The 121803-nt window shown below is 33.5% G+C and overlaps 4 protein-coding genes across 4 annotated transcripts; 1 reads left to right on the top strand and 3 right to left on the bottom strand.

Annotated features, from left to right (window-relative positions):
• Nucleotides 1-821: 821 nt before the first annotated feature.
• LOC124364248 (origin recognition complex subunit 2-like) lies at nt 822-29893 on the bottom strand. The gene is made up of 10 exons (XM_046819574.1): nt 29678-29893; nt 26964-27102; nt 25767-25913; nt 19336-19680; nt 17084-17346; nt 14143-14342; nt 11545-11677; nt 4816-5050; nt 3649-3879; nt 822-1450 (listed from the first exon to the last, which is right to left on the bottom strand). Exons 2-10 carry the CDS (start codon nt 27085-27087, stop codon nt 1260-1262), a joined length of 1869 nt encoding a protein of 622 aa, XP_046675530.1. The 5' UTR covers nt 27088-27102; nt 29678-29893; the 3' UTR covers nt 822-1259.
• A 3062-nt stretch (nt 29894-32955) lies between these two features.
• LOC124365347 (pre-mRNA 3' end processing protein WDR33-like) lies at nt 32956-58074 on the top strand. Its single transcript, XM_046821321.1, is given in 12 exon segments — nt 32956-32981; nt 38971-39023; nt 39026-39067; nt 41013-41139; nt 42461-42694; nt 43585-43796; nt 46538-46674; nt 47556-47622; nt 48560-48688; nt 50587-50765; nt 51874-51952; nt 54272-58074. Coding segments are annotated over 12 exon segments (2028 nt in total). The 3' UTR covers nt 55015-58074.
• Nucleotides 58075-76594: 18520 nt separating this feature from the next.
• Nucleotides 76595-103031, bottom strand: LOC124364247 (histone deacetylase complex subunit SAP130). Its single transcript, XM_046819573.1, has 9 exons — nt 102881-103031; nt 101672-101827; nt 96889-96972; nt 91889-92003; nt 90279-90524; nt 83733-83821; nt 79729-79961; nt 78840-78947; nt 76595-77025 (listed from the first exon to the last, which is right to left on the bottom strand). Exons 1-9 carry the CDS (start codon nt 102984-102986, stop codon nt 76876-76878), a joined length of 1287 nt encoding a protein of 428 aa, XP_046675529.1. The 5' UTR covers nt 102987-103031; the 3' UTR covers nt 76595-76875.
• A 5098-nt stretch (nt 103032-108129) lies between these two features.
• Nucleotides 108130-120144, bottom strand: LOC124364246 (uncharacterized protein C1683.06c-like). Its single transcript, XM_046819572.1, has 5 exons — nt 119670-120144; nt 117152-117338; nt 113527-113643; nt 111472-111608; nt 108130-108970 (listed from the first exon to the last, which is right to left on the bottom strand). Exons 1-5 carry the CDS (start codon nt 119880-119882, stop codon nt 108653-108655), a joined length of 972 nt encoding a protein of 323 aa, XP_046675528.1. The 5' UTR covers nt 119883-120144; the 3' UTR covers nt 108130-108652.
• Nucleotides 120145-121803: the final 1659 nt, after the last annotated feature.

Raw genomic sequence — 121803 nt, 5'->3', positions numbered from 1 at the left:
TTGGTCGGCTGGCATCATACCACCTCACCTGATGCTCGTGTCCAATCCCACGCCTCAGCCCCTGCTACCTTTGTATTGCCCAGTCCTCCCCAGACCATGAAAAGATGCGGTCGGTTCGGCCAGTGCGTTAACTTTCAAACATGTGTTTAATTTACCAGCCCGGTTACCTCTAGGCTATGATCCGACCACCACCGTAATGTCGAATCACGACATTACAGCTACAATAACTAATTTCTATTATTTAATTCTTGCTTGTTTCTGCTCTTAATGTTTAACTCTTTTTGTAGACAGTATCTCTTACGTGGTATCAATATTTCCCTTATTATTTAAAATTTATTGACCTAATTATTAGTATTAAAGAAAGAAAAGAATCTAAAAGGGATTTAACCTACTTTCTATATTGTATTACTCTAAGGTACGTGTACTTCTTGGAAGTTAATTAAGTAGAATACGATTTTTATTTTTTGTATTTGTGTTTTGCGGTTATTGTAAATAAATTAAGATATGTCATAGTACTACTTCTTTTAAGCAGTCGCAATACAATTTTGTTGAAATATTCAGTTCATATTTTGAGAATATTAATGAATTATTATTATTAAAACGAGCACTTTCCACTTAGAAAATTAAAATTGCAAAACTTTTCACCAACAAGTGACTTGTCAATGTGACAGGTGTAACATTTGTACTGACAATGAACGAACAATGATTTTGGGTAATCCATATCATCAATTATCCTGGAAAACTAGGGATGAATGAACTGACACAAGACACACAAAGAATTATGTTTTATAATAACAAGAAATGGTTGGATAAGACATAAATTTAAAGAATAAAATTTTTTAATAAAAGATATTTTTAATCGCTTTTATCGTATTTTTGTTGAAAAATGTATCAAAAGCCTCCAACTGTCAATGAAGCAGTTACTTAATTTGTATCTTAATCTATTTGTTTCATTCGTAAAATAATTTCTGTACACAGATAATTCACTAAAATTACTTCTGTACCTATAAAACTCACCTGAATACAATATAACCACTCGTCTTTTTGTCCAATATTTGCATACACATCACAACCAACACATCATCGCAATTTGTTACATTAGTACTAAGATATAAATAAATTAAAGGATACACTTAAAACAGCAGAAACTGCCAAAGTATTACTGTACATGTAAATAAATAAAACCAGCAAACTGAGATCGTTATCTACAGAAAATTGACTGCTTTCTGATTATACCAGAGCATGCCATAAAGCTGTGGCTAGCTGTCCTGTATCTGAGAGTGGAACTGTCGCAGTACACTAAGGTCTGTCGGGATGTACAGGTGCTCGTCTCTACGCCACTTGACCATTTGATGGTCGAGGAACTCTGTGAGCATTGTACGCAGCGCAAGGTCACTCGTCACCAACATCTCCTCCCGACACCGGCCGTACAGCTCACTGAATGCCATTCCTACCACAGTAAACCCAACTGTTAGAAACATTGTTATTTAAAGTCATGGAAAGGAGAAGAGTGCCTTTTTGGTCAGAGTTTACTGCAATAACCCTTCTACTGCTAAGCCCTGATCAGCATATTCACAAGGTATTTATGAAATTTAAAAAATTATTAATTTGCTACACAATATAACATGTATTTTCCGTAAATTACAAAGAATAGAAATATTTAAAAATAGAACACCCAAAAATGTCATGTATTAAATTCAAAGTTTTCAAAAATTCAAAATTTGAAAAAAAAACATTTACAATCAAACACATAAAGAACTAGATTTTTTGGACACAGTTCTTATTTTTAACTTAATTTTAAATGTATTAAAATAGAGTACATAAATAAGACAAAAATCTGGGTTAAAGAACTTATGAATTTGGGAAAGAAAACCAATGTTACTTCATCAAAATAGAAGCTTTTATAAAGAACTCATTTCAAGATCTATATCAACTTATGTTTTGAATTTGAATCAAAATTATATAAATCTATTGAACTGAATTGTGGTGAATATTTCAACTATATATTTAATACTATACTGGCTACATTCTGTGACTTGAGCAATGCTTTTGATTGTGTCATTAGTAAAATTCTCATCATAAAATAAAAATATTATGGATTTTCTGTGTAAACTTTACATTTATTTGAATCATATTTCATTAATCGTAGACAACTGGTAAATGTCAATGGTAAGTGGTCGGAGGAAACTACCATGGATTGGGGCATTCCACAAGGGGACTCCGTATTGGGTCCCTCAATTTTCTTAATCTATATAACTTATCTGCCTTTCTTAATTTGAAAACCATTTTCTAAGTAGATGACACAACCTTCTTTACGTCAGTAAAAATTTTAATGATATTGAACTGTTGGCAAATGATACAATAAAAAATGCTTCAAATTGGTTTCATGCAAATGGGTTGTTGCTTAGTAAGGACAAAAGTAAACTAATTCTATTTTTCTTAGACACAATTTGGATTCATTGGATGATGGTTTCTCAAACATATTAAAGTTCTCGGGTATTAATATAGACAAAAATTTGACATGGGGAGCACACATTGACTACTTAAATAAAAGACTGTCATGAGTTATTTATCTCTTGAGTAGGCTGAATGATATAATACCAGTAAATTATATTAGAGCTGCATATTTTGCCTTCTTACAATCTGTTTTTAGATATGGATTAGTACTGTAAAGTAACTGCTCTAGGATTGAAGAAATATTATTACTGCAGAAGGCTATTAGAGCTGTTAAAAACTGTGAGCCTAGAGAGCATTGTAAACCACACTTCATAAACTTCCGACTCCATACTGTTGTAAATTTATATATCAATGATTTAGCTGCCTATATACATAAAAATCCAAATTTACTTAAATTTAAACATAAAATTCGTTGCCATAAAACGTGTGTTAAAAAATTACTGAAATTGGACAATGTTGGTTAAGTAAAAGTCTTAACAGCCATGTTGTGGTATCTTTGAAGGTTTATAATTTTGTTGAAAGACAAATAATTTCATATCCCTTTGACAGATTGAAACACAAGTTCTATTCCTGGCTGTTAGAGAATCCAATTTATAGCTTAAATGAATTTTTCAAAATTGAAATATGGATTTTTAATGATTATTGCATTTTTGTATTCTGCTACCAATCACTGTTGTGCTGTATAGGCTTCATTATTGTTAGTTTTAAGATTTTGACGTGGCTGTAATAAGCTGTATTTATGACTGCACATTTTTGTGGCAAATAAAAATGATGAAGTAAAAATGAAAAGTTGCAGTCGGTGGGACTCCCTAAGTGTTAAGGACTGTTGCTAGCCTCAACATAAGGTTGTGCCACCCCTGCCTGCTTAAACTGGAGAGGCTGGTACATAGCTGGCTTTCCCTTCTTCCACGGAGACATGACTGAGATAATGCCCAAACTTCTTCCTCATGGATCTCGACAGGAGGCGGTTCCTACCCACAACCTTACACATCCAGAATATCCTGCCACTCCGGAAGCAGTACAAAGGTCCTTTTAGGACTAAAGAAAAAATTTGCACTAGCCAAGCTACATTCAAAAAAGAGTGGTTTGATTGACAATCGATTGATTAATGACTCCTGTGTAGCTGAATCTAAAAATACTTAACACATGAAGCATATAGTGGCAGTATACTCTGTCTAAACTCAATGGTACCTGTGTATTTCTGGCTGTTGGCGTCCAGGTGTTTCTCCAGGATGATGCGGAATACGCCGCGCGAGTTGTGGGGTAGTGAGCGGTACACACTGAGCAGTGATGAGAGCGCCAAGGTCCCACTGTTCTGCGCCATCAGAGACGTCTCATAGCTGGTCTCCTCCACGTACGGCAGCAGCGTCGTCACATCCTCCCACATGAAGTTGTAGCCACTCAACTTGCCCTGGTCCCACACTAGACAGGTGTAACAGTATTACAATGAGCGCACTCCAAAAATAAATCCCAGTGAAAAAGAAAATCGGTACTTCGGTATTATATGGAACCCACTAAAATATTATGGATTGGTAGGATAACAGATTTTCAGCCACTTTCCATCGTTAATGTTAGAAAAACAGTACACTGCAATTCAAAGATTGAAGTATCATATTCATATAATATATAATTACTAGATTTTCTTAGTTTGTGTCACTTAACCTTAAGATTTTTTGACACCTGATGAAGAGGTTAGATTCTAATCCTCGAAAAGTGTTCCGTTTTTGTAACATTAATGATAGGAAAAGTCCGAAAACCTGTCATCCTATCAAATCATCCATTGTCAATAATAAACTTTAAAAACAGTATTATGGACTTTCACTGACCCAATCACTCCCACAAACTCTGGATCACAATGCTTAATATCACCATCAGTACTATTAAAAAATGTTTTTTAGCATTAAAAAATATTTTTTACACTTAAGGGTTCTTCTTACACTATTTTTACGCATAATAGGAGAAACAATTGTATGACACTTCATGGGAGAATTATGTGGAATCCAGTAAAAATACATGAACCGTTTAAGATAATATCCATAACATATTTTTATAGCATCTGCAAATATTTAATTTAAATAATTTGTTTATAGCTCGAAATAGAAGTTTTGTAATAAAAAAATTAATTAGAAACAATTTTAGTTGAGTATTACATGTAATTCTAATAATGTGCAAACTTACCTCGTAATTAATATTTGTGTCGTCACAGATTTTAAATAAAAATTATGATTTTCTGTGTGGATCCCAAAAGCTGGATTTATTTGAGAATTGACTAGGGATTCCTTCTTTAAAAGTTAATACCTGAAATTTGTTTGCTTCCTTATTCTACTATTAATAAGAAGATAAAATTGGAGTACTAACAGAGCGGACAGTTTATGTGATCAACGGAAGCAACGAGATGCACCCTCTGCAGGCTGGCAAGGCGAGACAGAACACGTTGAGTCTTGTCGCAGCGCAACATTTCTGCATCCAGGTTGTGTACAAGCAGGAACACACGAGGCGTCCACCGTCGGCTCTCTATCCAGTCGACTGTGGCATGTGCGGATGGCAGCACATACGTCAACCCGAGCAAGTCTCGAGCTATCATATCCACTATCTGTTGGACGAACAAGATTATAATCGTCTACATTTAAAAAATGTTTTTGGTTCAATTACTTAAAGTCTAATCAAAACAAGTTGACTTGAGACAGCTGAAAAATAGGTTCGAGCAATTAAGAATGTATTGTTTTTAATTTCGAGATTATAAAACAGTACTTTCCACAAACAAACAAAAAAAACTGAAAATTATATTTTTCTTCCTAGTGGTGCTAATTTATTTAGAGGAAATGTAAGTCATCTGTATGGGATGAATAATGTACAATGGATTTGATAGTCTACTTATTCACACAAGGTCGTTGAATTATCAATTTCTATACAATCACATAAATAAGTTATCTACAGTTGAAATGTAGTTTGGTACTATCTCATGTACTGAACCTTTGACAATTTTAACCTTTACTTTTCAAGCTTTCTCACATCTTAAAAGCATCTCAGATTTAATGTAAACGTACAGAACGTTTCCAGTATTTTATTCATACAATATACATAAACATATATTCAACATACAGTAAACTATCAACTATCTGTATGCAGTTATCCACTTTTCAGATTATCCATGGCGTCAGTGGTAAAAAAATTTACTTTTAAAAATACAATAAAATTAATTTTTAACCCTTCGCATGCTACTAATAAAACTTTCCTATAACGCAAAGACAAGTAAAAAATTTTGTTTCTTTAAGTTCAAAGCTAATTTTTATTATAACTAAATTATAAAAGGTAAAAGCCAAAAATTATGAAACAGGGCATTTTAATTCAAATTAGCGTATTTATTGATAAAAATAACAAAAGAACTATTTACAAAACTGCTTATTTAAAATAAATTTCAATTTCATTGTAAAATGTAATTAAATTGAAAAGATAAATTACATTTCATTATAAAACAAGATAAATATTTCAAACTAATCACAACACTACCACACGATGAAGAATAATAATGAGAAACATAGTAGACGCGCACTCGTGATACACAAGAGAGCAGTAATACACGCCACGGATATGTTTAGTTACAGCTCTGTAGGAGATGCAGAACTGACGAGCAGGCGGTTGGAGTTACACAAAGGATGCTCACCTACTCCTGCCGCTGAGTGAAGGTCGTTTATAAATACTTCCTTGGCAAGAGCGATAAGCACAGAGCATGTACGGGGCATTTCAAAGGTCTTTTGTGAACTAAAAAACTCTCCAAGAGACATAATCTATTATATCTGATTTAACTGTATTTGGAGTTTTGGTCAAAGTATTACCATTGTAATATATCTGTCTACGGCGTGGGAAGGGTTAAACTTGCAACACATGGTGTGGCATACTCCTTCCTTATATACAAGGGGTTTTTGTTCATATCAGTCTTTATGTTTTTGAGTACAGATTAAGAGAAAAAACATCACTAAGTCAGTATTGCGCCCGAAATTTTTAACGAAGGTTAACAATTACCAGCATAAATATTAATCTTATAAAAGGTAACACGAATGATTACTTAAATATTGTTTTGCACTTTAAACATTGCCAAATATGTAGGACATTCTTAAATGTGGACAAAAAAGTTTTGTCCTAATCTAATTAACCCTTAGCACGCCGTAGACGGAATAATCCGCGATGTTGTTTGGTCTTATAACGCCAAAGACGAAATAATCCGCCGATCGATAAAAATACATTTTATTACTGTTTTTTAAGAATAAGAATAAGAAGAATAAGAATTCGTTTATTGTCATAGAGCTTACACGAGCATCGACACAAGTCATGTATAAAATATAAAAATTAGCATAAGTCCAGACAAGGAAAATTCAGTACCCAAAATATGAAGTTGCCAAAACAGTCACGCCACAATTTAAATTATTTTAAAATATAAATAAATAAATAACAAATTAAAACAGGTATGTAACAAATAAACAAACAACAAATAACAACAACAAGTAAAACACAGCCTCAGAAATTACAACAACAGAATTATATAACATTGATAAATTTTTTAATATAGTTTGTATAAATAAAAAACCATGACATTAACATTTAAAATCGAATCATTAAAACTAAATAAGTTATGTCTAGAAACTAACAGTTCTACAGTCAAAAAATTCTTTCAATGAATAAAATGGATTGACTAAAAGCCAGGAATACAATTTTTGTTTAAATTCATTAAAACTATATTTCAAGATAAGTGGTCTTAAACAGTTGTATACTTTCAAAGCAACAACTGTGTGACTATTAATAGTTTTGTTTAGTCTATAAAATTCTATGGATACACTTTCTTTATTTCTGGTGTTATACATATGTCTGTCACTGTATGTCTTCAGAGGTTCAGGATGTTTGAGTATGTAGAGCACAATATCAAATATATATAAGTTAAATATTGTTTGAATTTTATCTATATATATAAAAATGAATGTTTGTATGTTTGTCCTTTATGGAATCGTGAACTATTGGACCGATCATGATGAAAATTTGTACGTATATGTATTTTTCCACGGAGAAGGTTTATAAGCTATGCCCATCCCTTTCCCGATTCAGGATTCCGCCCCACTGGTTACAGAAATACCCATAAGAAATGCATTGCAGCAAACATATGTTAACGTCTTTTCAAATTTTTAATCAGCTGTTCTTTGTAAACATATATTACACTTATAGTTTTAAAGCATAGAGTAAGCTTAAGAGAAACGACAAATTTTGTTTAAACTGTTTTTGCAATCACTGTTAAACATAGACTTTACTATCCAGATAATACAATTCAAATTTGACGTAAAAATTCACCTTTAACTGCAATATTTATTTAATATAAACCATGCTCATGCTTGATCAGAAGAGTAATGCAGATATCATAATTACTATCTTACGTTGGCTACAAATATAAAGAATGTTATAAAATCAACCTTAGTTGTTTTTTTTTTACAGAAGTATGGTTCTCAAAACTCCGTGTGTACATATTCTCTCGATCGAGACAACAAAGCAAGCTCAATCGTGGCATCGGAGATATAACTAATTTAATCTAAAATTTATTATAGTAAAAAAAAAATTTACTAAGTAATATAAGGACTTCGGTTCTTAAGATTTGCGTGCAAAGCCGTGGGTAACAGCTAGATAGAGGCAGGAATATGGTACATACCTTCATAATACGCCCAAGAGGCTCACGATGGAACGACTATCAATTATCTCAGCAATGTTTAGAATGTGATAGAAAAAGAATAAGTGAATATACTGTACTGTTTTCAACGGGAAATTGCGTGCGAAGCCGCGGGCAACTTTTGCAAAAAATTATTGAAATGCGCAGCAAAGCGCGCCGGGCCCGCTAGTTTGAAATAAAAATTGGTTTACAGTGAGCTAATGGTTGACAACGTGCAATAATTCTAATGGCTTTTTTTTGTATAGTAAAAATTTCTGATATCCTACTGCAGTTTCCCCATAGAATAAGGCCATATCTGAGCACTGATTGAAAGAAAGCAAAATATGCCGTTCTGAGGTAATCAGTGTGCACACAACACGTGAGACGTCTTAAGAGGTAAACAATCCTGGAGAGCTTAGCTGATAGGTGATCAATGTGGGATCCCCATGTTAAATGATCATCCACACAAACACCCAACAACTTCACATTATCCAACAATTCAATATCAGAATAAATATTGTAATTTACTTGTCTGAGGCTAAAAACTATATGCTGTGTCTTGTTTTCATTCAACAAAAAATCCATTGGAGTTAAACCACAATGATGCTTGTTGAATGGATTCCATTGAAATTTGTTTCAATTCATTCAGATCATTACTACTACTTAAAATGGTTGTGTCGTCTGCATATAATATAGTTTTAGAATTGACTGAGAAAGGTAAGTCATTGATAGCTACCAAAAACAAAAGTGGTCCGAGAACAGAGCCCTGAGGAACTCCATACTCAACCAAGAGCTCTCCTGACCACCTTCCCTCGGCAAATACTTTCTGTCTACGATTACTTAAGTATGATTCAAAAAAACTAACAACATTCTCACTTAAACCATAATATTTCAATTTCATAAGGATGTCACCGTGATTTACACAATCAAACGCCCTGCTCAAGTCACAGAGAGTGGCCTGAGCAAAGTCTTTGTTTTCAAAAGCATTTAGCACAAATTTAACAAGGCTGTCTATTGCATCAAAGGTGCTTTTTCCTGACCTAAAGCCAAATTGTGACATACTCAAGAAGCCATTACTTTCCAAAAAAATGCTAATTTGATCGTATACCAAAATTTCAAGTAATTTTGATAGTATTGGTATAAACAGATAATGGGCGGTAACTATTTGGCTCGTTCTTGGGCCCCTTCTTATAAATAGGACAAATACGAGCTATTTTAAGTTTATTTGGGGAAACTCCCTCAAGTAGGCAGAGGTTCAAAGAGTATGAAAAAGGTTCGGCTAAAGTTGTTATCACCTGTTTTATAAGAAAATTTGACATATCATATATATCACAGCTATTGGAGTTACTCAGACGCTTGGCAGAATTTATTATGTCATTGGGAGATATATGTTTCCAAGTAAATGAGAAAGATGGAATTAAATGTTTCCGAACAAGATCTTGAGTACTCGGAGCATGTTTTGACATATTTATTTTTTGTTTGATATTTTTCACGGAATTTATAAAGAAATCATTAAAGTCATCAGGAGGTATACCACTTGTTACTTTACTACCATTTTCTATGTTATTATTTATTATTCTCCATGCTGCCTTACACTTATTATTACTGGACTCTATAAGTTCAGAATTGTACAACATTTTGGCATCTACTATTGCTTGTCTATATTCTCTTTGTAAGGTCTTAATATGTTGCTGAAGCTCATTGCTGGTAGTATCTCCATTCAGTGATTTTAAAAAGAAAAGTCTATCCCTCATGGAAGATAATTCATTGTTGAACCACTTATTTTTTATCTGTGCATAATTTTTTCTAAACTTAACCATTTTAATTTTTTGAAGAAATTTGATATTATTAACTAAAATAGAAAATATTACTTCAAATACTAACTCTGCATTGTATTTACCTGAAATACAATGAGTGATCAGGCTCAGCCAATCATATGAAGCCAATCTAATGGCTAATTCATTGATTGCAGTTTTTGGAAAAGAGACTGTTTTATAGTTGGAGTCAAATTTAACAGCTACAGTGTCCTGATATTTGTCATAAATTTTATTTGTCAGATTAATTAAAATTGCATCATGGTCTGAGAAAATAAAAGGAACTACATTACACGACAAAACATATTTTAAGTTTATAAGTTCAATACATAAGCCACAATACAAAGTAATGTACTGGCTTGACCAAATAATCCAGTTGCAGCTGTCAGCTGGCCGCAGTAGGTAAACAGTAAATTGTTTTGTTGCTGGCAGCTGTTCTCCCACTCCCGTCTGTACGCCGATGACGATACTATCCGCCATTACCGACTGTCAGTGGAGCACGCATTGTGCCTTTGGGAAGTGTTCTTGCGTTGTCATTCTTTATACAAACAGTTGTAAAAAGTTATTGTTACCATGTTTTAGGTGTTATAATAAAGTTTTTATTGTTTGTTTTCTGTTGTGCAATTATGGCTGCAAGTCATGTCCCGAGACCCCATGGCTTCATCCTGATTTTTGTTTTGAAGTTTACCGTACAACTGCCTAAATCTATTATTATCAGAACTTATAAAACTAATCAAGATCAGCATATTACACTTTATTTGTTTTCTTATCCTTGTACATAGTTTTCATATTTTTCATCACATGCATTTGATTACTCTGTAACCTAAATTTGATTTTGATTGAAATATTCCATTATTATGAAAAAATGTGATTGTTTTAATGCAAGTATTACATTATTGTAAAATTTATTTTTTTGTGTGTGACTATTAGTCATTAGGAATGAATAAAAAAATTAGCTTTAAGGAATTTTCATTTTTATTTTCCACATTAAATGAGCGTAATCTAAAAAATTACTAAATTTATATCGGCGTTCAAAGGGTTAAATGTATTTTACAATAGATACTTTACAATTTTAGATATTTACTTCTTAAGCTTAGTTCTGATAAAGAATTTGGACGCTGGTTAAATCAGTGCCATCATTTGTGAAGTTGCCTGGCGATGGAATCTTCGATTAGCCCTCGTAGAAATAACAATTATATTAGAAAATGTGTAATAATTTACTAGTAATAATAAGTTATAAATTTGGATAGATGTATTGTTTTTTTAAGTTTTAAAGGTCAAGGAGGATGCTGCAGATTTTCGGGAGGGGCCACAGTGGGTGTGTATGAGCATGGAACATGTGGGAGTAAATAAATTACAATATATATAATGTGAGTTACTTATTATATTTTGTGGTAAATTGTTTGTTTTTTTTTAATAAGGGCAAGAAATGTGTTTTGCATATTTGCAAGAAGACTAAATTTGCCAGACGATAACTTTTAATTGCATTTAAATCATTATTACACACTACAAGGAAATGGATACTTCTGAAATTACCTAGCAGACTACATTTATGAAATCTAATCCTTAAATATAATTATTGCTCACCTCTTTTATGTTGATACTCGGGAAGAAGCCATTCACGACAACAACATGGCTATTAGACAGCATTTCTTTGTGAAACTTTTGTAGTATTTTGTACTTGGAGCCGAGTCCATAAGCGAGAATACTGAATCCTTGGCTAGAACAGATGAAAATTGTATTGAACTATATTCACCAATAGAATAAAACATGAATAGAGACATTACAAATTGATCAGGGACTCTAATTTAAAAACATATCATTTACCTCAAAGAAACACTGCAATGATATAAGACCCATCATAATAGTTGATGAATGAAAAAGAAAAAAAATTCACTTCTTGAGAATTTTATTTAAATGTTACTAAACCACTTGTGTGTATCATATGATCATACAGTGCATATATATATATATATCAGTCATGGAGCAATGAGAATATGAAGGTTTACTTATTCAAATGTGGCTGTTTAATATGATCTGCTTCATGCAAAATCTAGAGTCTCTGGATGAAATTTTACACGGAATATCTCTTCATGACACATTAACATTTTGTTCATTAACCCTTTTAGTGCTAAGGAGTCTGGCACATTGCCATACCCAAGAGTGCTAAACATTTTAGTGCATAAATGCAGAGTTTTAGTGAATTCCTTACTATTTCCATATTTAAGGTCATATCTTGTTACTTTTTTATTGTATTGAAGATAAATAACCAATAAACAGAAATATATACAAAAAAATACATTTGTACATATTTTGATTGTTATATAAAAATTTTAATTTTTGTTGTTTTTACTTTGGCATACAATTGTAGAATGTAAACAATTTTATATTAATTTTCTGATGCTACCATGGGAAAAAGAAACTAAATCTAAACAAAGTCCATATATTTTATTTTATTTTTACACAACAAATAAGAAGTGTAGATTAAAAATAAAATATGTTGTCCGCGCCAAATTTTGTCCTACATGTAATGTTTGAAACGCTCAAGAGAAAAAGTAATACACGTACTATTATTAGGATAAATACTTTACTAACATTATTACTATTTATAAAAAAAGAAACTCAAGCACAGTTAACACTTTTTTTACCTAAATAATTGTTTTATTCAGTAATAACACTATAAAAAAAGGTGAAGTAATTTGGTGTTCTTATTAGACATAGTTTGTAACTTAGTAAAATATAATACACACGGAAAACACAAATGAAAAACGAAGTAATGCAATGATTTTGAATACTAATGAAGTAGTATTTCACATTATAACACAATTTAATGGATAAAATAAGATAAAACAGAGTAAACAAAGCACAGAGTCAGTTCGCTCACAACGTAGACATCCGAACTGACCTTTTTATTTCACATTAAAGACGTATAAACAGCTGGTCGTCGGCAATCAAATATACAAATATCATTACTCTATGGCTTTTGGATGAACTGTCATCGTTTGCAGCCAGTAAATTGCATAAACTGAACCAACATATATATATATATAAATACGCTGCGTCTACGACATAGACTAGCACTTTTAGAAATAAACGCAGTGTCTACGACGTAGACGCTGTAGCACTAAAAGGGTTAAGTTAGGTTTAAATAAACAATACACAAGTTCCAGCAAGCTAAAGAGGACACTACAATATTAAAGTGCGCTGATATTAAATACTGACACCGACTTTTAACATTGGCTTTCCACTATAAATTTTTTTCTTTTTACTCTATGAACAAAAATGTCACAATATGCTAAATCTCTTATGAGTGTACTGAGTTTATTTATAGATTTATTAATTCGGATTTTTTCTCATTGCCATCATGATTATCCATAAGACCAATGTATATTCGTCAGTTCATTTTCCGGATATCATGCGGACAGATAGGCAGAAATGAAATTTTTCAGTGGCTCAAGTGACAAGCTTTGTTAGCACTCAGCCAGTAACATATACTCTGGGAAAACAAACAAGTGTCGAGAAAATATAGTACTAATATAGTTTACAGATGACAAATAAGGCAGGGAGAGGGGGTTCCCTCTGTCTAGCACAGATGCCTGCTCTTCTGTTTTGTGTGTCCTACAGAGCCATCACCAAATATATCCTATCTGCCCAGATGATATCATAAGGTTATAGATCTTATCTGTGAACCCTTAGATAAGGAAATGTTCTAATAACTAGTAGTTTATATCATTTATCAGTTTTATTATTTTTTACCAGAATTTGAACTTAGATCAAATTTACATTATAGTAAATTGTTATTTTTAGATTTGTATCAATAAATATGCTAATTTTAATTTACCTCTTATAGTATATTTATAATAAAAATTAGCTTTGAACTGAAAGAAAAATATATTTTATAGATGTTTCGGTGTTATAGGGAAATCAATGGATTTATCAGCGGTGTGTGCGGAGGGTTAATATTTTTACAATAAATGAGCACTAATCCGAGTTTAACGCAGCAAGTATTTTATGCTTTACTAGTTTAATATAAAATACATACTCTTAAGATACATATAATTTTACAAAATAAAGCACTAACTGAACTTCAAAAATGTAGAAAACAAATTCTTAAACAGCAAAAATAATATCACTATTATTGCTATCTCGAAACACTGACACACACAGAATGACCACTTAGCCTACCTGAGCGCAAACATCCAGCGTTGGAACATGTGCATGTCACCTGCTCTCCGCGAGGCCAGCGCACGCTGGTGAGAGGGGCAGAGTGTGGGGAGACTGAGGGCGGGGAGGTGTGTGTGGGAACTCTTGAGACGACTCAAGTTGTGGTCCGACGTTACGCACTTGTCGGACTGTGACCGGAAGTATTCATCGGCAGTGAACACCTGTGCAACATCATTACATCAGTGCAAAAAGTCTAATCTATACTGTACGATTTTTTTATTTTATTAGGATACTTATGACAATTTCAAATTATATCTTAGTATCTATTATGTATTGTAATATGAGAAGCAGAACCAAGTTATTCGCGAAATCAAAAGAGGAGGTCCTCCAGAAGAGAATCAGTTCTCCTCAAAACAATTTTGGTGAGGGGGGTTAAAATGGAAGAGTATCAAAGACTTAGAAATACAAAATGATAAATTTGTTCTCAATTTATGGTTTACTTAAAGCTCTACACACTTAAAACCATCTGTCAAACATATATAAAAACTAGTTATATCAGTGTCAGCCAATGAGACAAAAAGATTGAGTCGTCATTTTCACTAAATATTATTATCATCTCTAATCTTATAAATTAAATAAAAGCTTAAACACTTCATCTCCAATTTAGAATATAGGCTTTTTGAAATATTATGAATGCATTAAACTTATTCATTGCCATTAATCTTTTGACTGGTGGGTTTTGTCTCAGCATTAAAAAGTGAGTTTTTTAATTTAAATTTTTTTTGGGTTTACTGCAAAAGAAGTGATATGAGAAAACTCTCAATATGACATTTGTGAAGTTTTTTTTGTATTTACAGAGAAATTATTATAATTATGCACAAAAGTTATTCTATTTACAAAGTACCAATATAAAATAAAATATTGTCAGTACTTTCTTTTAAACATACTAATGTCAACCAGCAATGTAAAAATGAGGTTGTAATATATATCAGATGTATGAACAGAATTATTGTAAACAAATAGAAATAGAATCAGCTGATTACTTAGAACACTGTTAAATTGTAACTGAATAGAAATGAGCAAAAAAGTAACTGCGATCTAGTGGGAACATCAGAAACTACTTGAAAAGTGTTTCTATTTATTCCGCTAGACCTATTATGTCTTCAGGTTAGAGATTATTCATCGCTAAACATTGTGAAAACTGTTTTAGCGTCGTATCGCTTCCCACTTGCATATGGTATGTAGTGTGCTCCCAAATTTGTTGCGGGATTACTAGTCAAAGGGTTAAAAGATTTTTCTTATAATGGCGCAAATAGTTAGTTAGACTATTTTTATTTGATATTGATAATTTACAACATTAACAAAAATATATTATATTGTTTTTATTATATTATTTAATTTATTTAGTTCAAAATTTATTGAACGATTCAATATGCTACAACTCAATTTTAGGATTTGCACTGAACGATGAGTAAACTTTAGTTTGTAAGGTCCCACTTTTAGTTTCTGAATTTGGAGTAACAATTTAATGTCTGCTCCGAACTCATGAGGTACTCAATTTCCGTCAATACTTCCATTTGTCTGTTCACATGAAAACTTAACAACAACTTCAACTGGAATGTTCAAATTCACTATAGAATATATAAAATCGTCATCTTAATCACAGGAAGACTGCCAATGTTTTGGGGGATTCCTGTTTCTGTCTGTATGAATAAAGTAATGCTAAACAGATTTGTAATGTCCACGAAGAGTGTGAGCTACATCCATTTTTATGATAGAACTACTGAAAAAATAAAATTCACATTTAACAAAATAAATTTACTATATCGAGTACAGTAATACACTGGGTTGCTCTCACTTGTTCTGTCTATTATCCACATAAAAATGATTTTTAATAATTCTATTTTCCACAGAATATTCCTGAGCTGTCTCAGATAACAGCTTAAAACGGAAAATCAAACACATCAATCATTACAAGTGTCTGTGATACAAGAATACCAGTTTTACTATGAATGTTATATTGTTCATTCACTTTCTAACAATATAAAAATTATAGGTACTTTGGTATTATCCAGAGCCAGTGTCAATGAACACTGGTGTACTGAGGAAGAGCTAGGTCTGTATAGACCTGATGGTTTTCTACTTGCTGCTAGCTTTTGTAGGCCTACACCGTATGGTGGTTCTGAGATCTGCGTTCGTGACTCCTATCAGCACTCATTTATGGTTGTAAATATTGTACCTTTTATTGAACTCAAACAGTTTGAGGCTGCAATGATAGCCTTTAGTTCCTTAAAGTTGTTAATTGTATCTGAGTACCACACCCCTGACTCCTCTGTGGAGATATTATTGATAGGTTAATTGGACTCCTTGACTTTGTAAATAGCCATTCTAAGTATAGAACCTACAAAATGATTTTTGCGGGTGATCTTAACATTGATCCCAGAGTAACCAGCCCTCTGATAGTTAAGTTTCATAACATTTTAAAGTCTTTTGACTGCTTTTGTCTTAATTTGCAACCTACGAGATCTTTAGCCTGTTTAGACAATTTTATTTCCAACCTACATCCTTCTACATACATATGTAAAACAGTGCAGCCACATCTTCCTGATTACCTTGGTTTGGTGTTGGTGGTAAAGAACTTATATTTGCCCTCGAGTTCTTCTATAACTGCGGATCTCCCACAAACTTATCGCTATAGGGCCCAGTTGAGACATCAGTGTGGGCTTCGGTGGCATCCCGCACTTCTAGTGAAAAAAGAAAAACATCCCTCGAGATAGTACTTAAATTCAAGCTCAGATTATGTGAGCACTCATGAAGGTTAACTTTGGTAGTGCTAGTAAAATATTTATGATAACCTAAGTTAGACCTGCCCACATCGCATAATAACAAATAGTAGATAGGGACAGAACGGTTTCCGGATTATACGAAAGTACCAAATGATATATTAAGTACATAAACTCACATAGTTAAACTCTTTCCCTCTCTTTTTACATGAAGGAGTGGCAGGTGGAGGTTGAAAGCGGAGGGATCTGCGACAGGAAGGTATCGCATCCTCACTACCCTTTCCCGAGTCACTGTCTGATTCTTCTTCTTCTTTGTCTGACTCTTCTTCTTTATTTGATTCTTGCTCAGAATCTTCTGACTCACTGGAGCTGCAATCGCTGCCTTGGAAATCACTGTCTCCATCATCAAAGTCCTCCATCTGTCTTGTATATGCCTGGATAGCTGTTAATAAACATTTATTAGCAAAACATGTTTAAGCTAACTAAGCTAATTATTGGTTCTCAGTGATTCAATACTACTAGTTTAAAATATACATTGTTACAAAATATATACCTTTCATGAGATCTCTTTAAAATAATTTCATCTTTTGTTTACGGGAAGAAAAAAAAACTTAAAAAGAACTCACCCTAGAATTATTTTACTAATTCATGAGTACAAGTTTGGTACATATCAATACAGCATAAATTAATTATACTCCTTTCACATAAATCATTAAGAAATTTTAAACGTCCACAATTGTTAGCCTTATAACTTATATATTCTTTCAACGACGATGGCAAATTTGATTAATTTATACCTGTTGAACTTTTTAGTAATAGTTGCAAAAACTATAATATTTTTTATGTTAAACGCCTAAGTATAACAAAAAAAATTATGTAGGCTTCACAATTTTTCACAAAAAAATATTTTAACATGTTTTTTCAATGTTCCTCCGTGTACCCCTTGGGGGTACCTAAAAAATTAATCAGCTGTGTGCCCTACAGAGTATTTATTTAAGCGTGGCCGCAGATTTATTATAACCGATGATGCAGTTGATCTCCGCAGATTCGTTTGTTGAATCCCATTGATAGATTCTCGAATTTGAATTTTTATTTAAGATTCGGTGCATTTGAGATTCGGTTTTGACATCTGACAAGATTGTGCTTATCTGAATGAAAATTAAATTTATAACAAAAAACGCTACATCTTCTATTTCATGTTTCACAATTTACAATAGTGCTCCTTTGCTATAAGAGTTCAAGTAGTAGTTTCATGTAGTTATTACATTTTCTTTACAAATTAGGTACAAACGTATTTAGATTTTCAAGTGATATGTTTTGCTAGCCTATTGTATACATATGTTTTCTTAATTTTCATTACTTAGAGTATTTAAATTTTTAACTTTTTTGCGTTGGTTTGGAAGTACTTTTTAAAACACTATTTTTGAGGCTGACATTCCAAAGTTATTCTTTGTCTAATAAAACCTGAATTATCACAATTGTATGCTGTTCTTGACAGAACATCTTGATCTCTTAGAGGATTTTACTATTATATGAACATGTAGCACTGATAATTAATAAATTATTTTATGCAAATTTTGTATACCAGCCTACTGCAACTGTTTTCATGGTAGTTCTTACCGAATATTTCTCCATAACTTCACCGAACATGACCTACAAGTCCAAATTCATCTCCGATTATAAATTTTATAAATCTATCTATGCTATATAATTCAAATTTTGGAAACAATAACTGTCCCAAAAAAGCCCAAACAAGTTGAACCTTGATACAAAAATTTATTTTTAAATATTTCAACTAAGTTCATTGGCCAGCTTGGTACACTACTTCATTTCATTACAGCAGTCATCCAAACTTTATAAAAATTCATAACTCTGTTATTTATAAATGTAAGAGATAAAATAAAAACTGTTATGGAATACTTGTATCATTTCCTATACGGTTTCTTACAAATATTTTGTTCGTATCTCAGTTTTTGAAATATTGAATATATGTACATCCCATAAGAATAAATAAATACTTTTAACCGAGCCAGAAGGACTATTTGTAATTATTTCATCATATTTTTATTGACACAATAAGGTATTTACAATAATATGCAAACTAAATTTTGCTGAATTAATAAAAAATAAGATAGAGTTAGTCTTTTTCTGATATACAAAATTTCAATGTTCTTAATTACACTAAACTATATAAGGTCTAATAACTTGGTGAAATATTTTATGTATGTTATGACATCAAACAACTATAATATTATAATAATGAATAAAATGGATAAATATCTTTACCTCTATTATATGGTTATATACCATTTCTTACAAATATTTCCTTAAGTTCTTTTTTTAAAACCAAACAATTTGAATGGCCACAAATTGCATTGCAAACAATAATGCAAATTATACTGTTCTAAATATTCAGTAGTACGGTATATACCTTTTTTTTGCCTAACTCGCAGCTGGTATGGTGTCTTTGGAACGACAATGTCAACCTTTCCTTGGGTTCTTCTCGGAGTCCCAGTGCTCTTCTTTGGTGTATATTTGGTGGAAGGAGTTTGGTTGCGGAAGGATGTATTACGTCGTGGTGTCATCCGTAAACTTGAAGTCAATGCTTTTATGGGGGTCTTGTGTGAAGGTGTACTAGGTTTAGTTTTCGGCGTTCCTGTGCCAGTCCTGATTTTGCTTGCCGATTCCTCAGCCTTGTAGAGCATACCCTGCCTCTTCTTGGGCGTTCGGAACGAGCACATCTCCCCTCCATCCAAATCATCATCATCACAAAGGCCTGTAAGTTGGAAATTCACCATGATTTCAATCATTTAAAATATTGTTCTATTTAACAAAGTTTATGAGAAAAATATATATTATAGCATATACACAACTAAGCTAAACAAGTAAGTATTTATTGTAAAATATCTACAAATTCAATTTTTTGTATTTTGCACTGGAATTTAGTATATTACGACAAAACAATCACAACCGAACACCTCTGATTTTTTTTATATGTAGCCAAGTTAAACATCCACTTCCGGTATAAGTGTGGTGTTATCCGTAAGACAAATGGCCCGTCTCAGCCATGGAGCCAAATTCCCATGAGCTGTATCCGTAAGTATTAGTTTTGTTATACATAATATTTACTAAGCTGAGAACTTTCACTAGCAGGGATCACTTCTGGCTGGTTTATACCTTCCAGTTGAACCTACCACTGGGCACAGCAAAAACCGATGTGTCACTTAAATTTGGGCAACCTTATAGTCCAGTTATTTTAGGTTTTTTAAACCTCAATCTGCAGAAAAATTCCTAGTGAGCTGAATTTTGGTAGGCCTATACACCTTCATTAGGCCTATGGTGTTTTAATGAAGATGTTAAAAATCGACATTTATATCATGCCGGCTAAAAAAGTTAAAGGGTCAAAAGGCCCCAAAAATCATGGCTCGGAGGTCAATAAAGGTCACTATAAAAATTATTTCTCATACAATTATGTCTCTACAAACAATGTCTCTTGCATTTTTCTGTAAAGTCAACCGTTTTCGGACTAGAGTGCTGAGAAAGCGAGTAGAATGCACTCACATAGGGTATTATATACTGAACACATATAAGGCGTCAACTCTAATGCTTTTTATCAATGTATTTCAGTTTTCTTAAAACTTGTCTCTGTCGAAGCTAAGTACCATGATAAGTGTTTCTTCTCCAATTTTTTGTTACTTAGTAGAAAGGGTGATGTAGGCCGTCCATTGGATGAGAATATCAAAATTGATATGGACAATGCTTTCAATGTAATTGAAAACCATGGCAATTGTCAATTCATATTGGCTGAGTTGAAAGATGTAATTCAAGGTTACGTTCCAGATGACAAGACAATTATTATAAAAAAACTTATTGCTTGATATGGGAGTAATATTGTAATTATCATGTAAAACAAATCTTTGACTATAATTTGCTTTCGAGATACTGCAGCTAATATTTTGACTAATTTGTGGTACGAAGAAAAGTTTCACAAACTTTATCACATTTCTTACATAAATTAACTGTAAAGAATCAAAAATTCTTAACAAAAAAAGTTGAAGCTAAGTCTAAAGTCATAGCCCATGCTATAATGAGTGTAATGCGTCCACACATTATAGTGTGGAAAAAAAAAAAAAATATTTCTTCTAGGCGGGGTGTGAAAAAGAACATATTCAGTATTTCCCTCCAAGTCTCAAAGAATCAAGAAAGGTTGAAAAAGAAAGAACATACTTTCTCTATTGGCTCATCAATGTTGTGTAAGTCAGACAAACAAAAAATACAACTCTCAAAAATACCCCCGATGTATGCAAAACTGAAGCCTAAAAATCAAAGTGTGGATGAGTTTTTTACAAAAAATATTGAATTCTACCTTCAAATTATAAATCAAAATCAAAATTACACTAGAAACATTGCCTCACTAATTTCCCCACCTCCTGAGACACTGCCCCAGCTTTCACCAGTTTTTTTGGGAACGTTGGAACAGGAAATACTTCAAGCAGTCCAGGGAACATCTAAGTCTTACCCACCCATACCCACACTATCTCCCCAGGAACCTGGAATGCAGATCCTTGTGCAGGCAGAAGTACACCAGCCCAATTCTTTTTTAGGCCAAAAAGAAACACTAAGTCCAGGAAAAATACAAAGTCCACATCTATGAGAATAAACATTTTTCATCAAAATATAGATAGAATGGGGAACAAAATTGACATGCTAAATCACCTACTACACTCCAACAGTCCAGATGTAGTTGTACTAACTGAACATGGCCTTAAACAGGACACAATTTTAAATGCTAAGCTAATGAACTACACACTTGTGACTGCCTACAGTAGGGAAAAACACATTAAAGGAGGTGTAGCCATATACAAACACTCTAGGTTTACCAAAGAAACCCATAGCCTGGATGTTGAAAATTACAGCCGAGAAATGGAGTGTGAAATATCTGCAATAAAAATAAAACTCAGTAGGAAAACACATTTATGTGTCCTAGGTGTTTACAGACCGCCAAATGGATCTTTAGACACTTTTCATCATAGCTTGACAGAGATATTGGACAAAATGGACGCCTGTCAGTGTAACATCATTATTGCTGGAGACTTTAATATTGACTCCCTGAAAGACTCAAGAGAACAAAAAGAGGTAACGGAACTCCTAGCATCATACAACATAACAAGAATGACTCTCCCACCAACACGCATAACAGCCAACTCTGTGACTTCAATAGACGCTATCTGTACAAACCTGGAGACCAACAAAGTGACTGTAAATGTTTCACATACTGGGACTATCAGACCACACAGGACAATTTTGTACCATAGAGCTACCTGAAAGGTGTTCAGTCAAATCGTTCACAAAACGCAGACATCTGAATAAAAGAAATCTTTCTGAATTAAAAAAATCTCGTAGCTGCAGAAAACTGGGAAAAATGTCTTAAACACTGACAATGTTGACGAAGCATATAATAACTTCAGTAATACCATTGTAAGAGCTTTGGACTGTACATGCCCATACAGAAAGTCGCAGATTACCCAGCGACGGTCACATATAAAGATGGTCTACAATGAAGAAACAGAGGTCCTGAAAGATGAATTTTCTTAAAGCTCAAGAAAATTATAGATTGACAGGAAACCAGGAAGACAAAGCTGAAGCTGCTAGGAAAAAGAAAACCTATGACTTGAAGCTTAAAACAACTTAGAAGTGAAGCAAGCACTGAACACATTGCACAGGCTAGTAACAAGAGCAAAGCAATATGGGATGTCATAAAACAGTGAACGGAAAGCAACACATGAAACTTCAGAAGTAACTATGACATGCTTAAAAATTGGTGAACAGGAAGTGACAGATGCTACAAAAATTGCAAATAATATTAACTCCTTTTTTTCAAAAATTGCTGAAGAGGACACTTAGGAACCAAGTGAGGCATAACTACTCGCAGGAGAACCTCACTGAAATTGCAACCCCTCTATCTATCCTTCCATCCTGCAACAACTGAAGAAAATACAGACAATTATAAATTCCATTAAACCAAAAATCATCAGCAGGTATTGATGACATATCTTCAAAAATCATCAAAATCTGTGGAAGAACTCTTCTGACTCCAATTTTAGCTATCTGTAACAGGTCCCTTAACCAAGGCATCTTTCCCTCCAGACTTAAAATTGCTAAAATATATCCCAAACACAAACAAGGAAAAGAAAGATGAACCAGCCAACTATAGACCCATCTCTCTCCTACCTACTACTTCAAAAAATTATTGAGAAAATAGTTCTTGCCAGACTACTCACACACCTTCAACAAAATGGCCTCTTGACAGACAAGCAACATGGCTTTACAAAGGGGAAGTCAACAAACAACTGCAATTGCTGATCTGGTAGAGTTCATAGTAGAGAACATAGAGTCCGGCAACACCATCTCCAGCGTATACTTAGACCTGAGTAAGGCATTTGATTGCCTTGGTCACGATCTCATTTTGGTTAAATTAAAAAAGCCTAGGCATTATAAAAAACAGCCCTAAAATGGTTCGAAAGCTACCTGAAAGGACGGACCCAAGTAGTAGAGGTGAAGAAAAATGAACATGGGCAAACAAGTACTGTGCGATCAGATCCAATACCAACAAGAAGAGGCGTACCACAAGGATCAGTCTTAGGGCCAGTACTATTTATTTATTTACAAAATGACCTACCAAAGTACATGACACCATACAGTGAAAACAATTATGTATGCTGATGACACTGTGCTCTTATTAGCCAGTAATAATAACGAACATTTGGAAATTGACACATACATATCTGTCAACATGGCACAACAATACTGCATGAGTAATGACCTTGTTTTTAATCAAATAAAACTAAACAGATGTATTTTGGAAGAAATAGAAAGGACTCAACAGCACTCCCCTGATCTTCAGAATGTAAACATGCTGAAACACCTAGGTGTAACACTTGATAGTGATTTATCATGGAAAAATCATTGTAGACAATCTGTGCAAAAAACTAAGGCTCTGCCATATTTGCCATAAAAAGAACCTCAGCAGTCAGTTCACCAGAAGCTTCAAAAATAGCATACCATGCCCTTTTCCAAAGCCACTTACAATATGGAATAGTTGTTTGGGGGGGAACTTCAAATGCCAACCTGCAGCGCCTACTGAAATTGCAAAAGAGGGCTCTCAGAATAATGACTGGTCAAGGCCCAAGAGAAAAGTTGTAGAAATACATTCAAGGATTTGAAGATTCTTACAGTTATTTCCATTTACATATTGGAAACTGTTCTCTTTTGTGTTACTAGAGACCTAACAAGGCATAGAGATCTGCATGGACACAACACAAGACATGCAGGCAACTTCCACCTTCCGGCACACAGAACAGCCACCTATGCAAAAAAAACCATCTTATGCTGGAATCAAGATATTATAACACACTGCCTGAAGACTTGAAGACCAACAGCCCACAGAACCTGAAGAAGGAACTCCGGACCTGGCTCCAGGAAAGACCCTTCTACAGCATGGAAGAGTTCTTCAATTGGAGGGACAATGCATGAAGACCCAACTCATGAGGAAGAAGATATTTTTTGTCTTTAAACTTGACATGTATTCTAATCTTGATGATTATGAATAAAGAATTTCTGATTTCTGATTTCTGATTTCCACTATCATTTTCATCACAGCTGCTACTTAGCCTTCCCGTATTCCTTCATAGAAGATATGCCTCAAAAAGAATACTAGATGTTTTGTCAGCAACTTTTGATGAAGTTAAAATTGAGAATATCGACGATGGATGAATATAAAAGAAAATTATATACAACAAATTTTTCCCCTATTTTTAAATGTACAAATAAATAACTATTGAGCATAAAATAAAAAAAAAAACTTTATTACAGATCATAAATTATGCCTACGGGGGAAACCATGTTTAAAAAAAATGCTCCTTACATTCTACCTCAAAAGTGGTGAGGAGGAAACGAGTGCATCATCATAATGTAGTCGCTTTCTAAGCGCTCTAGCCAAAAAAACGGTTGACTTTACAGAAAAATGCAAGAGACATTTTTTGAAGATAATCGTATGAGGAATAGTTTTTATAATGACCTTTATTGAACTACAAGCCATAGGTCGCGAGATATTAATGAAAAACTGATTTTCGTGACCTTTTGACCCTTATAACTTTTTCAGCTGGCACGATATCAATGTCGATTTTTCCCATCTTCATTAAAATGCCATAATGAAGGTGTATACCAAAATTCAGCTCACTAGGAATTTTTCCACAGATAAAACCTTAAATGACTGGACTATTATGGAATTCCAGGAACGGCACATCACTAACCGCAAATGTTGAGATTCTGGGGTGCAAGGGTAATTCGACAGGTCTAGACTACGCAGGAGATGACGGTTGGAGTTGGTGGGATTCGTTCCCTAAGTATCAGAGGTTCTTGCTAACCTCAACAAGGATGTACCAACTCCCTGTCTGCTTTGGAGGGGCTGGTTCAGAGCTGGCCTCCCCTTCTTCCAGGGGAACATGACTTTGAGATTAGTGCCCTAATTCTTCCTCATGGATTTCGATAGGAGGCGGTCCCTACCCCTAACCTTATCCATCCTGAATATCCTATCTCTCCGGAAACAGTGCAAAGGTCCTTATAGGACTAAGTGCAATTTATAAGCTTCTTGTCCTAAGAGAGAAAAAAAAGCTGAGAATTTCTTGTAATTATCAATCTTAGCAGATAATACTAAAAATAATTGAGTTCTTACCATTTGGTTTTTGATTACTAAAGCCAGTAATAAAATTGCATATCACGAATCCTTTTATAAAAAAAATTCACGTGTATATTTACTATAAAAATTAACTAAAGTCAGTTAAGTTTGAACAAATATCTTACCTGAGGGTTTTTCACAAGTTTCACTGCTCTTTGATTCGTTATCCGAATCTTCTTCTACTACTCCTTCACTCTTCACTTCATCTTCTGTCAGTTTCTTTCTCGGTCTCCCTCTTTTTGTAGTCAACTTTTGTGTGGATAAAACAGGTACTGGAAACCATTTTTTTTTTAATTATTAATGAACATACACAAGAAGAAAAAGATAAAACTATGCTTAAAAGATTAATTGTTTGTAGGATAGTTGGCACTTCACTCCTTATAAATTATTGTTCTCAGCAAATACTATTATAAAACTTAACCAAAACATTAAAGTACACTATTATGACAAAACTCAAAGAATTACCACAATAGTACCATATTTAAGCGTTCAATTCATACACATGAAATTGAAATAGTTAAAAGTGTTTAGTGCTACTGACACAGACTTTCACCATAATGTAGCACTATCCCCTATCCCATATTTGGTTAATGCAGTCAAATACAATGTGTGCCACTTTTGTAACCTGTCGCGATGTTACACACTTTTCCTTTATCACTAATAGTCTGTTTTATCATATAAGGACTTTTGTTCACATCACTTTTCAGTTCTCTTGAATTTTAAAACTACAAAAAGTTTCAGCCTTCGGTATAATACATCACTACATATTTTGGCATTAAGCATGTCAAATGGGTTGTCTTATCAAATTATATATTACAAAATAGAGGTCTTTTGAGGAATCACAAATTTAAGGGTCCATTATAGGAAACATTTAAGGATCTAATTGAGTTTTTTACAATTTTACAAACATAATTAGTGTAAGATTAAATTTAAAAATATAAATTTCAACACACAATAAACTACCTTATTTTAAAACTTTAGGGTCTAGTAAGAGTTTAGGTAAACGAAAGATTTTTTAAAGACTCGTTATTATTTTTTAGAATTGGTTTTGTGGAATTGATAGAGGGTCAAAAGAGCCTATAATTTATGTTGGCCTACCATTTTTGGACCATTAGATTTAAAAATTCAATGGTCCCTGGTAAGGCTATATAAATATTAGTTTTAATGTTTGTAAAAAAGTATGAGTATGAAAAATTGTACACCAGTTAAATACAATACAACAATAGTTAAATACAACAATAGGTACAATTACTTTACTGTAATATAGCAAATACTAAGTTCAAACAACGTATAACGTTACTTAAGCGTTGCTAACAACTTACCTGAAGTTAAATTGGTTCCTACGATTACTTTTACAACATCATCGTCACTTATGGCTTTCACAACAACTGTATTTATTGTTTCATTTTCTGCTCTGGTGATCAATCTTGAAGATCTTTTGGACATTTTAAAACTCTGTAACTGAACAGTGAAGAATTATTCAAATTAATTCTATCAAGATTATAAGGTATAACTTAAGTTTATGAGGATTTTAAATTAATACAATTTATTGATGGACATGGGTTAATACATTAACATATTTTTTGAGCAACCTTGGTCTTATAAAACCCAGCTTGACATCAACCCTACATCAAACTACATGTCCAAACATTAATTATAATCATTATTAGGTTGCAATAATAATCTTATTTTTAAAAAGGTTCATGCTATAAATGGCTCAAAAAAAGGTACTTTGCACTAACGCACACAAACTTTTAAAGGCCATGTCCTATTCAATTTCTACCCTAAAAAAATATATAACGCAAAAATGTGTAGAAAAAACCTACAATTTTGCAGTCTACAAAATTTTGCATATCTTTAATAGTTTTTTAGTTATTTTAAAGAAAATGGGACATTTGCAAAATTACAAATATGATTTTCTCACTTCAAGCTCAATTTTTGTTCAATAATTAGTCGTTCAAACTGGTCAAACACTTAGAACGTATTATAAGAACATAAATAAAGTGAATTGTAAAGGGGTAAAGTCTCAAAATATTAGATACTTCTTGCTGTTTATTATGTACGTTAAAAATCATATGCTAAGTTAAATGAATTGAAATATTGGAATTATTCCTTCGAATAAAAATATCGAACCATTTGATAAAAACAACTGAATAACGAGTGTAGGTGTAACCATTTTTATTTAAAGGAAGTTACTTATAGAACAAATTAAAATATGTACAGTTAGTGCAGATGATTTAGTTATTATTCAAATTAATTAAAATTGGTTGATTAAATCAATGACTATAATAATAAAATATAATTTGATCATTTCCATATAAAAAAACCAGAGTCCGCTTATCATACTCTACCCGTGATTCCCACCCCTTAAACACATACGTATGTTTGTTCATGAGGATAAGCAGGATACATTAATAACATTAAAGTTTTAATTGGTTCTTCTTGCCATTAACTTAACCCACTTATACCCATTTGAATTATGGTTATTTACAATTTATTACTGTCAGCTTGTTTTAGTGTAAAAATAACAACATTGTTCCAAACAAATTCAAACAGGTATAATCATCTGTATGGTATTGGAGTAATGACCATAAGTACAATGGCGATGTTGATGTTTTATTTTTGTATAACAAGCTGTCAGACATGTTTATCCTTCAAAACAGTAAAAAGTAACTAAATGTTACACTGTTTTGTTTTTTAACATTTTTATAAATAAAGACAGCCCAAATGATTTTTAATTCATCATTAAATAAGATTTTTTTTTATTTTTTAAGTTTTTTTTTTATATTTTTTTATATAAGTTATAATTATATTTCAAGTTACACTACACTGTAATTTGAAATACTTATAGTGTAATTCGGTAGTGTAGATCATCATGAATATTGATAATTTGAATGTAGTGATGGCCACTTATTAAACTGCAGCCTTAATTATAAATAAATATGATTAGAATCTTTTTGTATTCAATAGTTTAGGTATATCTAATTGATAATTTTGGGTAGGGTATGATAAGCGGACCCAGTTTTTTATATCAAAATTGGCAAACGATATTACTTAATCATAACCATCGATATAATCAATCGATACTGATGAATTATTTTGAACAATTAACTTAAATAATCTATACCAACAGCAGTATACAACTTTCAAGTAATACACGTAGGGTAATATTTTCATTTTATATAAGTAACATTTGATTATTAAAATTGAAAGTCAATTAAAAAAAAACTACACAGCATTGCTTTGAAAGATGATGAGACATGTTTTTCGTGAGACCATTATGTGACATTTATGGGAAAGAAACAACTGTAAACTTTGAGAGGAGCAAATATGGTTGTCTTCAGTTTTCCTAATTTTGGTTAGGGCCTATAGTAATTTGTTTGATCACTGTAAATATTAAATTCATATTTTAATTTAAAACATTATGATTGTTATTGAGTACGATACTGTTATATCGCAATCTATATAACAGACTATCAATTTAGTCTAGGATTTGAGTTGCGAATATTAGGTATCGATGATTACATTCTTTGATATAAAAAACCGGGTCCGCTTATCGTACCCTACCCGATAATTTGGTACCATGATTCAATTTTGACTGTACTGCAGTTAGATTAGACTGAAAAATTAACTAATTAGGCTGTATGACATAGGCTATTACATAGTTCTATGTAATGATTTTCAAAAAAACCTTCATGAAATACAATAACAAAATGTTTGTTTATTTATTAAGAGTACAGAAGAAAACCTGCAAAATATAAAAATAATTGTTCATTGGGTAGGAAAACTATTTTTGGACTCTTGGTTATAGGTTAATAGGTATCTATGAAAAATGTTTGTAATTAGCTGTATCATTGAGATAGGTATATTACAACCAAGTAATAAGTAACCGAGTTTAGGGGCATAAACTGGAGTATTATGCCGAACGAAATCGCCATAAAAATTGTGGATCTGGCTTAGCTTTTCAAGAAATCAAAACTGATGTTTGGCTTACAAACACTTCATCCACAAAAAATAAATATTGTAAACAACAAACCTGTATTAATCTCAAACGTGGGTTTTCTATATTTAGTTATACCATAAACTATCAATTGAACTAAATGGGGTATTCGTGAATAACTGGTGAACAGTTAAACCAAACGAAAAATTTAGAATTTGGCACATTAAAACATACTCATTTCCAAACTGATGTTAACTTAATGATAATCGAACTAAGGTTAGGAATTGTGATTGTGAAGTTAAAGTGCTTCACTAAAACTGCTTAAATCTCAACCACCGTGAAGTTAGCGTCAACTTTATCGTCCGTCTGTATTCCGTGCAACAATTTTGCAAGTCAACAATCTGAAGGCGCTAACAAACATTCAAAATCTGAAATAATAGTATAAAACTAATTATTAAAAAAACGATCTTTCACAAAATCTACACAGTTAATCGTATTTATTACTTACCACAAAGAATTCCCGTTAATATACTTTTAATTATACTTTAATATACCAACGTCAAAAAGGTGGTGTCGGCCGTCAGAGGTCCTATCGTCTAAATTAAATGCACCGTTAGACGGGCGTTCTCGTATAAAAAGTAACTCCTGAGACTTAACCAAACAAGTGCCCGCAATGAAACTTTGTACAACAGATTGCTCTATAAGCTGAACTTTAATATACCAACGTCAAAAAGGTGGTGTCGGCCGTCAGAGGTCCTATCGTCAAAATTAAATGCACGGTTAGACGGGCGTTCTCGTATAAAAGTCACTCCTGAGACTTAACCAAACAAGTGCCCGCAATGAAACTTTGTACACAGATGCTCTGTAAGCTGAACTTTAATATACCAACGTCAAAAAGGTGGTGTCGGCCGTCAGAGGTCCCTAACGTTCTAAATTAAATGCACCGTTTAGACGGGCGTTCTCGTATAAAAGTCACTCCCTGAGACTTAACCAAACAAGTGCCCGCAATGAAACTTTGTACACAGATGCTCTGTAAGCTGAACTTTAATATACCAACGTCAAAAAGGTGGTGTCGGCCGTCAGAGGTCTGGGGGGGTGGGGGGGGGGGGGGGTGGGGGGGGGGGGGGGTGGGGGGGGGGGGGGGTGGGGGGGGGGGGGGGTGGGGGGGGGGGGGGGTGGGGGGGGGGGGGATAATGAAGAGAAAGATAAGGATAATATTTTCATGCTATGTTGGGTGTGTATAACATTATGAATCCATGATAACAAAAATAAGGAGAAAGTGAGATTACTTTGACAAAAATTTTAATGTAACTGAATAAAACCTAGTCTCTGATGTATTGAACTCGACCGAAATGTGTAACCTTTACTTTGCAGGTATTATGGCTCACACCCACAATTTAGTACCCCTTTGTGATGTCAATTTTATGTACAAAAGGGGGTGCCATGACCTGATTTAGCATCCCCTCGATTCTATTGCAATAATCACTGGCTCACTGCGCTCTCTTTACTTTTCCTTTTTTTTATTCCTGCAGCTACTGTAAATATTCTGTGCCATAATGTCCAAGAATCTCATTTATGGGTACCTTACATGCATAAATTCACAATTTTGTTCATTAAATTTAATTTTATAGTACTGTTTAAATAATATCCCTAACACACTACACATTGACGTTGCTGTCTACAATACACTACTATCTCTTGAAATGCTTGGTATTTCCCGTTTTATTGGAACCTCTGAGATATTTACGTATTTTCCATTTTTCTCCATAATAGGATTAATTTGGACTATTGTAAGAGTTTTAAAATAATAATAGCCACATCGGTCAAGCCGTTCTTATCAACGATTTTCTTAATGCTTTTTGATATTGAAAACGTATTCAGCTAAACATGATCATGCCAGCCAGTTAACTCATTTTATTAGTTATACTATCTGTACAGATAAGATTTAATATGTTAAATGGTTATAAAAAAACCAATTAATCACAATTAACTGAAATAAAAACGTGAAATACAAAGATATGATGACCCTAGATAAGCGAAAAAAAAAAACAAAATATTTAATTAATAAAAAATAAATTTATTTAATTTAAATACATCTAATTTCAGAAATATAATACAAAGTTGTTTAAAGTATATACAGACTTTAACTTTTTTGTCTTTTTATGAGCATGAAACTTTGGTTCTTTGTTTAAAGTTTATTACTTAGGAATATACTTTATATACCTCCTTGAAATGCAGTGTTTTATGTTTATAACATTAATGATTGAAAATATCTGGAAAGCGGTTATCTTTTGTAACATTGGTATTAAACAGTGGTTTCACCAATTCAAACAGTAATGCATTAGTCTTAAATGTATGAAATAATGGAAATATTGAAGCTGAGGAGCGCTAATTCAATACCTTGACCATGTCTGTGCACTCAATAAGCACACCCTTAAAAACGGGGGATGATATTTCAATGCCTTGACCATGTCCTTGCATTGAATAAGCACCCCCCTTGAAATCGGGGGATGCTAATTCAGCACCTTGCCCGAGTCATGCAAGATTAAATTTGCTTTGAGATTGCTTTTTTTTGTCATGCAAGATTAAATTGACTAATTTTTTAGGTTTGGATTGGAGAAGATATCCAACAGTTGACTAAAACACTTGTATCCTTAAAAATAAAATATCCTTCCAGTACAGCCAAAAAAGTTTATACTGCCTGCAGTTGCATTAAATTTAAAATGTTATTACAAATTATGAACTTTAAAATCTATACCATAGTTGTTGTGTTGGTGATGTCTTATCAATGATAAAGTGGACTTTAACATTCTTGTAAATGGTTACTATCATTAAATCTTTTGAAACATTAAAATTTAAAAGAATAGCATCGACATTTTTAAAAGAGGTTTAAAGATTTGACATTTTGATAGAATATTGGCTAAGACTAAACCAAGTCAAGTACAAGTAGAAATGATGTATCATATTTGGTTGAAATTTTTTCATTTATGTATTGAAATATAAACGTGATTTTCAGAACTTTTCAGACTCCATGTTTAAAACTTTAAAGAAATATAAACCATTCCAATTCACACATGTTTCTGCAATTTTTCAAGGATTCCAAGTTAAATGGTTCAGGATAAAAATGAAACCCCACACAGTTATTTATGGTTTTAAAACTACAATTTTAATTTTCCAATTCGCACCATGGCGAAATATTGCTAATAAAGTTAAAATCTTTACAAATTTCGGCGTTGCTGTGAAGAGCCATCTTTAGTTAACAGATGTTAAACCAAAACTAACAGAACCAATAACATACATCAAAACAAATCAACCAAAACCAAATGTGTTATTTGTTAGCTTTTAAAAATTAATAGAGCAGAAAGACTTGTATCATGACTGTTAGTAGTCAGCCAATCAGGTGATCAATATGGCTTCTTTATCACGTGCTGCCAGCTTTTGGATAATCTGACGCTGTTTTCTTTGTTGAAATTATTTTTATTTTTGATTATTTTAAAATTTTTGGACACTTAATTGTAGTGTGTAATTTTTTTAATGATTGAATTTTATCAAATTTTGTTGTACCTTTGGTTTTGCATCCATACTTGATTTTTGAATATCATGTTTTGTGTGCTTAATGTTTTCACAAACACATGTAAATATTAAACATTTTATTTCCCCCTTGTAGACTGAGCCACAACATATTCAAAATCGTATATGACATTCGAGATGTACACATTGGAATTGTGTTCTCCTCTAGTTAAGAACATCCTTAATTTTTAAGCAGGCTTGAATACTATTTTATAATTTATTCCTTGGATCTAATGAAGATAGACCAGTCTTAAAGTGAAGAACATCCAAAACTGGCCTATCTTCCTTAAATTCAAGGAACAGGCAATAAAAGTGTTGTGAAATCAAATTGAGAGAATAGCATCCCTCAACTGCTTGTAGGTTCACGCATCTGATAAAATAACAAGTCAACATTTGTTTATGTATTTTGTCTAAATAGGTTGAATTGATCAATGGTGACGAATAACATTCCACAGTGCTTGTACAGTAGTTTGCTTTACAGTACAAGTACAGTTCCACAATGAAAGGCAATTTCATTGCTTTTTATTTTAAAGATTCTTTCTGAAGCAACATAGCTAAAGTTCAGAAGCAACATTTGTGAAGGTGGCAGTGCTCTAGAATGGTCTTTGAAAGGAACTTTGGAGCGGTGCTCTGCAAATACAACATCTTTGAATTCATCAAAACATGAAGTAATTCCGTTTTTACAAGAACAAACATGATAATAATCAACTCTAATATGTTTGACTTCTACAATGATAGCTTTGCTTTATTCATCACAAGTTTATAAAAGTGGACTTTCTTCACTGAACTTAGCTGACTCTAACCTTCCAGTCTTTTCAATTATCTATACCAATTTCTAGTCCTGAAACTGTCTAAGTTGTATAATAGACAACTCTTTTTGTTTTACAAATATAATACTGTTAGATTGCTGTGTTATATATTGTCTATACATTGCTATTTTTCTTTTTGAGAATGTTGTATTCAAAATAGCATTGTTGTTAATAAATAAATAAAATAATTGTATCTGTGTAGGAGAGAACATGCTCACGCTAGAGTTCTTGTTTACTAGATCGGAGGTTGATTTGATTTACATACATATCCCAATAGACAGGGTTTAAACAAATATGCTCACTCTTAGAGTTCATGTTTACTAGATCAGAGTTTGATTTGATTTACATACATATCCCAATGGACAGAGTTTAAACAAACATGCTCACACTAGAGTTCATGTTTACTAGATCAGAGGTTTATTTGATTTACATACATATCCCAATGGACAGGGTTTAAACAAACATGCTCACACTAGAGTTCATGTTTACTAGATCAGAGGTTTATTTGATTTACATACATATCCCAATGGACAGGGTTTAAACAAAACATGCTCACACTAGAGTTCATGTTTACTAGATCAGAGTTTGATTTGATTTACATACATATCCCAATGGACAGGGTTTAAACAAACATGCTCACACTAGAGTTCATGTTTACTTGACCAGAGGTTGTTTTGGTTTACATACATATCCCAATGGACAGAGTTTAAACAAACATGCTCACACTAGAGTTCATGTTTACTAGATCAGAGTTTGATTTGATTTACATACATATCCCAATGGACAGAGTTTAAACAAACATGCTCACACTAGAGTTCATGTTTACTAGATCAGAGGTTGTTTTGATTTACATACATATCCCAATGGACAGAGTTTAAACAAACATGCTCACACTAGAGTTCATGTTTACTAGATCAGAGGTTGTTTTGATTTACATACATATCCCAATGGACAGAGTTTAAACAGACATGCTCACACTAGAGTTCATGTTTACTAGATCAGAGGTTGTTTTGATTTACATACATATCCCAATGGACAGAGTTTAAACAGACATGCTCACACTAGAGTTCATGTTTACTAGATCAGAGTTTGATTTGATTTACATACATATCCCAATGGACAGAGTTTAAACAGACATGCTCACACTAGAGTTCATGTTTACTAGATCAGAGGTTTATATGATTTACATACATATCCCAATGGACAGAGTTTAAACAGACATGCTCACACTAGAGTTCATGCTTACTAGATCAGAGGTTTATTTGATTTACATACATATCCCAATGGACAGAGTTTAAACAGACATGCTCACACTAGAGTTCATGTTTACTAGATCAGAGGTTTATTTGATTTACATACATATCCCAATGGACAGGGTTTAATTAAACAAACATGCTCACACTAGAGTTCATGTTTACTAGATCAGAGGTTTATTTGATTTACATACATATCCCAATGGACAGAGTTTAAACAGACATGCTCACACTAGAGTTCATGTTTACTAGATCACAGTTTGATTTGATTTACATACATATCCCAATGGACAGAGTTTAAACAGACATGCTCGCACTAGAGTTTCATGTTTACTAGATCAGAGGTTTATTTGATTTACATACATATCCCAATGGACAGAGTTTAAACAGACATGCTCACATTAGAGTTCATGTTTACTAGATCAGAGGTTTATTTGATTTACATACATATCCCAATGGACAGGGTTTAATTAAACAAACATGCTCACACTAGAGTTCATGTTTACTAGATCAGAGGTTTATTTGATTTACATACTTATCCCAATGGACAGAGTTTAAACAGACATGCTCACACTAGAGTTCATGTATACTAGATCAGAGTTTGATTTGATTTACATACATATCCCAATGGACAGCGTTTAAACAGACATGCTCACACTAGAGTTCATGTTTACTAGATCAGAGGTTTATTTGATTTACATACATATCCCAATGGACAGAGTTTAAACAGACATGCTCACACTAGAGTTCATGTTTACTAGATCAGAGTTTGATTTGATTTTACATACATATCCCAATAGACAGGGTTTAAACAAATATGCTCACTCTTAGAGTTCATGTTTACTAGATCAGAGGTTGTTTTGATTTACATACATATCCCAATGGACAGGGTTTAAACAAACATGCTCACACTAGAGTTCATGTTCACTAGATCAGAGGTTTATTTGATTTACATACATATCCCAATGGACAGGGTTTAAACAAACATGCTCACACTAGAGTTAATGTTTACTAGATCAGAGGTTTATTTGATTTACATACATATCCCAATGGTCAGGGTTTAATTAAACAGACATGCTCACACTAGAGTTCATGTTTACTAGATCAGAGGTTTATTTGATTTACATACATATCCCAATGGACAGAGTTTAAACAGACATACTCACACTAGAGTTCATGTTTACTAGATCAGAGTTTGATTTGATTTACATACATATCCCAATGGACAGGGTTTAAACAAACATGCTCACACTAGAGTTCATGTTTACTAGATCAGAGGTGTATTTGATTTACATACATATCCCAATGGACAGGGTTTAAACAAACATGCTCACACTAGAGTTCATGTTTACTAGATCAGAGGTTTATTTGATTTACATACATATCCCAATGGACAGGGTTTAAAACAAACATGCTCACACTAGAGTTCATGTTTACTAGTTCAGAGGTGTATTTGATTTACATACATATCCCAATGGACAGGGTTTAAACAAACATGCTCACACTAGAGTTCTTGTTTACTAGATCGGAGGTTGATTTGATTTACATACATATCCCAATGGACAGGGTTTAAAACAAACGTGCTCACACTAGAGTTCATGTTTACTAGATCAGAGGTTTATTTGATTTACATTACATATCCCAATGGACAGGGTTTAAACAAACATGCTCACACTAGAGTTCATGTTTACTAGATCAGAGGTTTATTTGATTTACATACATATCCCAATGGACAGGGTTTAAACAAACATGCTCACTCTTAGAGTTCATGTTTACTAGATCAGATGTTTATTTGATTTACATACATATCCCAATGGACAGGGTTTAAACAAACATGCTCACTCTTAGAGTTCATGTTTACTAGATCAGATGTTTATTTGATTTTACATACATATCCCAATGGACAGGGTTTAAACATAAGTGGAAGTCACAAAATATATACAAATCTGGCCCTCTAATAACAAACTCTGTAAGTAGAGGATTTAAAATTATGTTTTTGTATAGAAGCTGGCTACAAGAATACGTCATATATTGTGATTAGACTTTTTCAATTGTTGAAGTAAATCATGCATCAATCCTATCTGTCATGTTGTTTCTCATGGTGGACCTAGTCGTGTAAAATTCTAGCTTTTATTTATAAGTTTTATTTCACTTTTGTCTACTCAATGCCCAACAGGGAATGAAATGAGATACAATAAGCAAAGACATATTGTATATTTTCACATTACCAAGTCTACAACAACAGTGTTCAATGGTTCTGTACAATGTGAACTATTGTTCCATTTCATTTTATATCATCTTCAGGTCTGGAAAATTATGTTATTTTAAAAACTGAGGGCTGAAAGCTTTTTAAAGGTGTGAGCTTAATAAAACAATAAAAGAATATCCAACATTTTCCATTGTTATTCGTTACAAAAATCAATGCTGGTTTAAAGGACTGGAATCTGTTGTCTTCAGCTCTCAAAAATATTTTGAGACAAGGATAAGGGCAATCAAAAATATTAAAAAAACCTATTGTTGATGTACTTGCCAGAATAAAAAATAATAGCAAACAAGTTATGTGTTAAAAACGTCAAGCATATATCTGTAAGTCCAGAGTAGTAATAAGAAGCATAAACCATATTACTGCACAATAAAGGGGCATTGCACAATAACTGGCGTTCACAGCTGGGTAAGGTTTTTAAAAATATTTTGACACCTAGTATAATTTGCAATGCTTCAGGGTGGTCTAGACAATCCTGGACTTCTCATAACAATCACCCTACTGACAAGCATGGAAATAGTGCTCCAACACTTTTAGTACAATCAACCTGTACATCAGAAATTCCTTGTCAGAAAATCCTTACTATCTGGTTTCTTCAATGTAAATAAATTATGACCATCAAAAATAGTATGAGTGAAACTGTATAGAAAACCCTGATACATTTGAAATCTGTTTAATTAGTCAGAAACGGTCACTGGGGTACACAATGGTAAATAAAAACCGACCGTTATTTAAAAAATTTAAAATACTCACACTACCAGGTTTATACATTTTTTAATTTAGTCCATAAAAACCTAAACACCTTTGACCAATACAAAAATCAGCATAATCATAATACTAGACACAAAACTCTTCTTGTCTTACCAATTCATAAAACTTCTTTATTTGAAAAAGTCCACTATATGCGGGAATTCGCTTATTTAATTGTTTACCTTTATCACTAAAAGAGCTTAAAAATAATAATTTTTAAAATAGTATTAAAAACCTCCTCATAGAAAAAGCTTATTACAGTGTAAATGAAATGCAGAAAGATTTTTAAAATAATATAACTAATCAATTTTAAAATCACAACCCATGCAATTATTCATTATTACGCCATATTATCACTTCAGTCTATGTAAAATAAGGATGATTTGTTATTCTTTATAGACATAATACAATATAGAATACATGCAGAACATACTGCAACGCTTGTATTTTAGTTATACATTTAAAAAACTTGATCATGCACCTGTTTGTATTACTTATGTATTCAAATGTCAATGTGCAATAAATACTTTGAATTGGAAATAATCACTTTTACTCTACCTTAATTTAATATAGATCTTATAAATGGATTAAGAAACATGCAAAAGAACACTCTCTCAACTGTTAATGGTAAGCTAGTTAATGTTTTAGGTAGTTTGATTTGACAAAATGTGTGACTTTCTCTAGTAAATGTAAAGAACAATTTGAAATATTTAACCTTTTACTGAGAAATATTTTTATTTGCAGTTTCAGTCCAAGTGATAGTAAGTTTGCCACCTGCTCGGATGACGGAACGATTAAATTTGGGACTTCCAACGCTGTCAAGAAGAAAGGACACTAAGAGGCGAGTTGAACGACTTCACTTAGTATAATATCAACTTTCACAATCTATTCATATAGTTATTTTTTAATGTAGTTTTATTCTTCAATAATTATCATTTCTTTAGATAAAACTTAGAATTTAAAGAGCATTAAAATATCATTATTTTTAGGAGTGTTACTTGACTGATAGTCTATGTTAAATTATTGAAATAACATAATTTTATAAAATTAACGGGTACATGTGAACTTTCACAACTGCCGTCGTGTACCCAATTGGGTACACACCGGGCTTTTTATGTTATTATTGTTGAAAAATTCTACAGCAAATAAAAACGGCCAAAAATAAGCCGTTGTCGTTAACATGTTAAAATGTAAATTTTTATGTCAAAATTAAGTATGCATACATAAGACCATGTCTGAATATACTATCTGAAGATATTAATGCCAATAAAAGATTTTCAGTAGTATATTTTAGTAAAACCTAATTCAAATTATTACAAAGTGTAATTGTGTTGTAAAATAATATGGAAGATTGGGGTAAACTAGTAGTTACACATTGGTTGCTGCCTAAAACAAAGTTTATTGACTAAATGTCAGATTTTTATTGGTTATTCCTAAGTAACTTTTTATTATAACATGGCAATCGGTATTAAATCAGCAATTGGATTTATTTTATAAAAATATAATTCGCTTGGGTTTTCCCCACCAGTGAGGTACAACTGGTACACATGTTAATTTTACGGGAAACTACTAAAATTTGAATTTGATGTTCAAAGCTAAACAAAGCATCAGATTACAGTTGCATAGAATGTTTGTAAAAACGTTACTTTTACTGTTTGTTGATACCACTTTTCTGGCTTTTACTTTTACTCTTAATTATTAATAATAATTAACAACAAGTCATAAAATAACAATCAAAATTTTACTTCAGAACAGAAAAGTGTATCATTAATATGTTTACATTACAGAACTTTTGGTGTTATATTGTGTGAAACACTTTAGATAAGTCAATAAATTGGGCTAATACGTAACATCCTTTACTAAATTGTTATTACATAGTCCTTTACATAGCGTATTACATTTTTAGTAGATCCTCTTAGAGTTGTACAAGATATAGTCACTAATTGGGGCTGTACGTACTACATCGGTAACCTACTATAGTAAATGTAATTATGTGAACACTATGAATCGTATCTAAGGCACAAGTCACTAAGTAACTCCTGAATCTGCAGTGCCTGATTTCCTCTTGATCAAGAATCAAGAATCAAAAAGCTTTATTGTCATTAAATACATAAGTGTACAATAGACATTGTCATGAACATAGTAAACATATATTATAAATAAAAACTATATTACAGTAAAATTTTTTTAAGTGGTTCATTTATTAAAATTATTGCTTAAACACATTTATAAATAAAAAATAAAGTTAAAAACACATACAATAATTTAAAATAATAACAAAGTTTACAGTTTACATTAAGGTTTTTGTATCACAGTTAGACAATAGACAATAGACAATCTTTATTTGTCAAAAACATTAATAAAAATGTATAACAATGGTAAAAAATAAAATAAAATTCGCTAAGCTACAGCATGCTTAAGTTAAAAAGTCGTCTATATTTAAAAAGTCTTCTACATTGTAGATACATTTCTTTATCAAAATGTTTTTCATGTGTTTCTTGAACAAATTGACTGGCATAGTTTGAATGAAATTAGGTAGTACACTATAAAATGTAATCCCTTGGTATTGGAAACTTTTCTGAGTTAAACTGAAAGTACACTTGCTATTAAACATTGTATGCTAAATCAGTGTAAATTGCTTCTAACAAACATTAAAATGGATAAAATATACATGGACGGTAATGTTGAAAGTACACCAAGTTTCTTAAAAAGAATCCACTCTCTCCTATTTGAGTCAATGGTTGAAGCGAACAGTCTTGTGGTGGTCTGACCGTGTCATGTTGCAGGTCACGGAGCAGACGTTAAGTGTGTCCACTGGCACCCTCAGAAGGGCCTCGTCATCTCCGGCAGTAAGGATAACCAACAGCCCGTCAAACTGTGGGACCCCAAGACTGGACAGTCACTCGCTACTTTGTAAGTTTCAAGTGGTACCTAGCAGGAAAGTAACTTTTATCTCCGACCAGCGAGTGTTTCACCGTAATATTACTGCAAGTTAAAAAATCCAAAGATCTTACGAAATAGTACGCAAATAATTATTCGGAGGATTAATGATCTACCAGCATTGAATCGCACCACTGTCATTTTTCAACACTTCTTGTTAGAAAAAGGCAGAACATACACTTTGCTTTTGTAATGTTCCAAGTGTAATTGATGAATATTTTGCAACTCTTATTGGTTAATGACAAAAAAGAAATCAGGAATAATTGGAAGAATGAATGATTTATGTTATGGATGATTGTTCATGTATACTTGTTGTTTACACATTACTACAGTTATGCTACTAGAATCTCCACCTAATTCAGTGTTGAGTTTACTAGGAGATAGCTTTGCTAAATAATAATAAGTATAACAATTTAAAGCATTTTTATTTGTATTTTTAAATCTACGTTCCTACGGTAGGTAGTACCATTTAGATAATCTTAAGAACAAACATTAAAAACTACTAAAAACAAGTAAGGAGTTAATTAGTAGACCCAAAGTGTAACAATTATTAAATTAAATGCCTTAAAGAAACCAGCAGTAACCAATATTTTAACAATATAACACTAATGTGAATAAAATCAACAATATAACGATGCTACTTCAGAAAAATAGTTCCTGCAATGAAGTGGAAAGTTTTGTTAAGTCGAAAAGTCGAGAGTAAGGAGAATTGATAATTCACATCATGCTGAAGGCCTGTAATCTAGATGTCAGAGCAACAATGAGTCCATCAAAGAATAAGTCCATAATGCTGTTTACCTCGTTGCCTGGTTGAAGAATTCTCGGAATGGTACTGAACTGGAGATAATTGCGGCTATGATGTCCCAATGCAGATAAGTGGTGAGATCTAAGGCAAGGGAGGGGAACAAAAAATCTGGTTGCTCCATCAGGGGAGGCAGGTCACTAAAGAGTTGAGAACTTTATAAAGGAACATGATATCATTTGTTGATAGTCTATGCAACATTGTATAAGGATTTAGAGTTCCTTTACACTGAATCTTAATAACTCCTCCCCCCACCAACCACACACATCTGAGAGGGTGTTTTTTATGTTTGTTGTATACAATTTGTGTTGTTCAAGCACAACTATTGTTTTCCAATAATTGAAAAAAAAAGACCATCGCATAATAAAATTAGAAAATTATTACATTAATTATCAGTCTTCATAACTTTCAATGGAAGACATGATGTACTTTAAAATACATTTAGTGTGTGACATGAACCGTAAGCATTAAATTCCACTGTGTGTGTCTCAGACATGCGCACAAATCAACGGTTATGGACGTCAAGTGGAACAACAATGGCAACTGGCTGGTAACGGCGTCCAGGGACCACTTACTCAAGCTGTTTGACGTGCGGAACTTGTCATCCGAGGTGCAGACATTCCGTGGCCACAAGAAGGAGAGCAGCTCCGTCGCCTGGCATCCGTACCACGAGGGGTTGTTCTGCAGCGGGGGCTCGGACGGGGCCATACTCTTCTGGCATGTGGGGTGAGTCAGAGATCCGATCTCAAACATGAGTTGATACATTTTCTACTTAAAAGTAAATTAATTAACTGGTCAAAGAAAACTTCAAGAGGAAGAAACATTCTAGAATCAACCACATACATTTCTATGGATGGAATATGGATTTTATGGTAACTGATGTCTATGATGAATCTTATATAAGTTTGAATTCTATTATTAAACATATTTACAATTGATTTTACTCAGAATGAGCCATGAAAGCTACTGATTCTTGAATATTCTTCTCTTGAAAGTTCTTCATTAAAACAAAAATTTGATAATTCTTCCAAAAATGTTACCCCGTCTACTCTGTAAAACCAATCTGGATAACCCAGATATCCAGATAAATGTTGTGATTTTAAATTTTGCAATATTTACAAAAAACAATAATATTGTTTATAAATTCTTAAGAGTGTGAAAAATTAAACATTTTAAAAACTTTAGTTTGTTAACACCTTCAGCATTATAGCAACAAAATCAGACTTGATAACAACTAAAGTACAAAACTTTATTTTACAATATATATATATATATATATATACATAAAAATCCAAATTTACTTAAATTTAAACATGAAACTCATAGCCATAACATATGTAATAAAAATTATGCTGAAATTGGACAAAGTTGGTTAAGATAAAACCTTTAATGATTATTGCATTTTTGTATTCTGTTACAATCACTGTGTAAGCTTAATTATTGTTAGTTTTAAGATTTAGACGTGGCTGTAACAATGAGCTGTATTTATGACTTTGTCAATGATATTGTACATTTTTGTGACAAATAAAAATGATGAAATGAAATGAAAATTGAAATAAATTAAATACCATTATTGAGCTGTGAGTAAGGGAACAATGGTTTGCTTGGTTGTGCAGAGCTGACAAGGAGGTGGGAGCGATAGAGCAAGCGCATGACAGCATTGTGTGGACTCTGGCGTGGCACCCGCTCGGTCACATCTTGTGTTCAGGAAGTAACGACCATTCGAGCAAGTTCTGGACACGCAATCGACCTGGCGACCTAATGAGGGACAAGTACAACCTCAACACACTGCCCGCCAACATGTCAGGCCTCGACGAGAACGAAATCGGTTTGTCCCATTTCTCACACTTACGACGTGAAAGTTAAATAACTTAAACGTAAAATTTATGTTCTTGAACACAACAGTTCTTCCTTACAAAATGTTTGTTTGAGTCTACGATCAGTAATAAGGTTTGGAAAAGTAAAAATTACGGGAAATGTAAGTGGGAGAAAAACCAAAATTTTCTCCAATCTGTATTGCACGATTTCTTGTAGTCTTGTAAGTAACTGTAGAGTTCAGAACTTTTTTATTCATATTTTTCTAAACTTCACATGTTTTCTGTTACCATGAAATATGATATGTTTAGAGTTATAGGATTACATCCGTTGTATTTGCAAGATTTACTTTCTGATATATAATGGTATCTCGTTAACCATTTCTTACTGAAACAAAACCAATATATGAAGAAAACCTAAGAGTATTATACAAACCAATTTATTAAAACTGATACAGCTCCTGTTTATTAACAGATTGAGCACAATTATTTCAATTTTGTTTAAAGTTGTTATTGACGGTGGAAAGTTTAAAGGATAATATGATTTTGGACATTTGGTATCGTTATATGTTACAAAAAAGTATAACACCAAATTTCACAGTGTTATAGTTTCCTATTTTTGGCACCTGAACATGACCTATGTGCAGAGATGTAAAATATGAATCAGGGTAAATAATGAAGAGTGTTATACATTTTTAACTTAACGCATAGCAAATGTCGAAATCCTATTATCCTTATTATAACCTTTCTATGGTGTTATATACAATTCAACAATAAATGTAGTGTATTATCAATTAAGTAAACTGAAACGTATATTGGTGATTACAAATTACAGGGTCATCGAAAAATAAATGCCCTAGATTTTAAATAACTGTCATAAAAAAAAAACTATTAAAGGTAATTTAAAGGTGTGTAGTCTTAAAATGTGCGGAAAGAAATTAATTTTTTTTTTCATACCTTAGTGTATGTTTCAATGTGAGCACCGTTCGTTTGCCCTGCAGATATCAAGTCTGTAGTCAACTTCCTGCCACGTGCGTCCAATCATATCTGGCGTAACAGTTAAGATTGCGGAAGAAATTTGCTCCCGAAGATGGTCCAAATCCCGAATCTTTTCTGCGTAAACTGTATTTTTTATGTACCCCCCAGGAAAACGAAATCCAAAGGGGTAAGATCAGGACTTCTAGGAGGCCATGAAATGGGGGCTGCTGCTCTACCAATCCAACCGTTTGGGAAGCGTGTGCGTTTAGTGCAGCGCGTACCTCGCGATGGTAGTGAGGTGGAGCCCCATTCTTGTATAAAAATGATTCGCTGTCCACGTCTGTTGTTCGATATCGTCCTAATTGGGGGAACACAAACAGTTCAAGCATGTCCAGGTAAACTAGGCCTGTAATGGTTTTTTCTACAAAAAAGAAAGGTCCAATAACTTTGTCATGGAAATAACGCACACTACGCATTGAGTTTGGGAGAATCGCGCACATACTCGTGGATTTCGTTTGGCTGTTGCGATCCCCATACACGGCAATTGTGACGATTTACACATCCATTTATGTGAAACTTTTTGTTTGCACTGTCAACATCGTACTGAGCGGCGGCGCGTCTGTGGCCGGCTGACCTTGACGATTGCGCAGCTTGTCTTGCGCATCACAAAGACAGGGAAACACAATCAGACGAACTAAAAACAAAACTTGCGTTTCACCAGTTATCGTCCAGTGAAAGAATTACTCATTTAACATGAAAGGTTTTGATGTTATAATTTTATTAAATCTAGGCATTATTTTTCGATGACCCTGTATTATATGTAAGAAAAATGCTGTCAAAATTTAACTGATATATTTTTTCTCTTTTCTTCTTGAAAGTGTCGTTATCAACATTATACAAGTAAGTAGACCTGATTTTTTTGTATCCAAGCTAGCTCTATAGTACTATTTATATGTTAAATCAGAAAATGAAAACTATATTGAAATGATAAACAAGTATTGCTAAAGAAATAAAAAAACTTCTGCTTTGTTGTCATTGGTTTTAAGTGAAATTCGATATTTTGTTTTACTGTAAGAAAATGTTAGCTAAATATTTTGGTGACAGACTTCATCCAGTTGCAAATAATATTTTGAAAACAAAAATACTGAACGATTAAAGCAACGTATTTAAGTTAAGTTTACTATGATTAAGGTTATTTGACAGATAATTTATATTTTACCAAATACTAAAAATATTACAATTTTTGGATGAAATAGAATTTTTTTGTAGTGAATTACATTTTTTATCATTTTTGGTTTTTAAAAATCACTTGCTGTTAAAATGTGTATAAAATGCCATTAAAATGTAATGTACTTGGATAGATGATATTACATAAAATAGCATAAATATTACAAATTGCAAATCTGTTATTTCAATATTTTAAATTTCTAGTTAAGAAAGCTAGAGTTAAATGAATACACCAATATTATGGAGCATAATTTTAAATTAATTTAAATATCACTTAAACAATCTTTGTTACTTTGCTTTTAACTTCAGGAGTAAGAAAGAGTTATGTGCTTATAATGTTGTGCTTAACAAGCAAAAAACTCTCAAATTGAATATTCTTCGATATATGGAACAAAATAAAGTAACTGACTTTCATGGAGTTGTAACAATTTTAATTGCACTGTTAAAGGTAAAATACAGATTTCAAGTGTGAAATATCAATAATTCCTCGTAGTCAGCGATTACAAATTTTGTTAGGAAGGTTTACAGTAATTTGTGATAAAAATTGCAGATGACCTGAGTGTGATACCTGGCATGGGTCCAGAGGACAAAGTTGAGACCATCAACCCTGCCTCTGACAACTCTGGAGCCATCCCCGGTCTGGACATCGATTCTACAGATGAGAAAGTCAAAGTTGTTCTGAAGAAGGTATTGAGGAACATTTTCACTATATATTCGTGTGTTAAAATGTACACTAACAGATTAGCCATGGTAAATTTTTACCCTGTTAGTGCCAGGCAAAAAAATTAAGTTTTTTCCAAGAATGCTGGGGATTTTCCACCCAGTGTACTACTGTAGAGAGTCAGGCCTATTTCATCCGTTTTGCAGTGTTTTACTAAAGAAGTTATTAAAATTACAAATATTGATTTATTTTCCTAATTTTTTGACCAGTAAGCAGAAAAAGAAATTTCCTTTTTAAACCTATAAAACAAATTGTATTTGTAGATGTATTGTTTTAAAAAATAAAAATATTTAAATTATACATTTTTTCCAGATTAACGGTAGAAAAAATATTTTACTATAAAACACAATATCACGTGAAATAGAAAGTTTAACTAAATAAAATGATAAAAATCTTTGATTAATATGTTATAAACTGTAGAAGTTATGTTGTAAATTTTTATTTTTTTTATCTTGCTTTACACTAAATTTAAAACAAAATAGCTAATTAATCTTACAAAATTGCTATAAATATTTTTTCTTGGTAATATATTTAGTTCATTCTGATTCTATATATACAAAAAGTATAATGCATTAACAAAATATTGTGGTAGAATTTTTTTGTGAACGTTCGTATATAAAGACATTTTCATTTCTTCGGTAGTTTTCACAATGTTTGTACATTTGGACATTGGCATTTTTCTGTAGTTTTTATAACTTAACTTAGTTTTTCAAACTAAAAGGGTTAATATTTATGTAATAAAATAATATTTTAAACTTGATTTAAGATTTCAGTTTAATCCATCTGTGCCTTTAATTATTATTAATTTTTACGTACAGTTTTATATCACACTGTGATTGATTTTCAGGTGCCGTATTCTAAACCAATCCCGAAGAACTTTCAAGCCCATTGGAACCACGCTGCTGTTGGTGATGGTATGAGTAACTCAGTTTTAGTGGGGGCTGTAATAGTTCTTAATAAAGTAAAATTCTATTCTCTAATATCGTACCAAGTAAACAAAAATAATATTTCCTTGATATTGTCATTGAAGTGCTTTATGACGTAATAATAATTTTCTACAATGCCATACAAAAATACGGTACAGTAGAGAAATCAGATAACAAGAATCGTATTTGTAAAGGCTTCTGGAAGTGAAGTTGCCGGCGTACGAGTCTGTCTAGCATATTTTTAGTTGCTAATTAATTATACTTAAAGTACAATTTTTACAATCATTAAACATTAGGCATCTCTGAAATAATTAAAAGTAATCTATCTATGTAGGTTAGGAGTTAATTTGTTTATATTTATTTTTTTCTTGACAGTAAATGATACCGTATTAAAAAACATAGGTTAAATTTTTTGCTAATTTGAGATTCTCTTGGATGTCTTTTATGAGTGAAATTCGGATTTGACAAGATCCACTTCAGATGAAGTAATAGTCAACTTTCAAAAATAATGAATTTCTTTATTTCCTATAAAAAGATAATATATATAATTTTTGTGTGTTAAGTTTGTATAGTACTTAGATACAAATTGCGCTTAAGAAGTCTTTCTTAAGTACAGTTCAATGTTGATGCATTATTTTTTATCTGTTTCTATGTTTTTTAGAATATGTTTCAGCCTTTAACTTCCACGTAGTGATTTCGTTTCCATAAACCAAAACCCAATCCAGTCATCTACAAACTAGTTAACTCGTTTCCCACCGTTGGTTTTTCTGTAATCCCGTGTTTCCCAGTATATACTTTCCTATTGCTTGATGATCGTGTCCTTATCTCCAAGGATTCCGTCAATTCGTCTTTTCCCTTGGTAGTAACTCCTCCTTGATCCCTACCCATTACGCTTTCTCTGGATTAAGTTTGGAGATTTTCACAGATGATAAGGATGGATTTGACCCCATTGAACTCATCAATCAGTTGATCGTAAATCAACCTGGAGTTATCCCGTTGGCAGAAATTGAACCAGAAAGTTTGATCATTTACGGGAAACAAATTGATCTGAAACGTAAGTAACTAATTTTTATTATTAGGCTATCCACTTTCGTCCTTCTGATTGTCTAACTGTGCATGGTGCTGTTGTTCTTTTGTGGAGTGTGCTGGTTTGGTTGTCATTCTATTAACTCAGATGATTAAAATAACCAAGTAATATTGTAGTTTGTCCTTTGATTGTCTATGGTGCTGTTGTGCTTTTGTGGAGTGTGCTGGTTTGGTTCTCATTCTATTAACTCAGATGATTAAAATAACTAAGTAATATCGTAGATTTATTAGAAAGCATGAAGTGCACGTGATTGTTACCCGTTAGTGTTCGAACGCTGTTAAAAAGCAGCCAAAAACGTATTTTAAACAAAACGTAAAATTTAACAATCATTTCACTTGTTGCATTTTGCATGATTGGTACTATCAATTAAGTGATTACCGTAAGTAGTTATTACAATATTTATTGCAATTCATGTAAATGACAAAAAAGGTGAGATGTTGGTATAGGCTACTGGGGCTTGTAGTAGTTCTTTGAGTACTAACTAGTAGTAGTTTAGTAGGACTGCTGAACTCTTACTTATTGTGGACAAGTGAATTGAAACGTTTAGTTTTGTAAATAACCTGCAATTACTCTCATTCTTGAAAACATCAACCCTTTGGAGACCAATGGTCTAGTCATCAAGCAGAATATTTAAATTTAAATATCTGTAAATTAATACTTTTGAATAAAATATAAATTTATGCTGTTTATAAATCTTTGTACCTAAATACAGTATTGCTTCCATTTCATTTTGGTTTGGTTACGTAAAACGCTTAAATGACTTTTGTACTGTGTGCACATGAGTTAAGTGTGACAGATTCCGACGGATGGTAATGTAATATATTCTTCGTTCTGATTGATAGTTGTTTGTGTTGTCATCTTGTGTCTCTGTGTCTTTAACCTTGTCTTCATACTGTTGTGTAGTTTTGATGTACAGTTAGTTAGCCAAGTTTGGGTAATTTTTAGTCAAGTGAACTGGATCGGTTGTGTCACAGTAAACTTGGTGATATAAATAATAAAATTTAGTAATTAAAAATATATTAAATCACAGTTATACATTAAATACATTAGAAGGATATAGTTTATTTTGGTAAAGTAGGTGGTTTTTTAATTTATTTAAAGAAATAAAATCACATTTATTTCCACAAAATACCATTTATTTCCACAAAATACTGAAAAACAGAAGTAAATATTTTGTATTGAAAAAGAAAACAAATGTAGCATTTGGATATCTAATGGTAATAAAATATACAATAATATTCAAGTAATACAATTCAAAATAGTTAAAATTAAATAATTTAACGCTAAATAATGTTAAAAAGTCTTATATCACATAATCCATATATTGAAATAAAGAGAGAAATAAAATAAAAAATATATATACATACATTATATATTATATATATATATATATATAAATATATATACATACATTAAAAATAACTTGGGAAAAAAGTCTACATGGGCCTTAATGGCCTGTGCGTAGACTCAAGTTGAACTTTTTAGAATTAGAATTTTAACTTGAGCAGTGTGTAGATTAATTGTATACATTTTTTAATTGAAAGAAGTTGTTTGATGTAGAATAACTTATGGATATGGCTTAAGAATTCTGATAATTAGCAATATTGTAGAGAAAGTAGACAGAACAAATAAAAATATTGAGTGAACAAAAATTAATAAAAATAGGATAATTACTTATGAAAACGAATTTTTCTATCTTTAGTTTGGAGAGGAGAGGAGACAATCCCGTCAGTCAGTTGTCAGAATCCCATATATTTTTAACTGCATTCTGTCTAATTCTTGAGAGCGTCCGGGACATGATTGTTTCTTGTCCATCAAAACATCAAATGAGCAAAACTAATTGTGAAAACTGTGGTATGTTACAGCAACGGACGACCTGACGTTAGCCATCAAGAAGGGCTCAGAAGCGTTTGCTCGGTTCATCAATTCGGGTGCAGTGGAGGAGCTGAACGATGTCAGGCCTTACATGGACCTGAGTGACGACGAGTCCAAACCTGCGTCCTCTACCCCTGTCCCCGACAACGAGAACCAAGACTCCACTTCTGTAAGAATAACATAGAACCTATAGATTTAAGAACGTAGCCAGGAAATAATTTTGGAGGGTCTAAACAACAGATTTTTTCTGTATTGGACAGAGGCAAGGCCCCATTTTGTTCCTTAAAAAAGTCTTGACCTGTTTCTTTATTGAGAACGATCTTTCAGTAGTACATGTTAGTAATACTGAATTATTTAAATAATAATACTCGTTAATTAAAAAAGTAATTGAAAAAAAATTGAAAATTTGAGGGGGTCCAAGGGCTTTGGACCCCCTTACTGGCTACGCCCTTGTATAGAATGATTGTCCTAGACGTCCATGCTCTGCTGAGCAACAAGAATTACCCAATATAAGTAAAAAATGAAAGAACAAAAAATAATATTTGCAACAAAAATGTGTGACGTAAAATATATAAAACAAGTTTACCAAATTGTATGGGTATGTTTTTTAAATATGACATACGCAAAATTCAGAATACCTAAATTAAAGAAAATAGACATAGCAATGTATAATATTGTAATGGTTGTATTAATAAATAATGTTGTATTTTTTATGTTTGTATGAAAAAGTGCTTACTTAAAACATTGGCCTACTTGCAGAGTAACTGGGAAGCACAATAATTAAAACATATTCTTTACATTGCTATTTAAAATCTCTGGACTCAACACTTGGTCTTCTTTGCTGTTTGACACTCCATGTTTAAAAATATTGAACTATTAAATAAATGTTGTTTATTTCTTTGTATTTATCTTGATGTACACAAAGTTTTATTCAGCTATATAATAATATTTTCAGTATCTTCATTCAAGGTAATTAAGTTTGATTTAATTTAGGTTATCTTGCAATGTTAATATTTAACAGTAAAATATGTCTCTACAATTTATTACATGAAAATTAAAATCTAACAGTTCAGTTTTTTTATCACGTAATTACTCATGGAACCTCTTGATATTGACAAAATTACAAATATAATTCTTCTTGTGTAAGAAGAGTAAATGGTTCAATGGTTAGAAAAAGAGGCTTCAGACAGCTGATCCTGCAAGGATGTTATATTTTTAGTGGACTGTGTATTTGCTTAATTAATGAGCAATTAGTTTGATGGTGTTTTCTGCTGCAGGCGGACCATGAAGATTCTTGGCAGAACAGCAACAGAAGTGAAGACACTCAGCAGTCCCAGTCACAGCAGCCTCTGTTAGGTGCGTACAAATGTTCAGTGATCTCCAAGTACGTTCACATTGTAAGACAATACGTTCAGACCAACTAACTACCAAGAATTGAACGTTCTGCAGTAACTGAGCCGATTTAGTAGGTTCCGAACTATCAGTATTATTATACAAAATCCATTAATTTATTTATTCAAATTAATATTCTTTTTAAATGTTGACAAAACATCGGTTACACCACTTGGCCTTTCTTTTTTTATGTGAGATATTTGTGCAGGTGTTTTTGGCCAACAGTGTCAGTCCGTATCGACAGCTCTATCATCAAAATAGATTTTAGGTGTTCTTCGGAAAGGTTGGCTCTGTAATTGGATTTCACAAAAATAATTTTTTGAGAAATTAGTTTAGTGACATTCTGATCGAAAAACTAACTTTTGAAATGATCACTCAGACACATAAAGAGAAATGTAAAATCGTGGATTTTAACAATTTGCCGGTTGATTACAAATAAACTATTGATCAGGGCAATTAATTAACGAGCCTACAGTACGAAACACATTTTAAACCCGAACTTTAAAATGGAAGATGTGTATTCTTGTAGCATGCCTTGTATTACTCTTTTAACTCCTTATTTGCAGCAAGTTTAACAGCTCAAGTTGAAGTGCTAAAAATGTGTAGTCAATATTAACTTTTGGGATTTTAGTTGTAACTATTCTGCTGTTGTTGCACCCAAAGTGATCCCAAATTGTTTTTTTTTTTTCCCCTGCAAGCGTCTTAAAAACTGGTGAGTAATGTCAGTCATTGCCTATATTTTCCACATAAAATAACTTTTACATCGGTCCACAACTGTATTTGGAGACAAGCAGAGTGAGTTAAAGTATTTTATGATTTTGGAGACAAACCTCCTCAACGGTCATTAAGTTTTTACTTACTACCGTCATGAAAAGGCTTGCTAGCTTTAACTAATTGTTGACATTTGTTGAAACTTCCTCAAACAGCAACCTCTTTCTAATGTTTATCCACGTTGAGATTGCGTACATTTTTTCAAATATTGTACTTTTTCTGCTTGTGACTGACCTATAATTTAACAAGTTCATGACAACGCTTATTTCAGGACTTTTTTATTTGCCGTCAAATTTTTCAATTATAATGGCAAAAAATTGTAATAGTTTTTTTTTACGTTAAACGTCTAAGTATAACGAAAAATATATGTAAGTTAGGGTTCGCAATTTTGCACAAAAAATTTATTTCAATGTTTCTCCGTGTACCCCAAGGAGTACCTAAAAATTAATTTACCTTAAAAATCGAGCAATGGCGTCCCCAACGAACATACACATTTAACAAACCACCAAGACAGGCAAACAATTAAAATACAATGAGGAAATGCACAGCAACGTATATCCCCATCAGGCGCACAACACGCTCTACGAAAAATCGAGTACCCGAAGAGATACACGTCGTCGTAAACGTGTTAAGCATATATGCTTCTACAATGTTTTGTTTTGTAATGTCTATAATTGTATACTATTTAAACACATTTATATTTTCATCACAAATCAAACACAAAGCGGTGTTGTTTTCAACCACAAAGTACTCGACACACTTCCTTAAACATTAAACACTCAGTACTGGCAATCAACTTTTCTCTTTTTAGACAGAGATATAATTGAACTGAGGATTACAAACCCAAACCACGTGCGTAAGTCTGTCACTAAGAGTGAGAATGTAAAAATCTAGGTTAGGCTGTTGACTTTTGTTTAGCACAGTAACGCAATCATGTTACATACCGAGCTACCCTTCCCTCTCCACTCTACATACAGAGTACAGTCCACACTAATCACAGTTTTGATACTACCAGCCTAAAATATAGAATTTTAAGAAGGCCGCTTCTTTAAGTGAAGTGCACTGTAGTGACACTTCTACGGTTGAGTGGTCTGTACTCTGTCTGACACTTGAGTCTATTTGTGGTAGGTTAGGGCCGTGCGGCGGACTTTTCAGCCTCACCCCTCTAGACTTTGGAACATTGAGCATGTGCGCCACGGCGTTTGGTAATCTTCATAGAGATATTAAAAAGAACTTTGCTCTTTGTTTTTTTTTATAATCCTTTTGTGTTCTTAATTTGTAGAAATGGACAAAACATAATCTGTTTCAAACATAATCTGTTTGTGTCCAATGGGCAGAGAATATCCAATTTTTGTGTTTTCTTTTCAATGTCCCTATGAAGTAGAAAAGAAAGATGATAAAGATAAGACTGTTCTTCCTATCATATAAAAACTTTCTTCAATTTGAGTTTTCTTAGGATTTATAGAAAATCCTAATGAAGACGGGAGAATCTCAATAGTGTATGTTGTACAGGTTCTCAGGATCAAGACATGAGGCATCTGTTGATGCAACCTCCCCCATCGTTCCCGGGTCTTGAGGAGCAGAGGCTACGACCTCCACCTCCCCTACCTTCACCCCAACAAGGAGAAATGTTCCGCTCCATGGCGCCACCAGAACCATTCCGTCCTCCAGACAACTTCCGGCAAGGCTTCCCACACGATATCCAGAATCAGAATAGAGACTTCCAACGTCCGATGCCGAGCAGAGAGTTCAACAGGACGCCGGACTTCAGAGAGGACATGTACAGAGGTCCTGGGGAGCCGTTTAGGCCTGACTTCGGAATGAGAGGCAGACAAGATCGATCCCCACCGCCTTTCCGGGGGAGGAACCAAGGGTTCATCAACGATCAGGAGGACACCAGGTCGAGCTTTCCCGAGGATCAGGATATGCGGGCGTCCTTTGGGAACGGCGATTATGACGACGATGGTGATGGAGACGGTGATCAGTGGAACAATGAGGAACGTTTCAGAGACAGTTACGACTGGAATGACGAGGGCATGGACGAAGATGAACCGATGGATGAAGATTATCGTAATGGAGACAGGAGGTACCAGCAACAGTCTTACCAGCAGAAGAAGTTCCCCAGAGGTCCGAGAAGTAGAGGTAGTCCTCGTGGCGGCAGAGGGATGGATAGGGGAAGGAGAATGCGGGGGAGGGGAAGAGGGGGGTCAAGGGGTGGTGGGTTCAGACCGAGAGGGCGAAACCCTCGCAGATAGAACAACTAAAATTCAGTCGGTTCGATTGAGAACTGATTGAATAAAACTGTGTACCACGTGTTTCCATACAGTTCATGAGTGTTTTTAATTTACCTAGCAAGCCTTCTCAGTCTCCATTTTGATATTGTGTAAGTAATTAGCTCTGGAGAAAGTTACGATTATTCAAATTACTTCTATCAGTGTAAATCTTTCTAAATCAACGCGTTCCTAAAAAATTACTTTTACGGTTTAAATAATAAGGCTAAAACAATGTACTGTATAACTAAAGCGTACATTTCCTGTAGTTAAATATTTATTAGTGTTACTCAGACTATATTATTTTAACAAAGATTTCTGAGAATTTAATTTTTTTTTAATATTTCAACGATTTCCAAACAGATCAATTAGTTATATGTTTTGTGTTGTGATAAAGGCAATTATTCATAATAGTCTTCACATAATCCGTAGTTATACGTACAACATTGTTAAAAACGATGTTATTCGTGTTGCTATTACAAATTCTTGAAGAAATCATTAATATTTTCCTTTGAGGAACCCTCAAGAATGCTATTAAGATGAAAGTGTTAAATCCAAATCTGGGATTGAGTACATCAAAATGTTAAATCACTATTATGAATCAAATTTGTGCCCATCTTTAGTTGATAATCAGAATTGTTGTATTGTTTAAAATTTATGGAAGATTGGACAATGTGAACATTTGTAACATTTCTAATTTATCTTTTTAATTACCGTTCAAGCAGTTTATCCAAAATTACGTATTTTCAATCATTATTTTGAAACAAAGTGTTTTCAAGTAGTTTTAAAGATCAGCTCATTCTTTAATATGGTGATCAAAAACACATCAACTGAAAAACATAATAGGTGTAATGATTAAGATGTTTCCAAAAATTTGGTTGTATAGGTTAATGTTATGGTATGTTTTGTTTTTATTGCCAACTGTTGTTTTATATTTTATTCAAGAATTGGTTTTGATAGTATTTTTAATAATTTTTGTTTAAGAATGGTTAAAACTTTTAATGCTTTTTACCAATATAAGTTAGTCTTATAATTTTATTCCATTTGCTTGGATACATGGTATGTGGTTTGAGAGTGTTTCTAATTTTTTTAAACTTTGAACATTATTATCTCTTTTGATCAACATTTTTGCCTGAAATGAGCCTTCACTTGTGTATTATGTATATTTTGAAGAATATCGTATTCATGTGAATCTATTTGAAGAATATCGTATCTATGTGAACCTTAAAATCTAGCGTCATATTGTCGTTTCTATCATATTACCTTTAAATTGTCCTCCAGACACAAGTTTTTGGTAATTGAAAAATATGAATGTCCTATTAGTAAAATAACTTGAATATGAAATCAATTCTTTCAAATCAAATTTTCTTTCAATTATGATTATGTAAAATGACTTTGACCACTCTAAAATTATATCCTAGCTTTCTTTAAAATGTAAACTTACAAGTGGTTATTACTATGATGTTGGATTTTTACTGTATAGTGTTTTTTTTTAAGTAAAAAATTTGTATTCCCATTATAATATACTTTATTAACAACAATAAAACCTGTTCTCGATTTTAAGTTAATTACATAATTAAGTTGCAATGATTGAAAAATGAAATTGTTTTGTAAAGATGGATCTTTATGTATTTTGGATTGAATTTTCAAAGCAATTACAGACATTGTATAATCTTCACAGTTACAATTTAAAGGAGATTACATTTTTCTTTGTATTACAGTAGTTTCATAAATGTTCTTTTTCCCACTGTGTTTTACGAAAAGCTCAGTGAGATACACACATTTTTACCTTGTCTTGAAATTAATAGCACTTTTTCTAAGAAATCATTTTACTTTTTCTGGGCTGATTACTTTGAGACTTACCGTCTTGGGATTTCCCTAGATCAGACTTTACAAGGTGGGAAGTGATATTAACCATTATTTTTATTTATTGCTATTAATCACATAAAATATTTGCCCTACAAAGAGTACAGGAATTTGTAGCAGGGTCAAAGTCAATTGCGTTTTCACTAATTATCGTTTTCAGTCTCATCTGTGTTTTTGTGAAATAATATTAATCGTGATGTCTGGCTGATTTTCAATTGACAGATCGCTTTTGTCTTTGATTTTTAATAGGATTTTCTTAACTATCTGTATTATTCGTGTGATAATTTTCAAGTTTTGGCAATAACTATGATGATGAAAATTTCTCATTTGTTCATAATCTTTCAATCTTTGAAATTTGTTTTATATAATAATTACAATCTGAATTAGTAAATAATGAAATGGGTATTTTTCAGGTAATACCTTGTGGAAAGGTTGGGCCAATCAACCAAAGTACATTTTTGAACGTAAAGTAAAACAATATGGCCTATTAATTTTGTTTCAGGGGTAAATAACAGTTTTATCTTAAACTGAAATCCCTGAATATTTAACATACTGTCAAATCAATATATCGGTAAAATTTAGGGTTTAATGTTGGAATTTTTACGTACGAAAAAACAATTTCAAGCTAACCATTATCATGTAAAGTGGAATTTTATCCTCCTTTGCAGATATATCAACTTGTCACTTATATGCACCACATACATAAGTTACAACTATCTTGTGTCAAAGACACATCTTTTGCAACATTAAAATAAAAATCGTGTTACAGAAATCTCATGTCAGTCATAATTAATTGGTTTATACAATTTATTTTGAAGCCGGTTTGACATAATGGTAATACTATACTTGTCATAATTGCAGTTCTAAAAGTACAAATGTTAAAATTGTTATCTGCTTAGATCATTATAAGCTATTTTTAGAACAATGTTATGTGTACAAATTAAAAAGTGTAATTTAGTTTTTAAGTGGATTAAAATTTTTGTAGTTTGTTTTATTAAAAAGCATGCTAGGTTCTTTTTTAGTTCATTGTTTGTAAACTACTGTATCATTGTACTGATTGGCCAAGGATATGAAAATCGATTTTTATTTGTATAAAAAAACACATTTTGATTACTGTTGTTATGATGTTAGTGTACATAATTTTTCCTTGAATCACGGTAAAATAAAGAAGCAAGCCTTGTTCAGGTCCTAAATGTTAACCCTTCCTTCCCTTTCTGCTCCAAGTGTACCTGATGAACTAAAGGTCATCTCTTAAGTAAAATGAGAACTGATGAAATTGAAGCTTTCTCCAAAGTTGACTTGGGCGGAAAAGAATCAATACTAACTGGCACCAATATCCGGACAAGGGTGCGCTGGCTGATGCCAATATCACGGCAGGGTAGTGCTAACTGGTATCATAACAGGACAGGGTAATGCTAACTGGTATGAATATCGGGATAGGATAATGATAACTGGTATCAATAACGGGACAGGGTAGTGCTAACTGGTATCAATGTCAGGACAGGGTAATGCTAACTGGCACCAATAGCAGGAGAGGGTAATGCTAACTGGTATCAATAGCAGGACAGGGTAGTGCTAACTGGTATCAATGTCAGGACAGGGTAATGCTAACTGGCACCAATAGCAGGAGAGGGTAGGCTAACTGGTGTCAATAGCGGGACATGGTAGTGCTAACTGGCACCAATAGCAGGAGAGGATAATGCTAACTGGTATCAATAACGGGACAGGGTAGTGCTAACTGGTATCAATAGCGGGACAGGGTAGTGCTAACTGGCATAAATAGAGGGACAGGGTAATGCTAACTGGCACCAATAGCAGGAGAGGATAATGCTAACTGGTATCAATAACGGGACAGGGTAGTGCTAACTGGTATCAATAGCGGGACAGGGTAGTGCTAACTGGCATAAATAGAGGGACAGGGTAATGCTAACTGGCACCAATAGCAGGAGAGGATAATGCTAACTGGTATCAATAGCGGGACAGGGTAATGCTAACTGGTATCAATAACGGGACAGGGTAGTGCTAACTGGTATCAATAGCGGGACTGGGTAGTGCTAACTGGCATCAATAGCGGGGCAGGGTAGTGCTAACTGGCACCAATAGCTGGACAGAGGAGTGCTTCTAAAGAATTATATTTCAATTATTAGTTACCTCTTCAAACAGTACCCTCAGGAAATTCTTTGCTATAAATTATTTAATCATGGCTGATTTATCTTCTTGACAAGGTCAATAGATTTAAACTAATTCAGTATGCATCTATTATTATAAAAGAATGAATGTAATTTTTAACTTTTTAAATAATCTTTACTAATTAATTTTCTTACATTCAAAAGTAATGCATTTGGCTTTTAGTAAGATTTTACAGGAGTAGATAAATAACAAATGTAAGTAATCGTTTTGTTTTAAATACCTTGCAGAAAAGGTAGGTACATGTTATTACTAATCAGTCGTAGTCCTAACTAAACCTGTCTATATAGTGTTAGTATTAAACTCTATGCTTATTAACAAATAGTATTGTGTGTGTGTGTATATATATATTATTTATATTGTATAACTTCACATTGTCTTAGTAAAATAAACAAATTAAGGGGTATAAGAATATTAAATAGAATGGGTGCAACTGACAATACTGACCACTGGACTCCCAAGCCCAGGACAGCCTCTTTCATCTGCTTAAGTTCAAGCCCCAGAAAATCCTAGCTGTGACCACTAAGTAGCAGAAAAGTTTAGAAAATTCACCATATCAATACAATGATATTAATATTATTACTCACAACAATTTCTAAATGCTTCAAATAAATTCTTGAAGTTGCCTCTGCAACGCCATTGACGGCTGTATCCAGTGTTGAGCTTTCTTATAGTGCTGATTTTACTGATTCATTATTTACTTACTCTTAGGTTTTGTTTCTCTATGACCTTAGCAGTTTTGACAGATGTCTGCTTGTTTTGTTATTGTCAATTGTTTGTAACCTAGCAACTTTGTTGTTCTGACAATATTTTGTTATTATTGGAAGTTGACTCAGTGTTTATAGACTTTTATTTCAAAGTGATCTTTGATAATATAATGACTAGACCTAAAGGAATCTTTAAAAAACGTACCAATAAAGGTAATAGGTTTTATAAAAGGTTATCTTCAGTTTCACCAGATGAAGACTCAACAGTTAGGCCTCGGCCTACTACTCCAAAAGTTGTAGTGCCACACAGTTCTTCTGAGAAGAAATTAGGTAGTAGTGCCACTTAGTATGATGAGTTTGAAGTTTCAAGTGAGAACATAATTTTAGATTTTAGTTTGCTAAAAGCTATGTTTGACAATGTTGCTTGTAAACAGTGTGGGGACTCGGTCACTTTATCGCAAAACGAACCCGATCGCTATGGTTTGGTGAGTAGGCTAAGTTTACGTTGTGCCTCGTGTGATGATGAAAGTTTCTTTTGGACATCCAATAAATGTAAAGACTCTAGTATGTTTGAAACCAACATTAGGTTCTTCTACGGTCTTAGATGTATTGGTAAAGGGTTGGAAGCTGGAAAATGTGTGCCATGCTAAATTTACCTTCTCCAAGTACAGCCCGAAGGAACTACACAAACGTTACTTCAAAGGCTATAGAGGTTGGTGCAGAGGAATCTATGGCTAATGCCACTAAAATTGCTGTAGAGGAAAATAAAAAAGGTATTGATGAAAATGAAGAAAAGACAGACCTTAGTATAGCATTCGACGGAAGCTGGCAAAGACGCGGCTTCCAAGAACGGTTATGCGACCGTGACGTCCATGGATACCGGAAAAGTTTTGGATGTTGAAGTAATGACAAAGTTTTGTAGTGGATGCACTAAAGTAAAAAGTGAAGCTCAAAAAATAGCTCATGCTAGTCTAAGTAAGAAAAATTATGAGGGATCTAGTGGCGGCAAGGAAACTGCTGCGGCAGTGACCATGTTTGGTCGCTCATTAGTGAAACGGAAAGTACGGTACGTAAATGTTCTTGGTGACGGAGACTCTAAAGCTTTTGAAGAAGTAAAATACAAAAAACCATATGGGGACAAAGAAATAAAAAAATTAGAGTGTATTGGTCATGTAATGAAGAGGATGGGGACTAGGATGCGAAAGCTGAAACAAAAACTAGGCAATACGCCTTTGTCAGATGGCAAGCCCATAAAAGGAGCTGGTAGGCTAACGGACAAAGTTATCGATGAACTTCAAGGATTCTATGGTAAGACTATCAATCCCTGAGGCTGTAATGCTAGCTGTAAAGCCCATTTACCAAGCCTTGGCCAATCCCATTTTGCTAAGCAAATTTTTGCATGGGAAAACACAAAATGTGAACGAGTCGTTCAATAATGTTGTTTGGACGAGAATCCCTAAAAAAGAGTTTGTAGGCATAGATACTCTAGCAGTAGGGGTCAGAGATGCTGTCATTGTGTTTAATGATGGCAATGTAGGAAGACTGAGGGTTCTGCAGGAGCTTGGAATCGCAGACATTGGTAAGAACACTCTGACGGCCCTACGGCGGATCGACGCGTTCGACTACGAGAAGCTGAACGAGCGGCAGAAATGATGACCAAGGAAAGTCGAGTGAAGAAAAGAAGGAGAGCTCTTGGAGAGGAAGAGGAGAATGATGAACATTATGTTCCTGGAGGGTTTTAGAGCTCAGGTATTGTGAAAAATATACTTTTTATCTAAATTTTTTGGTTTTTTGCGTTTTCCCGAAAATTTTGATTTTTCACACAAATTACCCGTTTTCTCTGAAAGTACTAAAGATAACAAGCTGAAATTTTTACAGGATGTTTAGTACTTATCTATGATGCTACTGATCTACAAAGAAATAATTATAACAAGTATTGACTTATTAGGCCTCATTTTACTGAAAAATAGTCTATATTTCAGGGTTATTTTGAACTCGCTAGATAAAAAAATCATAACTTGGCCAAACAGAGTTATAAGTTCATAAAAATAGATCAGTAGCTTTGTATAGGACCACATAGTAAGTGATAAAAATATCAGGTTGGTATCTTTATTACTTTCTAAGATAATGGGACACAAAAGTACCTAATTTAACATGGGTTTATATGGAGCGTTCAAGTCCCCTTAAACAAAAGAGGAAATATAATAAATGCCGACTGATAAGAGCCTTGAGTATGTTATAGATGATAATTTATTATCTCTTGCTAGAAGTTGGATTTGACTAAGTCCTCCCTGAAAGATGTGTAGCTGAAGTACAAAAACCTATATAATGAAGTATTTCCATATATAAAGTGGAAAACTCAGTTTAGCAAAGAGGATATGGGATGTATTAGATGGCAGCCTAGAGCCGATTCTTCCCAGAAGCAGGATTGTCCACTTCTGAGTTGATGAAATAAAACAAAAACAGCATGTCCTGAACTAAACACTTATAAGCCATCTTCTGCGTCAGACATCTGTAGACAGTCTTCATACCCACTAGCCATAAAAAACATCTCTGGACGCTCTAGATTTCTTCCTTCAGGTGCATTTGGTGAGGAGACCACACACACTCCAGTGCAATTTTCAAGGCTGAGTCTTATAATCAAATAATAAAGGGTGTTTAGAGAATGAAGCCGGCAGCCTAAAAAGTAGGCAGAGATTTCCGACTTTTGTTGCTGGTTTATACTCAGCAATGCATCGATGTGTCAACAAGATTCCTCCCTTTCTCAACCCTCATTAGGCCAGTGTTAGAATGAAATAATGATGAGGATTGGCTGTAAGGGAATGTGATGCACACACTTCTCTCAGTTCAAAGACAACATTTTCATCCACTGTGGTACTCTAGTGTAGGTCCTATTGTAAAGATGTACATCATGCAAGGAGAATACATTTTTTAAGAGCTTGCAAGTCATCGGCAATGTCGTTTTATGCATATTAAAAAGTAATGGTCTAAGGTCAAGTCCTTGAGGCATAGATAGGTTAGAAATTCTTGAGAGAACTGAGTGACGTGACATACCGTTAGAGCCATTTTATACGTTGTTCTTCCACATCCATATGAATTCAATCTGCTCATGATTAGCTCCTAACACACTCGGTCAAATGCCTTTGACAAATCTAATTCAATTAATTGTATCCACTTGTATATCTTTGGGAGAAAGCATCCAATATGGAGTCTGGAGGACTGTCCTCCGTAGACTAATGGTTATAATCTCGGCTCTCTACCCGAGAGATCAAGGGTTCAGTCATGTACTTTTACAATAAAAACCAGTGAACATTGAAGCCGGTATAGCTAAGACGCTGAGGCTTAAATGAGAGAAAAGAGTGGAGAGAGTTAGTTGAAGACCTTCCAGTCATAAATCCGTGTTAAGCATTCATTGGCTATTAAGGGCAGGAAAGACAAGAAGACCTTGATATTGTACTTCGGAGATAAGGCCAGCCTTAAGCCTCGCGCGCACTACGACAGAACGGACGGAACGGAATGACACGACAGAATTTTTCAAATATGAATAGTATTTATTGTTATGGAGATGCGCGCACTTGGACGGACGGGACGGAAGAGACGCGTCGGACGTCAGTCAGATTATCTGAGGAAAAGAAACTTTTGAACAAATTCTGCGCGTCCGGGTCCCGTCCCGTCCGGTGTTGTAAGCGCACACACCTCAGACGTAACGGAAGGAAATTTTCTCTATTTCCAGCTATATCTTCTGAGCCAAAAATGGATGTCTCCAAGTTAATATTTCTCTTGTTCAAAACTACACCGAGCTGTACAACATGCGTCCATTCCTGAATATTTTAACGTCAGTAGAAGAGAGAATTGTTGGGAAGAAATCGGTGCAATGCTGGGACAAGCAGGTAAGAGCAAATTACTAATGATTTTACTGTAGACACTTGTTGATTGTCAATTCGGCGAACATAACCTCAAATACCGCTACTTTAGACAACGTTTGTTTACGCTTCTTTGTAACGCCTATACAGTACAGTATATAGTTTTATGTTCATTACAGGATTTTGAACATACCACATACCTTTTTTGTGTAGTACAGTACTTCGTGTTAAGTCTGTGAAACCAACTAAATACATGAGACTATAGAACAAAGCGCAGCTTTTCGTTGTAGCAAGGGGTTTTGCAAGGATTTGATCAAAATTCTGAGTAAGGAACTTGATTATTTGATCCAAGAACATATTGTTACAGTTTTGGTAAGTAGTATATCTTTGAAAATAATAGAAAAAATTGGTAAAAAAGTATTGTTTCGGAAAAAAATTAAAATGAAAAATTGATTTTGTTTAGGTGAAAAATACATTTCTGTTTTAGCTATAAGAAGGGTTTTCCGGATCGTGTTTTTTTTTTATACATTTCGTCGCTTAAGAAGTGATTACCACGTATCTCTAAAATAGCAACTTTACAGGAGACACTAAAAACTGTGTTAAAAATATATTTTTTCTCAAAATGATTTTTATTTTTAAATTATTTAAACTTTAAAACTATTGTTTACCAATCAAACTAAAAAAATAGTGAAAATATATAATACTACAATTTTTAAGAGATACGTGTTCTCACTACCATTAAAAAAGTCGACATACGTGGAATCACAATACGGCTCAATTACACAGACATCACAGAAAATGTAAAATTAAGTTAAAATTGATGTGTTTAAATTAAATAAACAAGTGTGGTTTTTTTTAACTCTTGAAATTGTGTTTTATTGGTAAAAACAAAAAATAACCCGTGATACAACAATAAGTAGCTAGGCTAACTAATTTTGACCCGAACGTCCATTCTTGTTGCTTTTTTTGTTTACATGAGGCAGCTGGTGAATCTTGAACGTACTCCAAACTGTTATAGAAACGGTGGCAGTCGGGATAACTGTTTTGAGTTCCTGTAGATGTTGCTATTTAGTTTTGGGAATTTTTCAGTCCATTTTCGATGCAGTCTTGGAAAAAAGTTCATCATTTTTTAGATTGTCTATCCTTTTTCTTTGCGGAAGAGAGCAGAAAACTCAGATTCAAAAGATAATTTATACTTTATTTCTCCTGAGGGTAAATATTGAATTCCATTCTATTCTTCACTGAGTAGTCTTTAATAATATCAAACGTTTACTACCTTTGTTTCATATCTAGACTTATTGGGTTTTGCCTTGCTTCTTGTGTATAACGTATGTAATCACTTGGCAAGTATATGGGTTTATTTTTTAATTTTTCTTTCGATGGCTGCGTGGACTGAATCCACTTCCATTTGCGTATGGCCTTTTTCAAAAAACTTTTGAGTTATTACAATTTGTTTCTCACAGCTGAAGCACAGCAAATGCGTTTGAGAAAACTGCATTCCTATTTTGTGATGTGCATCCATCACTCCATATGATTTATAGGTGTTTTGTCAATACAGATATCATTTAACTAACTGATTACACAAGAAGCAAACGTATTAGCAGTTAGATCTGCTTGGGTTTCATCAAACCAAAAACCACATTGTGTTGTGCTTATTTATATAAAAACCGTAAAAATTATGGCAAATAAGTTTTGGTTTTGTAGTAAGAGGGGCGGATGCATTCAAGCTTGGGCACACTTTAACTGATTGGAGGTCTTGAGTTAGTACGATGCATTTTCCCTCTTCTCCCCATACTTTTATCTGTGTTTTTTCTCTGCTCTTGCAGCCTCTTTTCTAACAATATGGTTATTATACATGTTTTGATCCACTTGGCCAACTTCATAGGAAATACAGAGATCGCATCTATCCTTTTTAGGGGGTTGGAATGCAATGTTTTGATCATCAATTACTTTATCAAATGTAAACCGAGAAAGTGGCTTTATTGGTCCATCTGCATTTGATTCACACTTTTTCTTGTACTCATTGTAAATATCTGTAATGTTCCCTCCTGTTGGTTCGACATAGACTTTGCTGGTAGATTTCCTGCAATAATGTTATGGAAGCTTAGGCAAGTTATTTAAAACATTTTTATTAATATTTGCTTTGCCTCGTTCCCACTAACTTTTCTTTTTCGTTCTGCATTTACGATGGAATTCGAAGGTGCCATTCCATGTATTCCATTAGAAACCCAATTAAGTACTGACCATTCTTTTAAGCCAAATGTGCCTGAGAAACATTCTTACAAACTGGAACTGCGTCACCATTTTTCTTTTTAATAGTGTATTTATAAGAACTGTTTCTTCTAGATGCTTCACCTGCCTTCTTCTTTGTATGCTTTCTTCTCTGACTTAGTAACAAGAGACACTATATAAACCTTTTTTTGATCCCCAACTAAGCTTTTGCCAAAAGTAGGAAAATATATCTTCTCTTTCATTTCTATCAATGCTTTGGCACTGGTCTCAGCTTATACTTTTTACATGCTTCACTGTCACATGTTGGACCTAGCTTTCTGTTGGTTCTCTCAGGGCCTCGCTTGCCCTTCCCATCCTTTGGGCCTCTCCCAGCCTATGTAGCTTTTACCTTGCTCTCTGCGTATTTTGTTTTTACTATCACTCCATTTAGACTGGTCAGAATGTATTTTTTTCCTTTGTTTCTTTTCTCTTCCTACAGTTAAGTCTTCATTGTTTGTTTCCCTTCTTCATCTGGTTCAACGTCTTCAGCTGTTAGTGGTGTCCAATCAGGATCATCCACAGTATCCTCTTCTTGTGGTTCATTATTTTCAAAAGCTGGATGTATAATAGAGACAGAGTCTTCAATATTATCATCTTCAGAATTAGGATTTACAGGAATTGAGTTAATATTTACAGTAGAGGTGTTATTATTTACAGGAGATAAGTTTAGCACCGTCAAAGATTCATCGATGTTACTTTCAGATACTTTTTCTAAATTGTTAATATTTACAAATTTCTCTGCAATGTCAATATCATTTTGACCCTCTTCCTCACGATTTGGTGATTGGATTTGTGTACTGAGACTTGGTTTCTTCTTTTCAGAAATTTCAGCGTTATTTTGTTCAATGTCTTCAAGTGTTAGTGGTTATCAAATAAAGACAGTCCACATTTAGCATCAATATCTTCTTGTGGTTCATTATTTTCAAAAAGTAGGTTACAGTCGGGGTCTTCAAAATTACCATCTTCTAGATTAGGATTTTACACGAATGGAGTAAGGAGAATGAGTTTAGCACCCTCAAAGATTTATCGGTGTTACTCTCGAGATACATTTTCTAAATTGTTAATATTTACAAATTCATCTGCAATGTCAACATAATATTGACCCTCTTCCCTCACAATTTGGTGATTGGGTTTGGGTACTAAGAATGGATTTCTTCCTTTCAGAACATTCAACGTTAACAATAGATCCAGGAAAGTAGAGTTTAATATTTTCTATGATGTCATCAACGGAACTTTCATCACTGGAGCTGTCCTTTGGATTAAATTCTTCTTCCATTTCTTGCCTGAAAAAATCGTTGTTTTGAAATGCAGCAATAAAGTAAGATACCGTATGTGTCTGTGTGATTGAGCCATTTATATTATATTCATTAATACGCGAAGCAAAAACTTTGGATCCCTTTTTACGACAAATGCGACAATCTAATCATAACAGGTGTGTATTGTGATAACCTCGTATATCTGAAGACATCAATTTGTGAGACCACGTACGTCAGTTACACATTTTTAGGTTAGGTTATTTCACTTATTAAATGTCTAGCTTAATGTCTATATTAATCTAGCAATGCTTTATAGTTAGGTTAACTAATTAAGTTGTAATTTATCTTACCTTAGTTTAATAATAACAATTAAGACACTCAAACAAACAAACAGTACAGCACAACGTGACTAAGACTATTATCACCACTACCAGACTGACTTACATACGTGGTCTCACCAGAAATAAGCCAATGCCATTACAATACTGCACTTACGAGGTAACACTAAAAAACGTTACCTGTATTAGTTTTTAGATTTTTCTATTATACGAGGTATCACAAGATAAATGCGCGAGTTTTTTCTGAATCCATAGATACCAATACTGTAAAATTTAAAAAAATGGAGATACGAGGTATCACTTCTTAAGCGACGATTTTATTATTGTTATATGATGTACATGATCATATTGAATAATCTCAATTTTGTTTATATAATATTCTAAATTATTTAATAGGCTTATCACTGTTCAAAGATGTTTGTAATAAATAATATTTGCATATTTCTTCTTTTTTTCTACCTACTTCTCCAAGTTCCAACTTTCTTACAATTGCCTATTATTTTAGATAAAAAACTATTCCACACATAACAAATAAATATGAAATAATCAAATTTCATAAATAGAACTAACCATAAAGTAAGAAGAAAATTCAAAAACACTGTAAAATTAAGGTTTATTACAAACACATAGTTAATTTATGAATAACTTTTATTGAGAAATAAGATTACATGGATAGATTTATTGACATAGGTATATATTTTTGTGGATGAGGTTTCGCAGTAGTGGTAGAAAATAACTAGAAACAATCATTCCTTTCGTGTTACGTTCACTCAATCAAACACGTTGCTTGCCCACTTGAAACTCTTATTTCTTGCCACGAAAACTGATCCAAATTCAGAGCAAAAGTAATCCCCTGAACATATTTCTTACTGTGATAGCTTCACTACCAGCCAAACCACCAGTACCTTTCAGTGGAGCTAGTGACACAGCCTGTGAGATTGTATACGCTAAATCCCTTTCTGTCCAATGACGTGAATCTTCCCTTAAGTAGTTGTGCAAACAACAAGCCGCAAGAACAACAGAAGAAAGATGATCCTGTGACAGGGCTAATCTTCTTTAGAAAATCCTGAACCTTCGAACTAAAATGCCGAATGCATTTTCAACGACGTTCCGAGCTCGGCTCAAGCGGTAGTTAAAGATGTTTTCTCGTGTCTCGTGAATAAGACCTCATTAAGTTTGTTCGAAGAGGGGAAAGCTTCATCACCAATAATGACATAAGGAAGATGCACACCAGTCATTGGAAGTACTTTGGAAGATGGTAAGCGTTAAAAGTTCCATTTTCCAGTTTCTTCCCCAATTCCGAAGTCCTAAAAACACCTCCATCAGAGTTTTTCCCATAGCCACCAACATCTACGAATATAAACTTTTTATCGGCGTCTACTAATGCCAATAAAACAATGCTGAAGCACTTTTTGTAACAAAAGAAATTAGCTCCGCCTGTCGTGTGTTTGCTTCTATTAACACATGTTTTCCATCTAAAGCGCCAATGGCATTAGGAAAATTCCACTGCTGGTGAAATCCGCTTTCTATCTTTTCCCACACGTTCTTGTGTAGGCTCGGCATAACTAACGGTTGTAAGCATTCCCATAGCACAGGACATGTTGATTGGACTACTTCCCGAAGAGTTGTTAGTCCCATGCGATAAGAATATGCCATTGCACGGTAGGACATCCCAGTAGCAAGGAATCTGAAACAATATAATTTGTTGTTTTTTGTTTTATGTTATAAATTTTATAATGTTAAAACATGTTACAGTGTTTGGTAATGTTACAGGTTCAGACTGCAAGGAACGTTGAGTACGAGACTGCCATCGCAAAGCACTTCAGCGGCGCAGGGCAAAACGTGGTCAGGCAGCCAAGTAAATAAAACCTCCCAGATATGAAAGGAGCTTGCATTTTTAGTGCCTTATCTTGTTGATGACGACCAGCGTACATCCAACTTCGCTCCCAGCGTAAATTCTACTGAAGACAAAGCTGGTGGCATTGATGAGGACGAAGAGGAAGTGTTAAACGACACAGAAGACAGTTATCCTGCGTCACTGTCTACATCCCCACTGCTTGTGAATACCACAAATTCTGTGCCACTGAACAACTTCTGTGCCACACCAGGAAATGTGTCCCAAGCAATGACTTTCTTCTTCAAATACGTCTTCCTTAACTAGGAAACCATTGATGTATAAGAAACGGAATAGAAATGGTGGTCAACCGAAGACTGCGGCCTACTGTCTTGCAAGGTTATTTGAATAATATATCTGAGCGTCCTAAAACAGTTGAAGTGGCTGACTCTCTTACAACTTTTTTTCAATCCATGGAAAAGACAGTTAGGGGCTTTCCTTTAAGAGACCAAATTGAGATGAAAAAGAAAATATTTCAACTAGTCAGTGATAGGGGAAATGGATCTTGTGTACAGACCAACTTCTGAACCTATCGATTATCGAACAGTCATTTATTACACCACAGTCAAGTTCTTCTACTGCAACGCCAGATGAACGTTTACTTGGGTACAACATATTGGACATATCTTTGAACTCATATATAATAACACACTTTTATAATAACATAACAACCACTTAGACTCTTTCATTGAGTCATGCATTTTGTTGTTTGTGTCCACTCTATATCATTTTGTTTGAAATAGTTTAAAAATAAATAAAACTTTTATGTTTAAAAAGGCAATTATTTTTTTATTTCATCTTCTAAGTACCAAACATTATAAAATAATGTTTCCCGTTACTATTAGCAGTAATAAAAAAACGCTGAATTGAAGAAGTAAAAAAAGACTTTAAAGAAGGTATAAATTAATTGGTAAGGTTCAATTTTTTAAATTATTTATTCAAAAGGGTAATTGGCTTACAAGATTAACTTTCTTATATTAATTTTATCCCCGACCACTGTTCTGTACTGAAATAAATTAATAATTGTGTAGTTTATTTGCTATTTCAGAAATGACAGAATATTATTCTGAGAACGTTACTTAAACTTTATTTTTCATATACAGTTGTGTTCACTACATATGAAACCTATTGCATGCAGCAATTCATTGTAGTTATAAATAAATAGTAGTTTTGTTTGAATATACTCATATTGTAGCGTTAAAGGTATTTAATTCAACATTATACAATTTTATAAAATTAAATAATATGTAATTATTAGGTATGTTTGTTCATAATTGGCCAAAGGAAATTTAAATAATAACAATGGTAATGCGTGTGAGTGAGTAAATCTGGATAAACTAATATAAAAGCTTACCTCAAACATATTGCTAATTTCTCTTTAGCTTCAACTGGTGCTCTGAACTTCGTTTTTCTGCGTCATAATTTCTCTTTTATAATGATAAGAAGATCTTCAAATTTGCTGTGAGTCATGCGGGGAAATATCCAAAAAACTTTTCATCGTCTTCTATCAAATCTGGGAATAACGTATGAAACTCCCCCAAAGCTAACCTTTTAGTGTTTATGTTATGTAGGTACCCAAAAAACCTGGCTTTTCTTCGTTCTTCTCTCTGCCTCTTCTTCTTCTATTACGAATGCAGTGCAACAATAATTAATTCTTCATCTAAGCACTGAAGCATCTTTGACAATGTTTTAAGACAGACTGAGAACTTGATTAAAAACACCCAAGACGAGTCTGGCGTGGCGCGGCGGTTCCGTCCTAATGCGCGCACCCTATCTTAAAATTTCCAGTCGTCCGTTCTGTCGTTTCCGTCCATTCCGTCGTATTGCGCGCGAGGCTTTAATGATATCTCGGTACTTGGCCACTTTACACTTAAAGACTATCTATATTTTTCTTTATTATTTGTACAGTAGTATTATACATTATAGGTACATGTATATTTTTTACCAAATCAATTGCATCCTTATATACTTAGTACAAGTGCAATGCTAAGTAAGTTAAACTATGATAAAACTAGAATTCGTGGTGTGTATATAGTGTACAGATACAACTATAGTACCAGTGTCACTTGTTATTTAGACAACCAAGAGCTAGTCAATACTTACAATGGTGTGTAAAAATTAAAAATGAGTGTAAACCATAATAAAAAATGAAGTAATTATTAGAGAATGTTCTAATCAATTGGCCAATAACGTGTGGCTAGTGGATTGAGAATACCTGTCTGAGCAACACGCGTTTTGTAATTAGCTGTTTTAAACTGAACAATAAAAGTCGCATGAGATTATCATTGGAGATTTATAAGCCAGGGGCAGATCCCTAGTCTAAAGTATTTTAAATCTACAAAAAAACAAATCTTGAATGTAAGAACTTTCGATTGATACCATATTTTATGCATGTAAATATTTTTAGACACCTAAAATATCCGTACAAAAATTATTAAATTCCTTTAATATAAAATATATAAAATGTTAACTTTCACATTCAAGCATTTAGAAAAGTAGGTTTTGTACTTGTAATAGATCAATATTGGTTAAATTTAAATTCGAACGGTTCGCGCCGAGAGCAGTAAGCTGAAATTGAAAACAAATACAATAAGCATGTTTGTTGCTTAAGTCGAACATATCGGCTTTGGTTGGAGGCTAAAGAGCTGCCGGTTTCCCTTCATTTCCGGTCTGTTTTTAAATGACTCATGATTGGGATTTTCTTTTCCTGAATCCTGCCTACGTGTATAAAAGAGAAACACAACTTAACTGATGAACTCGGGCAACATAATGTAAGGGATGAGAAGATTCTGCATAAACCTGTTGCTCTATTTTAGATTGACTATATGAGCACCTGTTCATGCCGTAGCTCAACCTTACCCTCATTTGAACATGCACATAACCAAACCTTTATTCACTCCACCAATAGACACAGCAGATGTGCAACGACATAGTACACGCAACGATAAACTAACATAGACGCAGAAACTTTAAGTTACATATTACAGTAAACTCCCGGTTAACAGAAATAACGAAGCCATTTCGGATAACCAAATTTTCGGTTAATCCAATTTCGCCTAAAAATAACACATTGGAATGGGTGCATAGGAGAAATTAATTGCGTACAAACAATTTCTATAAGTTAACATTTGGAATTAGAGAAGGAGGGAAAAGATGATTGATATAGCAGCGGCGTGAGTCTGTGGGTGCAGTAGGCACTGCAGTTGCAGTGTCCAGCTTTGGAAATATTAACTATTATACGCAATTCAATCATATCCACTATTATATAAAAACCATTCGCTGGTGGAATATTTATGTACACATCATGAAACAGTTTCGGTTGAACCGAATTCGGCTATCCAGATGTTTACTGTACTTTTAAAATACCAGGACATTTCCTTACTTTGGTTACATAGAGTATAACAGAAAAAAATAGGTACATAGAGTAAAGTATAAAAAAAAGTTACGGGTTTTATTCGCAAAACACGACAAAAGGAGTAGACAGTGATCGGTAATGGTCATAACGATTGTAAAAATAATCCGTAAATAATTTGCTGTTCCTGTCGTACGCGAATTGACGCTCAGGAGTGATTGAACGAACTTACACATAGACATTGCAACGGAATGATTTATTACGACACTATCGGAATTTACCTCGTTATTTTATTTGTATATGCAGGTAAAATATTATAAACATTAAATTTATCTTTATTAGTTTCAGTTAAACATTAACGTGCAATTTGGCCAACAAACAAAATAATGATTTTGTAACAGTATTAACGAGTGATCTTAATCACTTCTAAGAAATAACAGATTTTAAAATACAGTATTACGGTCAGTACATTGTATTTAAGTTAACGTTACTACTAAGACTATCTGTACTTGTCAGCAATAGTCTTGTCGTAAACAACGAAAGCGATTAAATCGATTTTAATATAAAGCGAACTATTTCTAATGTGTGACTGGTACTGTAGTCATTCATTGTCATTTACGTCGTCTTTCTCGCTGAAATATTACAAATTATTTATAGAGATAGGCTAAATCAAGGTTAGAGTATCGGAGAAAGTACTTCTCCAGGGGGACACTACCTCTAGTGTAACTCAAAACCAATGATTAGCTCAGATCAACGCTTGTCAAGCGTTCTGCATGAGGTGACCCTGGTTTAAAAAATCCAGGATCTAGGCTAGTGCACTCTGCGACGGTAGTTTTCCTCGGCTCCTCGAAAAAGTGGTGCCAGTTCGGGCATAGCTAGTCTTGATTGGTCTGTACTGAATCGTACCACTCATATACAATATTTGTGTACACTTGTGTACCCTTCAATCCCACGGTGTAAAGCGACTCGTGCCTAAGGGATCCATGACGCAGGGTAGTGCGTCGTGAACGGAGCCCTTGGGATTTAGGCGCCTTCCGAGAGTAAATGGCCTTAACTCAACTGGTCATGCAGGATATGTTTCCCTCGGCACTCTTAGGACCTTTATAGAGTCTAAAAACATCAAAATGGAGCAACATCCAACATATCTAGATTAGGAACGGCTACAGCAGATAGTTGCATCCGACAACCTGGCTTTGGATGTCTCTGCCTGTTCCATCGACAGACTCAATCACCATTGGTAATGCTAACTTAAGTGAGAGCCCATGGACGCAGAACCTAAAGTATCAAAATTTGACTACAACCTCAAGGTTCCTTTTAAATTGCTTAAGTAAATGGTGACAGCAAATTAATGGCATGGCTGATGGGACCTGGCTTCCAAACAAATGGAGGACGCTCAGGGACAAAATAAAATAACATCAGCTAATGGAAGTAAAAATATAAAAGAAGCGGAGCGAGTCAGTTCTGGGTGAAACTGGAGGAGTTGGGCGATCAACTTATTTAGCCCTTTTAAATCTGATCTTCTCCTTCCCTGATTGTAAGGCTGTTCAGCGTCTCTGTGGCCCTCATATTTTTCTCGTCTATCCTGGAGAACATCCAGGGTGATGCTCTACTGAAGTACAGGCGGTATAGCCTGAATCGGTCTAAGTCCTTTAGGCTAATAGGCCTGCATTAACTGGTATGCAGGATTGAGAAGGCGCTAGCAATAAAAGAAATAGCCGTAGATGACTTTCTGGGCATCAAAGGGGCCTTTGACAACACACATCAAAGGCTAATTCAGTACGGACCTGTAGCCATTTCTTTTGAAAGTTTCGATTTGATATCAATACTGGTAAAATTACTGATTTACAGGATCTGCGTACTTGGGAGTAGGAAAATCTAAATCAGTACTTAAGTATTTGTAACGCTTTAACTACTTCCCAAGGCGATCGACTGGTAGCTAGTGTGAGCCGTCCAATCATCCCCCCAAACAGTACTGCGATCCAATAGCGGTGGCGGTTGTTTGTGATCGTCGCGCCTGCATTTAGCGTTCGGCCAACTTGCGCTCAATGTTGTGAACCGCTCATTTGATTAGGTACACTACTAAATCGCGGCAGGACCAATTGCCACGATTAGGCTTGCGCAATTCTCGCTCATGTGTGAACCGGACCTTACGACATCTCGCGGAGACGACACATGTTGATTTATTTAATCGTAAGTTGTAGATGTTCACAGTTTGTAAATTAAAGTCACGATTTATTACAGATTTTTTCATGGTGAACGAAATTCACGGCTAAATTAAGGTTTCACGGTCGGGTGGGGACTCTGCCAACTGAAATAGTGTATTCATCCCATACTGGCATTCGTTTTGTGTATTTTGTAGGTATATAGATAAAACATAACCCTGAAATACAATAAATACACAAAGCTGATTAAATCAGCCAGTGGCGGTAGGAGGGTTAAAATAAAGGAAACTATGATCACACACCAATTGCTTCTAAAAGAGTATACAAATGAATGTTATTACTTTATTGAAATAAATCTAACACAATGAAACTAGGTTTATAAAACAAAACTGTTCTAAGTAACAAAATAGCATTACAAAGCAACCACTTTTATAGAATAATCTTCCCTTCTATTTTAAATTGTACTTGAATGAAAGTTTTTTTTCTTCAACTGATCTATAAGGTTGTTCCTTTGGAATATTCTCTGGGTTGTTATCCTTTAAAAACTTCTTGCAACAGTGGGTACTTGATGGTGATGAAATCTGGAGCAGAAGTAATTTAGCAGACAGTGGCGCATATGTTTCCAATTATTACTGAAAACTTATTCTGAACTGGATGAATGTCATCTTGATCTTCAATTTTCTCCATTGTATTCATTTTTCAGTCAGCTCAGGAACTAGATATCCTCTGGATGCTAAATTTTTAAGGGTACAATTGGACTTCAACCACCTCAACTAATTTGTTTTTTCAAAAGAACTTTTTCCAGCCAAACAAGAATAGAATTTTGTGCTTCCTCTCCATTGGCGTCTGAATATACTTTTGTAGGGAGTACAGTTGGTAGTTTTGCATAGAAGACAAGTCACTTTACTTAGTTGGTGAAGTCAGCAGGACCTTCTAGAGATGAATTTGTGTGTTTCACAACTAGCTTTTGTACTTTTCCTAAAAATGTGAAGTATCCACCTTGACAAATGATCTAAGATCCCGACTGTCCACCTTACAAAGTCAAGGTTGTAAGAAATTTACAGTTTCGGAGAAATGGCTTAAGTCTTGGAGACTGTGGCTTGTTTTGTTCTCAATATGACACCATATGGTTATTGAATTTTAGAGGAGTATTTGTTTTGATTCAGTATTTGACTACATTTGTTTGCTACAACGATACACTTTATAAGATTTACACATTTTCTTCTTCACATTAACAACCTCAAATCATTAAGATACGACAAACTTATTCACAATGTGGTATTATACAACTCCATTGGTGACTCTTCACGGTATTCTGCAGTATTATACAATTTGTCCCTAACCTCATGTCATTTGTGTAATTACGAATTAATTATGCTGTGTTTACACCATGTAGATCAATCGTAATAAATAGGCATCTAGTTGTCTTGATATATCACTTATCTTCTTTTATGATTCTCTTTTTTGTAACTAGGCTTGAGCACTTGTTGGAGTATAGCTTCCGAAAAGTTCTGTGGCAATTCCATAAAAGACAAGCAGATAGTTCAGAAGAATCAACTGTAGCTTAAGGCAAACTGTGTAGGCTTGAACGAGGCTTAGAAAATTATTGCTGACATATCTATAGACCAATACGAAATTACTTTTAAAAAGGTGTAATAAAACAAAAACCTTAAAATAGCTAAAATTTTTTATTAAATCTGTACTGAAATTTAAATTACTTGTCGTAATTACAAATTATGATATGTACATATGTTCATGCCAGCACGTTTACAAATTATTAAATTATCATGACAAATATAAAATTTGCTTTTCATATTTACATTATTATTATACAAAAATGCACAATTCAATTTATGATAAAATATATTTACATTTAAAAAATAAAACTGTGCATCGATCACAAAGGCCTGAGATTTATAGACACGAGAATTGCTCGACTCCCGCACAACTTCATACCCGTTCTCTCTTTTTACCGGAACGTCTGCTAGAGAACCGGTTTAACAGTTCTGTCACTTGACACCTGTGATCAAACAGTTTCATCACTTGACACTTTGCTTCTTGCAGTTGGTCCGTGATCACTTTACTCCTCTGGATGTTCCCCTGGACAAACAAACAGAACATTTCAATTGTTGTGTCTCAATGATAAATAAGAATAAGGTGGGGGCCATTTTAAATACTACATAATTAACTTTTAGCTGTATGTGGAGTATCAGTTCTTTAGGTTGCACATCTTTTAGTTTACCGAGCAAATTTAGTAATAAGGTAAATTTTAAATTATCCTAAGGTCGATAGCATGATTGGTATGCTACACTTTTTTAATTGTTTAATATACAGCACTGAAAATCCAGATGTAATTAGCAGTGACAAGAATAGCTATTTGCATCATCGTGAATGATTTATAAGCAATCTGTAGAAAACATTTAATCTACACATCAGTTCAATTATGTATCATTTTACAGTTCTTAATAATACTGGAATAATAATAATAAAGAGAAACTATTTGTTATCAACAATTTAATAATTCGATGTAACATAACATTTTAATAAATAAGTCAGTTTTATTGTTGTAATTTATATTGTTTATTTTATTTTGTCAACTCTAAAGTAATAATTAAACTTCCAGTTAAAAATTACTAAATTACTCTATTCAATGTACCTATAGTTGTGATCTTGGTGAATTTTGTTCTGAAAGAGTGCATTTTTCACCATGTATTTGTTAAATTTTAAATATTGAATATTAACTTACTTAACAGTCGATAATCACTTACTGACTGTTGATTTAATCAAGCTCAGATCTTGATTTGTGAAAACTTACATCCGATCCAAATTCAGACAATTAATCAATTTTATTCAATAAAAGTACATGGTACAATACGAATGGTGTCAATATATTAAGTTATATGAAGAAATAGTTAAAATTAACCCTTCCCACGCGGCAAACGGATATATCCGTTAGGCCTAATTTTGACAGAAACACGGTAAACGGATATATCCTTCAAAGTCTATTTTATGTTATTTAATACATTGTAGTTGCCGTGGAATCCGCTAGAGTTCAAGGGAGGGCGTGGCTTTGTCCCTCGTGGCGTGTTTAGCCTCAGTCTGCGGCGAATCATTACGCGGTAAACGGATATATCCCGGCACGGCATATTTTAGTGTTTAACGCTGTTTTGCCATATTTCCTTATTTACTGTTTGTGTTCCTGTTGTATTTAGCATTATATTATATTTTTATTTTGTTGTTATTACTTTATTGTTGTGTCGTTATTTAAAATATTTTTAGAAATTCAAGTAAAAAGGATGTTTTTTCAATTTTTTGTAAAATTTGAACATTTGTTAAAAAAATATAGGGGTCTGATTATTTTGTGATATTGTATTATTTTTTTATTCCTAATAGCCACCACTAACTAAAAAAAACTAGAGTTGGTAAAATGTAAACAAAAATTTTAAAGTTAATTACGCTTTATGAATCAAAATTGAAAGATAAATTCCGCGTGGAAAGGGTTAAAAATGCTATTTTTACTCTAAGACTATTAAACCGTTAAGCAGATTTCACAATTTCTGCATTATTACTAATTGTCATATAATAAAACAATTTTCATGTAACAAAAAATAAAAAAAGTTGTAACTTAAAAAAATTCTTCAATTGAATATAACAATCTATCCACCAGGTACTCTTTTAAATAGGTTTTACATTTTTAAATTATTTTCATTTCTTAAGTTACAAGGGAGTTGATAGAAGAATTGCATTCCTGCATACAACGGCTTCCCTGCAAACAGCTCTAGCTTGTGACAGGGAAATGCATGCTTATCACGGTCGACCTTTATCACATTGCATTATGAAGTGCAACCTGAAGTATCAATCGACAATCATACAGCTAGTTTAGTCTTAACATGATAATGTTGAAGTTTTCTCACCTTAATTAATTCGTTGACCCTATTGATATCTACATCTTTCCCTGATTTCTTCTCTAATACTTTAAGCATTGCCGTGAGCTTGTCGAAAACGCCCATCTCAAGTTCTGACTGTAAAACACACACACATATATTATGGTAACTTGCCCAGTATTACAAACTTAAAAGAAACATGGAAACATTTTAATAATATATATTTACCACTGCAATTCCATCAGTATTTCAATAATTATTCATTTTTTAAACTGTATCATTTTTGTACACATGCGCAATCATTAATTTTTTATATTCATTAATTATACATATATAAATTAACCCTTACAATTTTAATTTGTTTAATTTTACTAAATTACATAATTAACTACAAATTGATTTTATAAATTAATATTCCTTGTATCATGCAAAATTATTTACTCTTTTACTTAATTCAAAATTAGTTTTATTAACATAAGATGTTTCTTTTGTTAATTATTTTTTGTTAGTATGTTTAAATCTTTAGATCTCTTGAAAATCATGTTTTAAACAAAATATAGATTTTTTATGTTCAATTATTTTGTTTTCATTGAAGATATATCTATATTGAATTGAATTGCTTTTATTCCAAAAATAATACATTACTGAGGCCCCTCTAACTACAATACTTGTCAGCAGGAACATTTAAAACTCTACTCTATATTCTTTGTTTAAAGTTTGTTATTAACAATGGAAGGTTTGAAAAGATAATATGTCAGGAACTTCATTTTTGTAAAAGGAAATTAATCGAGGCATAAACACCACACCTTTTGATAACACTGATTTTTCACAACTGAATAACCATACATGTCTGCAAATCAATCGTAAAGATGCAGAAATTTTTTAAAATAAATTAGATTTATCAGTGTACACTACTTACAATGTCCGTCATCTGAAGATTGAGATGATGTATCTTCCAACCCTTGGACTTCTGCATGACATTCTTCTGGGCAGCGAGATCTGTGACGGTCGGCCGCTTCTCCTCCTTGGGCCGGACGTCCGAGTACCGCAGGAAGTGATGGTTTTTTGATTTCCACATCTGCTTGTACCCGGGCCATAACATCATCGGCCGCCTGGCCACATGCTTTAACACCAGTCCGTCACGCGCGACCCCTGCAAGCACAGCCAAGTGATAGCTCAGTCAAACATATTGCTTTCCTGTTGAGGTGGTATTTAATTATCTTACCTTTTTCACAAAAAGCAATAATATTCCATTAAATCTCAAGACACGTGATGCAGTTAAAATCTACATGTTTCGGCACAATAGTGCCATCATGTAAAATTTTGCAGGTAAAAATGCTTTTGAAATCATAACGCAATATTTTGCTTTTTAAATCATAATGCAATATATTACGTCAAGCCGACAAAGGACAGTCAACTATCATAATGTACAAAGAAATTAATGGATAAAGTTGAAATTTTACAATAAGCAACAACATAATTATACTTGTTGAAGATGGAGCTTGTATTGGCTACTATTAACTTAATTACATTTTAAACACACAAAACTAATACTTAAACGTTTATTTTGTAAGACCTTTCGATAGCAAGGCTATCTTCGTCTGACACATTGTGAAAGGGGTAACCCCAAATTTACCCACACCTTACCTACGGACTGCCTATTTGGGGGTCTGAAAATACCAGGACACAATACATTTTTCGGCTTCAAAAGAAATCTCTCAGGATTGTGTTGGGGTTAGCTAGAAACCAATCATGTAGGGGGTACTTCCGAACCAACCAAGTACTTACATTCCCGTGCCTATACATCCTTGAGACCTTAACCTTCCTAAGGAAAAACATGCACATTTTTACCTCTGATCTATCTAAATATTACAACTTAAGAAAATCTCTCCGTTTGCCAACTCCAAAGCACCGTACATCATTTTTTGAAAGACAGTTGTATTACTCTTCGGTTAAATTATTTAACCATCTCCCGTTAGAATTGAGATCCGAAGAAGTAGTACCTAAATTCAGATCTAAACTTAAGTGTTTTTTTAATTGATAGAGAGTATTACTCTGTTAGAGATTATTTGATGTCCCATTAATATTAAGAAATTAAGATACATTGTTGTTCTTTTTATTAAATGTATATTGACCTTTGTCATGCAATGTATTTTATTGTTGATTGACAAATAAACGCTTTGAATTTAAACAGATGTAAATTTAATATTAATTTATCCCATAATTTAATATTTATAAAGAAAAATTGCTCCCACATTAAATTCAACAGAAAATAAAAATCTGCTGTTACACACCACTGTATCAATACTGGACACACTATATCAAAAGAAAACCTAAAACTATTAAAACACGTTAACACATCTAGATATTTAAATGCATGGGAATGCTATTACATAAATCAAACAAACAGAGAAGATTTATTAAATGAAGAAGATGGACCAATACAAAATTCAATATTACTTTCACAAAGATTACAAAGATAACATTCCAAATTTATATAGTATAATTCCAGTAATGATTTGATTTTATTTACACACTACGTCACACAGGATAAATTAATATTAAAATCACATATGTTTAACTATTATCAAAATAAAATTTACTTTTGTGATGTGTCTGACGAAGATAGCCTCGCTATTGAAAGGCCTCACAAAATAAACGTTTCAAGTATTGGTTTGTGTGTTTTAAATGTAATTAAGATAATTATACTTAACAAAGACCCAACTAATGTGTCACAAATGTGTGATAAAGAAACTAATCACTTAAAGATAACTGTTGTTTACTGTTGAAGAGATGAGTTATCTCTAAACGAAGAATCCCAGTGCACCTAGCTCAAAAGGCTTAACCAAGGTCCACAAGAACTATGTTCCCTTTAGACCATTGGTGGATTATACATCTATACTTGCTTATAAACTATTTATAAATCTATAACAAACTATAAAACAAAGTATATTAACAAAGTATAAAAAATCATGTTACTTTTGAGAAAAACTAAAGTTTGAAGAATACTTATTTGACGGACAGAAAACAGGAAACGTTGGCTTCATTTGATAATATCTCTATTGAGAAACTTTAAACATCTTAAATGACAATCATTTGAACAATTCTGGCTTGTTATCAGAAATTATTGAGATAAATTTAATTTAATAGTTATTGAACATATTCTTAGAGAACAGTACAATTGTCAGATTTTATTTTGTTACAGCAGGTTATAGAAAGTTCTGTTTAAAAATTCATTTATTGTGTAGAATTGTGTAGATAATAATGGCACTCATAAGCAAAGTTTTAATACAAAATTACCTTTCTTTTAAAGGAAAATCTTATGTTAACCAAATTGGTTGGATATGGGATCCATTCTTTCTGGTATCCTGATACCTACTTAAACTGTATAAAAAACGTGTTCATTCTTTCCAAGAAAAACAAATATTTCTGTCAAATTTCATTGTACCACAGGTACGTTGGTGGGACTATAGTTGTGTTTAATAGCAGTGTTAGGCGACTTAGTCTGCTACATAGCTATTTGAACAGTATTGGAGCGTAAGCTTAAAAGTTTACACTTGAAACTGACAAGGAAAACGGTATAAAATTTTTAGATTTGATAATAACAAAAGAAAATAACAAATCACTTGATGATGACTTGACAATGACTTCAGAATATACAGAAAGCCTACCACATAACACCAAACTATTCATGTTACCGTACACATTACCATCCAAGACAGATGATAAAAAAATTAGTTTCCATCATAAAAATGCACCTACGCACACAATTATCTTTGTTAGCCAGTTTTTGGTAATAAATGGTACAGTAACTTTGCGTCATACACCTTACTCATCTGACCTAGGTACATGTGATTTTTTCTTATTTTTGTATATAACGAGTAGTACTTTCTATCGGGGCTAGAGCCGCCATCTTGAAAATAAAAAGATTTCTACGCTCAGTAGGAATCAACTTGCGATAGCGGGCTTTCTGTACCTCTTCTACGTTTCTTAATGGGACTAGTTGAAGTACGTGCTTGAATTGGAAATTCCGCCACATGTAAAAGTGTGTTCAGTGTTTTTTTTAAGCAAAAAATTACAAATCCATGGCTAAGTTTGAGATATTAAAAACTTGTGTCATACTATGATGCCTTGATTTGAACAAGTGAAACGGTGAAGAATAGCCTAAGAATGTAGCTTTGAAAAATATATAACCTTTTTTCTTTAACTTTTTAAAATGTCTGTTAGTTTCTGGAAATTAGATTTAAAAACATTGATGAGATTAAGAAAAAACGCGGGAGAAAGAGTTGGTCACTACTCAAACCAATCCATTACTCAAAATACTTTATTTACAGTTTCATTAAGAAATATTATAATGACGTTAAAAGTACAAAAGTTATCTTCATGCCTCTTGCTTTACGAGTTAGAGTCAATACTGAAGATGAACGTGAAAAACGCTATTAGCAATGGAATAATCTACTGTAATGCTTTGAGAGTAATGCGGAGTATTTTGAAAGGGATAGGTTTATTTTTCTTTTCTTCAGTACCTCCTTGTAAATTGCATTGTATGTTACACTACGTTGTGTAACAGGGCTTCGCTGAGATTCAATTCAAGATTTCAAGTCTTCAGATTCTGCTATTTTTTCGTTGGCACCATTATTATTCATACGACAAATGTAAAAATATTTGCTAACACTCAGTGAAATCCCATGAAGTGAGGTGCACCATAATCGAACTCAATGTTTTTCATATAAAAATGAAGCTTCACGCACAATTTCAAGTCTATAGATAGTTCATTTTTAGATATAATGCAGACAGACGGACAGAAATTAAATTTTTCCAACGCAAGTGATAATCTTCGCTAATGTTCAGACAGTAAATGATATCAGGACAACTACTTTAAAAACCTACTTAACCAGAACATGTACAAACACAATAACTTACCATCCTTAGACGTCTTTTTGACTTTCTCCGATGGAATGAACTCCATTTCATCATCACTGAATTTGGGTTCTTGAATTTGATTTCCACTCCTAAAATTAAACACAATACATTAGTTTGACCAGACTATTAATAAATGGAAAACTTGAATATTCTTAAAAATAAAAAAAGTTTACAAAATTCTGATTCTTTCCATGAAAACCCCTTACATTTGGCTGAATATGACCAACTCTTAAAAAACTCTAAAATAATTTTTTTAATGTATATCCTAGTTTTGTTTGAGGTTTTCATTCAATACACTCATTATAAAATTTCAACTTTTAATAAAAATTTAATAGATTCCTCAGTTAGTTTTGATGAACTTGTCCCTTTATTACACTTAGTGGGATTCAAACTATGAGGACTGTTTTTTTTTTCAAATCTCTGATCATGCTATGAAATTATTAGTTTAGCGGTAGGAGGCAGTGGTGCACATCGGGCACTGCATACTTCCCTCACCGTAGCGTCTGCAATTTCCGAAATTTTGTGCTGACATGGAGGCATACAACATGCCAACCTTGATAATTCTCCTACCAAAAACGTGTCATGAACTGTCGTAGAGTTTCTTCAAAACACCTGAACACTATATCAAAGTATAGTATTCACTTTTGTATCAAAGTGGAATCACAATTAAAAATATTGATATAATGTCCTTAATTTTGGAGAGAAAAATTATTTTCTAACCAAAACATAGGCCTTTTAAGGTTTTTATTTTATAGCACCTGATTAAGAACAGCTTTCATAGGATGTTCGGAATGCATAAGTTAAAAATTGAGAACATCACTGAGTCAAGCTCTGTGTCTGTTCGGCGTGTACAGAATTTGCCAATGCAGCATATCTATAGCGGGATGAAGCTGTGTGGCAGGCTGAAGAAGCCACGCCCTCAACTATCTTCTTTGCTCTCATATAGTGCGGAATATGAAACAATTTTCATGTACATTTTGGGTTCCTTCAAGACTCTCAATCAGGTAAGCGTATAGTCTTGAATCTTAAGTACTGGACTTCAAAAAGCCATTATGTTCACATCAAAATAAATGTAACAAAGTTACAGTAATATACAGTTTGTATGGTTTATGATAATGTTTTACTATATATAGGAATTTATGTCACTACTTATTGTTAAGTAGGTGTTTTCTGTGACTTCACACGCTTTTCGTAAGCTTTGCCCGTGTATGAGCACTTCTGGTTTAAGTGAATTACATTTCCAACGGCGATGTACAGTTTGCATTGTTGCCACAACCAAGAAAATGTTTATAGCCATTGTACACTTACATGTACTTTATTATAAAGTGGTCTACCGTAACACTCAAGTTTTAAGTTCAACCAAATATTTATCTTAAAGACAAATAGACATCATAACTTAGTGCCTTCAAATAGTGTTTGGCTATTTAATATACGTAACTGTCTTGTAATTGCATTTTATAGTGTGCAGGCACTTGGAAAACTTTTATATTTTGCAGCGCCACCTGGTGGTGAGTTACATCTATGGGCATAGTATATAAACCTTCTCCATGAAAAAATACATATAGATACACATTTTCATAATGATCGGTCAAATAGTTTACGATTCTATTAAGGACATACATACAAACATTCATTTTTGAATATATAGATAACTTAACATCATTGGATTGACAGCTGTTTGTGAAACCCCGTCTCAGGCGTGTCTGTACTGGTAAACCAAACTCCCGATCAGTACTACTGCTCATTTCTGTCTGTAGAAAACTCCCAATTTATATTTGCCAAATAAGTAACATTATCGACTGAATTATTCAATCTGTCAACACCACGAGATTAACTCTGGATTAATATAAAAAAGAATGCTTAGTACTTTTTAAAAGAAATAGTGAGAGGACAATAAAACAACAAAATCATATTAAACAATTTAATTTTTAACATAATAAATAAATCCATGTATACTTAAAGAAGCAGTACTTATTTAGGAAAACATTATGCAATGCACATGCATTTTCAGATGAAATAACATACAGAACATTGTAAAACTACCTATACTAATCCAATAAGAATGATTTGGACCACATTTTAAAGAAACAAATGCAATTTTAAAACCAGAAACTTGAAGAAAATTTTTGTGGATAGACGTCTAAACTAGAATAAACACCTAGGATGTATAGGGAATAGATGAAGTGGTTCTGACAAATAAAGTAGATGGGAAAACTTTGGTTGCAAAAGAAGATAAGAGAAAGGAAATAGAATTAAGGAGCCCAAGATAAATCATGAGATTGTAGCAATAGAGAAAACTAGTGTGGATAAAATACAGGAAGAAAGGACTCACTAGGCTAGTGACAGAAGAGTGCCAGTTTTGGTTCAAAATACTCTACTTAATAGTATAATCTCTATATTATATTTTAAGATATACTACCATTTATACTCTGTACATTTTCTAAGATAAAAGATGTTTTTAAGGTATTCTTTTGTAATTCCAAGTATTTATCTTAGTTATGTCTGATTGCCTGTCTGTGCAATAAATGTTTGATAGTAAGGCCATAAAGACTTCAACCTTGGTATATAGAATTTCTTTTGTCCAAGGAAGAACTCTGTACGTTTTAAAATCACAAGGTCAAAGGTCAGTCAGTCCGTTTACCTGTATAACAGTTCTTGACACAAAGGTCCTAACTCAAAATTTTGGTTCCTCTTGGTCCAAGAGAGAACTCTGTGCGTTTTATCACAAGGTCAAAGGTCAGTCAGTTTGTTTACCTGTATAACAGCTCTTAATACAAAGGTCCTAACTTGAAATTTAGGTTCCTCTTGGTCCAAGGAAGAACTCTGTACGTTTTGGAATCACAAGGTCAAAAAAGGTCAGTCTGTCCAGTTACCTGTTTAACAGCTCTTGACACAATGGTCCTAACTTGAAATTTAGGTTTCCTCTTGGTCCAAGGAAGAACTCTGTACGTTTTGGAATCACAAGGTCAAAGATCAGTCTGTCCAGTTACCTGTTTAACAGCTCTTGACACAATGGTCCTAACTTGAAATTTAGGTTCCTCTTGGTCCAAGGAAAAACTCTGTACGTTTTGGAATCACAAGGTCATAGGTCATTCTGTTTCTTTACCTGTATAACAGCTCTTGATACAAAGATCCTAGCTCAAAATTTAGATTTCTTCTGTACAAGGAAGAACCATACTGATTTTGGTGTCAACAAATTGAATGAAAGTCCAATCACCTGTCTGTCATCTGTGGAATAATAACCCATTGATTCTGTTCAGATATTGGTCGGGTCTTTTAATACTCCGTCATATTGGTTTATTTCAAATGTGAAATGAAAGATAAGAATTGAAAGAAAAGAAGAATGTAAAATGAGGGTTGTGATTATGCCGTGGAGAATCAAAAGAATTTGGTGGAATGGTGCCTCTAGGAGTAAGTGGTTATGGTTGGATAAAGTTGCAACCAATTTTATGAATTGAATTGAAATATCTTTATTGATTAAATGAACATGATACAAGATTAGTTAGCATAATGATACTATGTAATGTCTATTATGTTAGATTAACACAAGATTGTCTTTGCAGTAGTTTATTTGGAATACAAGACATTTGTCTATTTTGTTGTACAATACTTAGACAATATTTATCATTTCTATCACCAATACATCAAAATTTGAAACTTAACCCTGGAAGTGGCAGTTGTAAAACTTGTAATTGCAGGCAATTTCTTGCTAGTTAGTTCTACACATCACCGTTTAAAAATCTGTAGAATAATGATCATTGAGATAAAGTATTTGATCAGTAAGTTAGAGCCAACATTTATACAAGGCTGTCAAGAAAGTATTTGATATTACTGAAAGGCTAGCTCACTGACCGCAACCAAATTTTAGTTTCCTTCAAAGTACTCTCTATTGAACACGATGCACTTGTTACAATGATTATCCCACTTCAAGATGCAGGTTGCAAAGTCTGCCTTAGGGATCACCATTAGCACTGCCAAACATTCAGTCTGACCTCTTCAACTGTTTGAAATCTGGTTCCTTTGAGTGGGGATTTCAATAATGGCACCAGCCCAAAGTCAAGGACGGTGGTCATCGTTCTGATCGCTAACTGCACATGTTCAATGTTTTCAGGGGTTCACGTTGGTGAAGGCTGATTAGAAGGTGAGCCACTTTCAACAGAATTATAGGTATTAAAAACAATAAATCATTTGAATCAATAAAAAGTCGTGGACATGGCTTCCCCCTGAAAGGTTTACTGGATCATTTGAGTTGTCTTCACATAAAAACATTTTAAGGGAAAATATCCAATGAAGCTTTGAGAAACACACGCAATAAAAATTTTCTGACACCTGACTTATTAAAAGTATGAAGAAGAGCTATTCTCGGTGCAAGCGGGAGGGTACAGAAATAGTGCTTGCTGAGTCTTATCATCGTTCCTAAACCAGACTTCAATAAACCAGAATATCAATAGGTAACAAAATTTATTCACTACAACTTCAAAACATAACACAACATTACAAAAGATTGCAATCGCAAGAAGTGCCAACATACGCTCAGCTGATCAACAATGCTCAGCTGTTTATATAGCTACACGTTCTAGAAACATTACACATGAAAACACTAAGTTTGGAATATTACCCTAATAATAACGTAAATACGTTAATCTGATGAAATTAGTTACCATAGATAAGGAGTAATCGTCAAATATTGGATACTTTCCAGACAGTCCTTTTATATAAATAGTTATTGAAAAACATGATAAATTAGTACTTTTGCATTTAAAATTAAAATAAATCAGTCAAATATAAAATTTTGTAAATAAAGATTCAGAGAAAAATATTTCTTTTTATCTTGAAAGATATACATAAAAAGATCCTACTTTTACTAAAGCTAATTAAATTTTATTACAAAACGTAAAACTTTGGAGGCGAGTAGAAGTGTCAAGCCGAAGTTTTTATATCAACATTATATATATTTAGCATATGTACGTAGTATGCGTTAAACTTCAATGAAATATAGATCAAATTGAACAGTGAACACCCCGAATAATCTGATATATAATACGACCTATTTAATATTGATGTCCGGCAGCAAAAGTTTGATTAAGAAGGTGACAGGGGAAACATTAAAAAATGACTAGTATTTTTTTTGCCACTTTCAGAGTTAAAAAAAAAACAAATTTTTATGACTGTAATACTATGAGTTCCTTTCACTATACCACATCTTATGTATATTATTACCTATTTATATAGTGATTATAATAAGTTATAGAACTATCTGGATGGACCTAACCATGTAAAACACTTTTAATAATCAGCATGCTCTTCTCCTGAAAGTTTTGTTTTACTCATTACTTGACAATAATCCACTGGTTGTTGTCTGAAGCCATATTACTTCTTTGTGATTCACACTGATAGCATGCACACACTTCAGAGGTTCAAGAAGAAAAGAAAGACCGATCGAAACCCGTTGTTCCAGCATTTTTTGATCCCTGGCATTCTTCACTGTCTGGAACCCACCATTGTCAGCATGCCAAGAATCAGCGGAACACTTACCACACGTAAATCTCTTCATCGCGGACTGTGGTCGGTTACATGCTTACGGTAATTTCATGGGCAGACCACGGTAAGGATAATCTTAGCTCCTGAAGATTGTCATCTACAAAACATTCTGCACCCTTTAGTCTCACTTCTGACAACTCGGAACAATCCAACTCAGAATTACATCGAAAGATACACACCCCAAAGTAGATACCATTTAAAAGTCAAGCCTCCAAATTAGATTGTAATTTGTTACATACCAACAGTGCTTAATGCACTTTCTTATTTTAAATTTTACTGCATTGCCCAATTTTATACATTGTGCCAAATATATTAAAAATATCACTAAAGTAGGTTTGCCAAAATTATCTTACTAAAATACAAAATTTAAGGCACATAATTTGATGATGGACCAATTTTACTTATCCTGGTTTTGATTCTTTGATTTCAGATTTTATAAATAAATTTAATAATAATCAATTTCAAAGTACAAGATTACTATTAAAAAATGAATTAATACAAACAAGTATTTTTCCTGTCCAATTCAATCAAATATTTCTATAAAAAATTGAATTACAACAAAACTTTATGGATGTCATAATAATGTATGTAATATAATTTGTTTAGCTTTGAAATATAATTTATTAATATTGAATAAAAAAAATAATCTCATTTCACTTCTATACATATTCTTAGTATAAATTAAAGAACAAACAAAATATTAATAACTCAGGTGCGCCAACTATACATGACAGTTAACCACTTCTGTTCTTTAAAGTGATGTTATCTGTGAAGTGATTAGCAGTTATGCCAATGACAATTGTATTATAAATGAAATAACAAATGAAGTGACGTTAATTATCGATACTTTGTGTATTTTGTATTGCTACAGATCCAGTTTGCAGAGTTTCCTGCTATACATATACAATGAAGCTGTCACTAATATTACCCATGGTTTCTACTCTGTTTATTCGAGATCTAATGGCCAAACTACATCATAATAAACAGCAGAAAAAAATTACTCACAGCTGCTGTTTCCTCGGTTTCTTCCGCGGGCTCATCTCCAGAGGCCGATCGTCTTCCACAATGTCCGGCTTCAGTGGTGGCGAATCTGTGCCGAGACCTGGCGAGGACGTTGCCGATATCGTAGTGGAACCCCCCGAGCTCTGTGCCCCTCCATTGCCTCGAGGCGGAGATGGAGGAGAACTGGGCGTCGAGACAGTCAGTGAGCCAAACAACGGATTCAGGTTCTTTGCTGCCTTACCGGGCGTTCTATAAAAAAAGAAAAAAAATTATATATTCACAGTCCTTATTTTTGTTACATTTAATAATAATACGTCCTTGTTTGAAGTTTGTTTTTGACAATGGAACGATTGTGAAGGAAACAGGATTTTTCCGAATATTTGCCAATGTTCAGTGGTACAAAAAATCTGTAACACTATGTTTTGAGATCTGCAATCTGATCTTTTCTTCATGTAAATAACTAAGCTAACACATAATTACAAACTAGGTTAAAATAACTTAATTAAATTTAAAACACACAAAACCAATACTTAAAAACTTTTATTTTTGTAAGTATTGGCCTTTCGATAGCAAGGCTATCTTCGTCAGACACATCACAAAAATAAAAGTTTTTAAGTATTGGTTTTGTGTTTTAGATGTAATTAAGTTAATAGTAGCCAATACAAGCTCCATCTTCAACATAGGTTCAAATAAACAAACCTAGAGTGTTGTGAACACACATAAGCCAGGAATTACAACCACCATGTTATGTGTCAACTTCACTAACTTTAAAACATGTACTTTTATAAAAACAAAAAAAACAAAACACAACACTAATTAATTATTCAAACTGAACTACAGAGTACAGGTCACAATAGGTCTGCATTCGCCGACCAACCACCTACAACTGACTACAGGCCAATGGTAAATGACAATCGTCACAACATAAACATTATGGCGGCAAAATGGAGGGTTTTTTTTATTATTGGTTCATGCTAGATGGACTTCTTAAAACCATACAATGATAATAATTCCTTGGCCAATTTCTTCAATGATAATTTCAAACCATAATAATGATAATTTCTTTTAAATCAATACAAACCCATTGACGTAAAGCTGAAAATAAAGCTCAGTATGCTAAGTTCAAACTTACAGTACGTAAACATAACACATTTTAGTGAAATTTAAAATTTCTTTAGTTAAAAAAAAAAAAAAAAATAATCATGTTTAAATTAAGCTCATGAATAAAATCAAGACAAGATTTTTTTCAGTATGCATGATAAGATTAGTTATTTGTTGGGGATAATGCCTCATTGTTGGCAGAAATTATTAACATAACGCAGAAAAAGTTCCATTTTGCAAAAATAAATTCTTACTTATGCAGACCATTTTGGCTCCCTAATTATTGAATGTACCTAATATTTTAAACATTTAAATTGTACTGCCTATTCCAAGCAACTAAAAAGAAATTTTTACAATTATTTGAGAAAAAGACATCCGGGAAATTGGTCCAAAGTTGTGTTGGACTGCAGACACCCTCTGCAATTACCAGTTAAATAATACACGACTTAAGAAAGGCATCAAGCGAAAAATCATGCTGCAAACAAGCATATAACACTGAGAATAAAACTTACCCTTCCGTATCACGTTTACGCAGGATGCTCGGTCTTGGAGAGGCATTCTGCTTCACATGAACGGCAGGCTGACTGGCGACGTTGTTGCAACTCTCTGCCGTCAACGGCTGAGCACCTGACACGTACAACAGACAATAAATATGAAGCTGTATGAAGCTCTATATAGAGGGGGGGGGATAAGTCAGTAACCTAAACAGAATTTGGTCTCGTGTTAATGATCTCAAAAACATAGACAAAAACTTCGGTTCTATCTGGCTTAAGATATGAAGATTGTCCAATAAATCCCTAGAAAAACAATTTATTTTGAATTCTTTTACATTTAGTAAGGCTATTTAGGCTAAAACATTTTTCTATTAATAATATTGTTACTAATAAACTTGAAAAAGTATTTTGTTTTATAACTAATTATTGGAATGATAAATTTGAAATTTTTGTAATTGATATACCAAAAATATTTTCCAAGTTCGCAATGTTTTACAATTGATTTCGACATACATTGGTTCTAACCTATTCTCACCTGCTAAGCGTACTCTCAGATCAAAAAGTATAGATATCAGAGTTTGAACTTTAACCACAAACTAACCAGTAGAGCTAAAATTGCAGGAGTTACGTTAAAATTATCTGCCTTATTTCTGTGTTTATTCATATAAAACAAATGATTTACAAACTTACAGTTTTGATGTTGGTAAAACTGAAAAAATACCAACATAGATTCTAGGCTTTGGTGCTTTTCAACCAAACTGCAACCATGAAATTATTAACTGGTAAATTTGTGATCTTATAAGAGAAAATATTTTAAAAAAGATAGGTACAAGTGCACTGTTTTTTAGTATCTAATTTTAGAATTGTATGAATTAAAGTTGTCATCAAATTACTATTTTAACTCTTCTTCTTAGGTGTTGGCCAAATTCGGCATTTGTTACATTATAGAGCTCTCTATCATCTTGGCCATGTTAATTTTGTAAACTACAATTTAAAAGTTTGATCTTTAAATCGGTTCAATTGAACAGATTTTGTTCATTCACTGCAACGGGTGTAAGATCGTTGGAATGTGCAAACCACTAGACTACAGAGGAAGCTGTAATAACTATTGTTCAAAGTGGTTAAAGATTGAGTTGCCATGCATAAGACACAGTATAATTTTGTTCACACCTAGTCTAGTGTGTAAAATGCATTTGATACTCTTTTGACCGGAGGTCCTTAATTTTCCTTCAATATGTATATCATGAAGCTGCGATAATAAGCAACTTCACCAAGAAAAGTTTCTTGACAAAAGTCCAGTTGTACAAATTTAATGAGAGTACTTTTTCACATGGTTGTAAAAATCAGTCATGGTCTGAACTAGTGTTACGTAAATTATTAATCATGAGGTAAATATTACTTAAGTAAAAATCATAAATAATTCTTCTAATTACTTCAAAAGAGAAATCGTCCAGCTTTGATATTTGGCCTTCCTATTCTCACATAGTGCTTCTTACTTGATCTACATAGGCTATCTTGATTTTCCTCTATGGAAGCTCCAGATCTCTTCATTTTTGCTATAGACTTTCTTCAAGGCTCCGAAACTTTTTGGTACACTGTGTACCGTACGACATTAAAACTAATACCTTTATCACACTTAAAACAAACATAGCACTAATAATCATCGCTACTTTACCATCTGATTAGTGAGGAGATATGGGGCATTTTAGCTGATGTGAACTTAGAGCACATACAAAATCCATGAAACGGAGTCGACAGATACAGTATTATAACAATAGTTCCATTTCTATTTAAATATACTACATATTGAAAATGAAGTATGACACCACCACCACATAAATAGGTTTGATCTTATAAATTTTGGATAATAGTGTCCCTGGTATAAAAGCAATACAGACACTGTTTGAAAACTCTCTACATCATAATTTTTTACAATATTGGAACAACTTTTGATAAAGATTTTTTTTATTTAACCCCTGGAACCGTACACCGGGGTACTGAGTGCCCCAGGGATTTTTCATTTTGCTGTAGTTTTATGTTGGCAACGCGCAGCGCCACCATACTCCACGACTTTTGCTTGTTTGTGGCGACCAGTCAGTTGCATTGTTTGCCGTGTGCGTGACTCATCGCTGTTTGTGTCTACAGTTCATGTTTGGGGCACTCAGTTCCCCAGTGTTACGGTTAGTGTTACTTTATCCACAGGTGTACATATTTTAGTTATTTTGTTTTATCTCTGTTATTTTTTTGTTTTTGTGTGTTTTAAATAATCATGGATAACCTGCAAGATGATGAAGACATTTTAAATGAATTACTTCGATCATCTGAGACCGATCAGCTTGATGTATTTGAAGATCAACCTGATTATGAGAATGAACTGGACTATGTAGAAGATGACGATGTCTTATCAGATTTGTTTTCGCCTGATGCATCGGAGGATGAGTATTTACCAACTGAAAGTGACAAAGAGGAAGAAGTGTCAGAAATTCTGCATAAGAAAAAAAGGGCGAGACGAAGTTTTGAAGAAAGTGTTGAGCCTGTACCCACAACTTCAGCACAGGTTCTGTCAGAAGATGATGAAGATGACGCAGACATAAGAGGTAACAGTTCTCATGATCAGCAACAAAATGTAATCCAACTAAAAAAAAAACAACTTTTGGGAAAAAATAAACATCGCTGGTCTACAAAACCATCTACAAGAGTTGGGGAGGAACGCCAAGAAGAAATATAATTTATTTAGATCTCGTCCAGAAGGAGCTGCTAGGGGAGTCACAAAATCCTACTCAGGTATTTGACCTATTTTTGGATGAAACTATTATAAATAAGATAGTTTATCATACTAACCAGGAGATTAGAGTAGATAAAAAAATTACAATACAACAATCAAAGTTGTACCGAGAAACGTGTCCAGTCGAGATAAGAGCCTTATTAGGACTTGTGATTTATTTTGGTGCTCAAAAACAAAACCACACTCCAATCGAAATTCTTTGGCAATGAATCAAGAGGACTTCGCATAACCAAAACTGTCATGCCGTCTTCGTAGATTTGAATTCTTAATCAATTGTTTTGAGGTTCGATGAAAAGACTACTCGAGATGCGAGAAAAGAGCTGGATCCTTTTGCTGCAATCCCGAGAAATTTGGGATATATTTATCCAGCACTGCAAAGAGCTCTACACTCCTGGAGCGTATTGCACAATTGATGAACAAGTTGCTAGCTTTTCAGGGGTAACTGCCAATTTCGTATGTATATCCCAAATAAGCCTGCCAAATATGGTATAAAAATTGTAATGTTATGTAATACAAATGGGTATTTGATTAATGCCATTCCTTATATTGGGAAAAAAATGGATACTGAAGGAAAACCCCAAGCAAACATTTTTTGTGGAAAAGTTGTCGGATCCCATTAAAAGGTAGTAACCGAAATATAACCGTTGATAATTGGTTTTCCCTCGGTACCACTTTTCAACGAGAAGATGCTCGAAAAGCATAATATTACAATGGTTGGAACTTTACGAAAGAATAAACCACACATTCCACCAGAAATGTTGAAAAACAGACCAGCGGAAACATCACTGTTTTTGTTTGACAAACAACTAACAATGGTGTCTTATGCAGCAAAGAAAAATAAAATCGTGCTTCTCCTATCTAACATGCACCAAGTGTTCCAGCTTACGGAAAGGTACCACTTTGCCAGAAATGATTCACTTTTATAACTGTACGAAAGGAGGGGTTGATGTACTGGATCAAATGTCTGCTCAGTACTCATGCAGCAGGAAAACGAGGAGATGGCCCTATGTGCATATTTTATGGAATGTTAAATAGTATTGGTTTGAACTCCTACATTATTTACAAAGAGAATACCTATATGAAGTCAAACCAGACCCCAATGTCTAGACTTACATTCTTGTTTACTCTGGCAGAAGACCTCATGAGGCCTTGGATGGAACAGCGGCTGCAAAACACATCAATTCGAAGAGGGATTAGGCTTTCCATTGCGGAACAACTTGGTGTGCAAGTGCCAGTCAAGCCAGCACCTGTCAACCGTAAGGCCGGAAGGTGCAGCATTTGTCCCCGGAGCAAAGACACAAAAACCACCAACTTATGTGATGAGTGTAAGCAGTTTTACTTGCAAAACACATTCTGATTCTGTTTGTGTTTGATTGCAGGAGTGAAAACTAAGAAAAAAAAAACTTGAAAGTTCAGGATCTAAACTAAACCTTCATACAAATGTAACTTTTTCTTGTATGTATGTTTTACAGCCTTGAATATACTTAAAATTGTATCAATATATTTTTGTTTCATTGTTCAAAAAAACTTGTAAACCAATAAGATGTGTTTTTAATAAAAAAGAATTGACTTAATATGAAAAAAATATTTTTTTTAAATTTTGGGGGCACACAGTACCCCAGTGTACGGTTAGTGTGACAAAAATTGAGGTGTATGGTTCCAGGGTTAAGAACAACGTGTGAGCAGAGACTATGTGGAGTGAGTTATTTATTTATTTTTTTAAACAAATGATCAATTGTCATAATATAGGTTTAATAGTGGTGTTTCTACAACCATTACTACTTTTATTAGAACCTCACCACAGAAACAGAAATTTCCATTAGCTTTACTTTAATTAATTGACAAAGATTTAAACATGTTTCTTTTTAGTTATTTTTTTAGAGTGTCACAAAAATGATATTTTTGCTCTTATTTATAATATGTTATTAATTAATATGTTGCTTTATGTAAAAAATGTAAAATTATTTTCACGTTATCATGAGTTTTTTGTGGACATTTTCAAAATAATCAATAACTAAAGGTGCATAAAAATTTTACTTTGTTTAAACTGTTTTACTGAAACATTGTAAAACTTAATTTTCTATTGTATTGTGTTATTACCACCTATTCTTGTTTTTAATCCGTCCGACCTAACGTAAATTTTTGCCGCACTAATCAGATCAGATTAAATGAAACTAAAACTATCACACTTTCATAACCAAACTGAAAGTTCTTGTACAACACACAGACTCACTTTCACTAGGCACATAGGGGTGTGCTGAGGAGTCCACTACCATAACGGGGTTGAACCGCACAGGTTGTCCTGAGGTCACCAGTCCTACAACAGAAACAACCAACAATCGTGTCATCTGTCGACGGCTCGGCTTATAGTAACGGAGAGGCATGCTTTGTCAGAGGCACCTGCCCCATTCTCTAGACACACTGCGGACCAGACTAGAGTCGGAGGGAACTTTTGAAAAGGTTTAATGCGGATTGTTTACATCGCAGGTCTCAATAGGTGTGCGAGACGAGTTAAAGCCAATTCATATAGCCTCATACATTCACCTATTCTTCAAAGGCCGTACAATTTAAATGAGACTATTTTTTCCATGAACTGTGTACGGAGTGAAGAGAGCAACCGCACAACAGAGTTGTTCGGTAGGGCAAGGACGTGACCTTCGGTTCTTCATTGCGTTCAACCGAAAAGCCTTCCATGTAACTTCCAGAATGGCAGAACGAACGATGATGAAAATAAGCAGAGATTGGGACTGCCTGAAGAAGATCCCACGGAATATCTACTGGGAGAGGAGGAATAGACAGAGATTAGGGAAACTCTGCTTCAGCTTTACCAGATCAGTTTTTTACCAGTTGAAGAGAGAAGTTTTACTCCCTCAGGTCTTGCTATAGCCTTTACCAGAGGAAACCAATGATCCATCTCTGGAGTGAACCAGATTTAATGATCCCCTTATACCAGTATCTCAACATGAACGGTTAGTCTTAGTTTTAATACCTTGTCAAAAACATTTCTTACACAATTTACAAGTTGAGCATTTCAGCCTTTTTGTGAAGAGCCATCTTCAATCAACAGATGGCTATGCTGAAACGCATGGTTTTAGATATGTTTTGTTTAAACAGTTTTTGACACAGTGTTATTTGGAAAACTGAGGTAAGTCATTTGCAGTTAGGACATTCTCATGGAAGCCACGATTACCCACATTTAAGTGATATAAATTTTTTTCAATCATCAGTAAATTGAGATGGTGGGTTTTTGATCGGATTAATTTTTTTGAACGGCTGTAACTTTAAGATTCCATGAAGACTCAACTTAACCAGTATAGACAAGTCACGGATAAACCCTCTGATTGACAGATATGGATATAGAAGAGGGAGCCTGAAACAGTTATGTTTACCAGTTCAGCCACATTAAAGTTAAATGTTACACTCACTACCGACTACGTTTAACTGAATATGTTAAACACAATAAAGTGTTTATTAGACAGATTGCTCTGTTTGGAGAATTACCATTGACTGTTCAATTGTTCACAACCTACTTAACACATTACGACTGATAATGGACTGTAATGAAATAACAACTTGGGTTATCATGAAAATTGAGCAAAACGAAATTATGAGCTTTAGACAAACAAAGAACGAGAAAGATCAGACATAGAATGGCAAAAACTAACCTAATTCAATTCCCACGAGAGAAGAGTAAATGACAATGCTTCGTAGACCTTACAGTTACGATTCCATTGGATTTAGCACCTTCTTTCTGTACAATCATGACAATTCCTTGCACATCATGGACACGGCTGTGTTGGTGACCATAAAGACATCATCAGGATAGTGCTATACAGTACATTTCTACTCTGTTTAACTACCCTCTCTAACTCTGTACACTGTCACTGAAAAAAGGTCTCATTTATATTCGAACGGCCATAAAAAAATTCTAGAGCAACACATTTTACTACGTCATGAACTCAGTAAACATTTATGACATCCTGAACATTTACCATAGAACATTTTCAGCCCAACAACACAAATAGAATTTTTGATAATTCGAAAAATTTTTCCTCCCCTCCTGAGCTACAATAGACTAAAACACTGAACACACACAACATGAGAGATTCTGTTTTACCAATTTCGCGTGAACAGAGGCTGATAACGCTCGCGTCAAGCAGCGGTATCTGTATCAGCTAAACCTGATAACATACCTTAACCGTACTGTAGAGGGTAAGAGGCCTGGAGGACACCCCCGTCTCAAGCTCCCTGTGTGCCAAACATAGGATTCAATATTGGACTAAGCGGAGGAGAAAGGAGAGGCGGCAGGGAGGCTATGGCTAGTGACTCGTGGCCTCTGAAAACAGATTGGTCAGTTCTAGCGTCTATGTTGTCGGGAATAAATCTGCCGACGCAAGCCGACGTCTGGGCTCTCTAGAGAAATTGCTAAATATTGATCTGGTCCCCATCCTCCATGGGGAAGATGAGCCTAAAACAAAGTTAACTCATGCTGTAATTTCGCTGATGAAGAGTTACCTTTGAGACCTAAATATTGAGATTATCCACTTTGATGTTTCTCGTTTCACAACAACAATTTATATTGATTGTTTAACATGCAAGAGATCGCAACCGAGGCTTACCACAGTTTTTATCTTCTCACTAGTTTCAGAGCTCGTTTTAGCTCTTACTATTACTTTCGGCACATGATTACAGCATCTGTTAGTTTCAGAGCTCGTTTTAGCTCTTACTATTACTTTCGGCACATGATTACAGCATCTGTTTCTCTAATGGTTTCTAATGTGTTAGTACCCTGCACGCAGTACTACAATTGTTACACAAAAATTGAACCATAAATACAACCACTTACTTATAATCAAGTTCCACTCTGTATGTTTTTTTTTTAAATTAATATTATTTATAAGGGCATAAGACACAAGGGTTATCAATGCTTGTATTGTTAACGGACATCTTCACTCTGTATGTTGTTCTTTTATGAAATGCTGAAAAGTTACTAGTGGCAATTTGGTCACATAGGTGATCTTGCATGATGTGGTTTTACGCCAGATTGTACAGTAAAAACAGTGTATTTTTTACAGAAAGACACTCAGTGTTTAAATTAGTATACACTGAAAAAACAACTGAAGAAGTTATCTATTTTTTGGGAGAAAATTTCCATAAGTTCAAATTTAAAACTTATAAAACCACGATTTGCTTTTACACAACCTCTTATGATCAGAAATTGGTGCGATTGCGTTAACGCCATTGACGCCAAATATCAAATTCTGACACATTTCACGAAAAAAAAAAAAAAAAATTAAACAGGATTAAATGCAATCTGTTAACAGCGCCTAGAGAATAACAGGTTCACATCGTGTTTTTGTTGTATCAAATCAAACATCTTACTCTTACTCAATACTAATAATTATGACTCACCTGAATTACCAAATAAGTACACTACTGACGATGAATCAAATTTCCAATTTAGTCCAAGCTTAGGATCTCCTGATTCCCAGCTATTACAGAACTCCTGAAGATAGTGTTCTCCTTTCATCACAAAGGATGTTTGTATCTTTGTGATGAAATGCCCCCACGAATATAAAAAGTTCACTAACCGTAAGAAGTAGTCTCTTGAATAACCACCTTTATTTATATTTTAAAATTTCTGGGACTTTGCTGTTTGAGTTACGCAGTTTAAATACAAACATATTGAATCAGTCATCAAGCCAACACATATACACTAAATTTAACATAACTTACAAAAACCTTGTCCCTAGCATATCTCTATGTAGCTTAAATTAACACTATAAGTACTAATTGAGGAAATTACTATGGTACCAGGGAAAGATATTTAAGAGGTAATATCTCTAGATACTGTGATTAACAGAGCTCCTGGTCACAATATCGGCACAACCAAATAGTCAGTTAAAAATAACTATTTAAAATTTTAAATAACGTTTCTCTTCCTACATGATACAGTCAATTGTAGTCTATTCTTTATTGAACAGTTCAGTTAAGACCTTCCTAGACCTTACTATGACATGTCACAAGATAGGGATTGCAATTTGAAAATTTAAAGTTACCTCCTTCTACCACCCCTTTGAAAAGGGGGATGACATTTTTGTTACCCTAAAAAAATCCAAAAAAGTAATTTAATGAGTATGGCGAAGGTTGTTCATTGATATCTCAATCCGTTTGGAATATATCCAGGCGTATCAGGACTTAATTTACACCCTTAGATTTAAGGGATTGTTTGCCCATAACTTTTGCTAGGATCGTCGTAGAGATGTTTTGTTCACGTAATTGTGTGTTTCTTTTGAACTTACCTTTCAAATGACATGTCACAAGATGGGGTTGCAATTTGAAATTTTAAAGTGACCTCCCCTCTACCCTCCTTTGAAAAAGGGGAGTGAGAGGAAATATTTTTATCCTTCAAAAAGTTCATAAAAGTATTTTAATAGATATGGTGAAGGTTGTACATTGACATCTCAATCCGTTTGGAATATATCCCGGCGTATCAGGACTAATTTACACCCTGTATACAATGCAGGTGTCAGGAATAAAACATTATAACTGGAAATTTAAGAGAGCAGCTGATTTGTGTCAAATTCTGCTATGAACTGTCCCATAGGTGAATTAACTCATTTCCATCATCAGACTGCCCTGCCCATCTAAAGGCTAGACAAGAGGAAGTCTACTGTGTCTCTATAAAGCCTATGTACACACAAAAAATCCTTACTTTATTCTTAATAACGATTGATTTTAAAAATTAAATTCTATTTCCCTCCAAACAAGAATTGATTAAATAGATCACTTGAACAATAATGTTTCAGTGAAGAAAAGTGAGAAGTGGGAGTTTTCAGTTTTAAACTGATTGCTACGAAAAGCATTTATTTTAAAAGGAATTGACTATTCAATACAAATGATAGTCAAAAACTTCTTCAATTCTACAGCTAAAAAATTAACATTATAGATTATGTGATGAATTCAAATATTTAAAAGTAGAGTAGAGTAAGAGTGGTACAGTTATCTGAGATTACCTTGGACTTGGGTGGGAGTGGGCCTGGTTTGTTGGACTGAGGTTGTGGTGACCGGTGCCGGTGTGAACGTCCTGAAGTTGCTGGGATTGTCGTAAAAACTGTTGGGCTGAAGGCTGTACAGCGGGTTTGCTATGTTCACTATGTTTCCACCTGGAACTGCATATGGTTTATGTAGCCAGTTGTGAACAGCGGAATTCAATTTTATCCAGACTATCATTGTTAGTCTATTAATGTGGCAATCTATCTATGCTTTATAGCGATCTGTGCTTTGCATACTGCTGACCAGCGAATATATACAGCAGATTCGCGGAGAGCACATCATATATACAGAACTGCAAGCAAAATATTTACAAAACTAAGATAATTTGTAAATTAAAATATCTATATCTACGGGTTTTCATACACAAAGTACGACAAAAATCACATTTTTTGTGATTTGCAATATGTGTAATTACGATCAGCTGTGCAGTCCACAAACAGATGAGGAAGACTCACGGTGATGCATGAATGCATAGAAGATACTAACTAAAGCAAAGTATTATTTGCAAAACTATAATAATTTGTTAATTCATGTTTTGTACCTACAGATTTTCATGTACAAAGTACAACAATAAACACTTTTCAGCGATTTAGTAACTTGCGTACTGCCGTTCAGCTGGTGTCTGAGAACATACGCAGGAAACGCACAGCAATACACAAACGTTAATACAGAAAATACTAACTGCAAGCTAAATATTATTTTCAAAAGTATGATAATTCGTTAATGAGGTTATCTATTTACAATTTTTTACACAAAGTACAGCAAAAAAAGTTTTAGCAGTCGGTAAATTGCGTACTGGCAATCAACTGTCGTCCGCAAAATACAAATACACAACAGAATCGTGCCTATATAATTTTTGTTGTTTCCTGTGCCAGTATTAGCCCTGTTCTCACCAAGGAGCTTGATTTTGAAAATTTTACTCTAACACAACAGATTATTTTACAAGAACCACAACACATTACTAGTGCATTGGTCGAGTGCGACATAGCCGAATAGCTGGGAAAATGAGATTATTAAGGTGACAATTTCCTAAAGAAAAAACTACGGCTGATCCACGAAATTACTGGCAAGGTGTAATTTAATCGTCTTCATACTTTGTTAGAATCAGTGCCATTATAATCTCAGAAATCAAATCCACTAAATATATAGATACAATGTTAAGGATTTACCTTGTGCAGGCTTGTGTGTGGTTTGGATATAGACAGAGGATTCAGGGGCTTGGCAGTAGACTTTGGAGACCCCAACACCTGGACCTGGGGCCGACGTTACTCTCATGGCACTTGTTAGTACAGACACTGAAATAATTTTTTTTTTAACTTAGCAAGGCACAAAAGTACAAAATCTCTTTCATGGCCTTGACCAAAAATAGATACACAGATAATAAACAAACGTTTTCTGTATTGTCGTAATTATTTTTTGGGATTCCAATGATGCATAAAATTCAGTAACGATTGTTGATTACCTGTATCACACAAAGGCCAGTTATCAATTATTGAAGTGAAACGTTTTAAGATATTTGAAACTGAAAAGTAAGACTAGTTTAACTTACTTTACTATCTTGGAAGCAGAGCAATGTTAAGGTTTGTGAGTATTAATGATTTCATTAATAAAACGGTAATATTTGATTTAAACTGCTGTATCGTTGACTCATACATTAGTTTTGTTATCAAATGAGCAATTAGTTAATTCCCTCTCAAATTAAAAAAAAATTGATAAAGTTTGTATTTCGAACTCTGCTTTGTAGAACATTTGGATTATTGTTAATGCAACTGGGTTTCTACAATACTCAACGATAAACAAAAACAGTTTTGTAAAGACAGGACTCAAACACATTTAGAGATGAATTAAGAGAGTTTTTTCTTTAAAAGGTAATTTTAAGTGGATTTTCTATACAAAACCAGTCTTTGCCAATCCCCATGGTAACACATAAGGAAAATTTCTGCATAACTTCACCAAACAACTCCCAGGGCCCGAAACCACACCCTGTTCAAAAGTTTAATATATATATACGAGGGCCATCCGGAAAGTAGTACCCGTTTCTGCCGCGTGAGGCGCTGACGACGCGAGTAGCCGCCGGTCAAGGTCAGATCGCTTCAGTGGCTTGTCTGCCTTCTCTGTTACAAGTTCCGTGACACTAGCATTGCCTGTGTTGTTTCTGTGGCAGTTCATAATGTTAAAAAAATTGAAAACGCCGCCAGTTGTGAAGTGAGGGCTGTAATAAAATTTCTCAACGCAAGAAACGTTCGACCTTGTGATATTCATCGCCAATTAAAGGAAGTGTATGGAGACAATGTGATGGAAGAGTCATCTGTTCGGCGCTGGTGTCGTAATTTCAACTTGGGGAGGGGGAACACACACGACGATGAGCGTTCAGGGAGACCATCTGTCATTACAGATCAACTGCTGAGGTCAGTAGACGAATTCGTGAGGAACGATCGGCGAGTCACAATTGATGACATCTGTGAACATTTCCCTAATGTTTTTCGAACAATTGTTCATGAAATTGTCAAAGACCATCTGCATTATTCAAAAATTTGTGCAAGGTGGGGTCCCTCGCATGCTTACAGATGAGCACAAAAACCAAGGGCCTTCATGCAGCGGGGATAACACAACAACTTCTGCAGCAATTCAATTGGGAAATTTTTGAACCATCCACCGTATAGCCCGGACTTGGCCCCTTCAGATTTTCATCTCTTTACAAAACTTAAAGAGTTTTTTGGCAGGAAAAAGTGGGGGGGGGTGGGGGGGGGGGGGGGTGGGGGGGGGGGGGGGTGGGGGGGGGGGGGGGTGGGGGGGGGGGGGGGTGGGGGGGGGGGGGGGTGGGGGGGGGAAATAAAAAGTATTGTTGTGCTTTCACTTTATAAAAATGTAAACAAATTGAACCTACTATTTAATTTAATGGAACATATAGTTGTGCTGTCTTAATGCAATGTTTACACTAAATGATTACATTTAACAGACTCTTTTATTTTACACAACTTTAGAGACCAAAATGGGTTTTTTTAATACTTAAGAGACCAGTGAGGTGTAGCCCCATTTTTGAAATACGAAATATCCCTATATACATTCCAAGGACCGTAAGAATGCCCTTATAAAATTTCAGTACAATTGGTTGAATAGTTTACGTAAAAGCAAAACAAAAAACAAAGGTACTTTCACATTTATAATATTAGGATATATATATATATATATATTATATATATATGTATGTGATATTGTTGGTTTAACAACTGTCAACAGCTGCTACAAAACTCTTAAGAGGGAAGTAAAAATTTTTAAATCGTAACAATCCCCGATATTTATATGAAGTTAGATTTGATTCTTCTACTTTGAAATTGGAGTGTTTTTACTATAATCTGATTTATTTATTAATCCAGTCATGTATCATTAATTATTTAGACACGCTGCAGAATATCAAACCAGAATATCTGGTGAAGGCTGCCTGTAAAAGCTTTCAAAAAGATATATTATTGTTCTTAAAAAATTAAAAATCTAAACTATGGTGTAGAAGAGCTCATTGTGATTGTATTTACACACATATTGCCTATGATAGCCACCAGTTTTGCATGTGTGACATGTAACTTAATAGTTTCAGAAGCGTTTCCACATGGTTTAATTGCTAAATAAATCATTTGACCTGAAATATTTGTTGTCTGGTCGTTCAGTAAACTTGTTAACTCACAGTTCACTTGCTATTTATTTTACTGTTGAGAAATGGATGGGGAATGTATTTAGAAATATATCACAAAAGTGATGAAACTTTGCTAGATATTTAAATTGTATTGTTTGAAGCTTTTAAAAGGAAACTATTGCTGACACAAAGCAACCCAGTTAACAAAATCTGGTGGTTAATGGTTTACAAATTGATGACAATAACACTCATAAAGGCAATTCTGTTTAGTAAAACTAATTTGTTTTGTATAAAATAATTGTAACAGAAAATGAAAGGAAAAAGTTTCTGTCTATGACAAAGCGAACAAAGATTTATAAAACTGTACAGTAGTAAGAGTGTTGTTCAGTCTCTGATAATTTGGATAGTCAGCAGGAAAAACATATTGTATCTTTCTAGTCAAGACAATGGGCTGACTTTGAATGACTCACATTAAAGGAACAGGACTCATCCCTTAAATTGTCTTCAGCCAGTGACAAAAAAATACAGATGGCAGTGTATAAGGGGTGTTTCAGTGACATGAGTTACATTTTATTTTATGCACTTTGATATAGCTAATTTCTTACTCAAGATGTCCTGACTACAGATAGCCAGGCAAACAATCATGCAAAAAAGAAGTTGACATGAAAATGACTCATCATAGAACTCTGAAGATTCTTGGAAAATTTATAGCCACTATAAAAATGATGTATGTGTTGGCATAATTAGGCTACATGTGTTAATATGTTACAGGTTTGAATCTCTAGTGGGTATATTGTTTTACAAATTTATTCAGATTCTTGATGAATAAAAAAAGCTTCATGCACAATTTTGTCTATAGGTTGTTTTGTTTTCGAGGTGTGTGGACAGACATCATTTTTTCCAGCTCCACGTGTGATAGGCTTTGCTAAAGCTCAGCCAATCATGTCAGTTATAAGTGTGAAAGTGTTTTATCACAACTGTACAATGACCTCCTCCGTAGAATATTGGCTAATGTCATGGCTTTTTAACAGAGATATCACAGAGTCGAATACCAAAGAGATCACAAGTAGAGAAACAGCCAGTGAACTACAAAGCCGGCATAATTAATAGCTAAGACTTAAAAAAACAATAAAAATGTTTTAATAAAAAACTAAAATAATGTACACAGCATTTAAGATAATAAGAAAGGAACATATTATTGTACAGTAAATAGGAAAATCACACTTTTTTATCACAGAGAAAGAATGGAACAAAACAAAATTTGCAAAAATAATCCCATAAGGTGTACATCTAATTGAAAGACACAATAGAACAGTTTGTGTCTCAGCATGCTGTCAGTGATAATATTGTAGTCATTTGCAGACAAGGACTCTCAATTCAGTCTGGTACGGATGGCTTGATTGTTTATTGTATTTAAAAAAAAAAATCTTTAAAGTTTATAAGTTGTAGCCAATTCATTTTCTATTTTAAGACTAAAATATAAATTAAGGACAATTCTAAATTAATGTTGTTTCTAAATGGTCCGGATTATCAATGCTCTAATGTATTTATAATTGAAATTAAATTATTTTTAAAGATACATAATGGTATATGAAAAACACACTGAAAAATTCGAACCAATTTATTTTAAATATAACATCAAAGAAAGTAGTAATTGTAGTAGACAAATTATAGATATGGTTTATGACAATAAATGGTAATTATAAATATATCTAATAACAAAAGTAGGAACTTCACAATGTTAAATTTGATTCTCTCTGTAAAAAAGCATAGAATATTAAGTAATTAATTATATGTGATTTCATAAAAAATTGTAAATTTGGGTGCATACAACATTTAATAAAATGAAAACTAACATAATATTATTATATCATAAGCTGCGGTGGTAAGATGAAAGGGATTATCAACAGTATAAATAAACTAAGATATTTCAATTCATAGAAAAGATGCATTTTTATTTTGGAACAAATCCACAAACATGATTCAACTCTTTAACAGCCTTACACTAATCTTGGTGTTAAAAAACAGCCCATGTGCTGTTGGAATTATTTCCAACATATCCTTATTTAAAATATTCAAACCTTAATCTTCTTTTTATTGAAGATCAGTATTTTGTAAAAAAAATAAAGAATATGAAATGAGTCAGAAGATTAAAAAATATTATTTTGCATTTGTTAGTTTATTTGTACAAACTTTAATACCTTAATATAATAAAACTACGAAGAGATACAAACTACGGTATAACAGTATTATTACGTATTGTACAGATTATACGTATTGTACAGATTGTATTGTACGTATTATATTGTACGTATTGGAGATACAGGAAGTCTTGGATGATATTATTTATACCTTAAGAAGTCTTAGGTTGAATTACACCTGAAGTATTTCAAACCTAATGTAAATTCAATATTGTTACTGGATTGTAATATTCAGTTTTTAAATAGGTTACTGCAGCTCCGATATAAATGGCCCTGGGAGTAAGTAGTAAGTAAGTAAGGGCATGTTTAGACAGGCTTGGTTTGTGCTTCACGCAGAATCAGGGATACAAACTTTAAAAAAATTTAACTAAAAAAACTTTGTCATGCAGTTTCATTAGTTTTATTTATTGATGAATATGACACCCTAGTGCAGAAAATAAATTAATTCATGTACTGGTTCGATAATAATGTTGCAACATAAATAGGTTCACACAACTTTGTTTCTTCATTGCTGACTGAAGTTTGTAGTAACCTATTTAAATATTGTCAATTGTAAGTTTGAAATATATGTTTGACCTTCGAATTAGAAGATTTTACACTTATTATACATAAGAACTATTTATTTACCAGATGTATCTGTTAACTTTAAAACAAATTAAAAATCTTAATATATTATGACACCGTTCTGATCTCCAAGATTATGAATAAAGAAATTTATCTATTGACAATCATGGCCTGTATTCCATGATCTACTACAATAAAAATTGTTGGTTTAGTATTTGGCTATGCATGGAAACCATAAATTTAATTGAAAATCGAAAAAACAAAGAATGTGCATACTGAGTTCGCCTGCACTATGATGTGATTACCACAAAAATTATTGGCTTATATTAACGATTCCTTTCAGATTCTGTAGTCTTGATTTAAAACATTCGCTACCAGAAGTTACTATAATAGTAACCCCCAATTTGGCACTGTGCCATTTTATAGCCAAGTGTAAGAGCTTGCCTGCTTCAAACATCCCTAACATACTATTTCCCAGATAAAAATATAGAGTATTCCAACAGTAAAAAATATCACATTACTCCAATCACAATAAGTGATCTTAATCAGAGGTTGTGAACCTTCAGCAACAGCTGAGCAAACAACTCTTTGTTGATATCTTTAACGAGCAGAGTGTTTGGAGGCAATATGTGTTTGCGACAGAGCACGACCTGTCCGCGCGTGTATTGCCCGTGCAGCTCCACTGTGAGATGTGTCATCTCGCTTTCGGTGATCACTTCCGGCTGTAGCAGCACAGCAGAAACCAGCTGGTCACATGGCATCCAGTCCACAAACGTCGGTTTCAATCTCAACGGCTGCTCTACTCTGTTCATCAGTTCGATTGCCTTGTTATCGCACGCTCCCAACTCGTTATCTCGCCAGTCCTGTGTATCATACAAGACTAGTAATATCAAATTGAAATTAAAAATTTAGCAGACCGGAAGCCTGTACAAAAATGTAACTATAGTACGAGACATATCATTGGAAGCCTGGTCTTTTGGGCAGTTACTGCACCCCACTTCCCCCTCACCTTGCGACATTGCCACACTGTCATGTCAGCTGTTTTTTCAGTATGAGGTGACACGACGATGTCTCGCTTCGTTCCAGTAGTTTACATCCGTTTTGTTCTTCGCATTCAATTATTCTGCATATTTTTATTTTAATTATTAGCTCACGTTCTCTGTCGTATTGTAATCACGTGTTAATTTAAATCGTGAAGGTAAAGGATTCAGAAAGAGAGATGAGAGGTAAAGATAAGCAGTAATGATCACTCGATTGTTGAATTCGAATGATTATCCCAACACTAGTTAATTTTCTGTTACAGCTGGCAACACTGTGCCAAAACCCAGGCTTGCATTGATACATCTCGTACTATAGTCTGTTGAAAACTGATTAGCTAACAAATACTGACAGCTGATTTTACCACAGATCATATTTAAAAAATCAACTTACAGCTAATGCCTGTGAATTTGTGTCGACTTGCCAGTATATATTCAGATCACATAATTTTTTATAAAAAATTATTGATTAAAACAAAAAAAATTAATTTTTAAAGTTATTGATTACAAGAAACATGTATTGAAAACTGATATTCAGTGCATTCAAAACTTATTAAATAAATACTTTTTAGAGTTTTTGGTTACAAATGTAAAACACAATACTATAAAAGGCATAAATATAAAGTTATTTAGAAAAAATTAAACATTCAATAATGTAAAATATTTCAAACTAAAATTTTAGATTATTAAACACATCCCAATGCACATTCAAAAGCTGACATGACAGCACTGATATCCCAGTTTCAACAAGGTCATTGTTTTCAAAAATAGCACATAAGGGAAAATAAGGACCAGAAATGTAAGCCCTAACCTTCTCTCCCCCCACCGGCCAACATATTGAAGAAGTGATCAAGTTAGCCTGTGTTGCATTCCTTGCTTGCAAAGCTAACAGTTACCAAACGTTTTATCATTCCTCACCGGGCCGGATATTTTACTGTCAAAACATTTTACTCGGTAAAAAGTCATAGTTTCATGAATGAAAAAGTAAGTTTTCATGCAATTCCATACAATAACAATTCATGTTTTACATTATAACCTGAATATCAATAAAACGGTGGATGGAAGTGTAAATGTCTCGTGTAACACAAGCTAACTGTGGCCCTGGACCAATAAGAAACCAGAGTATGTGGCCAATTCCAAAATAATTAATGAATCTATAAATATCAGTGGACCTATTGTATCCACAAGATCATTGTATACCTGCCAGATTAATTTTATTGTTCCTAGTCGAATCCCTTGCTGTGTACCAATTTGCATCCAGTAAATCCAATTAGCAACCAATTACCACAAAGACAGAGCCTGCACAGTGAAGCTGTTGTATTCTAAAATAAACTTTATACCTCATAACACATAATGATCGGTGCATAAAGGTCAAAATAATAAGTAACAGAACATTTCGTACTAATTGTTTAAGATCAAACAATATGACAAACTGGCAATGTAGTTGTCTTCGTTTGTGGGTCAGTTATGACAGTAAGAGTTTTCATTAAAACAGTCAAGTTCTTAAAGCTATTCCTTTATTGGATCTTACCAATGATACATATTCACATATTCAAACAAACTCGCTCAGGAATTTTGTCAAACTTATAGTAGTTTTCACATTGTCTGCTACTATGTAGCAGCATAAGATCAGCGATCAAGGATGTAGCCAAGGGGTCTGGACTCCCCCCCAAAATTTTTAATTTTTTCAATTACTTTTTTAGCATACGACTATTATTATTTAAATAATTCAGTATTAATGACATGTACTGTTTAAAGATCGTTATTAGCATTGAAACGGTTAAAGGATTTTTAAGGAACAAAATGGAGAATAAGCAGTTGACTGCACTTGCCTTACTTTTTGTCCACTACGGGAACATATCAATAGTCTTGCTCTCCCCCCAAATTTTTCCTGGCTATGTTCTTGTCGGCAATGTCTGATTTGTAAGTTTATTCTCTTTTAATAACACAGATATCTGATTATACCACATTTTACATATGAATCTGTTATAAATGGACTTTAGATCTTAATATTTTAATTGGCACCATTTTTATAAATGGCAAAGCAAAAGTTCAAGTGATTGTTCGCATTTCAATACACTTAATTTGCCTAATACTTCTTAATGGCCTGTTCCAGGACTGAGAACAGTATTAAACAATGTTCCCGCACAAATAAAGCACATAATTCAGACGAAACGATACTGGCTTACACAACAGACTGAACATGCATAAGAAATTAACTCATCTAAAATAGTACAGGTTGATACAAGAGTTTTAAAGACACTCATCAACTTTAAGCATTAAACGAACTACAAGTTAATCACTGAGACATGCTATAGTAGACATACCAACGAAAACGGTACTTGACAACAAGTTTCCCACGGTATCAGCACTTTGTGCTTTATTGCCGAGTTAAGAACAATATAAGCGGCCTCTGGATCTGCGTGGAAGTTGAACTCTGCACAATTTGTTGTGTTACCGACGGCTGCAAAGTTCATTACTCACTCAATATAAACAACAGAAAGTTAAAATACACACTAAGTGCCTTAATTATACAATGTGATGGGATACCTTAAAAAAACTACATACTTTCAAGATATAGACTTTGGTCATCTTTATACTTTTAAACCACCCTTAGAGTTGTTACTTTTGGCTGTTTTAATCTATTGGCACCAATTAGTATAATTGAACATTTTTTTTAGTTAGAGCTTTTTATAATAAAAGACACAGACTTTGCATTATGTTGTTATAAACATATTTTGAGTGCATACGTAAATTTTTCATCTCAAGTTTAGACTAATTTTACAGTAAAATAACCCTAGATATTTCTAAAAGTAACAAATTTAAAAAACTAAATTAAAAAATAAATTTAAGTTAAAAATAGTTTAATTTCTAAAAAAAACCATATGTTAAACATAAAAATAGTTGAATTATTTTGACACAAAACAAATCCAAAAATACAGCATCACTAGTGAGCGACTCGATTGAAAGACAAACAACTGACTGGATACAAACAAACAGCTTATTAGACAATATAACAAACAGCTTATTAGACAATATAACAAACAGCTTATTAGATAATCTAACAAAAAGCTTATTAGAAAACATAACTTAATTATTTCAACTTCAATTAGACATTCAAATCATTTAGTTATCTTAAATATTTTTTAAGTAACACTCGTTCAAAATCTGCATTCTTTTTCGGAGACCCTTTATAGGTGAAAAAGTAGCAAGATTTCTTTTTTTTACATGAGATATCTTTCAAATGAGAGATCCGATCCGTTTATTGGCCTGTATTCTGGAGTATGTGACCCAATAATTGTTTGAAAATGACTTTAGCAAGTTATTACAAAGCGTGAAAATTACATGTGAGCTGGGACTATGTGAGGTTCTATTGCACTCAGCTTGTTTTTTTTTCTATATGGCCTCATTTTTTCAATTATCCCATGATAAGCCTCAATGCTGTTCAGGACACTTCATATATGAGAGATCTACTGGATAGGTGAAACTGGCCAAAAGTAGAACTAATGCGTAGAGACGAGCACAAACTTTAAAAATTTGTTGACTTGACATTGAGCTACAATATTTAGTTGGTAAATTGTACAAAACCAGTATTGTGCCCTCATATTCTCACATTACACAAATATTTAAAACAATCACTACCACATCAGTTAAGACAATAACACATTTTTAATCTAATAAGTACTATCACTATTTTTGCATACGTAGGAATATGCAAGCAATTTTTCGGTACTTACGTATTATATCGACCACGCCCCTACATTTCTCCAAACACAAAAATTCAACGAAAACAAACATTACCAAACAAAAACTAAACTCTTTATTGAAAACAACACACAAAACTTGTTTTTATTCTTGATCACACTCCGCCACCCAAAATGCAGCGATGTCAGCGCAGAGCGAGCAGAATGGATCCCAGCCTTCGGCTGCCACAGACGACCGCCATATGTATTCGGCTAGATAGGAATCAAAGTGTTGTCTGGCAGTGCCTCTTTGTCATTTATTCCTCCATTTAGCCGATCCCCACATCCTCTCAACTTGTTGAGTGTTTGCGCCGGTTTCAGGGTCAACAAAATTATACCGATGATTGACGGTGAAATGTTGAAAACCAGCCTCCTCCAACTCGGTTATCGCTGGAGCGGCCGGTCGCTGAACCTTGACCAGGGGGGAAGGGACAGGTATTGCGATAAGATAACACCGGATGTCTATTGTGGGCAGTTACCTTAACAACAACCATCCTTCTAAATTACCAAATATGTTGATGTTTTAAAACATTAATAGTGTGGTCGATATAATACGTAAGTACCAATTTTTCAATAGTAAAAAGGTTATATTTGTAATAATTAGAAAAATATGTTTACCATAATAATACGAATACAAACCTTTATAGTTTCCACCCATTATTATTATTTCTTTAACGTTTTGTACAAAACAAGGGAATGTCCGGATCGCTAGAGCTATGTTAGTCAGTGGGCCAAGGCACAGCAATGATACTTCCCCTGAAAAAAATGCCATACAACTACTAAACAGAGAAAACAATATTAAAAAGAAACCTAATTTAATTAGTGTTACATAGTGTGAAATCACAAAAAAGACTGAAATTCAAGGTGACCTGAATGTTGCGATTTCATAATATATGGATTTTTACACACTATTTGATAAGTATCATCTATGTCAATGTTCAATATGATTATTGAAAAGCCTTGTGGTATAGTAGATGTGTGTCCTATACAAAGTTGTCTACATTTATAATTTTTTTTGGTATTTTGTGTTTTAACTAGATTAATATATTGTTTATCATGTTTAAAGGAACTAAAAACATTTCTGAATAGTCAGCAGATTATTAACGATCAAACTCTTTTAAAAGGTTATAAAATATATGAGGGTTGTTTGGAAAGTAATTTCCGTTCACTCATTTTATGGAAAAAGGAGGAGGGTAGTGTGTCCACTGTTGTGTTTTCACGCATGTGTGATCAGTTGGTATTCAGCACTGTTCTACAGCTGCTGTAGAACAGTGAAGATTAAATTTATTTGCCACCGATAGCTAAAGATTGACCTTATCGCGTTATGCTGACGATACAGTTTGATTTTTAATGATTTTACCAACAGCTATCTGGCAATTTTTAAACTGTGACATCAGAACTCTCGAATTGGTTTTCTAGAAACAAACTCTTTTTAAATCTATCTAAAACATATCCTGTAGATTTCCACATAAAACAATACACCAATCAGTTACCTATTTATTCAATAAACCACTATAATTTAAAAATGAAGAATTTAACCAAGCAAGTTCTTGGGTGTTCACCTTGATTGTGATGTAAAGTGGTATACACGTATCAATAACTCAATTCATCTATATATGCTTTGAGATGTTTATCTTATTTCGTTGACCGGAATAATCTTAGGTTGGGTTTGTTCGAGTCACAAATGACCTATGAATTGATTTTCTGGGGCAATTGTAATTCCATACAATTTCAAAGAGTTTTTATTTTTCAGAAGAGAGTCTTGAGAATTGTCTGGGGCCTGATATGACAAGACAGTTGTAGAGAGCAATTCCAGTCCAGTGGTATCCTTACATTGACAGACCTAATGTTTCACAACTTGATCTTCTGGTTCCAAAATCGTCATTACTTTCCTCTTTTAAATTACACTTACAATACCAGAAACAAAACAAATATCTTACCCCAAAAATTCAAACTTTAGTTGTATAAAAATGCAGTTTTATAATTACGGTCCAACATTTTTTGTCAAAAGAAATATCAATACTTTAAATGCATTTAAATGTAAGGTGAGAGAATACTTGGCTGGAAGCAAATTCTATAGTTTTCAAGTGGCCCTTGTGGAAGGGAGGGGACAGTACGTCTCTGTAAAACTGTACTTAGCATCTCACTAGTTTATAAACAGTTCATTATCTTGTTGTGTTCAGTTTAGGATTGATTGTTATGAGTTTATCATAATGTTTCCGATAATGAAGGGCTGGACCTCTTGACAAACAATGTTTATTGTTCACCCCTTAACACTGTGCATTATTACCAGACTGTCTTGGAGAACATACTATTGGGCCATAAGAGAAAGTCAATCTTAAATCCACTCCTGCCAGTTTCAAAGATTATCCTTGGGTACTTTGGTATTAACCGGAGGCCCCTACTTTTCAGATGTTAGATCATGTTGGCCCTTGTGGAAGGGAGGGGGCAGTACGTCTGTACTGTACTGTACTTAGCATCTCACTAGTTTATTAACAGTTCATTATCTTGTTGTGTTCAGTTAAGATTTATTGTTATGAGTTTATCATAATGTTTCCGATAATGAAGGGCTGGACCTCTTGACAAACAATGTTTATTGTTCACCCTTAATACTGTGCATTATTACCAGACTGTCTTGGAGAACATACTATTGGACCATAAGAGAAAGTCAATCTTAAATCCACTCCTGCCAGTTTCAAAGATTATCCTTGGGTTTTATTCATTGGGTACTTTGGTATTAACCGGAGGCCGCTACTTTTCAGATGTTAGATCACGTTGGACAATCTGGTTGAGAAAAGTACTGATCGGAAATGCTCCTGGCCATCAATGCGAACTTCAGTAGTGCCTTTGGTGCCACCTGCACTTCTGGAGAAAAGGAAAACATCTCTCGAGACAGTACCTAAAGTCAAGCTCAGGTCACATAAGCACTTGTTAACTTTTTATATTTGTAATACATATGTATCTAACTACTTGTTATAGCCTAATAACAAATAGTAGATGTGGACAGAGTGTCTTCTTGCCAACATCACTTCCTGTAGAAAGGCAGAAAAAAGAACCGATCATCATAATGACATGTCATTTTTACAGGAAGTCAAATAAAGTCTGTTCTTCTAATAATGTTGTTTTTTAAGTCCCTGATCAGAAAAACTATTTCAAAAATTTTTTAAATGGCCTCCAGATAATACTGAAGAAGCGTTCATTGTCATCGCGAAACATACCCTAATAGGAAACTGCAGCTGTTTAAACTGAAAGTGGTAGTTGAATGTAATCAAGAGGATTCTAGGTAATAAAACTGTTTCTCCCACACCACAGCCGATTTAGATGGTTGATTGTTTTGATGGTAGATGGTTTCTGTAAAACAATCACAACGTGGCACAAGCCATTCAAGATTATCTGCATGTAATGTGCTAAAATTGGGATACAATTTTCAATTATATACACTGTTTCAGTCCTGACAACTGTACACAGATTGTTTGGAATATTTACTTTACCATTGCCTCCACTGACACATATTTCTCCTGGTTACAAAAACATCAAAAATCTTATATTGAACGTGTCAATAGGAATTATGTAGGGCATTAATGGTAATTATTTTATGTTTTAACAATCCTGAATGTGATAAAAATTTTCATTACAAGTTCCACGGTTTTTCACACAATTCCACGGTGATGTGAGCATTGCAGTTTTCCACAAGTTCTTGTGACGGCTAATGAAAACATATCTGTGACTTACCTGGTAATTTTGATGTTGTAACAATCCTGGACGAGATAAAAACTTTCATAAAAGGTTTCGCATGTACTCATGAATTTTTCAGTTAGGCTACAGTTTCCAGTCCCATATTTTGAAAACAAAAAAAAAAACCCCTTCAAGAGTGTAAAAATGAGTTTTTTACTACGCAGGAGTAAAGCTTATTCATAACTGCCTGAATGTGGTTATTTTCCAACAGAAAATTGGGATTTAAATATAAAATTGATGTTTTGAAAATATTAGAACAAACATAAGTCTAACGTATCACGTACGTTATTACGTATAATTAACATGACTAAGTTAATTAACTTCTACATGCAGATGATCAGCAATCCAGTTACACACAACATCACTAGGTGTGGAAGCTGATAAAAAATTATTCAATTTCTCCAAGTGAGATAAGAGAAACTTCCCATCTGGAAACATTGAGAAACTGGATTGCTAGATTGTTATCTGTAAGCTCATACCACCTGCTCAATCCAATATTGATTAAACTGTATCACTGTTAAGAGCTTACCTTTGTGTTCATTAACAATTCTGTCCAATGCAACTATTGCATTTTCTTCTTTTATGACTTTTAGATCAGGGGCATCGTCGTGTTCAGCACATCCAAAACCATCCGTTCCAAAAAAAGGTCTCCAACTTCTCTTATAGTTTTCATCTAAATCAATCAATGGTGAAGATGACCCTTTGTAAACAGGAATCTGTAAATATTAAAGCTATTAAATATATGAATATTCAATTAGACAAGTCTTGTCACAAATTTTAAAATTTATATTCTAAGTAATATTATGACAAATTATTAAATAAGCCGAACATGGTAAAATTGACTAAAAATTACAGACGAGCGTAAGTAGAGATTTGAGTTTTAATGCCAGCAGAATGAGTATTAACAATCTTTTTTGATATTATAATACATGTACATAGATGTGATTGCTTCATTAACCCGTCCAAAACTGAGTGATGGTGAAGTATTACTCATGGTCAGCAACGGTTTGGTTTGTTCTTGGTGTTGAACCTCAAACCTCCTCAACTGAATGTAATTCTTTTACCTTTTGGTAGTATATTTACACCTTACATCTCTTGAAAATGTCTTGTATTGTAGAAGAAATATAGAGGATTTTTGTGTCAAATATTTCTTCTATATATATACATATACATATAAAATTTGAATAAATGGCAATAGCCTAATTTAATTTTTCAATAATTATTGCATCACAAAAAGTAATTGTTCCGCTGGGACTCGAACCCGGATCTCTCACTTGCCGGATGAGTGTGCTACCACTACACCACAGAGCCCTTACTTTTTACGATTCAATTATTTTGTATTTGGCCGTATCTGTCACATATGCGTCTAAATAACCAAACTAACATATAATCGGAAGACCAAATACTTGTCCGGACAGAGCTAGTACTTTTTGTAATTCAATGTTTATTGAAAAATTAAATTAGTTTATTGCCATTTATTCAAATTTGATTAATGTAGGCCTAAATAAAAGTCGTTTGACAGGTTAAAATATTAGCAGTTAAAATATTAGGATATACATTTATTCCTTTCTTAATTGGTCATGTTTTGTCAGAGTAAGTATGAGATCATTGTGTTATCATGTGCTGATTGTAAATCAGGAATATATTTTTATGTAATCGGAAGTTACTATGTGGACTGTACATAAGCCTACATTAAAAATTATTAAGTTATGGTTACGTTAGTTTTTCTAATTTATTGTTATAATAATATTTATTTTTTACATTATTTGTTTGTAGAAAGTTTGGTTAAATTTGTGTGCATTATTTTCAAATTTCTTTCTACCCACATAAATCAAGGGATTCACGTTGTTAACCTATTGCAATTGTCCTCCTGAACAAAAAAATATGTGATTTTAGGGGATGAAAATTACAAATACAAGGTTGAACTACTTTTCTTGCAACATAGTAGAATGTTATGGTTAGCTGAATTTGCAATATTTGCTTGCTTTGCCAAGTTTCATTTGGGTATAGTACAATAAGCTAACCCGGTTTTGATATCGAAATTCTCAAACGATATTATACCCTTCGATATAATCAATCAATAGTAATTAATTAAAACAATAACTAAATAATCTGGATCAGCTATACACGCATTTTCATTTTATAAACACAATTTTTTCTACAAGCAACTTCTTGTAAGTAAAAAAAAGATAGTTAACTTAAAAAACGATAGAAAATAATACTAAAGATGATTTACTGTGTCTTTCTCAATTCTAAAATGTTTGTTTTGTTGTTACGTTTTCTTTATTATTTAAATGTCATTTATCTTAACACCCGTCTTAATTTTATTGTTTGATAAATGGTTATGGTTCCTTTATTAATTATGGTATTACATAATTGTTTAAACTGTTTCTATTAAATTGAAAAATGTGACTTTAATTTAGTACTTTGGATATGTTGTTTTCGGTTAATAGTTCTGTTATTTGAAATATAAAGTATTGATGATTGTAATAAGCGATATAAAAACCAGGTCCGCTTATCGTACTCTGCCCTTGTGTTTCCTAGTGAGTAATGATCACAGGTATTCATGATCAGATCCTCTAGAATTTGATCTTTTAGTTATATGTACTACCTCAAGAGATGTTTTTTGTTTGTTGCCATTACCGTGACCTAAGCTGATGGCCAGAGTCACTTGTTTTTGACTGTTATGAACTTTCATTTTTAAGAGGTCTAAAATAATCAAACATTCTTTTACTTGGACCAAATTCTCCTGATTTCAGCATTATGTTATTCAATAGACCAAATAAAAACCAGGTCTGCTTACCCATACTCTGTTCCCTTAGGTATAGCCAACATATGTGAAGTGAGACCTAGCAATTTTTCAAATTATGGCCTAGGACTATTTACAATTTCTTCCCCAAACTTAGCAAAAATACAGTGGGTCTTGTCAACCAGTACCAAAGATTAATGCTATCAGACCTAAAATACTGTATCAGCCCCTTATTTATATTGGTAACCCTACACACAAACATGACACTTCCAGGGTTAAAGGTCTAGGCTTAACTTACCTCTACTTTACAAGATTCCAAAGTCCTAAGAACATTGAGGGAAATTTGATCTACAGTTGCGTTCCCATGGACACATGTAATACCAATTACATTTATGTCTCGATTTTCTTTGGCTGCAGCTAGGAGCATAAGTATAGCCCAAGCATCATCGATCCCAGCATCAGTGTCAATTAACACAACCTTCTTATTATTAGGCATAGACCTGGTGGACATTTTAAACTTTCAGTTGCTAATAGTAAAACTATTTTTGCACTAGGTCTTACAGAACATAATTATAAACTAGTTTAATATACAGTTACTTCATAACCAATTTTTAACTGATACACCATGCAGAAAAATGTTTTTTGTCATTTAGTTAGTTACTGTTACTGCGTTATTCAAATTTTAGTGTATTCAACACACAGGATATAGTAAATAAGGCAGTTCGTCTGCAAGTGCCGAGGCGCGTGTTTGTTTACTGTAGTGACTGACGTATTTCTGACGTACACATTGCCTGTGACGTTTCTGTTTTTATTTTGAAGTAAACACATGATATATTAAAATGTAAGGAAACTTATAACATGTCCTAGATGAATTTGTAAATATAACATAGATAAAATATAGTCAATTAAATAGTTATAACAGTAAAATGACGGTAAATATAAATAACAAGAATATATATAACAATGACAAAATGCAATATATAATAGAAAAATAACTACAATTGATATCTTATAACAAACAGTAATACAAATTATAACGTGGAAGCCTGCTATCTCTGAGATTTAAATAATTATCTTGACTAAAGTGCAAATTAAATCATAATTGCTCTGAAAAGAGGCAGAATCAAATTGAAAATGGTCACATATTATTTCAATCATCTGCCTTTAAATGTTAGAAGTTTAGAATATAATATATTTAAATTGTATGTAAAGAATGTACTTATTGAGCATTGTTTGTATACTGTAAATGAGTTTTATGACATAAGAATGTAGATAATATTCACTTTAAAAATACTTGACTATGCTAATACAAAATGTTTTTGTCCTTGGCAATAATTTATTTGATTTGATTTGATTATTAGGATATTTCATTTCCAACCTCCTATATTCTTGACATGGCTCTGTTCTGTCTGAGGATAGTGGGGTAATGGGCTCTACAACAATTCCTTTGGCATTGTCGGAATTGACACTCGGAAGCCGATTCTTCGAAATAGTCCTGAAGAGTCAACACAGACATTTAAGAGAGAGATGCTGTCCTTCGGCCAACCGGTGATATACCGTAAACCACACGATTTTGGTTAATCGAGCATTAGTTTGGAGTTTTGAAAGAAGTTCCAATGAGTGATTTGATAGGTACTGGTTAGTTATTAAAGTCTATGAGAATGTATAAAACATCCAATACTAAAATTAGTCGCGACTTGAAATGTTTGGGTTTCGCGCTTGCTAAAATAATTTTAGATCAAAAGGAAAACACAAGGCGTAAGGCAACCGCTATCCTGTCTCCTTTTTTGTTTGAGGTGACCTGCTTCCCTGCCATAGGAAGTGCCTATATTGGTTTGTCCTGTCGTTAATCGAATATCGACGTGTTATTTTACGGATGTGATATTCAGTGTGTTTGTTCCGTGTAATGACATGCTTGTTACTAGATCCCATCATCTTGGATCTTCGAGCAGTAATATGCTTGAAATTGTATTGCAAACAAAACGTTCAGTTGTTATTCATGACTTCGGTGAGTCCACCGGCCCATATTATTTACTAGGGTTTTTTTAACTGATATATTAAAATAGTTATACATACTATTTTAAATATTGTTGTGTATGTATAACTCTATCAATTAAGGATTTCATCACCTTACTAAGGGGGTGGATTCCAATCTTCGAAACGTGTTATATTTTTGTGACATTAACGATGGCAGATGTCTGAACATCTGTTATCCTTAACGTTGTCTAGTTATTTCATGTGTTAACCTATTTATTATCAATGAACCATAATGGCTTTACTATTGGTAAATAAAATAAATATTTGGAATGCTGATGTAGTCGTAACATTATCGTTAGTAATTTATAAGAACAATAAGGCATTAAATTATCTGTCGTAAATAACACTACTTCGTTTTTTAATTCTCTTTAATTATGCTAGCTTCACATGCAGCA

Source organism: Homalodisca vitripennis, chromosome 6 (genome assembly GCF_021130785.1).
Source record: "Homalodisca vitripennis isolate AUS2020 chromosome 6, UT_GWSS_2.1, whole genome shotgun sequence".
Taxonomy (NCBI): Eukaryota; Metazoa; Arthropoda; class Insecta; order Hemiptera; family Cicadellidae; genus Homalodisca; species Homalodisca vitripennis.
Note: the sequence above shows the minus strand (reverse complement) of the source record. Positions and strands in the feature narration are given on the sequence as shown.

Excerpts from the sequence above, each read along its gene's own strand:
- LOC124364246 (XM_046819572.1), bottom strand. The coding sequence starts at position 119,882 with ATGTCCACCAGGTCTATGCCTAATAATAAGAAGGTTGTGTTAATTGAC. Across the intron at positions 113,644-117,151 it reads AATTGTTAATGAACACAAAG|GGGAAGTATCATTGCTGTGC; the intron begins GTAAGCTCTTAA and ends CATTTTTTTCAG. Across the intron at positions 108,971-111,471 it reads GTCAAGTACCGTTTTCGTTG|GACTGGCGAGATAACGAGTT; the intron begins GTATGTCTACTA and ends TATGATACACAG.
- LOC124364248 (XM_046819574.1), bottom strand. The coding sequence starts at position 27,087 with ATGTCCAAAAGATCTTCAAGATTGATCACCAGAGCAGAAAATGAAACA. Across the intron at positions 5,051-11,544 it reads CGAGTATCAACATAAAAGAG|ATAGTGGATATGATAGCTCG; the intron begins GTGAGCAATAAT and ends TTCGTCCAACAG. Across the intron at positions 1,451-3,648 it reads CAACAGCCAGAAATACACAG|GAATGGCATTCAGTGAGCTG; the intron begins GTACCATTGAGT and ends TTACTGTGGTAG.
- LOC124364247 (XM_046819573.1), bottom strand. The coding sequence starts at position 102,986 with ATGAGAGTAACGTCGGCCCCAGGTCCAGGTGTTGGGGTCTCCAAAGTC. Across the intron at positions 96,973-101,671 it reads CACTCCCACCCAAGTCCAAG|GACTGGTGACCTCAGGACAA; the intron begins GTAATCTCAGAT and ends TTTCTGTTGTAG. Across the intron at positions 78,948-79,728 it reads ATCTTCAGATGACGGACATT|TCAGAACTTGAGATGGGCGT; the intron begins GTAAGTAGTGTA and ends TGTGTTTTACAG.